Source organism: Peromyscus maniculatus, chromosome 11 (assembly GCF_049852395.1).
Source record: "Peromyscus maniculatus bairdii isolate BWxNUB_F1_BW_parent chromosome 11, HU_Pman_BW_mat_3.1, whole genome shotgun sequence".
Taxonomy (NCBI): domain Eukaryota; kingdom Metazoa; phylum Chordata; class Mammalia; order Rodentia; family Cricetidae; genus Peromyscus; species Peromyscus maniculatus.
In genome coordinates, this window is record NC_134862.1 from 62,425,959 (window position 1) to 62,570,137 (window position 144,179).

Here is a 144,179-nt window from a genome sequence, read left to right on the forward strand (position 1 = left end):
GAGACAGGGTTTCTCTGTGCAGTTTTGGTGCCTGTCCTGGATCACAATCTATAGACCAGGCTGTCCTCAAACTCACAAAGATCCACCTGGCTCTGCCTCCCGAGTGCTGGGACTAAAGGCATGCGCCACCACCGCCCAGCTTAAACGTCTTTTTCCAATAGGAAGTATACTGCAGACTCACAACCTCATCATGCTTTTGAAAACAAGTGACTGTTGCTGTAATGAAGAAAAGTAATCAAACCTCTATATCACCTCTTTCAAGGCTCAGGGATCATTACAGAAGACAATACAGAAGGAATGTAAAACCTGTAGGAAGGGGGAGAGTGTAGTGTAACAATTTCCTCTAAACTGAAATATTCTGGAAGAGAAATTCATTAAGACTCAAGAAGTAAACAAGACTTACAATGCTCAGGAAGTAAAAAAAAAAAACATACAAGTCTCAGGGAGTTCCTGAAATTTACAAGATTCATAAGGACACTCCCCAAAGCTACTCCTTGCACTAAGGACTAAGCAGGAAGAAGAATTCAACTGATTTGTATTAAGCGTCCTACAAGTTCTTCAGAGAGCTCTAAGAGTGCAGTTTTGTGAGATGTAACTCAAACTGAGGTGGGATTCTTGGTGATGCAATTGGTTTTGAGTTATCTATTCTCATTTAATTCCTCACCCACAGTCCTCTAAGTCATCCAAATAAACTCATTGGTTCACCAAACTAGACTTTTGTGAAATAGATTTCTTGGTATGTTGTTGAAGTCCCATCTAGGGTGAGGAGACTTTGTTTATATTTCCTCAGGAAAAGTTATACAATAATATGACAACACATGAAAAGACAGACTCCCTACTGAAAAGCAGAAAAACAGAGTCTTGGGATTTTTATAAAGTTAACCAAGTTTCAGGGAAGGCTGACTCCTTAGGCTGAGCAGGACTGCCATACCAAGGCAGGTCCTCATAAGCAGTGGTTGAGGTTCAAACATGGATTGGGTACATCTTGGTTGATGTACACAAAAGTACTGAACCCCCGGTTTGAATTTCCAGATTCCCCTGACCCCTTTGGGCTCATTTCTGTCCATTAGAAGTCTAAGTCTTGTATGCTTGAAGAGAATGCCTAAGCCTGCCTTGAGACCTCATGCACCTCTTGTGAGAGGACCTATCCCTGGTCAAAAAGGGTCAAGACCCGACAAAATCCAACCAGGCCATTGCTGGGTTGGCTCAGGAAAGAAAAGGTCTAGACACCGAGGGAGCTGGCCAGTATTGCTGGCTTGAACTGGGGAATGCATGTGAGAACAGTAATTGAGGGTGCTGGAGCAGGGGATGGGACATGAAATTGGATAAATTCAATACAGCTGGATGTTAAGTTATTAACACAAAACCTGACCCTGTATGATTGTTTTATCTTGACAACCTGACTTGTCCCAGTTCGTCATATTCTACCTAAGCCAATAAGCCAAATTCTTTTCTTGTTTAGAGGGATGTGTTTTTCCTTGATTTGTTCTTTGACAATTCATACATGGAAAAGATGCATCTTGATCATATGCACCCCATCTCCTCCCTCCCTCTCTCCCCAGGAACCACCTCCTCCTCCTTCTCACCCCCAGGGATCTCAACATGTCCTCATTATCTCTTATGTTCTCCTTTTGTTAGTACCCCCCAGTCCCGTCGGGGGTGCCTGCTGGAATGCCAGCTGGTCTTGTTGGCGTGGTCTTGTGGAGGAACCCACGACTGCAGCACATGTCGTTTACAGGTGCAATGCCGTGTCATGTCCCCAAGGCAGATTTCATAGCACGGCTTCCTGTCATCCGCTCTCACACCCTTCCCAACCCTCTTCCACACGGTTCCCTTATAAGCCAAATTCCTTCACTGCTTTGTGAGAGCAGCTAAGGACTCTCTCTGGCTTTTTGTTTTGTTTTGTTTAAGACAGGGTCTCACTTTGTAATACTGCATTGTTTTTTCCCTGAGACAGGCTTTCTTTGTGTAGCCCTGGCTGTCCTGGAACTCACTTTGTAGACCAGGCTGGCCTCGAACTCACAGAGATCCGCCTGGCTCTGCCTCCCAAGTACTGGGATTAAAGGCGTGTGCCACTACCTCCTGGCATCTCTGCATTCCTAACACTATTCTCCCCTCTGGTTTACCCCTCGTTGGTTGCCTACAACTCTCTTCTCTTTACAAACTCAGTCCTACCAGAAATTTTATCTGGTAATGAAAATATAAATTAATACTGTGGGGAAAACAAACAATCTGGTAACATAGTCCTTTTTATAAACTTAATTTTTTTTTGAGATAGCAATCCACTTTGTGGCCCTGGTTGCCCTTGAACTCCCAGAGATCCTCCTGCCTCTGTCTTAAGTGTTGGTATTAATTCAACCCAGCTCTAAAAGTAATTTTTGTTTTTCTTTTTTTTCTTTTTTCAAGACAGAACTTCTTTGGCAGCCTTGGCTGTCCTGGAACTCACTCTATAGACCAGGCTGGCCTCGAACTCATAGCGATCTGCCTGCCTCTGCCTCCCAAGTGCTGGGATTAAAGGCATGAGCCACCACCATTCAGCTCTAAAAGTTATTTTTAAGAAGACTCAGGTTAAATATTGATTATTCTGGGAAGAAAAGTCATTTTCTTTCACACTTTTTTGTTTTATGGTTATTTATTTTGCTGAATGTGTATGAATGTTTTGCCTACATATGTGTATGCACATGCAGCATGTGTGTGCAGTGCCTACAGGGGTCAGAAAGCATCAGATCCTCTTGAACAGGAGCTGCCCTATGAGTTCTGGGAATCGAACCCTGGACCTCTGCAAGAGTAACAAGTCATCTTAACTGCTGAGCCATCTCTCCAGCCTCAACACAGTATGGCTTTAAAATATGTGTGTAATAATCATAGTCCTTACACATGGCAACTATCTACCGGCCCATCTGTGCCCTTCACTAGGGCTAGAAAGACAGGCCTTGTGTCTTTTATCTGTATGCCTTCAGCATCTGCACAGGCACCCAGTAAGTTCCTAAGAAACATCTGTTTGTTTCTAAAGGAGAGGAGGGCTGCTGCTGTTTTTGAATTTTAAACTCTTTGACTTAGGGCCGATGTTGTTTATTGCTCTGAACCTAAGGACTTTAAAAAATAATAATAGTACAGCAGAGGCAGGTGGATCTCCATGAGTTCAAGGCCAGCCTGGTCTACAGAGCGAGTTCCAGGACAGGCTCCAAAGCTACACAGAGAAACCCCTGTCTTGAAAAACCAAAAAAGAAAAGAAAAAAATAATAATTAAAATTTCAAAAAGAAATTTAAAAATTCAAAAAGTATTTAAAAACAAAACAAAAACAGTAGAGTAAGCGGAGAGTAGCAGTGGGTGCCTACAACCATAGTGCGTCGGAGGCAGACAGGGGACCCTGCGAGTTTGAGGCCCGGTCTACACAGTGCACCAGACAAGCATGGACTGTACAGTGAGACCCTTCACACACACACACACACACACACACACACACACACACGTGCGCTCTAGTGATAATGAAGAGAGAAGAAAAGGAAAAAAGAGACAGCAAATAATAGATTTTAATTTGGGTGGGTGGACTTGGTCGGTTGTAACGGAATCACTGTTTAAAAAGCCACAGACTCCCAACTAATCTAGCAAATTGAAGACTCCAGAATCATCCAAGTCACAATTATTATCTGCACTACAGTAACATGCTCTGAACGGGAATGTTTTCTTCAAAATAAACTCACAACTTAACACAGTGTCCTTCCAAATGAGCAAGAAGGGAGGCAGGTGTTTTCCCAAGGCTCCTCGGCTCAGGAGCTGTGGGGCCTCAGCCCAGAGTTCACAGCTAGTGTAAACAGACAGTATTCCAACTGGCTCCACGTACATTCAGTCTCAAATACCAGAACCTGGGGTCCTGTTGTTCTTCAAACGACTTGAGCAGCCGTTAGGAAAATACTCACAGCTTGCCCACATTGCTGCCGCTGGAAATCCATGTTCACATTAAGGTTTTCAGAGCTGTTAAACTCCCATCAGGGAGAATTCTGAGCAGCTCCACGGATAATTTGTCCTTTTGGCGTGAGCGAAAACTGAGCAATTCGCTTACGATATGAAGGATAGGAAAGGCGACCCCCGGTGGCTACATCTATCCCCTGCCAGAGTTTTCTCTAGTAATAACCAGGCAGCCCCAATTACAATTGCTTCCCAGCATAAAAAATACGTTTTCTTGGGCTGGGAATTTGGTTCAATGGGTAAAGTGCTTGCCTTGCAAGCACTGAACTGTGGGTGGCGCAGGCCCATGATCCCGGCATTGGGGAGGTGGAGGCAGGAGGATCAGAAGTTCGAGGTCATCCTTGGCTACATAGGGAGTCTGAAGTAAGCCCAGCCCTGAAATGTTTCAGGACCTAAGAAACCGTCTTCTGGGGTAACCAAGAAGCAGTGGGCGGAGTCAGAGCCCGGGCACCGCCCCTGCGCACCGCCCTTGCAGGGGCCCCTCCGCTCCCGCCTGCGCGCGTGCCCGCCCGCCCGCCGCGCGCACACCGGCTGCGCGGTCCCGCGCGGGGAAGGCATCCAACGGCCGTGGCGCGGACATGGAGTCGGACCCCACGACCTCCAAGGCCAAGGCTGCGGTCGGCAGCGTCAGCCCGCCAGCGGGGCAGGCCGACCCAGGCACCCCGGGGGAGCTGGCGGCCGCGGTCGCCAAGGGCCTCGCGTCCCCGGTGCGCTCAGTGGTGGCCTCCCCGCGTCCTGTGAAGGGCAAGGCTGCGCGGCGACGGCTCCAGCTCCCGCCGGTCTCCCAGGCCGAGGCTGGCGACGAGGAGCCCCTGCTCGCCGAGCCAGAGGACCAGGAGGAGGCGCAGCCCCTGCCGCCGCTCTGCGCATCCCCGATGAGGGGCATGTGGCGCAATGAGAAGGTGGCTCTGTACTGCGACCAGGTGCTGCAGGGCTCCAAGGTGCGAAGCCGCAGAGGGACAGTTGCGGGGAGGCCGGGTCCCTCCCACCGAGGGGGAGGAAGCAAATCTGTGTCTCCAGAACAGTCTCTCGGATTCAAGGTGTACAGAATGGCCCCCTTGGCCACTTTAGACCAGATGCTCAGCTCCCGCCCTGGAGGAGTTGACTAGACGGTCATACAAAAATTTTCGGTTAAAATGACACCCCCTAAAAGATGAAGCCATGCAGGGGTCATCGCTGCCTAGACATCTTACCTCTGTCCACACACCTCAGTGCTCACACACCTCGGTGTCCACACATCACATTGTTCACACCCAGTTTGTTAGTTTGTTTTTCGAGACAAGGTTTCTCTGTGTAGTCCTGGCTGTCCTGGAATTCACTCTGTAGACCAGGCTGGCCTCGAACTCACAAAGATGCTCCTGCCTCCGCCTCCCGAGTGCTGGGATTGAAGTCGTACAAAAATCACCACCCATCACCAGTTTTTAATACATCTTAGAATTCATACACTAATTAGGTACAAGTAGCAATTTGGGCCCAAACATAAAGCTAAGATTGCACTAGAATTCCAAAACTGGGAGCTGGAGAGATGCTTATTGGCTAAGAACGCTTGCTGCTCTTGAAGAGGACTCGAGTTGAGATCCCAGAACCTACATGGTACATCACAAACCATCCTTAACTCCACTTCAAGGGATCCCAGATCCTCTCCTAACCTCCCCAGGCACCAGGTGCACACGTGGTGGGCATACATACACACATACCCGTAAAATAAAAACAAATCCAAGATATGGTGGAAATGATGGTTCCCAGTCCGAAAGTTACGATGTAGACGAGTGTTTTGTTTGGAAGACACCTGTTAACACCAAACAAAATAAATAGCGTATATTTTAATTTTACTTTTTTTTTTAAGAAGGTATAGCAGAATTTGTGTACAAATCTATTCCTTGTAGTGATGGTTATAAAAATGTAAAACTTGGCTGAGCATAGTGACTCATGGCTTTGTTTCTTTTGTCTTTTTTTTTTTTTTTTTTTTTTTTTTTTTCCCCGAGTCCAGAATTTCTCTTACTCTGTAGCTCTGGTTGGCCCGGAACTTGCTAAGTAGACCAGGCTGGCCCAGAACTCACAAAGATCCACCTGCCCCTGCCTCCCAGGTAGAGACATATGCCTGTAATCCCAGTCCTCAGGAGGCTGGAGCCGGAGAATCATGAGCTTAAATTAAGGTCAACCTAGGTTACATAGTGAGATAAAGCTAATAGAAACAGCTACAGATCTAGTTCAAGTGGTCGATCGAGCGCTTGACTACCTGACACTAGGTAATCCAGGCTAGCCTACACCTGGGGGTGACCGGACTGCCTGTCCCCTGCATGCTGGGAATACAGATGTGCTCAGCATGTTGGGCATGTATTGTTTGTGTTTCTCATGTTTGTGTATCTTAGGGACAAGAAAATTTTAATTTTAAAAACATTACCATAAAACTCAGACTGCATAAGTGACCTTTTTTTTTTTTTTTTTTTTTTTTTAAATCAGATATTGAGGATTTGAGGCCAGGTCTGCTAAAAATAAGTGCAAAGTATTTATACAAATGACTCTGTCACTGACTATGGTCTAGTGAATTCTATAATAGTTTAGATTACTTAAAAAGTAGATGACTTTAAATTTAAAAATCAGATGGGCAGATATTTACTGAGTGTTTAACCTACTCATTTTATAAGATGGAGTACAATTTCAAATTTTTATGTGCTGAATTTTTTTTTCTTTTGGTTGACTGGTTTTTGAAGCAGTCTCCTGCAGTCTTAGCTGGCCTTGAACCCCAGTCCTTCCACATCCACCTTCCACATCCACCTTCCACATCTGCCTTCCACATCCACCTTCCACAGGCTGGGACCACAGGCAAGGCTCCAAATGTGTTTTAAGTAGGCAATGCCGTCTTTTTTTCTTTTATTTATTTTTTAATTACACTCATGATATTTATTAATTACACTCATGATATTTATTAATTACACTCATGATATTAATTGCATTTGTGGTATTCATTGATTACATTCGCAGTATTCATTCAGCAATGCCGTTTTTTTTTTTTTTTAAGTTAATCAAAATATTCCTACGGGTTTTTAACTGCTTTTGTGATCTCTAAGCTCACACTCCTGATCAGTAGATTAATAAACTGCCTTAAGACGTAGCACATGCTGAGTGACTAGATCTCATTTTATTTTTTCGTGTTTGACAGTTTTTGTTAAATAGAGTTTTAGTTTAAAAAAAATCTATAAATTTTCCAGGTTTTTCACTGTTTAAGGAAATATTGGTTATATTTTCAGGTAAAAATGTTTCTTATAGCTGGGCAGTGGTGGTGCACGCCTTTAATCCCAGCACTCGGGAGGCAGAGACAGTGGATCTCTGTGAGTTCGAGGCCAGCCTGATCTACAGAGTGAGTTTCAGGACAGGCACCAAAACTACACAGAGAAACCCTGTCTTGAAAATAAAACGTTTCTTATAAACTTCTATATATTTGTCGGTTTAAAATTTATTATCAGTGTGTATGCATGCATGTGTGTATATGTCATACGTGTGTCACAACACACATGTGGAGGTTGGGACAGCTGGTAGGAGTCACTTTTCGCCTTCTGCCTTTTGTAGGGTCTGGGAACTGAACTCAGATCTTCAGGCTTGCTCTGCGTTTCCCTCCCAGAGCTGTCTCTCCAGGCTTACATCCATCAATACAGCTCTGTCTTCTCTCTTGTTAGGCAGAAGATGCAGATGAAGCCATGAGTAGGTACCTGTCAGAGAAGCTGAGCCTGAAGGATAAATGGCTTGGAGTCTGGAAGAGTAACCCCGACTTATTCTTTGAGAAATATGAAGAGGCCTCCATCCCTTTTGTTGGTATACTAGTGGAGGTAAATTTTACTTGCTTTGTTCTTTGAATAAAACTAGCAGTCCCTTTTATGATGGAAATGTGATTTTATTAATCTGGAACTTTAATGCCCATAAAAACCAAATAGTAAACAGATGAGAATGTGGAAGAAGATATAGATAAACACGGGCATACATTTACTTAGGGACAATTAATAGTGAAATGGGATCTGGTAGCGTTGAACAATAAGTATTAGCCCAGCTGCAATTGCCCCAATTCTGTAAAAATAACAAAACTGTATTTCTTGCCCGGCATGAAGTCCCAGCACTAGGGAGGCAGAGACAGGCAGTTTGAGGCCAGCCTGGTCGACATAGAGAGATCCAGGACAGCCAGGTGACACAGAGAACCTATCTCAAAAAATGAAACAAAACAAAAACAAAAATATAGTTCTTGAAGAATTAGTAAGTTGGGCTTTCACAAATGGTCTCTTATGTTCCTTTTACCCTTTTATTTATCTGAATTATATACAGATGAAGAAGGAAAGTTAGATCAGAAAACTGTTGTAAAAATTGGACCTTTTCAGTATGGCTGACCTCCAAAGCCATTGCCTAAGCTTTGACTTCATTAGGTCCATGGGCTCCCACATTTGGTGTCATAAGTTTGAGTCCCTTAAAGATCCTTGTATAGAAATTAATTAATATTATACTCGTGACTGGTACTCCGAGAGTTTTGGTTTTTCCAGACAGGGTTTTTCTGTGTAGCCCTGGCTGTCCTGGAACTCGCTCTGTAGCCCAAGCTGGCCTCGAATTTTCACAAAGATCCACCTGCCTCTGCCTCCCAAGTGCTGGGATTAAACACCACCACCAACTGGCTGGTTTTGGAGATATTTTTATCTTCAGATTTTGAGCAGTTTGTGCCTGAAACTTTCATGGTGTCTCTGGACTTTTTTCACACAGATAAAGTAAGCATAAGTAGACTCTATCATTGGTGGTAAAGTGTGGGTAATTTTTTTAGTAGTATAATTTGGGGCTCTTTCTTTCTTTCTTTCTTTCTTTCTTTCTTTCTTTCTTTCTTTCTTTCTTTCTTTCTTTCTTTCTTTCTTTCTTTCTTTCTTCCTTCCTTCCTTCCTTCCTTCCTTCCTTCCTTTCTCTCTCTCTCTCTCTCTCTCTCTCTCTCTCTCTCTCTCTCTCTCTCTCTCTCTCTCTCTTTTCTTTTCTTTTTTATGGTTTTTCGAGACAGGGTTTCTCTGTGTAGCTTTGCACCTTTCCTGGACCTCACTCTGTAGACCAGGCTGGCCTCACGCTCACAGAGATCCGCCTGCCTCTGCCTCCTGAGTGCTGGGTGGGGCTTTTTCTAATCAAGTCTTGTGTGGGAACTTGACATTATAACACTTTACTTCATCATATGCACACAACACACTGCTGACGGGAGGCCTAGTCTCTCAGTGATTGCTCAGTGTCTTTTTCCTTAGCCTATGACTGCCCAGTACTCCAACCATCTTCCTAGTGCTGCTGAGATTCCATAGAAACGTGCACTACATGGATTAGATCTTCCGAATTTTTGACATTTTATTTATTTAAGTGTGTGTGTGTGTGTGTGTGTGTGTGTGTGTGTGTGTGTGTGTGCATACATGCCACAACAAATCAGATAACAACTTCTGGGAGTCAGTTTTGTCCTTCCTCTGTGTGGGTCTCAGGTCAAAATCATGTCATGAGGCTTGGGAGAAAGGGTGCTTCCCTCCCAGCATCTCACGAGCCTTACATTAGATTCCCAAAAGCTCTACCAAGGCCTAAGGTTTTACATGAAATGTATATGTTCATTATTTAACTTCTTTCTTTCCTACTTTCTTTCTTTCTCTTCTTCTTTTTTTCTTTTCTTCTTCCTCCTCTTCTTCCTCCTCCTCCTCCTCCCTCCCCCTTCCTTCTTGACAGGGTCTTACTATATAGCCCTGGCTGTCCCAGAACTGCAAATATAGGCAGGCTGGCATTGACTTGTAGAGATCCACCCGCCTCTGTCTCCTGAGTATGAGATTAAAGGTGTGTACCACTATGTCTTTTCTTTCTTATTCTAAAAATAGCAATATGGCAAATTCTATTGCCGACAGATGTTCTGTGTTGCTCAGGCCGTTCAAAGAAGGAGAGTCACCCCAGAATGTAATTTTAGGCTCTCTGGCAGCAGGGAGGAACAGTTTCTGTGACCTGAGCCTCGAGCCTTCATTTCAGAAGCATGTTTATTGATTGTACACAAAGGCTGTGTTTGGGCTACAACAGGTTCCTCATACCAAAGCCCCTTTGATGTATTCTATATGTCCCTTGAAGGAAATCATCACAGCCCGCAACCTTTAGTTCTTATTGTGTGCTGTTGGCAGTACCCAATAATTCAAGACCTCCAAGTGTGCCTGGATAGTCTTGTGACCAAAGCCATGCATCAGACGAAAAACCTCCTCAGAAAAACAATTCTGTAAATCATAGAAAACAATCACTGTTCTCTACTATGATTTCATCAAGGTCTAGGTACCTTCAACAAACACTAATACATTCTACTGTTTCCCTAGATACAGTGAGAAACAACTGTTACCTTCTAATGTTTACTCTAGATATAATGCTGATACTAGATTCCCACTATTCACTACTTTAGAATACTTTGTGACAGGGTCTTGCCATATTGCTCTAGCCAGTCTCTCTCTCTCTCTCTCTCTCTCTCTCTCTCTCTCTCTCTCTCTCTCTCTGTGTGTGTGTGTGTGTGTGTGTGTGTGTGTGTGTGTGTGTGTGTGTGTGTAAAATGCTGGTGCTCCTGCACCAGGTTGCTGAGGGTTGGGATTCCAGGCACCAACACACCCAGCTGCTACAGACACCTCTAGGAGCTGCTAACCTCCTTTTAAATAAAGACGAGTTTCCATTCTGTAGCCCAGGATGGCCAGGGACTCAATATATAGCCAAGACAAGCCTCAGACTTATAGCAATCCTCCTGCCTCAGCTTCTCAGTTCTGGGATTATGGATATGATCCATCATGCCTAGCATGCTAAATAGCCTTTAAATGCCAATGTCCTCTAAACATCAGAGGGACCAGATGAAATGGAAGACCAAAGAAAAGGCAGAATAGGTATTGACTGAGTCTTAATGATTTAAATTATGTGGCACTTGAGCAAGTGACTCCCTCTTGCGACCCCTTCTGAAGGTGCGGTGACAGCTCAGACTGGGTTGTCCCCTCTGCTGCTTGAGGCCTGCGGAAGCAAGTCTCAGCAGCGCTGCCCAGGACACTTTGTTCTGAAGTCACAGGAATGTATCCCTGTGTGTGTGTGTGTGTGTGTGTGTGTGTGTGTGTGTGTGTGTGTGTGTAGGGGGAGGGGGAGTGCACACTAGGGATTGTGCTAGCAGTTGACCCCAGAGATTCATACTGCTGAGTTACACCTCAGTTCTCTTACTATTCTTGTGTTTCTGCCATGACAAATGACCACAAGGTTGTGCATTAAGTGTGTTAAGTTACCAGATCTGGTAGCTCTGTGGATCAGAAGTGTGTGCCTCCTGCCTGGGAGCAGACAGGGAGGTGCAGACGGATCTGCTGACTTTCCTGGAAGGAGGGAGGGGAATCTGCTGACCTTCCTGGAAGCAGGAAGGGGGGTCTGCTGACTTTCCTGGAAGCAGGGAGGGGGGTCTGCTGACTTTCCTGGAAGGGGAGGGGTCTGCTGACTTTTCTGGAAGCAGGGAGGGGGGTCTGCTGACTTTTCTGGAAGCAGGGAGGGGGGTCTGCTGACTTTCCAGGAAGGGGGGGGTTGTCTGCTGACTTTTCTGGAAGCAGGGAGGGGGGTCTGCTGACTTTCCAGGAAGCAGGGAGGGGTGTCTGCTGACCTTCCTGGAAGCAGGGAGGGGGATCTGCTGACTCTCCTAGAAGCAGGGAGCGGGGATCGGTTTCTGTGCCTTTTCCAGCCTCCAGAAGCTTTATCTGCATTATCTGGTTTGTGGAACTTCCCTCCACCCTCAAGATGAACAAGAATTATCTATCTGATGTTGTATTACCTGGGCCTTTTCAGGCTGGAAGGGTTGCTCCCTTCTTAAGGGACTTGTGGGACAGGCATGACCTGGGTCATCCAGAATAACCTCTCATTTCCTCCTCCAGTATAATCTGTCTGCAAGGCCAGTTTTGCGATGATGGTAACATGTTCACAGGCCCCAAAGAGTAGGGCCTGAGCATCTGTAGGGGACATTATTTTACCCACCACAGTTGGACAGTGAACAAAAGGACTTGGAAACACAGTACTTTCTTCCAGAGGATCCGAGTTTGGTTCCCAGCACCCACGTCAGGCAGCTCATAACTGCCTCGTCTCCAGCTGTAGGAGGGCTCCATCGCTCCCACAGACACCTGCACTCACATGTCCACACCCTTACACATGATTTAAAGTACGAAGTGTGGTGATGGTTTGAATGAAAATGTCCCCCGTGGGTTCGTGTGTTTGAACACTTGGTCTGCAATTAGTGGCACTGTTTGGGGAGGTTATGGAGGAGGAGGAGAAAGAGGAAGAGGAGCAAGAAGAAGAAAGAAGAGGAGGGGGGGAGAAGCACATGCTGGGGATGTGTTTTGGGGGTTTAGAGCTTCATGCCAGGTCCAGTTCACTCAGCTTCCTGTGTCTGGTTGGAAATGTGATTTCTTAGCTTCCTCTTCTAGCACCCTAGTGCCACGCCTCTCCGCCATTATGGACTCTCTGAGTTGCCTTGGTCATGGTGTTTTATCACAGCAACAAGAAGTAACTAATACAGATGCCCACGGTGACACTTAAGACATTTAAAAGTCGAGGGGCTAGCAAGATGCCTCCACAGGTAGGGGCCATTGCTGTGCAAGCCTGACCACCTGAGTTCAAGCTTGGGAACCCAGGTAAAGTTGGAAGGAGAATGCCAACTCCACAAAGTTATGAAGTTCAATTTATTCAACCCAAGGGCTTTTTAATGTCCTTTTTGTGTTTGAATGGTCTTTCTTTTACAAATGATATAATATAAACAGTATTTTTTTTTCTTTCTTTCTTTTTTTTTTTTTTCAAGACAGGGTTTCTCTGTGTAGTTTTGGTGCCTGTCCTGGATCTTGCTCTGTAGACCAGACTGGCCTCAAACTCACAGAGATCTGCCTGGCTCTGCCTCCCGAGTGCTGGGACCAAAGGCGTGTGCCACCACTGCCTGGCTAAACAATATTTCTTTTTTTTTTTTTTTTGGTTTTTCGAGACAGGGTTTCTCTATGTAGCTTTGCACCTTTCCTGGAATTCACTTGGTAGCCCAGGCTGGCCTCGAACTCACAGAGATCCACCTGCCTCTGCCTCCCAAGTGCTGGGATTAAAGGCGTGTGCCACTACCACCCGGCTAAACAATATTTCTTAAACATACTTTTCTGGAAAATTTTGAGAAAAAAAATTAATATTGTTCTATGGAATCCAAAAGCATAGTAACTCAAAACTAGAAAAATAGTAAATAATGTGGAAGAAAGCTGTGCTTGATAGTGTATACCTTTAATCCCACACCCAGGAAGAAGAGGCAGGGGAATCTCTGTGAGTTCAAGGCCAGCCAGGGTCACATAGTGAGACCCTGTCTCCAAACCTAAAAACAAACAAAAAATGCGGAAGGACACGTGGTTTAGGATTACTATCGCTGTGGTGAAACACCTTGGTCGAAAGCAGCCTGGGAGGAAAGGGTTTGTTTGGCTTACACTTCCACATCACAGTTCATCATCAAAGGAAGTCAGGACAGGGATTCAAACAGGGCAGGAACCTGGAGGCAGGAGCTGATGCAGAGGCCATGGAGAGGTGCTACTTACTGGCTTGTTCCTCATGGCTTGCTCAGTCTGTTTTCTTATAGAACCCAGGACCACCAGCCCAGGGGTGGCACCACCCACAGTAGACTGGGCCCTCCCCCATCAATCACTAATTAAGAAAATGACTGCACAGGCTGGCCTACAGCCTGATATTATAGAGGCTTTTTCTCAATTGAGACTCCTACCTCTCAGATGATTCTAGCTTGTATCAAGTTGATATAAAACTAGCTAGCACAACACGCTCTCTTTGCTAAACTTTAAAACTAATTAATGCCTTGAAGGAGGTTCTTGAAGCCAGGTGGTGGTGACGCATGCCTATTTAATCCCAGCACTCAGGAAGCAAAGGTAGGCAGATCTATGAGTTCGAGGCCAGCCTGATCTACAGAGTGGGTTCCAGGAGAGCCAGGGCTACTCGGAGAAACCCTGTCTCAAAAATTGAAAACAAACCTGCCGGTATTTAATGTTTTATCTAGAATTATTCAGTATGTTGGTTGCAAGAAAAGTCCTAAGAATTTAGATGAAACATTGTGACTAGCTCATTCATGAGAATTCCTGGTGGCTTTCGTACATTGCAGTTACCTCCTATGTGACATTTATTCTAGGTGACTTGTAAATCACACCAGAACTTGGCATCGTGTTTCAAAGTGACAGTCGCTGTGGCTGAGCCCTTTTCTTCTAACATTGCCAACATCCCGAGGGACTTGGTGGACGAGGTTCTGGAGGAACTGGAGTACAGTGCCCCTCTCCTGGAAGTGTATCCAGTTGAAGGACAAGATGCAGACATCCGTGACATTGCTCTGGCCTTGGAAGTTGTAAGGTAACAGACCTATCTTACTGACGAAATTGAAAATTGCTTTTTCCAGCAGCTCATTTCATATGCAAGTTCTGCACATATGAACACTTTATATTTATCGATTTACTTGAGACTGATGGATTAAATTTACCCATTCTTATTAACATAATACATTGGTAACTCTGTTAGGTGCAGATTGTTTAAGTATTAGATGTGGGTAATGAAAAGTTTGCTGTTTTTACCTTGGACTTTATAAAGACTGAGCTTAGAAAAGTTATAAGCCAGATGTGGTGGTGAATTCTTTAATCAGTTAGGAGGCAGAAGCAGGTGGATTTCTGTGAGTTTGAGACCAGCTTGGTCTGTATAATGAGTTCCAGGACATCCAGGACTACATAATGAGACTCTGTCTCAAATAAATAAGTTAATAAAAAAAAAAAAGTCTACAAGCTAGGCGCAGTGACAGGCAACTGTGATCCCGGCTTTGGGGAGGCAGAGGCAGGAAGATACAGAGTTTGGTCTTCATCAGCTGCACAGGAGGCTTAGGACCAGCCTGATTTAAATGATGCTTTGTCTCAAAAAGAAAACAGATTCTAGAAATGATGAATCACTGCTATTCGTGTTTAAGCATCTGTTCTAATCTCCTTCCCGTTGTGGTAAAACACTCCAATCAAAAACAATTCAGAGGTTGAAAGGGTTGACTGACACCTCCAGGTGACAATCTGTCTTGTGAGTGAAGCCTGGACAGAGACCTAAAGGCAGACACCATGGAGAAACACTGCTTGCTGGCTCCTGAAGGCTCTTGCCGAACTAGTTTTCTTATACAGCCCAGGACGGCTAGCGCAGGGAATGTTGCTGCCCGCAGTGGGCTGAGCCCTCTCATCAGTTAACAATCCAGACAGTTCCCCACAAACATGCTACCAGGCCAGTCTGATCCAGGCAGTCCCACAACTGATAGTCCCTCCTCAAGTGACACTGGGCTGTGTCAAGTTGATAGCAGGTAACCAGGGCAGCATCTGAAATGTGTTTGATTTTATTTAACATATGAGGACATTACCAAAAAAATAAATAAATAAAATAAAAAATAAAAACCACGTTTAAAAAAACACTAGATGTTATCGTCCACAGTGTGATTTATTGTTATACACTAACTTGGGCAGAGCTCTCTATGAACAAAGGGGTATTCATTACATTTATGTTTTTCTAGTGTTATTTTCCCATACAAATTGTGTTAAATCTTGCAAATTTTCTTTGTTGAACAATGTCATAGTTCAAATTTAAAACCTGAATTTTATAATCTCACCTCCAGAAACATTATTTTCGTATCTGTAGTAACTTAAAATACAGTCCAGCCATTTAATATTTAAAGTTTGATCTCTTATTATTGGTTCATTCATGAAATATAGACTATTTCAAAATATTTTCCTTGAGAAAATGAAGATTTGGGCTGGGGGTATAGTTCACTGATAGAGTGCTTGCCCAGCATGTGTGAGGCCCTGAGTTCAACTCTTAGCACTGGAAGAAATAAGATGTGGAGAGATGAAGATGGGTGTCTTGGAGATGGCTCGGGGTGAAGGTACTTGCTGCTAAACCTGATGGGGAACCCCATCAAAGCTGAGTTCAGCCCCTCAGACTCTTATTAGGGAAAGAGCGTACAGACTCCCCCAGTTGTTCTGATTTCCAGGTGCACATTGTGGGGCATAAGTAAGAGTGCACACATTAAGCAGATGTATCTTTTTAAATTAAGATTCACAGAGAATTTTGACATGAATTTTTTAGACGCTTCTGAACATGGTCTACATGTTGTTAGTTACTGTCTTCCTAATTTGGTTTATTGTAGGTTTTTTTATGATTTCCTTTGGAGAGACTGGGATGATGAAGAAATTTGTGAGAACTATACTGCCCTTATTGAGGAACGAATTAATCTGTAAGTAGAGTTGAGAAAGCACTGTGCTGCTTATGAGGGAGGCGCGTGTAACTGCATTGCTACTTTCCAGGTGGTGCGATATTCAGGATGGGACAATCCCCGGCCCGATTGCGCAGCGCTTCAAGAAAACTCTGGAGAAATACAAAAACAAGCGTGTTGAGCTCATCGAGTACCAGAGCAACATTAAAGAAGACCCGTCTGCGGCTGAGGCCGTCGAGTGCTGGAAGAAGTACTATGAGATAGTGATGCTCTGCGGGTTGTTGAAAATGTGGGAAGACTTACGCCTGAGGTAACGATTTGTTCTGTTGAAGGAGCCATAGAGGAGCACATGGTTGTTCTTGTGTGGTCGCATTTGGCTCATGGATTAGCTTGATTAAAATAGTTCAGGAAGCTGGATGTAATGGTACACATCTCCAACCCCAGCACGTGGAGATGGAACCAGGAGGATCAGGAGTTAGGCCAGCCTAAGCTACATGAGACTCTAGTTCAAAAACAACAATATCAACTAAAAATAGTAATAATGATGATGATGCCTTGTTTATGGGTTAAGCACAAGGTACAATATGAATATTGGAAAACTATTTTAATATCATCTAGTTCCCTTACATCAAACAGTAAGGTGCTTCGGAGAACCCAAAAGACAGAATCTAAGGGGGTGACAGGTAAATGTATGTATCTGCAGAAAAGGAAGCATCACTTCCAGCTGCTAGGAAGGCTGAAATTCAATCGTTAGACCCATTTCCCTGATGGGAAGGAGGACATGTAAAGAGAGTCAAAGGAGAAAGAATAGAAGTTGAAGAACCCAAAGGCCAATGATACAAAGATAATTTTGCTAGTTCACCTCCTCAGAAGCAAAACAACCTGTCAACTAATGATACCCAGCTCAGGGGCCCTGGAGAGACAGCTCAGCAATTAAGAGTACTGCTGCATTGGCAGAGGCCTGGGATCCAGTTCCCAGCACCCATGTCAGGTGGCTCACAACACCCTACAGGGGCGGGCGTAACACCCACTTCTGATCTCCGGCATTGTGCTCACATGCACACACTCTCTCCCACACACACTCATCTACCTGTAAATAAAAACCAAATAAACCCCTAAAAATTAAATATGTCCTGAAACTTTTTCATGCCTCCAGATCACAAGACACAACCCACCTCTGCTTTGCATTAAATCTACACAAGTAGACTATGAAATACAATCAAGATGTCTTTACTACTGTAACGGAAAGCCAAAGTGACTGAAGCAATGGTTATAATGGGTTGGATGTAGATTTCCCCACTTAAAGACAATCCCTTAAAAATGAAAAGATTTAAGATGCTGGATGTGGTGGTAGCGCACGCCTTTAAACCCAGCACTTGGGAAGCAGAGGCAGGCAGATCTCTGTGAGTTTGAGGCCCGCCTGGTCTGCAGAGTGAGTTTCAGGACAGCCTGTTACACAGAGGAACCTGTCTTGAAAAATCAAAAAAAGAAAAAGGAAAAAAAAAAGATTTAGAATGTTAGGGTTTAAACATCAGTTATCTAGAGGATCTTGTGGAGAGGCAGAGGCAGGAAGATGTCTGTTAGTTTTAGGCAAGTCTGGTCTGTGTGCAGAGTTCCAGGCAGCCAGACCTACATAGTGGAGACCCTGTTTGAAAACACCTAAATAAATTAGTAAATAAATCAAAATGGAAGTTCTCGTTAGGCTGCACTCGAGTTGCTTGTGGTTAAAAAACCTTGGTGGCTTACTAAGTGGAGATAAGATAGGTTGAGCTTTTCCCAGGTTAATTCACCCACAAATATTTTCTCCCGTAGAGTTCATGGACCTTTCTTTCCAAGGATTCTGAAACGCAGGAAAGGGAAGAGAGACTTTGGGAAGACTATAACACACATCGTAGCGAAGGTGATGACGACTGACATGGTAAGAGTCGATCTTCAGTGTGACCCCCAAGTGTGCGCTGCAGGGCATGGAGAAAGGAGTGCCTGAAGGCGAGTTTTCGTGTGAGTGGTGACAGTGCCTCGGTTCTTCACTGTACCCATCTCTGTGTTGGCATCCCGATACTAGATAAGCATTAATAGCTCCTCACAGCACCCTGGCCTTGTTCCAGGGCAGCCCACAAGAGAGGCTGCAGTCAGGGAGACAGACAGACAGTCTTGGCTCTTCATACATCTCACAGATTTCAAGATGGAGACATGCTCAAGTAAAGAGGTAGCTACAGCTACAACACAGACTAATGAATACTCTAGCAGGATTGTGTACAGGGCTGGATGTCAAAGGATTTTGACAATGTTGGCTGGGAAAACCATCCCCACTGAAACCTGGCTCATATATCAAATGAATGAACTCAGGGTGGATATGTTTAGTCAGCTCTGAACAAATAAAAATTGTTCTGAGACCAAAAGTATTTCTACCCAACTTGATGCTGAAATCGCGTTTCACAGCCTTCTCTTTGGACTTTTCTGCTTTGCCTTGTCTCTGCACCACCCTGGCTTTCATGGTCTAGTCTACATGCTTCCCCACCTTAACCTCTCAATGCTGTTTGTCTTTTCATGCACTATCTTGTCCCTACTTATCAGTTATAACTTCATCTGTAGATGTTTACAGTCCAAAACACACATCACAGTCCAGATTGGTTCTAAGCCCAAACCTATTCATGCCTGTTACTCTTAAGCACTCCAGTGCCTGTCTGCAATTAAATTCAAGATCTTGCTCATGTTCCAGAACTCTCTGTTCCGGTAAATGGCCAGCATTTATCTAGTTGCTAATTACAGTTTTTCAGGAGTTACTTTCATAGTCCTGATTGCCTTCACACACAAACTGCAGCCTTGTGTGGTTGGTTTTTTGTTTGTTTCTGCTTTTTGTTTTTCTCTCTTTGGAGGCCCACTACCCAACTCCCAAATAAATACACATAGAGTTATTCTTACTAACGAATGTCTGACCTTAGCTTGGCTTGTTTCTAGCTTAAATTATCTCATTTCTCTTTATGTTTTGTCTCTGGGCTTTCTACCTTCCTTTGTTCTATGTATCTTTCTTTTGTTCTTACTCCATGACTGACCCCTAGCATTCTCCTCTCCTCCTTTTCTCGCTCTCTTACCTAGATTTCTCCTCCTATTTATTCTCTCTCCTGTCAGACCCACACATTTGTCTCTCCTGCCTAGCTATTGGCTGTTAAGCTCTTTATTAGACCAATCAGGTGTTTTAGGCAGGCAAAGTAACACAGCTTTACAGAGTTAAACAAATGCAGTGTAAAAGAATGCAACACATCTTTGCATCATTAAACAAATGTTCCACATCGTAAACAAATGTAACACATCTTAAACTAATATTCCACAGCCAGGTGGTGGTGGCACATGCCTTTAATCCCAGCACTTGGGAGGCAGAGCCAGGCAGATCTCTGTGAGTTTGAGACCCACCTGGTCAACAGAGTGAGATCCAGGACAGGCACCAAAACTACACAGAGAAACCCTGTCTTGAACACTCCACCTCAAAAAAAGATAGGGTCTTGCAGTCCTTCAGCCTCCTAAATGCTGGAATTCAGGCATGTAGGCTCATGCCTGCTATGTGTGGCTGTCTTTTCCACTATAAATGTGTTTACCACTTTATCAAGCATGATCTTGGCACATGGTAGATGCTGGTCAACATTTTTTGTTGAATCAATATATTAGTGTACAAGAAAATAAGGTACATATGAAAACACCAAAGAAGTCCACACTGGTCTGGACGCAACACCTAAGAGGAGAGTGTGAGAGACAAAGCTGAGTAAAAGGCTCCTCTCTGCTATGGAATCCCATTTCTGTTGTTTTCTCTTTTTATTTATTCTGTGGAGAGGACAAGTGTGTCACAGTGTGCATGTGATGTCAGAGGACATCTTATGAGAGTCCATTCTCTCTTTCTACCAGGGGGGTCACAGGTATTGAACTTGGGTTGCCAAGCAGATGACCAAAACACCATCCCAGAATTGTAAGCAGTAAATCTCTTAAATTAGGGTCTTGTGTTAATAAACTGGGTTGAAGGTAAGGAGTTAAGGGTTCAATTGTTAGTGGTTATTTTATCTGTAGGTGAGATGAGCTAATGTTTATCTATCTGCAGTATGTCCTTGGATGTTAGAGAAGTATCTCAGATGAAATACTTTTGTCCAGAGATGGCTCTGGCCAGATGTTTGCTAATGAAGATAAATACAGCTGGGGGATGTTATCCAAATACCCCAACTGTAAAGGTGAAATTGTGCTCAGTAAATGATCAACTACATTTTTAAAAGTTCTTGGGAAAAGAATCAAATGGGAAAGTCTCTGACTCTTCCAGGTAATAGCTTTTTCCATAGTCAGCTGAATTCCTACTTCATATTTCTGTATCTCACAGCGTGTGTGTGTGTGTGTGTGTGTGTGTGTGTGTGTGTGTGTGTGTTTATACCTTTGTCCTCAGTAGTTCTTAGTCTAGAAATTTTTCCAGAAGTTTCTCAAAAGGTCTCACAAGATTTATTTGTTGTAGCAATTTCATAATACTGAAAAGTCATAAGCCATCATATGAGGAATTTATAATGTATCTACAGTATAATATGTAACTACTATAATTTAGGCTTTAAAAAAATATTGAATCAGGCCTGGTGACACAAGCTGGTAATCCTAGCTATTGAGAAGGCTTAAGTAGAGAGATTGCAAGCTCAAGGCCTCATTGGGATACTGAGTGACTTCCAAGCCAGCCTGGCCAACTTAGTATGACCCAGTCTGAAAAATGAAAGGAAAACTGGAGTGTAGCTCAGTAGAGCACTCACTTTGCAGAGAGAAATCCTGGGTTCAGTTCCCCAGTACTAAAAAGAAAAAAATAGAATTCTAAACTGCATACAGTAGGTGATGATAGGATATACTGGAAATTAATGAATGCATAGAGAAATATTAGAAGAGAATAGCTACATAAAGTTTTTTAAGATAAAAATTTAAGTTAATTTTCTTTTTATAAGCTTTTAAAAAATAATTTAAGTACTACTTTCATTATAAGAAACTAGACAGCCGGGTGGTAGTGGCTCACACCTTTAATCCCAGCACTTGGGAGGCAGAGACAGGAGGATCTCTGTGAGTTCAAAGCCAGCCTGGTCTACAGAGTGAGTTCCAGGACAGCCAAGACTACACAGAGAAACATTATCTTGAAAAACAAACAAACGAAGAAGAAAAAAAAAAAAAGAAGATACATGAGTGATAGTAGGTGCTTTTCCAGAATATGGTTTTAATTTCCAGATTCTGTATTTGAAGTTCATTATAGCAAGGCATAATGGCACATAGCTATAATTTCAGCAATGGAGAGGCCTGACAGGAGGATTGAGAGTTCAAAGACAGCTGGGTTATACAAGACCCTATCTCTAAAAGCATGAATGAATGAATAGGCCGGGCATGGTGGTGTGTGTGTGCCGCTTTAGTTGTGGTGGACCTGGGGGAGTGGATTTGAGGTGGGGCAACCTCATTCAGGGCCGCGGACAATCAGTACACAGAGGGTTAGGAAGAGTCCTGAGTAGAGTGTACAATCGCAAGGACAGGTCACACGTGGCAGGAACGTGTTGTTCCCTAGAGGCATCTAAACAAATAACAATAGCCAGCTATAATGAGTAATCTGAAGTGAATGCTCTCCTCTCCGCTGCTCCTGAGAGGCATGAAAGCCAAGAACAAGTCCATGTTCTTGAAGAAACTGAAGTCACAGACTCTTGTCTGTTTTCTTAGAGTTTTCTCTCAAGCACTCAGAATTCTCCTCACACAACCTGACTCTATTCTTGGACTGTGTTCCAACAATGGTGCATGCCTTTAATCCCAGCACTCAGGAGACAAAAGTTGGAGGGTCTCTGTGAGTTCAAGGCCAGGCTGGTCTACCCAGCAAGGTTCAGGTCAGCTAGGGCTACATAGTGAGATACTGTCTAAATAAATAAATAAACAAGTGGGTAAATAATGAAGTCCCTTCTCTATCCTTAATGCAGATCTTTAGTACTTTTTGTTCATAACTCTAGAATCTTCAACACACAGAAGTGATGGATTCCCCCCAATTGGAAGGTCATTTTGAGCTAAAGAAGGGAAGGCAGAGCTGTAGATGGTTCAGTAGGTGAGGGTGCTGACAACCTGGGTTTGCTCCCCAGAACACACATGGTGGATGGAGAGAAACAACAGCCACAGGTTCTTCACATGTGTGCTTTTGTGCATGTGCACGTGTGTGTGTACACACCCTACACCACGTGCACTCACATGAATGCACACACACACACACACCCTATACCAGGTGCACTCACATGAATGCACACGCACACACACACCCTATACCAGGTGCACTCACATGAATGCACACGCACACATACACACACACACACACACACACACACACACACACACACACCCTACACCACGTGCACTGACATAAATGCACGCACACACATACATATACACACACCCTACACCACGTGCATGCACATGAATGCACACACACACACACACACACACACAAAATCAACTAAATAATTGTTAAAAAAAAAAAAAAAAGTAAGAGTAGGCACAGTGGCACGTCTTGATCTCAACAGAGATGGGATCTCAAGTTCCAAGATAGCTTGGGTCACGTAGGGAGACTTTGACTGAAAGAGGAAAAATAAAAAGATGCCAGCAAAGAGCAGGAAGGCGGGGAAGAGGGAGAGGAGAGGAAGATGAGGCGGAGGTGACAGCAGCAGACGGTAGTTGGTACATAAGAAAGCACGGCATCTGGGGTCACCTGGCTTGACCCCAGCACCTCCATGACCTTAGCCATCCATTTCATGTCACTGCTGAAGCTAATGCAGAATATTCAGCATGGCTTCTGGCCTGTAAGCCACACCCAGCGCTTGATAGAGGAATAATCATTTGTGACTATGAAGATAGGATGGATACATACTGTGTAGGTAAAGTCTCGCGGAGGAAATGATGTGTGCAGGACGTGTGTCCCGGTGGCGTGCTGTTGAAGACTCACTGCTTTTCCTTTTTCTTCGCAGGTGAAGAACCTGTCTTCCGACACACTTCTCCAGCAGCATGATGACTTGAATCTGGCTTTGGACAATTGCTACAGTGGAGATATAGTCGTTATTTTCCCAGGGGAATACCAGGCTGCCAATCTTGCTTTGCTGACCGATGACATCACTATACAGGGTTAGCAGGCGGTCCTTTGCCGCTTTCCTTACAGCACCATAGACTTGCCAACATAGTGAACACATTTAATCAAGCAACCAGAAACCGGAACAGCTTAGCCTTCTCACAATCCCCATGTGCCTTCAAAGACCACGTTGCTTATGCTGGTGTCAAATTTTGGGTTCAAGTGGCCTTTCCTGAATAAGCTTTTTTTTTTTTTTTTTTTTTTAAGATTTATTATGTATATAGTGTTGTCTGCATGTATCCCTGCAGGCCAGAAGAGGGCACCAGATCTCATTACAGATGGTTGTGAGCCACCTTGTGGGTACTGGGAATTGAACTCAGGACCTCTGGAAGAGCAGCCAGTGTTCTTAACCTCTGAGCCATCTCTCCAGCCCCTGCCTCCCCCAATAAGCTTTGTGACTGGCAGGAACCACATGGTGCACCATGATACCTAGTGATTCATCATATTTTGCTTTTTAGTTGTGCTTGGAGTTGAACCAAGGACTTTACACCTGCTTAGGCAAGCACCTTCCACTGCACTAAGATTCAGCCAATAGCCATCACCTTTGTTATACTTCTATGTATAACAAATGTTTGTGTCCCGTTAACGTTGAAAGAAGAGTATTCCCGTTATCTGGTGAAAAGAAAAGAATAGTGAACTTACATTCTATGAGTTTTGAAAATGCAAGCAAATCTTCACTATAACAGTATTTTACCAAACAATCTGGGTAATAAGTAAGATTATATAAGTACTTTAAAACAGATGTCGCCTTCTTGGTGCTAAATTTTGGACAACTGCTTTGGGTAGAGCATAATTATCGGTATGATTAATCCAATATTCTCTGCCAGGTGTGTGTGTGAGTAACTTTTAGGGTTAAGGTCTCCCCTCCCCTTCCACCATGTGAGTCCTAGGGACAGAAGTGAGATGAACAGGCTGGGCAGCAAGTGCCTTTACCCGCTGAGCCATTGTTATGGTGATTAATCATGGTTTTGAAAGCAAGTTAAGATGTAGTGCGTTCTGTGTCTTAGCATTTGTACACAGTTGGTTAGATGAAAATATATGAGATTTAGAAGCGGTGTATGGTGCCTCAGGCCTGTAATCCTAGTACTAGGAGGCTGAGGCATGAGTTTAAAGGCAGCCTGGGCTACATAGTGAGTTCCAGAACAATCTGGGCAAAGAGTGAGCCTTTGCAATTCTGATATATTATTATTATTAAGAGAAATAACTAATGGGATGAGCATGTTGAATAAATATTGTAAGTACAGTTAGACTGGTTATAAACATAGATTTCAACATCATGTCATCAACATCAACTTAATAGTATTTTATAGGCATGGGTGGGGAGGTGGCTCAGAGGATAAAGGACTTCCTGTGCAAGCATAAGGATCCTGAGGTTGCCCTGTACCCACATAACTAGGAGTGGCAGTGGGGTACATCTGTGACCCCGGAGCTAGGGAAGTGGAGACAGATGGACCCTGGGGACTTTCAAAAGCTGAGTAGTGAGGGAAGATACTTGACCTTTACCCCCGGCCTGCACACACACAGGTGAGCACAACTGCACACAAGATGAGTCCACAAGATCACATTATAGATAGTCATTTAGTTAATAGAGCATATATGATATGTGTGTGTGTGTGTGTGTGTGTGTGTGTGTGTGTGTGTGTGTGTGTGTGTGTATGTATATAAAAACTTACCGGGTGGTGGTGGCGGCGCCGCCTGCCTTTAATCCCAGCACTGGGGAGGCAGAGGCAGGCGGATCTCTGTGAGTTTGAGGCCAGCCTGGGCTACCAAGTGAGTCCCAGGAAAGGTGCAAAGCTACACAGAGAAACCCTGTCTCGAAAAATCAAAAAAAAAAAAAAACTTGATGAAAATAAACAGAAATAACACATTATTGAATGACTAAAGAACTTTAAAATTTGGGGTTACTAATTTGTTTTTGTCTCTGTGCATCAGGAGTTGGAAAGAGAGAAGAAATTATGATTACTTCTGAACCTTCACATGACAGTTTTGTGGTATCCAAAGCGGATAATGTGAAATTGATGCAGCTCTCTTTGATCCAGCAAGGGACAGTTGATGGCATCGTGGTGGTTGAGGCTGGTCACTTGACTCTGGAAAACTGCCTGTTGAAATGTGAAGGCACAGGAGTGTGCGTTCTTACAGGGGCTTCATTGACAATCACAGGCAGTGAGATCACTGGTGCCCAGGTATTTCCTTCTATACACAGTAGAGCTTTATATGACTGTAAGTAATAATTTGCAGTGATCTTAACTGGAAACACAAGGTAACAATTGTGCACGTTTGGGTGTGTGGGTGTGGGTGTGCACATCTCATGGAACATGTGGAGGTCAGGGACAACCTTGGGTATGAGTCCTTGCCTTCTACCTTGTTTGAAACAGGGTATCTGTAATTAAAATTGTCTTGTTTTTATTATTATCATTTGTGTGCATGCGTGCGTGCGTGCGTGCGTGCGTGTATGTGTGTGTATGTGCATGTGTGCGTGTGCAAGCTCAAGCTGTGCATGCTTTGTGCAAGTACATGCATATATCAGTTTTCAGTAGTTGGTTCTCCTGTTCTACAGTGGCTCTGGGCAATGCTGCTCACTGCTGCCGCACCCACCAGGCTAGCTGCCTTGTGAGCATCCAGGGCAGTGGTTCTCAACCTGTGGGTCCTCAACCCCATGGGAGTCAAATATTTATTTCCATTATGATTCATAACAGTAGCAGAATTACAGTTATGAAGTAGCAGTGAAAATAATTTTACAGTTGGGGTCACCACAATGAGAGGAACTGTATTCAAGAGTCACAGCATTAGGAAGGTTGAGACCCAGGGCTCCACAGTTTCTCCTCTCTGCCTCCAGGATCACCGTAGAAGTGCTGGAAGCTTACATGCCCAGCTTCTCCATCGGTTCCTATGGATTGGATTTAGGCTCTCGTGCTTACACAAGTGTTTTTCCCCACAGTTCCCACACACTAGAATAACTCATCTTGGTAAGTGGGGAGAGACACAGGACTAGAGATGCCTCCTGGCTAAGAGCACACTGCTCTGTCTCCCAGAGGATGTGAATTCAGCTCCTCTGCAGAACCCACTTCAGGCAGCTCACAAGCACCTGTAACTCCAGCTCCAGGTGACCCATCGCCGCCTTCTGTATTTTGTGAGCCCCTGCATTAGCATAAGTGTGTGTGTGTGTGTATGTGTGTACACACATAAACGTGCATGATTAAAAAGAAATCTTTCTTTAAAAGTGGGAGATATGTCAGACATGGTAGCACGCACTTGTAACTTCTGCTCCCAGGACATTACCTGTCTAACTTTCGTTGTTTGCTCTGTGTTTCAGGGTGCTGGTGTTGAACTGTATCCTGGGAGTATAGCTATTTTGGAAGGGAATGAGATTCATCACTGTAACAATCTCAGAACCAGTGACAGTTCCAGAAGCACCTTGGGTGGCGTTAACATGAAGGTATTGTCTTAGTTCTTTTTGTTTTGTTTTGAGACAGGGTCTCACTATGTAGCCCTGCTAGCCTGGAACCCTATGTAGACAAGGCTGGCCTTGAACTAACAGAGTTCCACCTGCCCCTGCTTCCTGAGTGCTGGGGTTAAAAGCGTGTCTTAGTTCTTATTGGAGAATTATTCTAAGAGTTTTAGATAGGGTCAGGCCTTAGTTTCCTTTGCTGTTGCTGTAATCAAATACTCTGACAAAAGCAACTCAAGAGAGAAAGAGTTTGTTTAGCTCACATTTCAAGGATACAGTCGTGTGTGTGTGTGTGTGTGTGTGTGTGTGTGTGTGTGTGTGTGTGATCAAAGTTGCCACAGGGTCAAAGCAGTAGGAGCCACAGGCAGTTGGTCACATTGCATACACAATCACACGTAGCTGAATGCTCGTGTTCAGCTCAATTTCTCCTTTATATGAAGTCTAGTACCTAACCCCGGGGAATGGTCCCACCTTTTAGGATGGGTCTTCCCACCTCAAGTAACCCAATCAGTATAATCCCTTACTGGGATTATTTAGCATATTCAGAGGCTAAAATGATCCCTCATGGGTATGCCTGGAGGCTCGGTAGTTCTGTCCAGTTGAAAAGTACTAAGATAGTAATAATCTTGTTCAAATGCTATTTCTTCTTTAAAAGGAATCAGACACATACTAAAATATAGCAAAGGGTAGCTGACGGGAAGCAAGCCTGTCCCTGCACACAGTCCCACCCCACAGTGAGACTGAACTCAGCTGGTAGGCATACTAGTCAGCACTCCACTGAGTATGTCCCCATCATATTTTGAGACATTTGCCCTGGCTGGCCTGGGATTCTATAGCCTAATCAGGCCTCAAATTACAGACCTCCTGCCTCAGCCTTCTGCGTAACTGGGCCCAGTAATTTTGAATATGAGAAAGTAGGTGGACTTCATTCTCATATAATTTAGATTTATAACACATTTTGGAAAGTAAAGCAAATAGAGTACTGTGGGCAGGCCTGTAATCCTAGCATTTAGAAGGTAGAGACAGGTCAGAAGTTCATGATCATCTTTAGCTACATAATGGGGCCAACCTGGGTTATATATATGAGATTGTCTCAACTCCCCCACTACAAAGCAAACTAAGAGAATAATATGTTAAGAAACATTTTTGAGGTGAAATACAGTGTGCATTCCTATAAATCCCAACACCCAAGAGGCTGAGGCAGGAGGACTGCTGTGAATTCCTGAATAATACAGTGAATAGCAGGCTAGTCAGAGGTATATGATGAGACCCTTTCTTGGAAATAAAGAAGGGAGGAGAAGGAAGGAGGGGAAAAGGGGTGGGGGTGGGGAAGAATAGAGGAAGAGGAAGGAAATAAAGGCCACTCTTGGCCAGCTATGGTGACACACACCTTTAATCCCATTACTCTGGGTGCAGAGGCAGGTGGGTCTCTGTTAGTGGGGAGCTATCCTGGTCTGCCAGTGAGTTCCAAATTAGCTGAGGCTACACAGTGAGACGTTTTCTCAAGAAAAAAGTCAGTTTTGGGTTTTCAGAGTCAGTCTGCAGCAGACCATGCTTCCCTCCAATGCCCTAGCATGGTTTCAACATTAGATAACTGATTGATAAGGAAAAGGGTACATGGGAGATGGATTTGAAAATACCCCATTTATCTTCATTTTTTAAATTTTATGACCATTGGTGTTTTGCCTGTATGTATATCTGTGTGAAGGTGTCAGAAACCCTGAAACGGAGTTACAGACAGGTGTGAGCCGCCATGTGGTTGCTGGAAATTGAACCTGGGTCCTCTGGAAGAGCAACCAGTGCTCTTAACCACTGAGCCACCTCTCCAGCTCCATTTTTTCTGTTCTTCAGTCATTTTCAGTTGTTCACAAATATTAACTAGTATCAGGCCCACTCTTAACCACTCTTGCAGAGGTTACACCCTAGTTACCAATTCAGTAGGTGTGGAGTGAAGCCTGAAAATTTGTTGTCAGTTTCCAAAGTGAAATGGCTGATCGCTCACTAAAACAACCCCACTGCTCAGGGACCATAGAAGAGCATAGTGCTGACATCGCGTGGTGGCTGGCTGGAACTGCAGCATCCTGCCAGAAAGCAGAGGCAAGATTGCACAGTTCAAACAAAATTGAACAAAACCCCTGCAGATCCACATTGTGATGTATTAAACTAGATCCCTTCCAGGTTCCCTGTGTAATATGCTCATGTTATCCTGAAACACATTTCTCTGTATCTGCAAGAAACGAGTGAATATACTCCATGATTATCATTGTTCTTCAAAGAAAGTTATAGAGCATTCTACTTAAGTGCAGCCTGTCTTTATGAAGTCATGCTGTTTCATTGACCTATTTATTGTATTTCTCCATATTACGTTATCTGAATTCATTTTCCTATTTTATCATGTAGATGTTAACAGGCTGCATCCCCTGTCTAGAATTACTTGTATCATTAAAAACTATAATATACATTTGTAGTAAAGTTGATGAATTCAAAGAACACTCCTTTGTTTGACGCTAACTCTCGTAGCTTTAAAAACCCCGTGACTCCACAGTAAATCCCAGTGCCGTTGCATTTGTTAGTTCTTGTTTTCTTTGTATCAAAATTACTGACCAGCTGATCTCCTCAAATAATTCCACAGGTTCTTCCAGCCCCCAAATTGAAGATGACTAACAATCATATCTACAACAACAATGGCTATGGACTGAGCATTCTTCAGCCATCCGAACAGTTCTTTATTGTAGCGGAAGCAGCTCTCAACAAAGGGGCTGCTTCAGGGGATAAGAAAGATGACAAAATGCTCTCCAAAGTCATGCAAACGCTGAATGTGGAAATGAATAACAACAGGATAGAATCCAACTTGAAGGGGGATATTAGGATAGTCACTGGCTGAAGCATCTGCATAGGTGTGCTCATAGTTTATAGTTCAGGAATGTAATAAATGATTCTTTTGTCTTGAGGAAACTGTAGTTTAAAGTCAAAGATTAAAATATTTAAATGCTTTCATTGAATTATTTGTCTTAACGTATTATCTAAGATACTATAGCAAACATTAAGCTATGAGTCATATGCCATAGAATTTACTCTTTAGCTAAATGTGTAGCTGAGGGGCTGGGGTGGAGGTGGGCAGGTAAAGTGCTGACCTAGCATGCATAAAGGCCTGGGTTTCATCACCAGCACCACAAACCTGCATGGTAGTGTATGCTTATAATTCCGGTCTTAGAGATGTGGAATTAGCACAAGCAGGAAGTTCAACCAGGAAGTAATTGCTAATTACTGCAATTTAATCATCACAATATATATATATCCAGTTGTCACAGATCACTACAGAGTTATATAGTTTTTATACACACACACACACACACACACACACACACACACACACACACACTTCCAGTTGTCACAGTATACTACAGTTATATACAGTTAGTGAGAGCTTAAAATCAATAAAAGAGGAAACATTCAGGAAATGAGGTAAGGTCTTTTAATGGTCCAACACATTGAAAGGAAATGTGGCCAGGCGGTGGTGGTGGTGGCGGCGGCGGCGGCGGCGGCGGCGGCGGCGGCGGCGGCGGCGGCGGCGGCGGCGGCGGCGGCGGCGGCGGCGGCGGCGCACGCCTTTAATCCCAGCACTCGGGAGGCAGAGACAGGCGGATCTCTGTGAGTTCGAGGCCAGCCTGGTCTCCAAAGCTAGTTCCAGGAAAGGCGCAAAGCTACACAGAGAAACCCTGTCTCAAAAAACCAAAAAAAAAAAAAAAAAAAAAAAAGAAAGGAAATGTGCTGACATTTTCTCATGTGGAAGTTACATAATTTGATGGTTCCTAGTAAGTTCTTATTAGTAACCTATTTCTAACTGGATATATTTGTTATACAAAAGTTTTCCCTCTTTAATATTCCAGCACACTGCAAAAATATTTTCTTATATTAAAAACTGACAGTTGTCCGCCCCCCCCCCTTCACCCCTTGCCACTTGTAGCAGGGAGAGCAGGCCCTGCACCTCCCTGTGCAGCGTAGTGAAGCTGACAGATTGGTAGGGCATGGGCGAGGCAGCCCTGAGGGCATGAGTAAGGAAGAGATGACCCTGCCCCACCCTCGTCCAAGTGGTGGTGTGGGCAAGGGAAAGCTGCCCTCCCCCTCCTCGCCCCTCTCCACCTGTAGCAGGCAGGAGAGCTGGCCTCCAGGACATGAGAGATGGAAAGCTGGTCCTGCCCCCCACCAGCTGCACTTGGGAGAGTGGGCTCTGCACCTAGCCTGGGCAACATAGCAGGGCTAGGCCTGGTATTGTGGACGTGGGCGAGCTGCCCCGAGAGGGCCTGAGAGCAAGAGAACTGGACCCACCCATTGTTGCTTGCTGCATTGTGTGAGCTGGCGAGAGCAATGCTCAAGAGCCCACCATGGCGGTAAGGATAAGGGAGAGCTACCTGGCAGACCAACCCAGCTACCACCCAGGCCCAGGCCTGTGAGTTAGCCCACCCCATCATGACCTGCTGGAGCACTTGAAGGGGCTGGTCTTGCAGATCCAAAGCTTCAGGATCTCCATGACACAGGGCAACAGGATATCCAAGAGGAGACCCAGTGAGGACCCAGTATCAATAGTGTAGCAGAAGCCAGAGGCCTCAAAACCAATGACTCATTGCAATGAACACAAAGGTGTATGGACTAAAGGGTATACTGTGTGCCTCACTGTGTCACACTACAGCTTCCTTGACGAGGATTTTTTAAATTTTATTTTTGGGTGGAGAAGTTGCAAGGGCAGGGGATGGAAACCAAGGGAGGGGGAGATGAATGGGATCTCAGGTGCCATTGTCAGGGATAGAAGGGAACTTCAGGCCAGCCTGGGCTACATTCCTATTTCTCTTTCCCAACTTTGAAGACCATTTTGGTTAGATTAGGCCCACCTGGAGTTCAACTGACAGCTTTGATCAGAACAGTGATACTGTGATTAGGTTAATTGAAAATCCACAACGATCTCCCCATCTCAGGGACCTTAACCTAAAACACATAAGCAAATTGAACCTTGCCCTAAGAAAGTATGTACTGACAGTTCAGAGGACTAGGACTATTCTTCACCTTACACACATTACTCCTTGGGCTGGCTAGTGTTTTTGTCAACTTGGTAAGTAGTCACCCAAGAGGAGGGAACCTCAATGGAGACAATCTTTTTGAAAAGTAGCAAGCCTGTGGAGCATTTTGACTAAGGATTGATGTAGGAGGGCCCAGCCCATTGTGGGTGGTATCACTCCCAGGCAGGTGGTCCTGGATGGTATAGGAAAGCTCTGACATGCCAGTATGCGGCTCTTCTTCTTGGCTTCTGCTTCAGTCCTTGCCGATTTCCTTCATAACCCTTTCAACCCCAGGTTGCTTTTGGCCAGTTCCCACAGCAATAGAAAGCCCAAGGAACCCCCAAACCTGTCTGTATACACTTGAATCTAATTTAACTAAAAGGAGATGACCTCCTATTTCTCTCCCTATTTGTTTGCACTGGCTTTTAAGAAGTTGTTTGATCTCAACAATTCTCGCTCATACACCCTCCTCGTTCTCACCAATTGAACTCCTGGAGCTCCACCTGGGGCCTGACCATGGGTCTCTGTATCCGGTTCCCTCAGTCATTGGATGGGGGTTTCTAGCACGACAATTGGGAGGGTTTGTATGAGCGAGAATTGTTGAGACCAAGGTTGGATAAAGCACAGGGACAAATATCCAAACGAAAGGAAACACATGAACTATAAACCAAAAGCTGAGGAGCCCCCAACTGGATCAGGCCCTCCGGATAAATAAGACAGTTGATTAGCTTGATCTGCTTGGGAGGCATCCAGACAGTGGGACGGGGTCCTGTCCTCAGTGCATTAACTGGCAGTTTGGAATCTGGGGCCTATGCAGGGGCACTTGGCTCAGCCTAGGAGGGGACTGGACCTGCCTGGACTGAATCTACCAGGTTGAACTCAATCATCGGGGGAGTCTTTGCCCTGGAGGAGATGGGAATGGGGGGTGGGGGGAGTGTGAAAGGGAGAACAAGGGAATCCGTGGCTGATATGTGAAGTGTAAATTAAATTTAAAAAATGAGACGTTGTTTGAAACCTCTCCTCCACAAACTTTTGAAATGCTGGTCAAAGGACTCTTGCCATTAAGAGGTTCAGTTACCAGCATCCATGTCTGCCTGGGTCCAATGCCCACTTCTACTTTGGAGGCACACAAACAAGTTAAAAAAAAAAAAAAAAAAAAGGCAACACACCATCACTGGTTCACGTGTCTGACTTGGACAAACCATCTGTCACAGGCTTCCTTGTCTGGAGTGAGATATCTTTCACAAAACAGCTAAATCCTGCTGGATCACTAAGTCTGACAAAATTCAATGCTGATTCCACTCCTGATATTCTTTATATCCTCTAACAACTGTGCTTGGCTTCCTGCTGTCTGGAGAGATCTGAAGGTGACCATTCACTTTCTCTTGATCTGTTCCCATGGCACCGATTTTGAGTGCAGCTTCATTGGATACTATCGCTTGCAGCTTTCAGACACTCCCCAGTCTGACAACTCCAGTTTATTAGAACATGACTTCCTGGAACTGGTGTTCTCCCCCAGTTAACGTTTTATTCAGAACAATTTCTTTTCACCTTTTTTTCCACTAGGGTAGTAACAGCTAAAACACTAAACCCACAGAAGTACAGTGAGGAGCTGGGTGGGGCACACCTTTAATGCCAGCACTCAGGAGGCAGAGGCAGGCAGATGTCCTAGTTCAAGGCCAGCTTGGTCTACACAGAGAAACCCTGTCTTGAAAGAGTGCAGTGAGGTCATCCACTCTGCAAACTCTAATTGGTACTCAGAATTCATTCTCATGTGAAAAGGGGGTCACCGCTTTCAGACTTTGGGCCAACAGTCTATAACCTCCAAATACAGAAAACAAACTAGAGCTGAGAAGTGCCGTGTTAAAGATCTCACTTCACTATCTGAGCCTTTTCTTTTGCGGGGGGAGGGGGGAGCAGAGGGAGAATACAATTCAGCCTCTTATTTCTAACCATAAGGTGCAGTACAGGATTTTGGGTTTTTTTTAGGGTTTCTCTGTGTAGTTTTGGTACCTGTCCTGGATTTTGCTCTATAGATCAGGCTGGCCTGGAACTCAGAGATCCACGTGGCCCTGCCTCCTGAGCTCTGGGATTAAAGGCCTGCGCCACTACTGCCTGGCAAATTTTCTGCTCCTTATAGCCCTTTTCACACCACAGAAAGGTCAGCACTGTGATCTCTATTCAGTATGGCTTTTGAAGAGTGAGTAGAGATTTTATCCTCTACATAAAAGGTGGCATTAGCGGTACTATAGAGAATGAATTGAGTGCAGGATCAATTAAGTTGTTATATGAGCAAGCTAAGACAGCCAGATAGATATAGAAGAGCACATACGGGAAGATCTGACTGGATAAAACAATCAACTAAATAGCTAAAGAATTCACACACACAGAAATGGTCAATTGGAGATGACCAGTTTTATAGACTGAAGAATCTAAAAGCATCTATGCTGATGGGAATATAGCTTACTGGGAAAACATGCCTAACAACTAAACCAAAGGATGCACAGAGAGAAATGTTGGAAAAAGTATGCCCAATCAGTCTACCCAAGTCGGTGTGCAGCAGTGAGTGCAGCAGAGTGCCATTCAATTTAGACCCTGCTATATTGTTATCTCCTTCAAACAATAGAGCCTTCCTAGAGACCTAGGATTTGCTTGTCGAGAATCAGGGTGTGGTTTAAATTTCCAGCGTTCCTTGTTCCCATAATTCTGCTAATTTACTAGAAATTTTTAAGTATCAAAACACCTCCAGCTTTACATTCTTTGAGATACATGTTAATGGGGAAGAACTGGCTAAGCTCTTCTCTACCCCAAATACTAAATAAGACAAAGTTCACCAACCTTTGTTCCTTCAAGATTTCTATAGCTTATACTGCTACCTCCCCCACCTTTTTTATTGGGGGTGGGGGCGATGACAATGACTAACTTGGAATAGAACAGAAAGCCTTGGTTTTTCTTTTCACTAAGGTCAAAAGTTTCACCAACATACAAAAATGCTTAGTCAATATAGTGGTCCACACCTTGAATCCCAGTACTTGGGAAGCAGAGGCCTGACAAACCAGTTAGTTGTTCTTGGACATACTGAGACCCCTCAAGCAGGCAGGGTGGGATGTGGGCTCAAATTCTTTGTAAAATAAAAAAAGACCATCAACTACACAGCCAATTTTCAGTGTAATACTTTATTTTCTATTAAATGAAAACCAAGAAAATGTCAAGTTAAGTTAAAAGGCAAACCTTTTCCCTTGAAGAAAAAATACAAACTGTATGGTATGGTACTTGTATAATAGGTCATATTTTACATTACATAATATAAACAAAATCACTAGTCTACATTCTTTCTTGTTTGAAACTACAATAAGCTACAGATTAAATGGAAAATGGGTTTACTTTTGGGGTGCAAATAAACATCTTAGAAAAAACACATAGCATGCATTTTTAAACTGTCTATGCACAGGCTCTGACACAAGTCTTAATAGCCGCCGCCACCACCCCCTCCTCCTCTTCCTTGTCCAAAATAACCACCTCCATAGCCGCCCCTTCTCTGGAACCCTCCAGATCCTCTGTAGCCCCCACCAGATCCACGGTAGTCCCCACTAGATCCTCTGTAGTCTCCCCCGAAATTGTTTCTATAGCCTCCTTGGGAACCTCCTCTATATCCGCCCCCACCACCTCCACCATAATTTCCACGGTAAGAGTTGGGGCTAATACTATAACCTTCCCCACCACCATAACCTCCTCCACCACCTCCATAGCCTCCACTGCCTCCTCCATAGCCACCACCACTACCACCTCCACCATAGCCACCACCCCCTCCACCATAGCCTCCCCCACCACTGCCAAAGCCTCCACCACCCCCAAAGTTGCCCCCTCTGCCGCCAGCAAAACCACCTCCCCCGCCACTGAAGCCTCCTCCACCCCCGAAGCCGCCTCCCCCACTTCCAAAACCTCCCCCACCACTACCAAAGCCTCCCCCACCACTGTTGAAGCCACCTCCGAAGCCTCCCCCACCACTTCCAAAGCCTCCTCCAAAACCTCCCCCACCATAGCCACCGCCATATCCTCCCCCACCATATCCTCCCCCACCATATCCTCTTCTATATCCACTTCCATTATCGTATCGGGCCATCTTGGGTGGGCGTGGACCATCACCATACCTAGGAGAAGCAAGAAAATAACCATTTTAGTTGCATATGCGGTTGGGGGGGGGGGGGTTTAAACTTGCTAAATTCAGAACCCCAGTAAATGAATTTAGACCAAATAATGTGTAGAACAAACGCCTTTAATACTTTCCCATAGTGTGAATAATTATTATCCACATTAAAACACGCAATGTACAAAATTGCTCTAGATTCATGGCATTAACAAGGAATCCCTCTACATCAACACTGAAAAAATGTCTTTGGTGGAAACCTCTCAGAAACTACACCCTCCCTACATGTCTGGCTCCTATAGGTCTTTTATTACTCACATTAAAGAAGCCAGAATTAATAAATCGTGTCAACACTTCAGGTATACTAAAATAAGCAATTAACTTGATAAAGATCCAAAGGACTTTCCTTATATTTGTATACTATAATATTTAAAGAGCAATTTCATACTTTTTAAAGACAACCCATATTAAATACTTACCTTTCTACTTGAGGAAGGAAGAACTAATTTTATCTCTAATACATGGTGATGTGCAGATTAATAGAAGCAATCTTTTGTACTGGGTCAAACTAAATTTCATATTTAATGTTCATTTGTAATTTGAACCTAGGTAGTAAAGACTCTACCAAATACCAACTAACTTAATTCTAATTCTGCAAAAGCTATAGAATTTAATTAGGTACTCACCGTACACTTCCAATCATAAGATTGATACCAGCAGCTGAGGGCCTAGAAATCTGACGGATTGTATTCAGCATATGTTCATTTACAGGGTCCAACTGGCTGATGATATTTGGTTGTTTGGATACTTCAACAACCAGAGCTTCCATGGCTGCCCGGAGGGCTGTGATGCAAGCAGCAGCTTCATGTGATATTTGCAGTCTGATCCTAAGATGAAGGGAAACAAGACAGTAAACTAAGACCATACACAGAAAGAGACAAGATAACTATTTGTCAAAATGCCCTCCCACTTGTTAATTCCTGAAATAAATTTAAGTGCTTATTAGAATTAGGCATTCCCTAAACCTACTTAATGTAAATATGAATAGTCAGCATTAACCTTGTAAAACATCTTAAAAAAAAAATGATTAATCTGTTTATGAACCAGACAAGATTTGCAATTCTCCAAGAAAACCCATTATAAATGAACCTTAAACCATGAAATCCTGCCTTATTTGAAAATCAAGAGTTAAATTAAAAAAAAAAAATCTCAATTCTACAAATTTAGTTTGGAGTTTACAACTGAAAGCACATACCAGTCATCTATAAATATAATCTGCCCATCAGACTGGACTTTCTTGGAGGCAAACAGAAGTAACTGTAAAGGGGTGACTAAGGTCATGCCTTTAGCAGAGATGGCTCGGGTTCGAATCTGCAGGTTAAAAATAAGGCAAAATGTCACACTGATGATAATTAGCTATGTCATGAGTAGAAAAGTGATGCTTCAAACTTCTTAAATCTTCATACCTTTTCACCGAAAACAAAGAAGGGAGATGGGTACTTCATATCTTGGCTGCTAAAAGGACAGTTCACAGATGATTTGTGGATAAGTGCATTGCGCCCTTCAGTGGTAAGAATCTTTCTCTTTTCTTTATGATAGCATACATTGGGGTACACACCAAAGGCCAGCAGAGAAATAACGACATCCAAATTATTATCTGGTCCAGTGTTAGTAAACACTTGTGTCAATAAGCAATCTGTTAAAACAAATTGGAGAAAAGGTTTTTAAAAATTAGGTGAGAGAAATAGTATGACTCTGCTAAGTCCCCTGACAACTTTCTCAGAACTTTCTAGTAAGACTCAAGGAGCTTTTCTAATAAGACTCAACACGAAAGTATCCGCTATTCTTACTACTAGTATAGAAGATGAAATAACAATCTTGAAGTTACCACAATGAAGGCTATTTTCATCCAAGAAACACCTTAGCAATTCATATCACTGAATGGGAAAAGCCAACAGCAATGTGATATAACCCTCAATACTAGATTTAACTAAATGAATCTAAGTAATTTAAACTGTTAGGTTTAATAGCTGGATAGTGGCTTCACCTCAAGATTTAGATTCTTTTTAAATGTGCAAAAATGTTTTCCCCCTTTCCTTTGACTTTGGGGGAAAATAATGTTAGTTCACAAAGAACTCAAAAATTCTACTTTCTGGTACTAACAAATATATTCTATTTTTAGCTAATCCTCTCCAGCTCACAAAGTTTAATCTATTTAGAAAAGACAAACTCAACTTACTACTATTAAGAAACAGAAAGTTGGATTAGTGTTTCACCACAGAAGTATATTACATTCAAACAAATAGCTGAAACTATTTTAACTACTCTGTGGTCATTGTACATGTAGTTATGACAGCAGTTCACAAAGTATCTTTTTTTCAGGGTGAAGCTTTTTCCTGTATTTGAGAGTGTTACACACTAACTAGTACAGGCTATATATATATATCCTTGAATTCTCAAAGATTCTATTCTGGCTTTAGCCTCCTAGATCCTAAAAATTATCAGCATGAGCCACAGTGATCAGCTGACAAATGGGAGAGGTCTTACCTTCTGGAAAGCCAGAATTAATCAGAATCTCTTTAAGCTGTACTTTGGCCTCCCAAGTCATTCTTAATGTAGCCATATTAAGCCGCTTTTGCTCACAAAAACGTATTTCTGCTTCTTCTCCACTCATCCTAAAACATAATGGAAAAGGCATTCATACTCAAAGGCTCAGCAACCTTGGATGATTATGAACTCAATAGGTTCACTGAATTCTTATAGTAATTGCCTTTAAGCCCATACCTAGCATCATCCCAGGCTTGGAATACTGATAAAAGAGCCACATGATCAGAAAATCTGTTTCCAGCAAAATTCCGGTGAATGTAGCCCAGGCGTTTTCCTTCACTGATAAAGGGCTCTGGAAAGCAGGTAGCAGCCGAGATGGTACAGACAGCATCTCCCACACTGAAAAACAGTTAAATAGTGAATCACAACCTTTTTGCCAGAAGGCGTCCAAATAGGAATTGAACCCTTTTTGGCTAAGATACTGAACCTACATCAAAGAACTTCCTCACTAGCCTATAAATTAACATTTACCATTAGTTTTTTTCCTCAGCAGCCCACCTTGCTTTTATGAAATCTATCCCATCTCTTAACTACCAACCAGAAAACGTACTTACTAGAAAATACACCCCATTATCATCATCTTTCCAAAACGAGGCTCGATGGGGAGTTTAGCCAGGATTCGTCCCAGAGGAGTCAATTCATCATTGGCATCTAAAGCATCAAGTTCTGTGGGAAAGACTCATTTGTGAGTGATGATGTCAATAAACGCACGTAAATGTTGTCATTATGTCATTATATGTCAAAGCAAGAGTCAAATATAATGCCAAATGCCTAGAGCAAACCATAACCAACATAACCATATATAACCAACATAACCAACAGTCATAACCAAATCCCCAATTCTGATATACTGACTGAAAAACAAAAACAAAAACCCACTATAAAACAGGTTCTAGGCAAATGGGGATGGCCTATCACCCAAAGACAACCAGTAATATAATAACAGCATCAGCATTAAGTACCAACATATCCCAAGAAATAGACTCTGGCTATCTCTGAAGTTTACAGTTGAGTGTCAGATTTCAAGATCAATAGAGTCATTCTGGCTGGCTGCAATGCCCTCACTTTTCACTACACTCCACTTTTAAAAGATGTGAGACATAGGGAGAAAAAAACCCTCTATGACATACAAGATATTAAATACAGGTCCAACATGCACTGATTAAGATGTAGCATTCGGAGCCAAGCAGCGGTAGTGCACGCCTTTAATCCCAGCACTCAGGAGGGAAGCAGAGGCAGGAGGATCTCTGTGAGTTCAAGGCCAGCCTGGTCTATAGAGTGAGATCCAGGACAGGCACACAAATTACAGAGAAACCCTGTCTGAAAAAACCAAAACAAACAAAACGCAAAAAACAAAAAAGATGTAGCCTTCTGTATTTTCCTTCAATGGTTTCTAAATGAAACTCATTTATGCTCCTTCATCCTTCAAGCTCACAGAAATTATGACACTAGCTAAGAAGCCTTTACTAATTAATCCTGCTCTACCAAGTCTATCTTCATTTGACACACTTGCTAAGTGTCAGGTAAAGACAGATAGCCTATGGTAGTATAGTAGCAGCACTTACCTCTAAGAGTATGTTCTGCTTCAATTACAGCATCTAAGGGTGGAGGTTCAATTGCCTTTGCAAGGAATTGGCCAATTCCTCCCAGACGCAGAAGTTTTATGCTCAAAGCAATTTCATGCAAAGGTGTTCTAAACATTTCTGGTGTCATGTGGGTTTCTAGTCTAAAATTTAGAGAAGCAGAAAGAGAGTATTTTCGCCTATGTATACAATGACAATCTCATAAAATCTGTGCATAGAAGAACTGTAGGTACATGGTGGCCCTTTCCTGATACTTAAAACTTTTCCTATTCATTACAAACCTGCCTTATGGATTAGTTCATTGTAACTGGATTCTGACTTTACTCTCACAGCCAGGATATGCCTTTTCAACTAAGTGAAGGAGCATGAAAAAGTCAATGTTACCATTTCCACTTCTGGCTACTACAGGTCCTGCCTTTTAACAAGCATGTATTGAATAAATGGTGTTAAGTTATGTATTGAATAAATGGTGTTTTTTTGGAACAAAAAAAAAGAAACCTTACAAATTATTAATACTTAGCCTTAGAAACCTAGAGTGTATTACTATGTTACAAGCATTTAGTGGTAACTCAATCACAGAACAGGATAAATAGAAGCCTTAATAAAAACCACATTTCTGCTATGGAGAGATGGCTCAGAGGTTAAGAGCATTGACTGCTCTTCTAGGTCCCAAGTTCAATTCCCAGCACCCACATAGCTCACAACCATCTATAAAAGGATCTGATGCCCTCTTCTGGCGTGCAGGAATACATGCTGACAGAAGAATATACATTATAAGTAAATAAATAACCTTAAAAAAAAAATCCACATTTCTAGTTGGGTATTGTGACACACGCCTTTAATCTCAGCACTCAGGAGGCAGAGGGAGGAAAAAATCTGAGTTCCAGGATAGCCAAGGCTGTCAGAGAAAAACCCTGGCTTGAAAAACAAATTCACATTTCTAAACTGAAGCAATTCTAATAAAAATGTCATGAAGACTCATTGGAGCTGGGCAGTGGTTGCACTTGGGAGCCAGAGGCAGGTCAATCTCTGAATTTGATACCAGCCTGGCTTACTGAGTGAGTTCTAACTCTAAAACCTTAAGATTTACAAAAATATATTACTTACTATACCAGGGACAAACCCCTCATGCTGAAGATCAACTGAAATCATCAAGAGTTGGTAGGTGGTTTTACCATAAAAATCAATGTGTTAAATTATTGTTCCTTGAACCCAAGGACAATCTTTATTCTTTTTAAAAGAATAAAAAGCTAAATGTTGCAGCTCTATGTTGACCTAAACCAACATTTATAATTACTGGTAAATCAGAGTTACCAATTTTTTTCTATTCTGGTTCATTACTTGATGTCTGTCCTCTAAATACATATAAAGCCCAGGGCTCTAAAGATCATGTAACTTTCATTTCTTTTATATTTTATGTGTCTTGGGAATGAGTACTATGAAATAGGTGATGTAAAAATTAATAAAAACATTAAGTACAACAGGTCTTTAATGTCAGCACTCAGGCAGCAGGAACAGGCAAATCCTCAAGTTCAAGGAAAGCCAGAGTTTGACCCTGTCTCAGGCCACTAACCAAGAGGGAAAAAAAAGTCCATAAATGCAAAGGCATTGTAATTTTAAGTTGTGGTTTACATAGAAAGCTAGCTATTCAATATCATAAGTAATTCCAAAGTGATAAAGCAATGGAACTAATTAATGTCCACAAATCCTTTTACTAAATAAGCCAATACTGGTATGTTGTTTACAGAAAGAGTGGACACTGCATAGAAATATATATAAGAATAAAAGATTGTCCATTCTTATTTAAAAACTGACCCTCACTAGATTTGTTTATCAAGAACCCAAATGATCGTTTTCTCCAATATGTTCACTGGCTTCTATATATGACCAAAAAAAGAAAAAGCTTTACCTATCAAAACGAGCTCGACTGCAAAGGTGAAAGCAGAACCCAGGTCGTACACGGCCAGCTCGCCCTTTCCTCTGCTCAAGATTGGTTTTTGATGCCCATACAGTAGCATAGTTGGTCATATTGTTGTGAGCAGTAAATAGTTTCACCTTTTGCCTAAATAGGAAAAAGTAGTTATTGTAGACAGAAAAAGTAATAAATCAATGACTTCATATTCTCTTAACTGCCAATCTATTCAAAGATAAACCAATATTATCTGTACCACTTACACTAAGCAAAATTAAGACATGCTGGATTTTAGAAGTTCTCTGGTCAGCCAGTGAGGTCCAAGCTCACTGACAGACCTTATTTCAGAAAATGAGGTGTATATAGAGGACAAATGTGCATGCTTGAATGCAAAAGTACATACACACTGGAAAATACAATCACTCTAACATCGACTTATGAAGACATATGTGCATTAATAATGCTCATAATAATGCTCAATAAATTTTAATGAAAGCCAAGGCTAGTGTTGCAGGCTTAGCGTTTTAAGTTACTCAATAGGCTGAAGCAGGATCACAAGCTAAAAGCCTGTGTAGACTAGAGTAAATTCTAGGCCAGCATGTACAACTTTGAGACCCTGTCTCAAAAAAACTCTGTCTTCTACAACATTATGCTTAAAATAAAATAAAAAACCAGAAACTCTTCCTTAAAAACAGTGCTGTGTGATTATATTTCAACAATAGGGGAACTAACAACTGGCATGTGTGAGGCCTGAGTATAACGGGTTGGGGGAGGTTAAAGTCAAACTGGACACCTCAAGAGTGATCCCATGGCCTGTTCAAATTCACAAGTAATTATAAAATCATTCAAATTTATAGCTAATGACACACACTTATTGACTGAGAAGTCAATAAAATGCTATTGATTTTTGGGTAAAATAATTATTGGTAAATCAAATTCCAACATGACATGCTTATATTCAGAAAATAAATGTACAACAGGCAGCTCTAACCTGGCTTTATTGTCTACAAAATTTATTTGACATGTAGACAATGCCACAACATGAGGCTGCAGTGCTCTAATTTCTTAAAGGGGTGTCCTTCAAGTAGACTGTCTCACACTAAGCAATGGTTAGATTTATATAGAAAACACCATAGTACATTTTAATTTTTGCTGTCTACTTAATCTGGTTAGTCTGTACTCTTAAACTACAACAGTATATACAACATATGGTATCTGTGTGGGTATAACTTCATTTGACAATGAAGTTAAAAATCTAGGTATGATGGTACAAAGCCATGGTATAAACCCCAGTGCTTCAATGAGAAAAAAAAAATCTCTGGAGGTGAGCCTGGGGCTACACACTCAAATGACCTCAAAAGAAATACAATTAGGGTAGCGGGGCAGTGGTGGCTCACGCTTTTAATACCAGCTCTCAGGAGGCAGTACCAGAAGGGATCTCTGGGAGTTTGAGGCCACATTGGTCTACAGAGCCAGATCCAGGACAGACAGAAAAACCCTATCTTCAAAAAACCAAAACCAAAACGAATAATTAGGGGCTAGAAAGATGGGTCAGTGGCTGTCTTATAGAAGACCTGGGGCTCAGTTCCCAGTTCCACATGGCAGCTCACATCTCTAATTCCAGTTCACATTGCAGACAAAACACTGATAAAAATAAAAATAAAATCTCACTAAAACCAAAATTAAACAAAAGGTTAATTGATAAAGTTTGGTAGTTGCTAACACTCAAAAAGGCAATGGTTTCCCTGGGAACTTACTTGCAGGAGTCAATGACATAAACAACATCATTTATGGTGATGCTTGTTTCAGCAATATTTGTGGACAAAATAACCTGCAAAAAAAAGAGAAAGAAAACAAAAATTACACTACGGAAAACATACTTTCAAACACACATACTTTCAACCCATCTAGTATAGGGGCATCACAGCAACAGGAATAAAAGTGGGAGAAAAGGTCTTATCAAGCTTAGAAAGTGGAAGACTTTTTTCTATTTGATTTTTCGCGCTCTTGGAATGTTATATCTCTATCACATCTGATCTCACTGGAATGCCTTTTACCTTGGTTACTCCGTCTGGTACTGGATCGAATACTTTGCGCTGTTCCTCCCGAGGAATCTGAGAATGCAGAGGTAGAATCTGGTACCGATGACTTCCTACAATACAAAAATGATAGGAATAAAAGTAAGAGCAAGTTAAAACACTGTTCTCCATTACACAAATTTTCATTCAAACAGAAACATACTAGCCAGGACAAAAGTAAAAAAATAAGAGAATCAATCATACCAAAATGTGAATTATTTTCCAAATGTTTTTGCATAGTATAAATCAAATTCCAGCCAGGCAAAAAGACCAACACAGCTCCAGGAACATTAAGGGTTTCGATGTATTTAAGGAGAGCTTCAATGAGTTCAAAAGGAGTTTCCTTTTCATTCAACTGAGACATGCTCAACTTTGTTTCTGGACCATATTCGTCAGCACATATTAGATTGCAATTTGCCTGCAAGAAAAGGGAACATGATTTATTTGTCATAATTATTACAGCTTAAGTCTCTTTGGTTCACTTTTTCTAGGCAAGTGACATCTAACAATACTGTTTAACCCTAGGGTAGATAGTCAGACATTCATTAAGAGATCAGTGCTGAGGAATATAGAAAGTTTTACTTTTATTAAGAAGTCAGTGCTGCGGATTACTCTTAACCTTGTAAAGGTGTGTTACGTTTTGTTTAATAATGCTGTTTCACCTTGTCTGCCTAAGGCACCAAATGACGGATACTTAGGCAGGAAAGGGATAGACAGTGCTGGCAGGCTGAGACAATGAATAGGAATCTGGAGAGAAGAGAATGAGGGAGTAAAAGAGGGAATCATCAGCCAGAAAGGCAGCCAGTATCATGTACAGAAGGGAAGGTTAAAAGCCCAGACTAAAACATAGATGAAAAGAAGCAGGTCAAGTTATAAGAGCTAGCAAGAAACAAGCATTCATAACTAATATTAAGTTTCCGTGTCATGAGCTGGTTCGTGGCCCAAAAGAGGGCCTGGTATATTTGATTTCTGCTGGGAGTGGTGGTGCACACCTTTAGTCCCAGCTCGGGGGAGGCACAGGCAGGTAGATCTCTGTGTTCAAGGCCAGCCTGGTCTACAGTGGTTAGAAAGTTGACTTTCAGCCAGGATTGTTAAAAAGAAACCCTATCTCTAAAAACAGAAATTGACAGACCAACTTTCCAAAAGCAGAGAGATGGTCAGCAGTTAAGATTATGCAAACCCTGGCTTCAACCAATACCCAACACTGTAAATTAAAATTAAAGAAACCTAAGATCTGGAGTGGAACAAAAGATGCTGTGAGGCCCATTGGATATGGGTGCAGGCAGCAAAAGGTTGGTGCTCTGAACTGAATCGCAGCAGCCGATGGAAAAGTGAGGGGAAAAAAACTGAAATTAGACTATCAGTTTCCCAGGTATGCTGACAACACAGAAACATGACACAAGGGAATGAGTGTCTGCCTTTGTTTTTTTAAAAAAAAAAAATCCTGTAGCCTAGACTGGCCTAGAATCCACCTGCCTCAGCCTACGGAGTGCTGGTATTAAAGGCGTGCACTGCCCAGCTTATGCTATGCTTTAAGGACTTGTTTTTTTCTCCATCAAATATTCTCACAATAATTCCTCATTCCTGAAGGTGTGAAGAGAAATCTACTTACATCATCATCTTCACCACCATCATCTTCTTTATCCTTCTTCTTCTTGTCCTTTGGAGGAGGAATGAATTGGGTCATCTGAATGCAGTCTTCCAGAAAATATTCTGTCAGGAACAATCAAATTGGTTAAGTACTTGATTACAGAATGACACAGCTGTAAATTTATTTGCTAATCTATAATTCCAACTGTGTAAGTGAAATTTATTAAGTTTCAATAATGGAAACTAAGTATGTATCCTTCAAATGTTAGAAATTGAGATAAATCTTAAACGTATACAACAAGCCCAGTTGGGGTTTCCCCTTTATACATGTTTTTCAACAAGGACCTGTGTAAATTGTCATACTCTACCAGGATCTCAATGCAGACTGGAAAATCACTCATCAATGTGCCTAAAATTCTAAAACCCTGAGAAGTGTCTCTATAATCTATCTTCTTTATCTTCAACTACCCCAAACTGCAAACCAAGCACATACACCCCCACCTAAATGTTCGCCAATTTTATTCTGTATTAAGTTGTGTTCCCCTGCCACTTGGAGCAATCTCTTTACAAATATTGACAAATCTAATCATTGAGTAGTAGTAAAATTTCATTTAAAAGGAAAAACATCTATACATATTATGTTTCCACATCATATCTGTAATTACCACTTTTCTACTCAGTGTATATTAAGATTCATACTTTAAACTTTAGGTTTAATCTAGTACCATCATTAGCTTTCTGCTCAAATTGTGCCCATTTATCTTCTGCCTGCAGATTATAGGACTGATTTTTTATAATGTAGTGGCATGGTTATTATTCATTTTACCTCGTTGTTAGGTCTCAGTGTATTTGCACTTCCTCAATTGAACTGTGCAATAAGTTATTTGATCAGATGTTCTAGGTTAACCAAAAATTTTTTTGACCAAATTTTTTAAAAAGCATAGAAATAATTCTGTCAACTCAGCTACTGCCCCAGTACCAGGCCTGCCTCCCTCGATGCTCATCATGATGATCATGGACTAACTCCACAACTGTAAACAAGCCTCCAATTAAATAAATGCTTTTCATTCTTTGGACAAGGTGTCTCTTCACAATAATATTAGAGTAACTACAACACTATCTGCAACTTCTTACTGTAATCTGTAACAAACTTAGTTCCTACCCTACCATCCACTAAATCTCTTTATAAAAAAGTTCCAAAATATAAAAGCATAGCAAATATTGGAACTTATGAAACCCATACCCTGGGGAAATGACATTAGCTTCCACTTCAGAGGTACAGTTACTTTTGTGCTTTGTATGGACATCTGTATCTTTCTCAATCTCTTTTCATAAAATCTGAGCTCACTGATAAGCCAGCAAACCCCGGGGATCATCCCTCTCCTAACACACTCCAGCTCCAGGTCTACAAGCATACGTGACAATACCTGGCTTTTTAGAGGGATGCTAGGGGAGGATTAAACTCAGATCCTTGTGCTTATACAAAAAACACTAAGTGAACCACTTCAAATGCCTCCGATTTAGTTTTTGAATTAGAAAAAAAGAAGTGTCCAGCCTGGTCTACAAAGTAAGTTCCAGGAAAGGCTTCTAAAGCTACAGAAAAAACTATTTGAAAAAAAAAACAAAAGAAAACCCAAACAAACAAAAAAGTAGTAGCATAGCATGGGTATTCATTTCACACAAATTCATTTCACCAAACTGTAAATCTGTTAGCATATTTTCATTTCTTCAACTGGACTGAGCAATGTTATTTAAATAAAATATTTTATGTTGATAAAAGTTTTAAAAGCACTGTCAAAAAGTGAATAAAATCTGGTTTTACTCAAAAACATACAAATAAAAACACCACAGATAAGAACAGTCCCTCATATGCTGAGGCTTTTGATAAATTGGCTTGTCTTTTTTTTTTATACATGTATACATGATGTTCAATGCAGTCTCCTAGGAAGCCAAGAGCATTGGATCACCTGGGACTGAGGTTACAGATACAGATGGCTGTGAGCCAATATGGCATGCTTTCAATCTTTCAAACTGTAACTGTGATCCCCAGAAATAAGAAAATGATAATTCTCCTGTACAAAACATGTTTTGCTTTCTATCACATCCACAGAAAATTTACCTTGAACTGGGAAAGTCCTTCCATAAACTTCAATGATGGGGCAATTAAAGAAATATTCACAGAACATAGTGGTATCGATTGTTGCAGACATAAGAACAATTCGGACCTCAGGATAAGCCAGAACCACATCACGTAGTACTACCAAAAGGAAGTCAGTCTATTGAAATAAAAAATACACCTTTAAGGTTTATGGTCATCCTAAGACATTACTGAACTTGTTTCAGACACCAGTTAAAAACAAGTACAAGAAAGGCTCTACAGAGAAACCTCATCTCAAAAAAACCAAAGTCATGTTAAATCCTATTTGTAAAGCAAAACACTCCCACTGTGTTTGTCAGAACTGTTATTAAAAACCATCAATCCACTTAGGGAGAATTGGTATCTATGACATTAAGTCCTTTCTCTACTGGGTGGAATTTTCTGTTCTTTCTTTCTTTTCTTTTTTTTTTTTTTTAAAGATTTATTTAAGCCGGGCGGTGGTGGCGCACGCCTTTAATCCCAGCACTCAGGAGGCAGAGCCAGGTGGATCGCTGTGAGTTCGAGGCCAGCCTGGGCTACCAAGTGAGTTCCAGGAAAGGCGCAAAGCTACACAGAGAAACCCTGTCTCGAAAAACCAAAAAAAAAAAAAAAAAAAAAAAAAAAAAAAAAAAAAAAAAAAAAATTAAAGATTTATTTATTTGTTATGTACACAGTATTCTGCCTGCATGTGTCCCTGCAGGCCAGAAGAGGGCGCCAGATCACATTAGATGGTTGTAAGCCACCATGTGGTTGCTGGGAATTGAACTCAGGACCTTTGGAAGAGCAGTCAGTGCTCTTAACCGCTGAGCCATCTCTCCAGCCCTGTGTGGAATTTTCTATGTAGTAGATGCGTGAGAGCTATGTTCCTGCAAAACACTTGTTCTATATTTCTTGGGTATGATATACAGTCTATTTGACAAACTACAAACTAACACTTTAAAAGTAGTTTAAATAACCATCCATTTATTAACCATCCATGGTATCATTCCAGGACAGTAAGACCATTAGTATGTGGACACTCAAGCCAATTCACTACTAAAATATCTGGGTGTAATTGTTCATACTTTTAACAGCTGACTAGGAAAGCTAAGGCAATATGACTACTGAAAAGCAGAGGCCATTCTCTGTGAAAGTAAGATCACGTTTTGAAAAAGAAAAACAAAATTAACTCCTAGATTCCAACAGCAACTTGGGACAGTCTGACTGACCACACATGTAGACATCCTTCAAGAAACACTTTTTGTTCTATAATAAGGTCTTTAAAAAAGTAGCATCAAACTTCAAATACTACAATTGTATATAATAAAACTTTATGCTGGTTTATCAAGCACCCACAAGGGTGAGAAATTTTAATTTTCTTACCATTTCACATGTTCTATTATGGTAAGGTATCACCACCCACCAACATTTTGCTAAAAGCACATAATTTATCACAAAGAAAAATTAATCATACAATCCCACTAGCTACTCAAATAGTCATAAAACTACTACACTGCTAAGTTATATAAACTCTTACTGATCACTGATCATAGTAACCACATATTATATGATGGTTCTCTGAATAAATAGTATTTAGCAATGGGAGAAAGGAAGGAAGTGCAAGGACATGCGATTTCTCCTGTTAGACATAGACAAACCAAACTCTTAATATATTCGGGTTACTTACATTAATATCTCTTTCATGAATTTCATCCACAATTACATGACTGATCCCTCGAATGCCAGCTTCTAATTTTCTTAGTAGCACACCTTGAAAAGAAAATTAAAACAATTAAGAAATAGGTTTCTTTGTTACAGTCAAAGTAACATAATTATTATGCTGAATCACTTTTTTTTTGTTTTTGTTTTTGAGACTGGGTTTTTCTGAATAGTCCTGATTTCCTGAACTCAATCTGTAGGCCAAGCTAGCTTTAAATCAGACATTTGCCTACTTCTGGCTCTAGAGTACTAATATTAACACGTGTAACACTGCAATAACATGTTTGTAGATTTAAGAAAAAGATGAGCCAAACGAATGGAAACACATGAACTATGAACCAAAGGCTGAAGGGCCTGAGCGCTGGATCAGGCCCTCTGAATAGGTTGATTGGCTTGGATCTGTTTGGGAGGCAACTGTGCTCATTGCATGAGTTGGCTGTTTGAAACCTGGAGCTTATGCAGGGACACTTGGCTCAGTCTGGGAGGAGGGGACTGGACCTGCCTGGACTGAGTCTACCAGGTTGATCGCAGTCCTGCGGGAGGCTTTGCCTTGGCGGAGGTGGGAATGGGAGGTGGGCCATGGGAGGGGAAGCCATGGCTGATATGTAGAACTGAATGGTATTGTAAAATAAAATAAAAAGAAAAAAAAGATGACAATAAATGCAAAGGAGGCATCAATGCATTACTGACCTACAGTACAAAACATTATACTGGCATGAGGGCGTGGAAGTATAGACTCAAACCGGACACTGTAACCACAGCTTTTTCCAGGCTCTTCACCTCTTTCATAAGCAACTCGCTCAGCCACTGCAACTGCACTGATCCTTCTGGGCTGAAAACAAAGCATAAAAATGTTATAAAATTACAAAATTACTCCTAGCTACTAAAGTGTCTTAAAGTATCTATCTGTTATATGGGTGATAAAACCTAGCTTACATTCTAGGAAACTGCTTAAACATTGAATTATAAACAGCCTTTTTAAAGTTCTGATTACATACTCAAGTCTCTTCTCATACTCCAGACACTACACCCAGCTCAAATTTTAAATTACTGTAATAGTTCTCATTGCCAGCTTAGTAACAGAGAAACGAGACTATATAACTATTTCTATGATAAAATAAGGCTTTTTATTTTTAATTAAGACTGTGTTTTGGGTCTGGAGAGATGGCTCAGAGGTTAAGAGCACTGCTTGTTCTTCCAAAGGTCCTGAGTTCAATTCCCAGCAACCACATGGTGCCTCACAACCATCTGTAATGAGATCTGGTGCCCTCTTCTGGCCTGCAGACCTATGTGCAGGCAGAACACTGTATACATAATAAAAAAAAAAAAAAAAACTGTCTTAACTTCCAACTCATGGTATCACCAAGGACTAGGGAAGCCACCAATCCTATAGGAAACTGGTTCTTAGTTTGGGTTTCCCTATATCATTAATGTTGACTCTAGAATCACTGTTTACTTTTTTCTTTCCCAAATGCTTTGTCACCATAACTGGTACCTCCTCATTCTTTATTGCTTAACTCTACTGCCCTTCAGCCATATGGAAGGCAGAGATAGATGAAATGTTCAAGGTGAGCCTTGTCTTGTCTAAGTCAAACAGGACTACACAGTAAAATCCTGTAATGCTCTACCCTTCTTCCAAAGGTCAGGATTCTCACAGTCACAGTTTAACCTAATAAATTTTGTAATGGCTACTACTGTCCTCCCAACCACTGAGCAGTTTCGTGCACAAGCTTATCTTAGAGAAAGATCCCAGTATTTTAAAATATAAGAACACTTGGCTCTGACCTTGGTTTCTTGAGTCACCTAAGTTCTGGTGTGCTTGCATACCTACGGTAGGCCTGGGGGTTCAGGTCTATAATTCCAGATATATGGGATTCAAGTTCAAGTACTGCTTAGGCTATAGAATGAGTTCAAAGCCAGTCCATAGTCAACTTTTATGGAATCTTGCTTTAAATTGTGTATGAGTGTACACACACACACACACACACACACACACACACACACACACACACACACACACACGCACACGCACACGCACACGCACGCGCGCACGCGCGCACGGCAGGATTAAGTGGTTAGGGTATGTGCCTAGCATGTCAAGGTTCTAGGTTAAATTACCAGTGCTAAGGAAGAGAGCAGTAGGGAAGAGTTTGTGTGTGTGTGTGTGTGTGTGTGTTACTGTCTTAACATTATTGAAACCTTATTTGGCTACAACAACAAAATAATCCTCCAACCCAAACTGTTAATAGAACTCAAACACTGGCTTGCTATTTACCTGAGTCACAACAATATTACATTCTGCTGCTCTGTCATTCTGGATAAAGTCATCCAAAATATACTGTGGAACCTGTGTGGTTTTACCACATCCAGTAGCCCCTCGGATTATCACAACTGAATTTTGACTAATGGCTTCCAGGATTTCAGGTTCAAATTTCTTCACAGGAAGCATCTCTCTTTCTTGCAACACCTGTTAGAAAAGTTAACACTTAGTAAAACTTGATCTAAATCATTTCCATAAGAAAGTACTGCTAACTGGTTTAGTACTTGAAATGTTTCAAAGAATAATAACATTTATATCTCTAATAAAATCAATTCTAAAGAATCTAAAGAATCTGTCTTGTGTTCTTCTTTCCCCTATTTCATTCTTAGGTCTCCATTAACATTCTAAATGTATTTCTCATTCTGTTATTACATTTTTTAGATTTGCTGTAATATGTTCAGATAATCATCTAATACTGAAAACCAACCAAGTAGCACAACTCATATCTAGGTCCTAAATTAACAGCCACCATCATCAAAAGTAACTATGATTATTAATTTGGTGCAAATCCACTATTCAACCTAACTACAATGTTCTGAAACACTAGACAATGAATAGTCAAAATCTTCACCACTTACACTTTGTAAATTATGATCCTGTTCCAGCTGGTATGTTAATTCATTCTTAAGGTCCATACTTATTTGTTCTGTAGAAGCCTATTTAAAAAAAAACAAAAAACAAAAAACATTTAAACAAAATCTATTTTACCCGACCTAAGAAAGTATACCAAGGAGGAAACCCCAAAACTGACCCTGGAAACCACTTACATAAGCCAGGGGCCCTTCATCAATGTTGCTACTAGTCCAAGGATTCCAGTTGGATTGTGGGGGTGACCAAGGTACCACTCCCACTGCGTTCTGCCTCTGAGATGGTTCAAAATGAGCCAACTTTCCAATGTTGAGTATAACTGGCATAGAAGGATCAACAGGCTAATAAAAAAAAAGGCAAAATAAATAAAGGCACGACTAAAGACTTTAAAATAAGGTTAACTACAAAAAGCTGTATATATGCTTACTGGTGGTACAATTTCAAGATCTAGCTCTTGAACCACATTTTGCAGCTGATGCTCCAATTCTGGAGAGAGGAAAACTTTATAAGGCTCCACCTACAAAAAAGGAGTAATACCAATCAATCAATACATGCATTAATAGAATTCAAAACCACTAATTTCACCAAAATTAATATAGAGCTGTTAATAGGGCGATTATAGACATAATAAACAATTCCTTTTTAGTCAGAATTTCTTTAATGTTTCATTCACTGGATCTTACAGAGTACAGCATGTAAACTTCTTGCTTTACTAAGGCTGGGGCTCAGGATATAGATCAGAAGTAAAACATTTGCTGCTATTTAGAAGCCCTAACTTCCATTTCCATTAGAACGCCCCTGATCCCAACTCATTCCTCACTCAAACTATAAACTCAACTCCTTTAGGAAAACACTATGTTACTTACAGTGTTTATGCCTAAATACTTACTCTCTCTCCTTCTTTCTTCTTTGTAAGCCCAGAGTAAGCTTCAATCACTCCAAGGTGATAGAGTTGTCGGACAAGTGACAGGGCACATGACTGCGCTGCTAATTTCTTATTTGATCCATGTTCACGTGCGAAAATCCCTATAAGGATTATCAGACAGAAATGAGCTGCATAAAGAATCACCAGAAACTAGACATTTAAGATCATAGGTCTTTTCATCCTATTCACTAACCAAATGCAATTAATTCTACAATCTAATAACTAATCCTTTTGTTAAAGCCTGGCACTTTATTATCATCATTATTACCACATAATTAAATTAGATTTAAAACTATAACCTCAAAAACTTGAGTAAACAAATAAAATTGGGTATATAGTGGTCACTTAGATCCATTAAGAGATTTCCACCTAATGAATCAAGACTTCACCTATGATCACAAGCGTCTCAGTATTACATGAGCCCAGGACTTGTAAACTTTAGTATGAGAGGCGGACCATGTTTTTATGCAAGACAGAGCTATATTAGAACTCGACCCAAAAAAGCAAAAGCAACCACTGACTGAGACTATAGGCTATGAAAATTTTCCATATGCTAAATTTAAGCAGGTGTTAAGTTGCAGAATTCAGAATTCATTACATACAAAGTATTTCAGGACATGCCTCTAAATCTTCTGATCAAATAAATTGAACAATCTATCGTACAATCTATTCAAGGTAACAGTATGCCAGTAAAACAGGTAGTGATATTCCCTATCTTTCTATCCTAAGACACTAAGTCTTAATAAAGAATACAGGCACCATCTCCGCCTTTCTATCACCTATGATGGATGAGTCTATTTCGTGTTTTCTCAGGGTCAGTGGCTTTCTCATGGTTTCTGTTTTCAGTGAGGGTCTCATTTAGTCATGCCATAGCCTCCAACATTCTATGTAGCATAGGGTAACTTTAAACTGTTTTTGTTGTTGTTTTAAGACAGGGTCTCGTGTAGCCCTGAATGACTACACTGTAGGACAGGCAGGCCTCAAATCCAAAGTGTTGGGTTAAAGAATGGGGTCCCTATACCCTGGACATACTTTCCTGATTGTCCTTCCTCATCTCCCAGTGTTAGGCCTATGCCACCTTACCTAGCTTATGTGGTGCTTAGGATCAACCTCAGACCCAGAAATGTATGCAAACACTATTATCACCTAACCACAAGTCCAGACCTTACACTTCTTTAAATTTTGTTTTCGGGTTTGTTTTGTACAAGACATTTAATTTTGGGCCTTCTGAGTCTAATCTCATTATCACTGAAACCCAGAAGAAAAAGACCATGTTTTGCACAGGACACAGATGGTTACCATCCCAGGAACTTGGTTCGTGGTAGGCAAGCACCTCAGGCAACATCTGTTTTGAGGTGGAGGGGAATGAAGCCATTACCCTGTATAATAAGTAAGCAATCTACCAACTCATTTGTTTATTCCCTAAATCCACAAATTTACCTATTCATTTGACTATACTTAACCTTTGGTATTTTGTTGTTTCAAAAATAAGGTTTCACTCTGTAACCTATACAGAACTTACAGGCTATCCCCCTTCTGCTTAACAATCCACACAGGGAATACAGGTTCCATCATCATGTCTAACTTTGACTACACGTGGCTTCAAATGCAATAGTTACCACCTTTATGCTTTTAATGCTATTACTCGATCAATCCTTGGTTAAATTTCATTTCCCTATTTTAAACGAACTTTTAGGTATCCTTCATGATTTGACCATTAAAATATTACATTAGTTTCTTTTGCATATGTGGTTTGGGTGGATGAACTTCAGTAATATTCTAAAATTCTAATATTGTAGGTACTATGGGACCTGAAACTTGCCATATAGGTTTCTTTGGCATATTTCAAGATGACTATTCCGGTAACTGTTAACTCTGAAAGGCTTCCATTTTTATAGGAAACCTCTATAAAGGAAACCTATATCAGTTAAGGAAACAGACAAACACAATAAGCAGGCTTCTTTTGTGCCTAGCAAAGACCTTTCATAGGTCTGCGACTGGAGTTTCATATCTAGACCAGTTAGTTTACCTCAGGTGGCCATAGCTGTGTGATTTCATGTAGTTATCCACTTCATGCTATACCCTGTGCACCTCCTTCCCTCACCTTTACCTAAACTAATAAACACCTTTCCTCCTAGAATAACTCTTCCTTAACTGTGTATGAGACTAAACGTCTAGCTCTCACTTCAGTGTACAGTGTCTGTAACTCCCACAATCTCAAGTGTTATTTCATCTCTTACTCTTTTCCATTAATGAGTGATCCAATTTTTCAATATAATAGGATAAAAGCATCTTCAAGGAAAATTTTATTATTTCTCTAGAGTGTATGTTCTATCAAAGTAGCCCAAGCCTTTAATGTGAAAATAACTTCTCTGCAAAAACCTTAAGAGTAATTTAAAAGGGACTACTTACTTCTGCCCAGCTGCTTGATATATATGGTCATTTCTGCAATAAAGCTCCTGTAACAACATATACAAACAAGGTTAGGAATTTACCATTATAAGTTACTAACTCCATTATCTCCCTAGTCAGGGAGGTTTCCAACTGTATTCAACAAAAATTACAGCAAAACCCATTCTCAACATTTATTTCTGTCCAATCCTAGAACAAAAAGTATATAAACTGCAAATACGTATGACATTAGTTATAAACAGCTGATGAGCTTTCTTTCATGAAAAGAAAATGTTATGGTTTTAGATTATTATAGATTTACTTATGTTTATTCCAAGGTTAGTCTGAATATGAAAATGCAATCAATGAAAATTTTGTTTAGCTTGGAGCTAAGAAAAACACCAAACTCTTCAAATTATCTATATACCAGTAACAACCTGTTAGGGCAAGTTTATACATGCAATCACTATATACCAGTAGCTCCTGTGGCAGAGTCCTGATTTATATATAGCTGGAAGAGGTCCTTGGTAACAAAAACAAAAATTTAGCCTACTTTTAGAGATTTAAACCAGGGCCTAGAGAACAAAAGTCATTTTTCACATTATAGCTAAAGCTGCTAGAGGGTTCTAAGGAGTGAATTTAGGTTTTTAGCAAACATGCTGGTTCTTCACCACTGCTCGTACATTCAAACTTGACTTTGTGCTGCGAATAAAAGGTTAGGTGAAGCTTAAGGGAAAAAAATGTTAGTCTCCTTCCTAAACTTCTTTGTCAACTGACCTTCAGGCACAAGGGCTTCAAGGGGTCAAAGGCCACTGGCTTTCAGGGGAACAACATCCACCCTTTCATTAATGACACCGATGACAGTATGTTTCTCAGCCAGGCTTAAAGTCAGCACTCAATCTCATTCTCCTCCACCTAGGGGGGAACAGCAACACCAGAAATCAGTTTACAATAGTTTCCCATGTGATTGCTTAGTTCAGCCTAAGCATCAGCACATGTGTATATGAACACAGACCTCTGGTGTTGCTGTCTGTTATGCCTTTCAATAAAGGACATACAGGAGCAATGTGTCCCAGCTCCAACTGTCTGCCTCTTACATTGTCTTGTCCTGAATTCTTTGCTCCTTTACATCAGAAATCAGTAAGATACTGACATCAAGGTAATTTTTTGGCAGCATCTCAATGAGTTTTAGACACAATGAGGTATATAATAATAATAATAATAATAATAACAATAATAATAATGGTATTACCATTATTATTATTGTTGTTGCTGGGAATTTGAACTCTAGGCCTCATGCAAGCTATGCTGCTGTTCCACCTGAGCTCTATCACCAGCCTTTCCAATTATTACAAAAGAAAAACTACCAGGAGCTGCCAAGTCCAATATAGACAAACTTAAAAGAAAATAGTTTTTTTCTTTTTATGGCCTATTTTGTATTTTAATCTGACACCAAATGGAGAAAATAGTTAACGTGACACTGTGTCTATAGCACTGGAGAATTCAGGACTGAACAAAGCAGTAGGAAGCAGGAGGAGCCATGCTCTGGATCATTTTGAGTATCCAGTCAAATTTTTTTTGTTTTGTTTTGTTTTGGGTAATGATTATTTTAGGGTTGCAACTTGCACCCAAGGGAGAACACTTTGATTTAAGAAAAATGTTTTTAATTTATTTTGGATAATTTAATTTGTATCAAGATAGCAAATCGAATCATCAAGATGTTTTCCAGAACCACTTTCCTTTCTCTTCCAATAAAAATATAGTGCCTCCCTGAAGAATCTAATCTGTATGAGCCTTCCTGGGAGTAATAAGTACTACACCCTGGAATGCTCTTAGGAAGAACATCAAGCAGGCTGAGAAACATACGGTCACATATCTTCCCTTACATTCAGTTTTATAAACTTAACAGGAAAAAAAGCATTCTAATTTAAGCCACACATAAAAAACTTCGCGATCCTTCAACTTCATGGTACTCAAGAAACAGGATTCTTAAAAGAGCTGCCAACATCAAACTGAAGTCAAATTTGGATACAGAGGTAATACAATCTACTTCTAAGACAACAAAGCATATCAGAACCATTTACGTATTAAAGCTATCTCAAATGAAACTACCTTGAACAAAATCACCACCTCTGGCCAATTATGTCAACTAGCAACAAACCACCAGTGGATGCTACCTTTGGCCTCAGCCAAATAAAAAATCTTAGAAGTCCAGCAACAGCGTTCTGCAGGACTTCTTACACAATAGCATTACATCCTCAAGTGAAAAATATGGTAACTACAAGTCCATAATTCTTATATATATTTATCTTTTCACAATTCACTGCTGATACACATAATAAACTGGGTAACATTTGGTTATTAGCCAGACAACCTTAACTTTTTTTTTAACAAGGAAAATAGTGAAACAAGCAAACCTGTTGTGGTCGGGACCCACTTGGGTGTACTTATATTCTCCTTGGATCTTTTCTTTCTGGAAATACTGGTTCAGGCGAGCCTTAGCATTTTCCAATGTCCAGTTTCCATGAAGCCCAGCATTTAAATCCACTTCTTCTGACTCTAGAGTCTGTGGAATCAATTATGATTTAATTTGGCTGCACTACTTATCTGTACTTAAGTCACAATAACAGATAACTTTTTTCCCCCAATACAAAAGCCAGGTTTTGTTTTTGTGGTGATAAGATCCAGGGCCTTTAGCATGGCTAGATAAATACTTTAATCACTCAACTAAAGCCCTTGTTTTGAGATAAGATATCCCTATGTTCTAAGAACTCGAGTCCAGGCTGGCCTTGAACTTGTCATTCTCTTGCCCCTTACTTTCTACTGCTGGGACTACAAGCATGTATCATTACTTCAGGATAGAGCTAGAAGAAACTAGTAAAAACAACTTTTAAACCAGGACCACTGAATTGAAGGCCAGCCTGCGATTCAATAGACTGTCCCAACTATCACTATGCTATCAATTTATGCAGATAATCAACTCTGCTACGAATTATATCCCAAATTCTTTTTTTTTTCAAGACAGGGTTTCTCTGTGTAGCTTTGCGCCTTTCCTAAAACTCACTTGGTAGCCCAGGCTGACCTCGAACTCACAGAGATCCGCCTGCCTCTGCCTCCCGAGTGCTCCCAAATTCTATTTTCAAGGATATGACACAATGTGAGAGCCTTACCGCTTGCACTTCTTGCTCCTCCTTTCTTGAGTAGTAATCCTTCAAATTGGCTCCTCGGTCCCAGGTGGGTCCAGGAGAACCATAGCCAGATGAAGACTCAACTCCAGAATTATTTTCTGCTAAAGAAATAATTGATCTTTTAACTAATCCAGTCGGAAAAAAGGCTGTCCCTAATGAAAACTTGACACATTTTCAGTAATGTGGAAGGGAACCTGAACATAATCAGGACTAACATGAAAATTATTGTAAGTAACGGACAATCCAGTCTGTTTCTTTGTTGGTTGTCTGTCTGTGCATGTGGAAACGAAAAAGTATCATCTCCAAGAAACAGTCTCAAGTTATCTGATGGTTAATGTTAAGTGTCAACTTGACTCAATCTCTGGCAGTATGGTCTGTTAGAGATTGTCTTGGTCAAGTTGAGTAGACAGAACTGCCTGAATACACTGAGCCCTCCATTCCTTGGACTATAGAAAGAGAAAACAGAATTAAGGAACAGCATAAATTCACTGTACTCTGCTTTTTGCAAGGTGACCAGCTTCTTTAAGCTCCTTCCACCTTGAAGTCCGTCAGGATGGACTGTGAACCAGAATAAACCCTTTCTGCCTTGAGCTGCTTTCATCTGGGTATTTTTTGCTCACAGCAACAGTAAAGTACATAAGGCAGCTTGGCCTACTTGCCCAAGAGACCCATCTGTCTCTGCCCATCATGGTCACTAGTGGATTTAGAACATAAATCCTCATGCATGGTTGTCTCTCTGTCCTTGGCACTAATATGCATTTTTAATGCAGACCCATTTTAGCAGTTTTTACATATGGAATAACAAACTAAGAATAAAACTTTCCAGACAGGCACAAGCTTTTATTAGATGCTGAAAATGTTTTGTCCTGTCTTCTACTTACTTGTACACGCACGCGCGCGCGCGCGCGCAAGGAATGGTGGGGGAAAGGTCTGTCTATGTCTCTATGTAGCTGTGGCTGTACTAGAACTTGCTATGCAGACCAGGATACCTTTGAAAGCAGATTCACTTGCCTCTGCCTCTCAAGTGCAGGAATTAAATGTATGTGCCACATCACCATGCCTGGCCCCAATGATTTCTTTCTTTCTTTTTTTTTTTTGGTTTTTAGAGACAGGATTTGTCTGTGTAGCTTTGCGCCTCTCCTGGATCTCGCTCTGTAGACCAGGCTGGCCTCACAGAGATCCACCGGCCTCTGCCTCCCGGGGTGTTGGGATTAAAGGCGTTCGCCACCAGTGCCTGGCAATAATACCTTCTTTAAGGAAAACCTTCTATGGAGATGTTGGGGATAAAGCTCAGTTTAAAAGTTCATCCTCCAAATTGCAATCTGAATAAAAACAAACCCCAAACCTAATAAAGATTAGGACTATTGATGGAATAAGTAGCCCTGAGTTTTGACTCTACCAATAACCAGAGTAGGGTGCTAGAAAGATGGCTGAGCAGTTAAGAGTGTTACTCTTGTAAGACTTACATTTGACACCCAGTACCCACATGGAGGCTCACTTTAATTTGTTGGGGAAGAGTGCCCTCTTGTCACCTCCACAGGTACTGCTAGCACATTGTGCAGACATACACATGCAGGCCAACACATGAAATCTTAAATGACAGGTTACTGTAGTTACTATAGAACATTTTGTTCAATTTTTACTCCACAAAACAATGGGGTAGGTCATTATAATTTGTGTAAAAATAAACCACTATCTCTGAGAAAACCGGTCAAAATCCTATTCTACTCTTAGTATTCCAAATGAAATTTTCACCTGTATGTTCAACTGAGCACAACTAAAATCCACAAAGCAAACAATTGTGTTACAGGTAGGAATAAGCAAATAAAAGGTAGATGAGTATCAAACTCAGTTGCAGAATAATATATGCAAATTCCTAGAGCCTGACTCCATGGCCATATAAACACCAAACGCAATTCATAAAATTCTATGTTCTATTCTATACTAAATTGTTTTTTTTAACCAATTGATTAAAGGTGCATGCCTTTAATCCTCTCAATGATCTCGAGTTCAAAGTCAGCCTGGTGTACACAATGTTCCATGCCAGCTAGAGCTACATAGTGTAACCTATCTTTGAAGAAAAAAAAATTGTTTGGAGGGCTGGAGATGTCTCAGGGATTAAGAGTGCTACTTTTGCAGAAAATCCAGGTTCAGTTCTCAGCTTGTGACAAAAAGGTGGCTTACAACTACCTTTATCTATAGTTTCAAAGGACCCAAGGTCTTTTCTGGCCTCTAGGGGCACTAGGCATACAAGTGCACAAACATACTTGCAGTCATAAAACTTCTAAACATAAAAACTTTAAAAACCAACCAACCAAGCAACCAAACAACGAACCAAGCCTAAAACAGTGTTTGCTTGAGTCGTCTTACCTAGCTGACATGCTTATTGATTTTTCTAGACACCTGACAAGGTGAGATGACCAAGCATAATGGTGTTATTCTCAGTCAAGTGCAGACCACTCAAGTCTCTTACCTGCTGCTTTGAGAGCCAGATGTGGGGGAAGTGGTCCTCCCATGGGTGCTGGTGCACCTTCTCCAGTACTTGCTGTGCTATCAGATGTGTCCGTAAGTATGGGTGGGGGTGGTACAATCTACAAGAGGAAATGTCAAAGCTGTCAGTGCCCATTTGTCTCCAGGACTACTGAAAAGATGCCCATATAGTAAACATCTTCCCCAACAATTTTTTCCTGTATCTTTGGTTTGAGACAGTTTCATGTAAATTAGGATGATACTGGCTCAGATTGGGAAACAAGAGCCATTTCAAATGTATATATCACACTGCCTATTACGTTGCAGATATCCTTGTGCCACATGTAGTTAGAAATTCTGTGTATTTTTTCAACATCTATGACACTGGTAGACTAAACTGCCAATTTGCTAAGTATGATAAAATTTCAAACTAGAGCTTCTTTCATTCCCTTGTGCAGAGAAAACAGAACCAGGTCCTTGAGCATCCTAGCTTTAATGTGGTGTTGTATCCTAAGTAAGTCCTCACTAAGAGTTCCTGAATTGTACTCCGTTAAAAAATTGCCTGGTCTACAGAGTGAGCTCCAGGAAAGGTGCAAAGCGTAGATCCTACAAATTTTATTTTCCATAATAGATGACTTGGTATTGTCTTGAACCTCAACCTATCTAAAATTATCAACTGGCTTTCAGTTTTTTCTCTGGCTCAGCTCAAAATTGCAGAAATCCTCATGATGTTTTTTGTATTGTTTATAATGGCATGAAGCCATTACACCCAGAAATAATTTTTTTTCAAGACAGAGTTTTTCTGTCTAGTTTTCATCAGAAATAACTTTTTAAAACCTGTACTGGATATGGAATCTATCTAGGGGTCTTGCACATGTTAGACATTCTACCACTGTGCTCTTTATCTCTACCAACTAGGGTCTAGCCAGGGAAGTCTTGAAATTCTGAAAAATCAACCATGGTTTATATATAAGTCTGAATTGTTTTCAACTTTTAAAAATTTATTTTTAACTAGGTGTATGTGTGTGCAAGTAAGTGTGGATGCCCTTACAAGGCCAGAGGTATCCAATTCATTGGAGCTGGTTATAGGAGGTTGTAACTCACCACATTGGATACTGGAACCAAAACTGGCTAAACCATTCCTCAAAAGTGTTTCGTTTTTGCTATACTAGATGAGAGACCACTATTTTATGAAGTTATTTTTATTTCTGCTGATTTTGCAATTTCTTTTTTTTTAAGATTTTGAGACAGTGTTTCTCTGTGCAGCTCTGGCTGTCCTGGAAGTCATACTGTAGACCAGGTTTGTCCCAGCTCAGAGAACAAAAGGACATCTTAGGAGTACCAGTGAGGGCCCAGTATTGATAGTGTAGCAGAAACCAGAGGCCTCAAACCAGACCAATAACTCATTTGCAATGAACACTTGCAAATAAAGATGTGCTGGCTAAAGGGTATACTGTGTGACTGTCACACTACAGCTTCCACAATGAGATTTTTTTCTCTTATCTTTTAATTTTACTTTTTTTTTTTAAATCTTGGGGGGAGGGTGTAAGGGCGGTGAGCAGAAGCAAAGGGACAGGGAGATGACTGGGATTTGAGATGCATGATGTGCAACTTACAAAGAATCAGAAAGTTAAAGAAAGCAAGTAGCTGGGAATAGTGATATATGTGCTTAACTCCAGCAGTGGGGAGGAAGAGGCAACTTTTTGCAGGATATATTGAGACACTATCTTTGAGGGAGAAAAAGTAAGTAATTTTCTGGTGCCAAGTATAGTAAATAAAGCATTCCTTCAATCCCAGCAACTTAGTACAGCAAAGGCTAGTTAAGACTGTCTCAAAAATAACAGTGCTGGGTATGATAGCACACACCTTTATTTCCAGCACTCAGAAAGCAAGAGACAAGTGGATTTCTGAGTTCTAGGGCAGCCTCGTTTACATGAGTTCCGTGATAACGAGAGCTATAAGCTACATAGTGAGACCTTGTCTAAAAAATAAACAAAAGCTTTCTCATATAATGACAGAAGTATTTAATATTAAAATGAAAAAAAAAAAGACTCCATTACAGGTAAGGCCCATGATATTAGGATTACTCATTCATGGTAATTTTTCTACCTGAGCTTACTAAGTGCTGGAATGAGACATCCATTAATAAAGTCAAACATTCAAATTTCTAAATGTGTATTCATACAGTTATTGCATATTATACCTTTTTTCAGTGACAGTCTTACTATATATACTATGCAAGTTAATTGGGAGCTTAAACATCAATAAGATTACAGATATGTCCCAATACCCCTGGATGAATTTGTTATTTTTAAGACAGGATGTTATAAAATAACCAAATGGCCTGAAGCTTGCCATGTAGCCCAGATCTTGCCTCCAGTCTTTCACCACACACTTTCACCATCAGGTTCAACTAATGTTTCCATGTTTTAACTGAGAAATAAAGCTTTCTTAACAGTCTTAGAAACTGGGACACACACCTTTAATCCAGCACTTTGGGGGGAGGGTGTCAGACAGTTTATTTAGTTGTGTGTCTGTTCTGGATTTTACTCTGTAGACCAGGATGGCCTGGAACTCAAGATCCCTGGAACTGGGATTAAAGGTGTGAGCCACCGCTGCCTGGCTCAAACCCAGCACTTTAGAGATAGTGGCAGATAGATCTTTGTGGGTTCAAGGCCAGCCTGGTCAGAGGCCAGAAAGAACTACGTACTAAGACCTTGTCTCAAATGTCAAAAAACAAACCAGAACACCTAAAATACACAATATTAAGAGGCCAATGAAATGATTTGGGAGACACTTACTAGCAAGTCTAATGATGTTTCATCCCTGGACCCCACGTAGGAGGAAAAGTGACTCAACAGGTTTGTCTTGGGACCTTGTAGACACACACACACAACCCCCACACACACATACACACACACTATTGTATGGCGGGATGTTGTACTCTTACAATTAAAATAACCATGGTATCAAAACAAAAAGGGGGCTGCTGTGTGTGGCAGAACAATTCTGTAACTCCAGCACCCCAGATTCTGTAACTTCTTTTATTAGCTTGCTATACAAGTTCCAGGACGGCCAGATAAACACTAAGAACAAGGATATTCCACCACTTGACTTCTCTCTACTATTAAGTATCAAAAGAATTTCTTAAACCCAACATAGTCTAGGTATCTCCATACTTCACTTAAAGCATTGTTATTTGGGGGAACCAGGTACAATGTTCTTTAGGGTTCTCTAGGGAAAGGGAAAAGCCTTTTCCCATCTCTTTCAATACAAACTTAACTATCCTGCCCCCCAAATCTCACTACCTGAGATTAGCAATACTATGGGGTAAGAAATGAGAGGTAGTTAGGTGCAGTGGCACACTCCTTTAATCCCATCACTTGGTGGGGAGTGCAGGTGGATCTGTATGAGTTGAAGGCCAGCCTGGTCTACACAGCTGAGTTATAGGACAGCCAGGGCTATAGATATCCTGTATGGAAAAAAACTAAAAAGGGAAGATGGAATGGGGGGTGGCAATAAGGTTGACACCTAGATAAACAAACGCTCAGTGGTGCTGAAAATACCCAGTTTTTGAGACAGACACTAATTTCCTGTACCCATTCTACTAAGCATCCTAGCTTAGTAACACAATACACTGTAAGTACTGGCTGTTTATACTCTTCTGGGGCATGTTTGACTGTGTTTCTAACAGTGCTTATTGCTTGCCTGGATAAATGTCAAAATTCACAATTCAAGGTATGGTTTTTACTGAGTGTGAATCAGTTCTGCATCATTTCAGAACTTGTGTTCTGCATCTTTTCAGAACTTGTGTTCAAGTTTCTAAAACTTTTTTGTATAATCACTATATTCTTTCATATGATGCCCCTGCACACAGTATATTTGTGACACTTACCTTTGTAAATCTGCCTTGTGTTAATTTGAACCCAAGGATACAAAGGTGAAAGCACACATTATAAAGATAGCTCAAGTTCTTGGCCATAGATACTTACCCCAACAGCTGGAACTTCTTCACTCTTTACTTCATTTATTCGTACCAAGTAGTTAACAAAGTCTCTGGCAGCATTGCTCTGTGCATCTTTTTTATTGGTGGAATTGCCCATACCAGCATAATTAAACCCTTCTACTCGAACCTTTAGGATTAAAGGGGGGAAAAAGTTTAATGAAAGCTGGGTAATTCTAGGACTTAATAAATTCATTAAATGGCCCCTTAAAATAAAACATGAACAGCTATTTTAAACATATTCTAAATGCAACGTACAGCACACCTATGCAACATTGGATTATTTTACTAAAAAGATGAAATTGTATTTGTTCACTGATGTGCTGATCCAACAGTATCAATTTAAGTGGCTCAATTCCCACAATCAAGTATTTTAGGACTGGATTTCTAAGCTCAGTGGGATAGTGCTTTGCCTAGCTAGCATCACAGGCCAGGCCTAAGTGTCATTCCATCACAACCAAAAAGTGCTCCCTACATAGCAAGATGACTCAGCAAGGGCACTTGCCTCCAATGTGATGACCTGAGTTGGAGCCTTCAGAACTGCATACAGCAAGAAAAACAGATGGACTCCCACAAGTTGCCCTGACTTTTGATATGCTTGTATTCACATACAATCATGTAACATAATGATTCTATAATAACTCAGAGAAAAGCTTAGAGAATACTTCGCTTCTCTCAATGAGTTAGCGAAGCCAGGCATGGCATACAACTTTAATCTCAGCACTTGAGAGGCAGATAACTAATTAAGAGTCTGAAGCCAGCCTGATCTATTTATTGAGTTCCTGGCCAGCCAGATCTAGAAGTTAAACTGTCTCCCCACTTCCAAAAAAGAAAAGTTGGTAAAACTACAAGGACTTATCCTCTAACTTACTAGCACCAGTTTTGGATGCATCAGAATAATTATTCCAGCACACTATTTTAAAATAATGCTCTTGAAATGATAAACTCAGTGAGGTCAAAATACTCTTCCCTAACCTGCAACAGCTTAGCTTTTCCAAACAAAACATTCCTTTAACTTCCCAAATGAATGAAGTATATTCTGTAGTACCTCACACATGAATTTCTGTCTGTTTTTGTTTCCTACTGCTCTAATTTCATAGGCTGGGGTCATCTTCCTTTTGCCACACCAGGCATACAGAAAATTTTTAATGTCACCCATGATTCAGGTGTCTTCTTCACACCTAGAAAACAAGTTAAAAACATTATGATAGCAAAACCTCAAAGTAGATACATAAACTACTAATCTAGGCTAATAAGATATCCTATCACAATACTATTGAACTCACCTAGTAAGAAATTTTATATTGGAAAGCCTATGGCATGTGGTTTAAAAAAAAAAAAAAAACCTGTATGCGATACATACACATCCTACAATGATTACCACTGTGGGCTGATTTTTAACTTCAAACATTTTATGCAATGTCCTCCATTCTACATTGAGTATCTTATATGCTTTAAACTTATTCCTCTCAGCAGTGAAAAACATGGCATATTCTATTACTTTCTTTTTCAGAGGAATTTTAAGTAAAAATGGGCTAGAGAAGATAGATGGCTCAGTGGTTGGGAACACTTGCTACTCTAAAGATGACATAGGTTCAGTCACTTGGTGACTGGTGATCATCTCTGGCTTTAGTTCCAGGGGATCTAACCTCTGCTGGCACCTACACCCAGAATCCAAGTGGTACACAAACAGGCACACTCATAAACACAAAATAATAATTCACATTTTATAAGAAAAAATAAGTAAAAGTTCTATGTCACTCATGGTGAAAACCTAAACTCAAACCCAAATTCACCATACTAAGTAAGAAATAGCACCACACACACACACATGCATACTAAAAGCCAGGTGTGGTGGCTCATGCATAACCTTAGCACCCAGTAAGCTTCAGTTGGAAGATGACTATGAACAAAGGCTTGCCTGAGGCTACATAAAGATAGTAGACTCTCAGCTAAGTAACAAAACAAAAATACAGAAATAAACCATTTGCATATAAATCCAATGGTTTAGTCTCATTCTGAAAGCACAGGATTCCTATATTAATGAATCCAAATAATTTAAGCCTTCATTTTGACATGTAGCCTAGGCTAACCTTAACTTCCATAAAAATGAGTCAAAGATTTTTTTCCTAAATGCATACTAAAAATGGAGGCCAGCTGGTCTGAGTCAAAGGTCATCCTGATTTACTTTACATACCAGTTCCAGGCCACCCAAGATTACATAGTGAGACCACATCAAAAACAAAAACAAACAAACAAAACTCTTGGAGCTGGAGAGATCGCTCAGTGGTTTTAGACCATTTGTTTCTCTTGCAGAGGACCCAGCACACACAGGTACCTTACAACTATTCATAACTAGTTCCAAGGGACCCAAAGCCCTCTTCTGGCAAATGGTATATACATACATACCAGCAAAAAACGTTCTTGTATATATAAAATAAAACCAAATTTAGAATAAGGGAAAGGAGATCTATTACTACAGTAGGCTGCAAGAAGACACCTACAATAAATTTAAAATTTTAACCAAAATCTACCCCCACTAAATATAACCCTAATATAAATTTACTAATCTGATTTTGTAGCCAGTTGAACTTTGATCAAGCATTTGGTAAAGCAAATAGCATACCCTGATAATAGAAACTGAGAAAGTTTAAGAAAACAAGTCCTTCTCCAAGGCTGGGTGTGGTGGTGGCTCATGCTTTTAATCTAAGAACATGGTGGGCAGAGGCTGGCAGATCTCTTGACCTCCAGGCCAGCCTGGTCTACATAATACATTCCAGGACAGCCATCTGAAATAGTTTAGTCAGACCCAGTATCAAACAAAATACACAGCAGTTCCTCTCCAAGGTCCATGTTGTGATTAAGCAGTGGCTTTGAGGTAGGGCCTTCCATTCAAAGCAGAGGCTTATCCTCAGAAGGGACCTTTAGACCCAATGACCCTCTACAAAATAGTCAAGACTTGGCACAGCAGCTTCATCCCACCACTTATTACTGTTACCTCATCAGACATATGAGATCAATTCACTACCCTACAAAACCTGTAAAACCATGAGACAAGGTCTTATGTACCTCAGGCTAGCCTTACCTTCCTGCCTCTATCTCCCATGTGCTGGGACTGTAATCTTATACTTTATGTGATTATCTCAGAAGAGTGTGGTGGTGCATGCCTTTAATCAGTCTGGTCTACATAAAGGTCAAGGCCAGCCAGGGATATACATTGAGACCCTAGTTAAAGGTCAGCTTGGCCTACAGTGAGTTCCAGGATAGCCAGGGCTACAGAGAAACTTTTTTTTGGGGGGGGGGGGGCGGAATCAAAAAAAAAATTAACAGGCAGTGAGAACCCTGCCTCAAAAAACTTAAAAATTGATACTTTTGGACAGCAAAGTCAAAACAACAGATGCCCACCCATACACGTCTGTCCTTTATAAAGTGTACCGGGCTGTAATAGCACACACCTTTAATCCCAGCACTCAGGAGGCAGAGTTGAGGCCAACCTGGTCTACAAAGTTAGTTCCAGGAGAGGCTACAAAGCTACACAGAGAAACTCTGTCTCCGGAAAACAAAAACAAAAAAGTAATAAATTTTAAAAATAAAAGGCCCAAGAAGGCACTGTGGTACACACCCATAATTCCAGCCCTTGGAAGGCAGAGGCAGGATAATCCTATCAAAGACACAAAGCAATGGAAATGTACACAGTAAATTTGAGTTAGCATAGAACACAGGGTCTATCAAATTCCTTTATCCCTAGGAAACCCATTTCATTCCAATATATTCATGCTAATTAAGTCCCCTTTAAGCTCCAAATTTTGTCCAAGGAAAATACTAACATTCCAATCTACACACTAACTTGGCGTCTCAGTAAGAATTTTAAATTTCCCAAAGTGTATTTTTTCCAACCCCATACATAAATTCCCCCACCCAATTAATGGTACCAAGCAATCCAATTTCACAATTTGGACATTCTAATCCGATCCCCAAAGATCTCTCATGTCTATCTTTTGCATCCTTAAATGTGTTGATATTATCCTTAAAGGCTTATGAACTAGTTAATCCTTAAACTGTATCCTGTATTGTTTTGTTTTCCTTTAATTACCGAACAGAGGGAACTTAAGGTAAAGTCAGAAAGACCTCCCAAGAGAGTGCAGAGTCCCCTAGAAATTACCCACAATTTCCTTTATATTCGTAGAAAACCTTAGTTTTCTAGAAATACTTATCCCCTGACGAGTCCCGATGGATGTCAACATTTCAATCATCCCAAATCCAACCCTGCTCCACAAGGTTGTTTTGCCTCCAAAATGTCTCCGATATTACTCGTTTCTCTCCAGCTCCTCTATCCCTTGCCACCACCACTACCCGGAGTACTGCAATATTCCGAAATACGTTTTCCTTCTTGCGAGCCTAAAACCAACCTCCTGCGCCGCCACCCTCACGTCACGTGGCCTGACCTCTTTCCCACTCCAGGCCAGCCTATGGCCTTAGGCCTAACAAGTCCCTCTGCTTCTTTGCAGAGAGCACACTCTCCGCGCCCCAAAGGCGGATGCAGGCTCGGGTAACCCCTCAGCCTCCGAGGCGCCGTCCCTCGCGACCGTTATTTCGGAGGAGGGCGATCCCGTTGCACGGTGTAATTCCGCCGTCCCTTACTAAATCATGCATACATTTTCCGACCACCCGCTCCCGGGCTCGCCGCACCCACGCTCTGCAACCTGTGCGGAGCAGGAGGGACCTGAGCTGCTCGGAACCCTTGTGTGGGGCCCCGGATCAGGGACCCGAGGGCGGCAGGCGCCGTGGGGCGTCGAGCCGCAACCACTCCGGGCGACTCTGGGTGGCCGACAGCCATCGCGTGACAGGCCGGAGGAGGAAGCGGCCTCCGAGAGCGGCGGACCGCGGCCTAGGGCCGGGGCCACCGGCGCACTCGCCGCCGCGGCCCGTAAATCCGGGCACCCGCCGCGCCGCGCCGCCCCTCCCCCACCCGCCCGCCCGCGCCTGACAACAAAGCCGCGGCCGAGCCTCGGCGGCCGGCGTCGGCCCCGCGGCGCCCCCGCCCCCCCGGAGCCCGCCCCGGAGCCGCCACGCTGCTTTTCCCTTACCCTCCTCCACGTCTCCGTGCCCGAAAGCACAACCTCCTCAGGCGAGGTCGCAGCTCCAACCTTCCACACGGACGGCGAAGGGACGCAGCCCGACCCGCATGGAAGCAGCGGCGAAATGGCTCCGACCGCGGCACCCGGGAGGCGGAGCCAGCGGCCCGCGCCTGCGCAGAAGGGCAGCTCCCGAGCCGGCCCGCCCCGAACGGGGCGGGGCTGCAGCCACTTCCGGGCGCCAAACCTGAGGGTCCTCGCGCGCGCGAGACCCGCGGGCCTCGGCCGGCCGCTTCCTGTCGGGCGCCGAGGGCCTTGGTTTCCGGAAGTGGGAGGCCTGCAGCTTTTCTCTTTGTAGAGCGGCCTGGCGGGAGGCTTGAGGCTGTCCCCCTGCCTCCGCCGTCCGGGCGCAGAATTTCCAGGCCTGCCCCCACGCCCAGCGGATTTCCTTTCTGATGGTTCTTTTACATACGGGCGGTGGGGCAGGATTAATCCCGTCACAGGTTTTTTCAGAAGAGCCATTTTAAAAATGTGCCCAAGTATTTCCGGGTGCCACGAGGACGTTAAAAATACAAAGTCCAAAATAGTTGACTTCACCAAAATGCTGCGGGCAGTGCACGGCATGGTGGCGCACACCTTCAGTCCCAGCACCCAGCAGGCAGAGACTGGCAAGACTTAGCTCTGAGTTCGAAACCAGCCTGTTCTACAGAGCTACATAGTAAGACCCCGACTCAAAAAAATCTAAATGCCATAGGCATGCCAGGCTGAGTCCCAGGCCACCCTGGTCCACACTGGAAGAATCAGCTGATAGAAATGGCTTTTTGTTTGTTTGTTTTTGGAGACAGGGTTTCTCTGAGTAGCTTTGCGCCTTTTCTGGATCTCACTCTGTAGTCCAGGCTGGCCTCGAACTCACAGAGATCCGCCTGGCTCTGCCTCTCGGAGTGCTGGGATTAAAGGCGTGCGCCACCACCGCCCGGCAGGCTTTCCTAAGTCTCTGTAACATCTTTTCACAGGAGGTATGACACTTAGCCCAAGTACAGATTACCACAGTTGGTAGTCACCTGGGAGATTCATCTGTACAAAAAAAAAACACCCAAAAAACAAAAAATAAAACAAAACAAAAACCCTTAACTCTCAGGCTGGAGAGGTGGCTCAGAGGTTGAAAGCATTTGTTGCTGTCATTGGAGGACCGGGATTCAATTCTCAGCACCCACATGGTGACTCACAACCGCCTCACAACCTCAGTTCCAGGAGATCCAACAGGCACATGGTGCACATACACGCGGACAGACAAAACACTGATAAAGTGAAATAAATCAAAAAGAAGAAAAAGCTGAGCAATGGTGGCGCACGCCTTTAATCCCAGCACTCCGAGAGGCAGAGCCAGGCGGATCTCTGTGAGTTCAAGGCCGGCCTGGTCTACGATGCAAAGCTACACAGAGAAACTTTGTCTCGAAAAACCAAAAAAAAAAAAAAAAAAAAAAGGAAGAAAGAAGCCTGGCTTGTTGCCAGGGGAGGTGGCACATGCCTTTAATCCCATCATAGGGAAACCCAGTCTCCCACAAAAAAGAAAACCCTGGCTCAGGATGCTTCCTCCTCCGCTCAATTTCCCAATTATCTCTCCTCTAGAATTCCTATCCCTTTGTTTAGGTTCAAGTGTGAAGCCTCCTTTGTGTTTAATACTTGGGTGAGGCGATTGTGGTTTTGAGGTGCTGGGGAGTAACCCAAGGTTACCCTACCACTAAGCTCAAATCCACCATCTCCACCCTGTTTATCTGTGTATTGCTAGTTTATGCTAAACTAGGGTACCTCAGGCCCTGGATTCCATCTCCACCCATGTAAACAAAATTATAAACCTCAAAAGGAATATGCTTAATTAAAGCTTCCCAGTCCGGGGAGTCCGCAGCTCTCGGCTGGCGTGCTAGCCTAGTGCGCAGAGGCAGTGGACTCCAACTCCAGCACTGAGACACAGCACTGGAAAGTTCCCTGGGCTTACTTTCCCCGGTCCTTCCTCTACGTGAAGGACCTGTCTCACGTGGTGTCCTACATTCTAAAGGGCCCTTCTCCCTCTCAGCTCAAATGAATTTGTCTCAAGATAAAATGCAAATATTGACCCCAGGAGATCCCGCTTCCAAATTTTCCAAAACCAGCAGGGTCCCCGGAGAAAAAGACTTGACCTTTGAAAAGGTTACCTACCTATTGTCTCACTGTGACCTTTCAGTGTGACCTTCCCACCCTTGAGTTTATCCCAAGAAAAAGATTTGAGACCGAAAAATTTCTCCAGGGACAGCCTATTTTCTTCCCCTAATTTCTGTCTCTCCTTTTTTTGTTTGTTTGTTTTTTTGGTAGAAAAGAGAGCAGTATGAACCTTTGATTCGGTTAGAGTACTCATTTGGAGAGCCCTGAATTCCAACTCTAGCATCATAAAAAGCCGGTCGTGGTGGCTCTGGTCTGTAATCTCAACATTCAGGAAAGTGAAGTAAGAAGATCAGGAGTTCAAGGCCGTCATCTTCAGTAAATAGCAAGAGTTTGAGGCCATCCTTGTAACAGGGCCCCAGACCTTAGCACAACTGACTCCATGATGGAAGTACCATTCGGGCTATCAAACTCAGCATGTAGACAGCACCACCTACCAAAACTAAAACAAAGGTCCTGTCCACCCAACTCCATAGTTCTGAGAAAGTCTCTAAATGTACTAACCTTGCCTTTTGTCTTCTGTAGTTCTGCTTCTGACTAACTGTTCTTGTTAACTGAAGTATGTTAACCCAGAACGTGGATTTTGTGCTTAAAATTTCACCCTGAGAAAGGCTCAGGATTTGCACGAATCCTAAATGGCCTTATAATAAAAACCCAGAGCCAGAAGATATCAGGGTAGATGCTGAAAGATCAGAGGAAACAAACCACAGACACTTCTCACCTCACCAGTTCCTCAGCCGAAAAGAGAAGATCCCTTCTCCGCGAATCCTCAGACTGAATGCTCCTGCTCCTGAGTCCTCAGTCGATAGGCCTCATTCCTGTCTCCTCGTGCCTTATATGCTTTTCTCTGCCCAATCACATCACTTCCTGTGTGAACCTTCCTAGTGCTGGAATTAAAGGCGTGTGATTCCCAAGTAGTGGAATTAAAGGTGTGTGATCCCAAGTGCTGGATTTAAAGGTGTGTGCCACCACTGCATGACTGTTTCTCTTTTAAACTGGATTAATCTCGTGTAGTCCAGGGTAGCTTTGAACTCCCAGAGATCCAGCCGGATTTCTGCCTCCCAAATGGTGCATTGGCCAGGAAGTGCTGTGGGATATCTTTCTGTATATGTGAATATGTGTTGCTCCTCTTGGCTAATAAATAAGCTGCTTTGGCCTATGGCAAGGCAGCTTAGAGGCAGGCGGGGAATCCAAGCAGAGATACAGAGAGAAGAAGGGAAGAGCAGGGGGAGACGCCAGGCCGCCACCTAAAGAAAACAAGATGCCAGCAGGCAGGTAACTCCATGGCCATGTGGCAACATATAGATTAATAGAAATGGGTTAATTTAAGATGAAAGAGCCAGCTAACAAGAAACCTGAGCCATAGGCCAAACCGTTTATAATTAATGTTAAGCCTCAGAGTAATTATTTTATAAGTGGTTGTAGGACTGCGAGTGAGAGAGATTCTTCCAGACCCTGGAGTGAAGTGGGACCAAGACACTTCCAGCTACAGAGGGCTACGCTAGGATCCCGAAAACCGAGGGCTGGCTTTAACCTCCCCCACATCCATACTCCCCCAAAGCCAGGCCCAGTACAACAAGCCTATAATCCCAGCTATTTGGGAGATGGAGGCAGGAAGGTTGCAAGTTCAAGGCCTGCCTTGGCTACAGAATGAGTGAATTCAAAGCCAACCAACCGGGGCAACTTACTTTGAGACTCCATCTCAAATTAAAATGAAAAGAGAAGGTTAACACTGTAGCCCAGTGGGAGAGCACTTAGTCAGGAGTCGGAGGGCTGTGTTCAATCCCCAGTGCTTAACATTACAGAAAAAAGATAGGTGATAGATGGATTGATTAGATGGATGGATAGATAGATAGATAGATAGATAGATGATGGATGGATAGATAGGTAGATGGATGGATGGATGGACAGATGAGAGAGAGAGGTAGTGAACCTGGGCTGAGAACTGTTGGGTTACAGATGTTCTAGCTGCTGTTCTCTCCCTAAAATCAGGCTTTCCCCCTAAATTCTCATATTTTCTCTCTCTCTTCTCTTATCCTCTTGTCCTGCAACCTTGAGGCTCTCACAGAATTCTTTTTTTTTTTAATTCAAGATACTTTTTAAAAAAATAATTAATTTTTTAAATTATACTCATGATATTAATTACATTTGTGCTATTCATTGATTACATTTGCAGTATTCATTCAATAGTTATATTTATGATGTTCATTAATTACATTAATTTATTACATCCATGATATTATGTCCTGATACTATTGTCCATTTGGAGGCTCTCACAGAATTCTATCCCTCCCCCTTTCAGCTAGCTGAGACAACTTTGAATTGTAACTTTGCTCTCTATTCTAGGGTCTTCCTCCTCCAATTCAGGGACCATGCACACTAGGACCATGTACACAATTAACTTTCTCTTTCCCCACCCCAACACCTTCAGAAAACCTCTAAGAACTCTTTGTCCTCTGGATTTGAAGACGCTCCCTCTCTTCAAAGCCCTGTATGTTACCTGTAGCTACGATGTTCTCTCTCTCCTAATGCTCTCCCCCTACAGGGTCACATCATGGATTGCTAGAGTCATGAGCTTATAACTCTCCTCATGAAGTCCTGCAAGCCTCATGCAGCCAATGCTGAAAATAGAAAATGTGGAGTGAGAACCAAGATTTTATATATATGTACATATATTATATATATAATTTTTATATATAATATCATATAAATATATATTTGATATAAATATATGTGGTTGATATATTGCACACCCCAATAAACTTACCTGGGGGTCAGAGAATAGAGCAGCCACTATATTAAACATAGAGATTAGGCAGAGAATAGAACTGCCACTATATTAAACATAGAGATTAGGCAGTGGTAGCACATGCCTTTAATCCTAGCATTCCAAAGGCACAGATCCATCTGGATCTCTCTCTGTGAGTTCAAGACTACACTGGAAACAGCCAGGCATGGTGACACATGCCTTTAATCCTAGCACTTGAGATCTCATGTCTTGTTTGGGAAAGACACACGCCTTTAATCCCAGGAAGTGATGGCAGGAAGCAGTGAGGACCAGGAACTAGAGGCTTTTTAAGTTTTTAGGCTTTTAGCAGCAGTTCAGTTGAGAACCATTTGGATGAGGACTCAGAAGCTCTCAGTTTGAGGAAACAGGATATATAATTTTGTGCCAGGATATTTCACTATGTAGCTTCAGCTGTCCTGGAACTCACCATGTAGACCAGACTAGCCTTGAACTCACAGAGATCCTCCTGCCTCTGCCTCCTGAGTATTGAGATTAAAGGTGTGTGCCACCACCCCGACCTGAAAGGTAATTTCATGTCTTTCTATGAACCTGCAGTAATTTCTAGAAGGAGTGTAGCTCATAGTGGCACAAGCCTATAATCCCAGCCCTCAGGAGGTAGAGGCAGGAATATCAGAAGTTTTAGGTTATCCTCAGCTACTTAGGGTGATCAAGGCCAGCCTGGACTACATGAGACTGTCTCAAAAGAGAGTTGGTATGGTAGTAAACGCACATTATCCCAATCTTTAGGAGACTGTTCAAGCATGAATTCAAGGTCAACCTAGTTGACATGAAAGTCTGTCTCAAAAAGAATAAATATGGCCAGGTTGTGGTTGGCCACGCCTTTAATCCCAGCACTCAGGAGGCAGAGGCAGGCGGATCTCTGGGAGTTCGAGGCCAGCCTGGGCTACAGAGTGAGATCCAGGACAGGCACCAAAGCTACACAGAGAAACCCTGTCTCAACAAACAAACAAACAAACAACAACCAAAAAAAAAAAAAGTACATGAGAGGGCCTATGTAAGTACTTAGTACAAAAATAGCTGTGTGGTAGATGTTTTAGAGTGGTTAAGACATGTGTTTGTTTTGAGGTGCTGAGGAGTAACCCAAGCTCTGTGACCACAGTGATGGATGTTGGCTGGCCAAGGTCACTCACTAGAACCTGCAATACCTGCGTATTGTAACTTCTCAGTAAATGCTAGTTTAATGTGTAAATAAAGTAGGAAAGGTTGTTTTATTGGATAAACTGTTTCCCAAGAATTTGAACTACATTGTCTTTATCGTTGTTGTTTGTTTGATTTTTTGAGACAGGGTTTCTCTGTACTGAAAGACCCTAGCCCTTCAGGCTTACACCCCCAAGCCTCAGGAAAAGAGAAACTTCAGGCACCAGGAAATGAGAAACTAAAAAACTAGTTCCAAGGGCAACCTGACTTAGCCATTGTTCAAACTCCCCTGCAACCATATAACAGTGTAAAAAGATTTCTGTTAAGAGATGTGCTCAACTGTGACTGGGATAGTTGCAGGTGTTCCAGGAAGGACCACTGACCACTGTGACCTGTGTGTAAACTCACTCCCACCTTGATACCCCCACCTTGAGGTTTCAGGAAAAATGTACCTGTTGACGTAACTGTAAACACACACACACACACACACACACACACACACACACACACACACACACACACACACACTCACACACACACCCCATCCCACCCCCACCCCCCACCCCCCACCCCCGTGATCACTCTGTACCCAGACCATGATCTTGTGAAACGAAACTGTATGGGAATTGTAATCTTGTGGGTTTTATGGGCTTTTCCCTTATAAGCCCTTATGGGGCTGCAGTAAGATGCGGCTCTTGCTCTTAGGAGCAGGGTTTGCTCTTCTATATAGAAGCTTAAATAAATCCTCATGCTATTGCATCAACTGGACTGGAGTCTGGGTTCTTGGGGTGCCCACTTGAGACCCTAAACTTTGGGGTCCAACATGTACAACAACCCTGGCTGTCCTGGATATCACTCTGTAGCCCAGACTGGCCTCGAACTCCCAGAGATCTGCCTGCCTCTGCCTCCGGAGTGCTGGGATTAAAGGCATGCACCACCACACCGCAAAATACATTGTCTCTTAAGTATTATTCCTTTAAATTTTGAACTCTAGTCCTTACTGTCAGTCAGTTTAAGTTCAGAGACTGAAAGCATAAAAACTTTATTGTGTCTTAGGTGAATGAAAAATAAAGAAATAAAAGAAATAAAAAGGAAAGGACATGACTGTTCCTAGGTATGGTGGAAGAGAAGGTTCATTGTAGATATGAGGGTGAGCCTAGCCAGAGACAGGCCATTTAGCCAGGTGCAGTCCTGTTCAAGATACCCCTCTGCCCGAAGGCCAATAAGATCATTGTCGTAAACCTGAAGTCATCCTGAATTCCAGGAAAAGCAGACCTCTAGGGACAAACCAGCCCCACCCCAGAAGAAGGCAATTATCTGTCATAGCAGGGCTACCCTCCGGTGAAACAATAATCATCTCCTCCAAGAACCAGCTTGTCCTCCCTAGTAACAAGGACTTTTTTTTTTTTTTCTTTTTTTAAGCTTTGTGCCTTTCCTGGATCTCGCTCTGTAGACTAGGCTGGCCTTGAACTCACAGAGATCATTCTTCCTTTACTTAAACCTAGAGCTAATGTCAGTACACTATACATGGACTTGGGGGCCCCTGGACCACCTCGGTCTGTTATTCTTCCCGAAGTGCACATTGGTCAGACCCCCCTTTCTTCTTAACATTTCTCTTGTTTTTTAATTGGTGTATCGAGATGAACGGGAGAGATTGTTGACGCTTATTGGAACTGAGGTTTTTGCCTAAAACTTCTGGTTCCTGTAGGTCACACTGTAAGTGGTGGGGCTGGTATTTCCACTGTGAAAGCAAAAAGCACAGCTCTCACCTGGAAGGGAGTCAGAGCCTATTCTGGAGCCAAACGTGAGTGACCAAGGTCCAGGAACACACATTCAGGTTACTCCAAGCACTGAGTTTCAACGTAATAACAGTCTCATGAAGTGTTTAGAGTAATAGAAAAAAAGGAAGTATAAATCAAGACATTTTTTCAGGTATCTTGGTGGAAACATCCCGTAGGTGGGTTACAGTGAAGCGAAGAAGTATCTGTTCCAGGCCTCAAATGCGATCCGCTTGCTCTTAGCCTTGAGTTAGGGAAAGCCAGGGCCTCATTTACATTTCAAAATAGATTCTGCCTGATGGTCAAAGGGTCAAACACAGAGGGAGGCAACCTGTGGCTATACAAGGGACCAAATAATTTGCTCCCAGCTCTCCACAATCCCTGGAGTTCTGGACAATCAGCTCTGCAGACTGCTTAACACAGGTGTAGCTTTTTCCTGAGGACTTTAGGTCACAGTATTGACCTGAAGTATCCCAGAGCTTGCATGTAAAGCCATGCTTATGGTACAGCAGCCATGTCAGACCACACTGCACGCCACTTTCTACTACAGCAGCAGATCTCTGTGCTCAAATCGTAGGAATAACACTAGCTAAGAGACAGAGTTACAGCCGGGCGGCAGTAGCGCACGCCTTTAATCCCAGAACTCTGGAGGCAGAGGCAGGCGGATCTCTGTGAGTTCGAGGCCAGCCTGGTCTACAGAGTGAGTTCTAGGACAGCCAAGGCTGTTTCCCAGAGAAACCCTGTCTCAAATAAACAAATAAAATAAAAAAAGAGATAGGTTTATCAGTGGATCATGCGTTCTTCAGTCTGTTCATATGCAGTGGAGTCTGGTATCACTCACTTAAGATTCATTTTTCTGGAGCTGGAGAGATGGTTTAGCAGTTGAGCACTGGTTGTTCTTTTTTTTTTTTTCCCCAGAGCTGAGGACCGAACTAGGACCTTGCGCTGTCAAGCGCTCTACCACGGAGCTAAGTCCCCAACCTGCACTGACTGTTCTTACAGAAGACCCAGGTTCAGTTCAACTGTCAGTGAGTCAAGGTTGAGGAGTCTTCTGGCCTCAGGTACTGCATGCATGTGGTACACAGACATACAGGCAGGCAAAACACCCATACACATAAAATAAAAATAAAATAAATCTTACAACATGTGAGGTAGTGTAGGCCTTTAATCCCAGGACTGGAGAGGCAGAGAAAGGTAGATCTCTATGAGTTCAAAGCCAGCCTGACTTATACAGTGAGACCTTATTTCAAAGCATAGCAACGCAATAATAAATAGATCCTTTTCTGCTTAGGGATCTAGCTCATTTGGTATATTATTTATCTAGCATTAGGGACCCATGTGTTTTATCCTCAGTAACACGTAAACAAGGTGTGGTGGCTTATGCCTATAATCCCAACACTTAAGAGGAAGAGGAAGGCCCAGTGATGGTGGTGCACACTTTTAATCCCAGCACTCAGGAGGCAGAGGCAGTTGGATCTCTGTGAGTTTGAGGCCAGCCTGGTCTACAGAGTGAATTCCACGACAGCCAGGACTACACAGAAAAACCCTGTCTCAAAAAAACAAACAAATAGCCGGGCGGTGGTGGCGCACGCCTTTAATCCCAGCACTCGGGAGGAAGAGCCAGGCGGATCTCTGTGAGTTCGAGGCCAGCCTGGGCTACCAAGTGAGCTCCAGGAAAGGCACAAAGCTACACAGAGAAACCCTGTCTCAAAAAAAAAAAAACACCAAACAAACAAACAACAACAACAACAAAAGAGATAGAAGAACAGTCAAAAATTTAATGTTACCGGATTACTAGATCTGTTTTGAGGCCAGTGTGGGCTACATCACATGCTCTCTAATCTAAAAAACAAAACAAAAAGCTCTTAAAAATTCATATTTTGGGGGCTGGAGAGATGGCTCAGAGGTTAAGAGCACTGCTTGCTCTTCCAAAGGTTCTGAGTTCAATTTCCAGCAACCACATGGTGGCTCACAACCATCTGTAATGAGATCTGGTGCCCTCTTCTGGCCTGCAGGGATACATGCAGACAGAACACTGTATACATAATAAATAAATCTAAAAAAAATTCATATTTTGGCTCTGACACAAATCACAAATCATGTGATCTCAGTTGAGATACTTAAAAACACTCTTTGTCACAGTTTATTCTTTCCTTCCTTTTTTCCCCTGAGACAGGGTCTCATTGTGTAACCATGTCTGACCCGGGACTTGCTGTATAGACCAGGCTGGTCTTAAACTCACAGAGATCCAGCTGCTTCTGCCTCTTAAGGGCTGGAATTAAAGGCATGTGCCACCACAGCATGTACCACGGTCACTTCATCTTAGTTTTATTCAATTATAATTTTGACATTTGCTTTGGTTTTATTTTTTGTAGAATAGAATGTAGCTACTCTGTCTTGATTCAGTTAATTAGATTAATTAACTACTTAACCTTTTTTGTTGTTGTTTGTTGTTTCTCTGTGTAGCCCTGGCTGTCCTGGAACTCACTTTGTAGACCAGGCTGGCCTCATAGAAATCCACCTGCCTCTGCCTCTGGAGTGCTGGAATTAAAGGCATGCACCACCACCACTTGGCCTAATCAAGTAATCTTAATTAGGTTAACTGAGGCAGTTGGTGGCACTATTTCCTGGAATGGGATCCTGGACTGTTTAAGAAAGTGAGCCTAGGGAGACATGGCTCAGAGGTTAAGAGCACTGCTTGTTCTTCCAAAGGTCCTGAGTTCAATTCCCAGCAACCACATGGTGGCTCACAACCATCTGTAATGAGATCTGGTGCAGGCAGAACACTGTATACATAATAAATAAATAAATCTTTAAAAAAAAAAAAAGAAAGAAAGAAAGAAAGAAAGTGAACCTAGAAGTCGAGGGGGGGGGGCACCTTTAATCTGAACAAGAGGCGAAGGCAAACTGAGCGTTGAGTGTGAACCCAGCCTGATCTGCACTGAGTTTCAGGCCACTCAGAGATACATAGTGAGACCCTGTCTCAGAATAAAAACGAACAAAACAGCCCTGAAGTGAACGGAACACAGGCGCTAATCACTCTGTCTCATGACTGCAGATCAATGTGAGCAGCTAGCTGCCTCCAGCCTCTGCTCCTGCCCTTTCCCTGCAGCATGGACCATGACCTCAGATAAACCTTTCCTCTCTTTGTTTGCTTGGGTGCTTTATCAAAGCAACAGGAAAAGTAACGAATGCTCAGGGTAACCCTGCATGAGGCAAACTAGACTTGGATTTAGTCCCAAAGATGCTGATGTACTTCCTTGAAGACATGTGCTTGCTAATGGTCGAGAAGGCATGATCCTCAGTGGTTGGCACTCACAAGGTTTTCCGTACTGGCACACTCAAGGTCTGGCTCAAATTTAGGACACCGAAAATTATGAGGTATAGCCTAGCCATTACGTAGGAAATACTTTAGCCATGGTTTCCTTGGTGGTCCATCTTTCAGAATTTGAACACTCTCATGTTCAAAGATAACAAGTCCTGCCGGGTGATAGGTAGGTTCTGTCTGTATTTTATGCTTCCTAGTTGTGTGTGATTATGATTTCAGATAATCCTTCAAAAGTGTTCCTGGTTGTCTCACTTAAAATCAAAAGTGCCCTGTGTTTCAGATGATTTCATATAACCAAAGTACTGACAAAAATTGAACTGGTATTTTGTGTATTCAAATGAGTAGAGATGAAAAAACGATGTTCCTTCCGCCTTTCCCCGGAGTTGGGGCTGCTGGGTGGCAGAATCTTGGTTATTATTATTATTATTATTATTATTATTATTATTTAAGAAATGTTCTATTCATTTTACATACCAACCACGGACACCCCCCCACTTCTTCCCACTCCCCAGCCTTCCCCCCTCAACCCACCCGATTCCCACCTCAAAATCTTGGTTTTCGGCTTCCTTCTTGGTTTCACTGAAGAAGACTTGGGGTTGAATAAGCATCTGGTCGGGGGTGATTTAAATAGCTGATGGATTGTTTGCTCTGCTCCATGTGATGGGCTGCAGGCTCCATTCACCCTGCCCACATAAGAAAGGACTAAATGAGGTAGGTAGATCTGTGGCTTTGAGTTGTAGCCATTCCATTAATCCCCTAAGAGCAGGGGTTCCCTATGCTTTTTAGATACTAATAAAGGGGAAATTTCTCTCAAGCTGTGAGCTTTTCTAGGAAAGTGCGTGCATTACTCCCACTCCGAATCCCATGCTCTGCCCATGGCACTCTCCTATGCTGTAAACAAACCCACCAGAAGTCCCAAGTACAATCAAGTACTTCCTGCTTTCCCAGTGAGCCGATTTCAGATTTTTATCTTGAAACAGAGGTTACAATGCACCTCTGTTTCAATATACAAACAATATACAAAGTTAATTTCTAAGCATTTGGATGTCTAAAAAGAAAAACCCAGGCCTGATAATTTTTAACTATCATATTTCTTTTTTATTTTAATAAGATCTCCTTAACTGTCATTTAAGAAATCAAGTATCAGCCAGGCTGTGGTGTCACAAGTTTTTAGAATTTGGGAGGTAGATAGGTGGATCTATGAGTTCGAGGCCAGCCTGGTCTACAAAGTGAGCTCCAAGATAGCCTGGGCTACACAGAGAAACTCTGTCTCAAAAAAGAAATCAAGTATCATCTTTGCAAGAGTAAAATTAGAATTTTTTTTTTTCTTTTTGAGACAGGGTTTCTCTGTGTAGCTCTGGATATCCTGGAACTAGCTCTGTAGACCAGGTTGGCCTTGAACTCACATAGATCTGCCTACCTCTGCCTTTGGAATGCTGAGATTAAAGGTATGTGCCACCATCACTCAGCAAAAATAGAAGTATTTACTTAGTGGGTAAGTAATATTTATTTTCACGGAAAAATTCATTTGTGTGGTGTTGTGGCACATAGCTTCAATTCCAGCATTTGGAGGCAGGGGGCTAGAGGATCACAGCCAGAGCTATATAGCAGGGAGGGGAGGGGAGGGGAGGGGAGGGGAGGGGAGGGGAGGGGAGGGGAGTGAAGACAAAGGAAGAGAGAAGGCCAGAGAGATGGCTTCTCGGGTAAAGACACTTGCTGCCAAGCCTGTCATAGACTTGGATGCCCAGGAGCCACATAGTGGAGAGAACAGAACTCTGACAGCAGTCCTCTGCTTCTCTCTCTCTCTCTCTCTCTCTCTCTCTCTCTCTCTCTCTCTCTCTCTCTCTCTCTCTCACACACACACACACACACACACACACACACACACTGTGGCATTGTGTTAGTTGGTTTTTGTTAGGTCTCAGGATGTCCAAATATCCAGAAGTGAGAGCAAGCTGGACTACAGGATCTCGGGCACTTAGATAAAAGCCAGCATTGCTCAGGAACTTGTGAGTCCAGTTGCCATCTGCCAAAAGGAGTCATTTCCCTCACCTGGGGCAGAAGGGACATATGACTCCACTGATGGATACCTGTGGCTGCATATCAAAGCCATGTGGACCTCCAGGCTCCCCCAATCTCTACTCATAAGTACTTGTCATACATTTCAAAACTCATACCCTAGTCTCCTGCCTTCCCCAGCTACTCACCCTCCTTATAACCAGCTACTCTTACCATTCTCTCACTGTCTCTCTCTGGCTATCTTTGTTTGTTTGTTTGCTTGTTTTTCGAGACACGGTTTCGCTGTGTAACAGCCTTGGCTGTCCTGGAACTTGCTCTGTGGACCAGGCTGGCCTCGAACTCACAGAAATCTGTTGCCTCTGCCTCCAGAGTGCTGGGATTAAATGTGTGTGCCACCACCGCCCGACTCTTTCTGGCGATCTTCTGGCTCTGGACATGCTTTGTTCTCCATCTCCTGCTATCTCAGTATCTCCATGCCTCTCTCCTGCTCTCCCAGCTTCCCTAGCCCCGGGTTTGACCAGTCTGCTTCTCTTTTCTCTCGGCTCTGGACTCTTCCAGATGCCTCTGGATGTTTTCTCCCTCTTAATCACAATAAAAACCTTCCCTAATAATGGAGCAGTCATGTTGACAGTTTCTTTACTGTGCCACCTCACATACAGTTTTATTTTTTTTTTCCAACTTAACATAAGCTAGAGTCATCTGAGAAGGGGAAACCTCAATTGAGAAAATCAGATGGGCCCGTCGGCAGCCCTGGGGGGGGCATTTTCTTGATTAATGACTAATATGGAAGAGCCCAGCCTACTGTGGGTGTTGCCATACCTGAGCAAGCTCTCCTGGGATGTATATGAAGCAAGTCATGGGGAGCAAGCCACTAAGCATGGCTTCTGCATCAGTTCCTGCCTTGAGTTCCTGTCTTTGATTCCCTGATGCTGGGCTGTAACTTGTAAGCCCAATAAGCCCTTTCTGCCCCAAGTTGTTTTTGGTCTTGGTGCTTTATCGCAGCAAAAACAGACGAGATGGACTGGAGAGCTGGCTCAGAAGTTAAGAGCACTTGTTGCTCTTGCAGAGGACTGTGGTTCAATTCCCTGCACCCACATGATGGCTCACAACTCTAACTCCAGTCCCAGGGGATCCATCACCCTCCTCTGACCTCCGTGGGCACCAGGCATGTGTAGGCAAAACACTCATATATGCAATATAATACGTTAAAAACAAGAAAGAGAGCAAACTAGGGACTAGAGAGATGGCTAGCAGCTAAAAGCACGGGCAGGTCTTCCAGTGAGCCCATTTTAATTCCCAGCACCCATGTGACTATTCACAGCTGTCTATCACTCCAGTTCCAGGGGATCTGATGCCCTCTTCTGGCCTCTATAGACACCGAGCAAGCAAGAAGTGCATAGACTTACATTCAGGCAAAACACACACACACACACACACACACACACACACACACACACACACACAGATGTAACCAACCGTCTTATTAAAATAAGAAACAGAACCAATGTAAAAGAGCAAGCGGAGAGCTCAGAGCTCAGAGCTAAAATCTTACCTCCTGCAGTGCTCCTACCTCCTCGAAAGAGAGCTGCTTCCTGTGTGTCCATCTTTAAATAGTCTTTCTGTTCTGCCTTCTCATTGGTTGTAAACCCTAACAAGTGACTGCCTCGTCACTGCCTGTAAGTACCGCCCTTCAGGTCTTAAAGGTATATGTCTCCAATGCTGGCTGTATCCCTGAACACACAGAGATCTACCTAGCTCTTCTAACCACCACGCTCTTGCTATGGCTCTAATAGCTCTGACCCCCGGGCAACTTTATTTATTAACATACGATGAAAATCACATTTCAGTACAAATAAAATACCACCATACACATACATTATATATATATATAAAATAAAATAAAGTACAGAAATATTTTATTTTATTTTTTAAATTTTATTTATTTATTTATTTTTTATTAAAGATTTATTTATTTATTTTTGTATACAGCATATATGACTGCAGGCCAGAAGAGGGCACCAGATCTCATTACAGATGGTTGTGAGCCACCATGTGGTTGCTGGGAATTGAACTCAGGACCTCTGGAAGAGCAGTCAGTGCTCTTAACCTCTGAGCCATCTCTCCAGCCCCCAGAAATATTTTTTTTTTTTAAAAATTAGAAGACTAGGCATGGTGGTATGTGCCTTTAATCCTAGGACTCAGGAGGCAGAGGTAGGTGGATCTCTGTAAATTCAAGGCCAGCCTGTGTTATTTTGGGAGTTCTAGGCCAGTCAAGCTACATAGTGAAACTCTATCTCAAAACAAAGAAACAAATAAATAAAAACATAAGAAAGCAAGCTGGGGTAGGCATGCTTCTGCCTCCTCTACCAAATAAATAAATGTAATAAAAATTTAAAAGGAAAAAGTAGCTTGTCTTTAGTATTATGAAGTAAGAGTATTCCTATTCTCTGAACTGTCTGGGGTTAGAGGGCAGATTCAGAAGCCGTCTCCATATGATACTGTGAACGGGAGAGTCGAGATAGTAGAGAACAGATTGTTTCAGAAGAGAAAGATCGAAAGCCCGGGAGAAATCCCAAGGCCAGCTGAAATGTGCAGCCACAGAGAAGCAATCCAGCTGAAGAAGCAAGCCGTGTACAGTTGAAGCCCTGGGTCTCAGCTAGGGGAGGGAAAGGCAAAGCCTCACCTGAAAGGTAAAGAATGGGGCCTGTCTGTGGTGGTTTAAATGAGAATGGCCCCCACAAGTTCATATATCTGAATGCTTGGTCTCTCCAAGCCTGGTGGTACTTGCCTTTAATCCTAGCACTTGGGAGGCAGAGGCAGGTGGATGATTATCTGGGAGTTTGAGTCCAGCCTGGTCTACAAAGTGAGTTCCAGGACAGCAAAGGCTACACAGAGAAACCCTGTCTCAAAAAACAAAACAAACAAACAAACAAAAGAATGATGATGTCCCATTTGGTGGAACTGTTTGGGAAGGATTAGGAGTGACTTTATTGGAAGAGGTGTGTCACTGGGGGAGAGTTTTGATGTTTCAAATGCCCATGCCATTCCTAGTTAACACACTCTGCCTCATGTTTGTGGAACATCTGTGAGCCCTCCAATACTGCTCCCATGTCATGCTGTGGGAGCCCACAGTGACTCCATCTTGTGGCTTGATCCCATCTTGACTTAAGGTTAGAGAGTTCAAGCTTGTTTCTGCTCCTCAAGGCTGGATAACAGAATGTATGGCCAAAGGTGTGGTTACTAGATGCTTTGAGAATTAAGGAGATGTTTATGCTTGTTTGTTCCTTGAACCACGGTAAGGAAATATTTTTCCCCCCTTGCTTTGGGTATAAAAAGGCTATTGTTATGCCCAGATCATGGGGACTCCCAAAAGACCACCACAGAGACCAAGGCAACTTATAAAAGACTTTAATTTGGCTTATGGTTTGAGGATTAGAGTCTACAATGGTGGAGCAAAGGCAATGTGGCAGGTGACTAGAGAAGCAGTCGAGTGCTCACATCGTGATCCATAATCGGGGGTCCGAGAATACACCTGGAATGGCCAGAGTCTTAGGAAACCTCAAAGCATGCCCCTACTGACACACCTCTTCCAATAAGAGCCACACCTCCTAATGTGGGGACCAAGTATTCGGACCTATGAGCCTACGAGGCCATTCTCATTCAAACTGCCATGCTGGGCTTTTAAACAATTAAACACGACACATATATGATTGTATGTGTCTAGTACACGTCTGTATGTGTGCACTTGAAGCACATGTGGCAGTCAGATGACACCTGGAGGGGTTGGTTCTCTCCTACTACGTGAGTTTCTGGCTTTGAACTTGGGTCATCTGACTTAGTGGCAAGTACATTTATCTACGAAGTCATTCTATTAGCTTATGTCTGGCTTTTTTTTTAATTAAAAAATTTTAATTAAAAATATATGTATGGATGCTTTGCCTGGATGTATGTCTGTGTATACCACATGTGTGCCTGGTACCTGTGGAGGCCAGAGAGGGTGTCAGATCCTCTGGAACTGGAGTTACCAATAGTTGTGAGCAGTCAGTCATTGTAGGTGCTGGGAATGGAATCTGGGCCCTCTGGAACAGCAAGTGCTCTTAACTAACTACAGAGCCACCTCTCCAGTCCCAGCTTTAAATTAAAAACAAAACTATTTGATGACGGGGGGAAAAAAAGCCAGGCAGTGGTGGTGGCAGAGGCGGCACACACCTTTAATCCCAGCACTTGGGAGGCAAAGGCAGATGGAGCTCTGAGTTAGAGGCCAGCCTGGGCTACAGAGTGAGTTCTAGGATGGCCAGCCAGGGAAACCTTGTCTCAGGGGGAAAAAAGCATTACAAGGATTGGAGAGATGGTTCAGCAGTTAAGAGTCCTTGCCGTTTTTTCCAGAGAACCTGAGTTAGGTTCCTAACACCTATATCAGGTAGCTGACAGCTACCTGTTCTTGGGGATCCAGTCCCTTCTTTGGCCCCTGGGGACAGTACATGCATATTAGAAGGCACTAGATCTTCTGGAACTGGAACTGTTACAGACAGTATGAAGCTATGTGGGTGCTGGGAATTGAATCTGGGTCCTCTTGAAGAGCAGCCAGTGCTCTTAACCACAGAGCAATCTCTCCAGTCCCAGTTAAATTATTTGAATACCCAGTTGTTCTACACGGTAAGACCCTGTCTCAAAAGAAACAAACAAAAATTCAATGAGACAGAATACTCAAATTACAAAACTTTAAAATAAGATTAAGACAATGAGTGCTCTCAAAAGACAGGTGAACTTTATTAATCAATCATATCAATTATAAAACTTTAAAATAAGATTAAGACAATTAATGCCCTCAAAAGAGAGATGAAATGTATTAATCACATCAATTACAAAACTTTAAAATAAGATTAAGACAATGAATGCTCTCAAAAGACAGAAGAAATTTATTAATCATATAATTAATACACTATTCAATATAATATTAATTATATTAATATAACTAATTAATAATTATTATAATTTTTACTTGGTCCAATTTCATCTATATAAACAGATTTCCCTATAGTCATTTTATGAAATGAATGACTTAGGGTTTATGATTCCTTTGTAAAACAAAATTTCTAGGTTCATAATTGATATTTAGGCTGGGCATTGGTGGTGGTGGTGCATGACTTACATCCCAGCACTCCAGGGGCAGAGGCAGGTAGATCTCTGAGTTCAAGGTCAGCCTGGTCTACACAGTGAGTTCCAGGACAGCCAGGGCTACAGAGAAATCCTGTCTCGAAAAACAAAGAACAAAACTGATATTTAAATATTTCTTTATTGGTGTGGGATTCCGCTTGTTAAAAGGAAGCTTAGCTCAAAAAGTCCCTGAGAAAAGGATGGTACTATTGAAGATGGGCAGAGTCTCAGTAAACACACTCAGACTTAACAGGCACTAGCTATAGGCTCCTAAGTTCCCCCCTTTAAACTAGGGAAAGAAAGGAAGTCCAGGCTCTTCAGCTTGGCCTCAGCATTAGCAGTAAACTCCTGGGTGGCTTTCTGCAGAGGAAGCCGGGGTGGGCCCATCGGAATCCCAGAGACCAGTGTCATGATGGCTTTGGTCTGTGACACTCCAAAACCTAGATGGGAAAAAAATAACGAGTGAAACGTCTCTGGCACTGCCTGCTTTCCCGCAAACATCTCCAAAGAGGAGGTTATATGTCAAAGTAACCACTACAGCAAGACACGGTAAACAGAAAAGAACACCTGTAGTCAGCTTGACTGAGCTGGGCATGGTAGCACACACCCGTAATCCCAGCACTCGGGAGGTGGAGGCAGGAGAATCAAGAGTTCAAGGTCAGTCTGGGCTCCATGAGACCCTGTCTTACACATACAGAGCAGAATAGGAAGGCCTCCTCTTAGGGCTGGGGAGATGGCTCGGCAATTAGGAGTGTTCCCTGTTCTCTCAGAAGACCCCAGCTTGGTTCCCAGCACCAATGTAGGGTGGCTTGGAACCCCCGTAACTCCAGCTTTAGGGATCCAATACCATCTGCTGGCCTCTGTGGGCACTGCACTTATATGTAAATACCCATAGTCATCCCTCTCCCCAAACACACAACTAAAAATGAAATAAAATCTTTTTGAAAAAGAAATCATCCTTTTTGGGCCTATGAGATGGCTCAGTTGGCCAAAGCACTTGCAGCCAAACCTGAGAGCCTAAGTTCAATCCTTGGGACTTCTATAAGTTCCCTTCTGCCTTCCATACTCACGCTGTAACAGGAGCACACACATGTACAAATGAGGGCTGGAGAGATGGCTGAGAGGTTAAGAGCACTGACTGCTCTTCCAGAGGTCCTGAGTTCAATTCCCAGTAACCACATGGTAGCTCACAACCATCTGTAATGAGATCTGGTGCCCTCTTCTGGCCTGCAGGCATATATGCAGGCAGAATACTGTACACAAAATAAATAAATCTTAACAAATAAATGAATGAATGGTAAAATAAATCCCTCTTGCTTGTGTTAATAAATATACAAACTATAAAACAAAAAGAGGCTGGGAGCACAGCTCTATGGTCAAGTATTTGCTTAGTGTATGAGGGTCCCTGGGTTCAAATTCTTGAATTACAGCAAATAAATAAACAAACTAAATAAAACAATACAAAGAGTCAAAGTTGGAGCCTGCAATATTGGCTCAGCATGTAAAGGCGGCTGCTGCCAAGCTACTCGAGTTCACTCCCCAGGACCCACATAGCGAAAGGAGAGGACTGAATCCCTCAAGCTGGCCTCTGATCTTCACACGTGGGCTATGGTACACCTATAAGTTCACACACACACTCAAAATACATACATAAATAACATGAAAAACAAGCCAACAACCCCCAAACAAGCACAAACCCCACAGAGTCAAAACCAACCTTACAAGCAAGAAGGAGTCAGGCATGCTGGAACAAACACATGGATAATCCCAGCACTTAGGAGGTCGAGTGTGAGGGTCAAGAGTTCAAGGTGGGTGTGCAGGTAAAGAGTTGGCTCAGTGGTTAAGGGCACTTGCTGCTCTTCTAGAAGACCTGAGTTCAATTCCTAGCACCCACATGGCAGCTCACAACTATCTGTCACTCCAGGGGATCCAATACCAACTTCCAGCCTCCTTGGGTACCAGACACATGTGGCGCACAGACATACATGCAGCAAAACACTCTTACACATAACACTTAAAAGTGGAGACCTGTCAGTCCTAAAAGGGACGTCTCCATCATACTCCTCCTCTCAGGGCTCAGGGAACTATGGGGCGGAGGCAGAGGGGACGGGCCATGTCAAGGAAGCAGTGTTCTCCAGATAAAACGGGACTGACACACATATGAACCCCCGGGGACTGTGGCAGCATGCAGAGACCTGCAGAGCTTCAAGTCAGGTGTGCTAAGAGGGGAAGTGGACATCGACTTGCAAAGAAAAAAACTGGTTCTGTCCACTGGAGTCTCACTGGGTATCTAAACTACACTTAAGGGTCGTCTCAAGCCCAGCAGTAGATGGCCAACACAAAACAAAGGCAAAGGTCACTTTGTAGAACTTCTTTTTTGTCTGATATTGCTTTGTTTGGGCCTTTTTTTTTTTGTCTTTTTTTTTTTTTTTTTTTTTTTGTCTTCTCGGTCTTTTGCTTGTATATTGTGGTTCACAATTTGGTGTTTTTGTAGGTTTTGTTTGTATGCGTGTTCCTTGTTTTATTCATTCACTCACTGATTTATTTTTTTGTTTACTTTTCTCTTTGTCTGAAGGTTGGCTTTCTAAAGAAAGAAACTGGGTGGTGGTGGTGGTGAATGCTTTAATCCCAGCACTGGGAGGCAGAGGCAGGTGGATCTCTGAGTTCGAGGCCAGCCTGGTCTACAGAGTGAGTTCCAGGACAGCCAGGGCTACACAGAGAAACCCTGTCTTGGGGAGAAAAAAATAAGAAAGAATGAAAGAAAAGAAAAGTGTAGAAAGATATATGACACTGGCTCTACCCACTCTAACAAGTACATATCATACAGACATACAGACACACAGACAGACAGACAGACATCTGGACATCCCAGGCCTTTACCACAAGTGAATGCTGGATCTGAGTTTGCACCACGCGGTTTGGTTAGGTTCCAGACTAGGACACTAACTTGAGATCACTTAAGAACTAGTGGAGCTGAAGTGCTCTGGGGGGGGGGGGCAAATGGAAATCCCCTCGCAGAGGCTCGTCACAGCCCTGGGGACAGCTGCTTCCTCAGAGAACCCTGGTCTCTGAATGAATGGGGAGCTCCACGTTACAAAGCACACAATGAAAGGGAGTCACAGAACAGCCAGCAAATGTACAGGCAACACAATTCACAGCCTGAGAAGACAGGAAACTCGGAAAGATTTTATGAGGATAAAGTAAGAGAAGTCACACACTATGGAAAAGGTTCGAAGAAAAGGAACAGGCAGATTTCTTTCAAAGGAAAGTAGAAATACTAAAAATAGGCCGGATATAGCTTATTTGGTAGAGGGCTTGTCTAGCATGCAAGAAGTCACGGGTTCCATCTCCCCTATTGCATAAACTGGTAATGGTGTCCATGCCTACAACCCTGATACTCAGAAGGTACAGGCAGAAGGTCTGATGTCCCAAACACCCTCGGTTATCTATGTCCATACAGGCTGGAGAGGTAGCTCAGTGGTTTAGAGCATGTACTGCTTTTATGGAGGACCCAGTCAGCTCTTAGCTCTGATATCATGGGGCTTACAAATCCAGCCTGTTAAGTCCAGCTCCAGGGAATTTGACATGATTTTCTGGCCTCCTCAGGCATCCATAAGCATGTGCTCAGACATAAACACATATAAAATAAAATAATAAAGCAAAAAAAAAAGGTTAAAAATATATGTATCATGTTTTTGCTTTGAGTCAGGGTCTTGCTATTTAGTTCTGACTGGCCTGGCACTTGGTGTATACCTCATGCTGGACTTAATCTACAACAATTCTCCTGCCTCAGCTTCCCAAGGGCTGTTGAGAATACAGGAATTCGCCCCATGTTCCCTTTCTCTCTAGTTTTTAATCTAACTTTAATTCCATCATTTCCCTTTCCCCCTTGATGTCTATTTTTATAAATTTACTCATGTGTGAGGGCACACCATATGTGTCAGGGTGCTCTCATAGATCAATCAACAGAGGGTGCTGGGTCCTCTGGAGCTGTTGTGGGATGCTCTAAGAGTGTGCTGGAATTTGAATTTTGGTGTTCTGGAAGAGCATGAAACATTATTATTATTGTTGTTGTTATTATTATTATTATTTTGAGACAGAGTTTCTTTGTGTAGCTCTGGCTGTCCTGGAACTTGATCTGTAGCCTAGGCTGGCCTCGAACTCCCAGAGATCCACCTGCCTCTACCTCCTGACTGCTGAGATTAAAGGCATGTGCTACCACCACCTGGCTCAAGGAACGTTCTTTTTTTAAAATTTTTTTTAAAGATTTATTTATTTATTATATATACAGTGTTCTGGCTGCACATATCCCTACAGGCCAGAAGAGGGCGCCAGATCTCATTACAGATGGTAGTGAGCCATCATGTGGTTGCTGGGAATTGAACTCAGGACCTTTGGAAAAGCAAGCAGCACTCTTAACCTCTGAGCCATCTCTCCAGCCCCTCAAGGAACATTCTTAACCAGTGAGCCATCACTCCAGCCTTTTAACATCCCCCCTTCTCGCCACCGCCTTTTTTAAAAATTCAAATTTTATCTCTGCATATGGGTGTTTTGCCTGCATGTGTTTGTTCACCACATGAGTGCCTGGTGCCCATGGAGGCCAGAAGAGTGTGTCAGATCCCCTGGAACTGGTGTGAGCATGGTGGTGAGCCACCCTGTGGGTACTAGAAATTGAACCTGAACTTTGAAAGAACAGCCAGTGCTCATAACCACTGAGCCATCTCTCCAGCCCCTAAAATCCTTGCAGAGATCACATCCCTGGCTGTCCTGGACCATGTAGACCAGCTGACCTGGAACTTGTGGAAACCCTCTTGCCACTGCGTCTACCGGGCTGGGATTACAGGCACGAGCTACTATACCCAGCTATAGGTGTGAGACCAAAATGAGCCATCTTAGAAATAAGACCAAAATGCTTTCACCCAAAAACTAAGGCCTAAGATTTCTCCTTTTGGGAATAGGCCACTAGTTACTGAAACCAGTCAGTTCAGATTCCAGAAACAAGGAAGTGTAAAAGTACAGAGTCACAAGATAGTCACGAGGTAATGCCTGCCAGACTATGGAATGTCCTCTCCCTGGTTTCCAGGGTAACTGACTACAGAAATGCCCCCACCTGAGGGCAGCCAATGAGAAATGGTGGCGGGCAACCACTCCCTTAGAAGTAATTTCTAGAAGTCCCTAGAAGCGAGCCAATCAGAATTGTATCCATACTAGCACCCCTAAATGATGTAACCTTGTGACTTTTCCCTTTAAAAACTGAGCTTGCAGACAGGTGGACGCTTCCTCCAGCCTCCACTGCGTTGGATGTATTGGACGAAGTCCCTGCCTAGGCTTGTATTGCTCTTGGATATCCAGAATTAAACCTTGCTTTTGCATTCCGGCATGCTCGTCTTTGGTGGTCTCTCTGGGGGTCACGATCTGGGCACAACATAGGTATTTTATTTTATATTTCATTTTATTATCTATTCTGACAGGCTCTATAGTCCAGCGTGGCCTTAATAAGAACGACCTTGAACTTGGTCCTCCTGCCTCCACTGCGCCGTGCTGGGATTACAGACGTGCACTGCCACACCCCCCTTTTCCAGTTACTTTTCTAGCTTAATGTACTCTAGAAACACATAATTATTACATCGAAATCACAAGCTTTGTGAAAAGTATTGGTTAGGACAAAGGAATAATAACAACAAAGAACAGAACCGGTGGCACCTCACTATGACAACGCTCCTAACGTGTGAAAGCAATGGGAAATTCTGTCTTGGAGGGATTGGGCAAGCTAGCTGAAACCGTGGGAATGAGAGCAAGCAGACAATAGGTACTTGGGCAGAGGAGAGAGTGGCTACCACAAGGCAGAGAGGCTCTGAAAGGGAGGTGGGAGACCTGCCAAGAACACACTGAGGACTTCTGGACTTGACCCATGGCCAGCTGTCCCAGAGGGCCATCTCTTGCAGGACTGGGATGAATGGCAGCATCTGTCATTGCTTGTGCGCCAAGTTGAAGACACTCTGCAGAGGTTCCTCTACTCAGACTCACTGTGTTTCCCCCTAATTTCCCTTTGTCATCCAAACCTCCATCCGTTTCAATGTACCTGTGTTAATAAACTCATCTTAAATTTCAAATACTCTTGGGAACTGCCAGTCATTCATAATTTAGTAAGTTTAGTAAGATGTGTATTCAGATTGCCTTCCTGCAAGTACTTAGGAGGAAGTCAGCCACGGTTGAGCAGTAGAATTTTAATGAGCAGAAGCAAATAATGGTGTGTGTGTGTGTGTGTGTGTGTGTGTGTGTGTGTGTGTGTGTGTGCTGATGCTATGAGGAAGGGACAGAAAGCGGTGAATGTGCTGGAGAGCAACATGTTGAGGTGGAGGAGAGAGATTCCTAAGATTCCTAAATCACAACATGGATTTCAGGGGCCTAACTGAGCACTATGGGTGTGCTGGTTGAATCCTCAGGAGGGAGTGATGGAAATCCATCTTTCACACCTGGTCAGCTTCGGGGAATCGTGGCCCTGTCTAGATGCCTTAAAAGGCATGCATCACAGGGTTTTCACGTTAGAGTCTGTGGCTCCTGGGGCACCGTGTGCCTCGGTTCCTTAGAAACCGAGGCACTCGGGCCGTGGAGCAATCAGGCTGCCTGTGTATCTCTGCGTTCTCTAGGAGTCAGCGAAGCATACAGAAGCTTGACAGAACAATTAGTCTTAGACATTAATCTTGTGGACCCTGGATAGCTCCTAAACGACATTGTATCCTAACGACTACCATTGTATTCTTCCTGGCAACCACCGTGATATTCTGTTTCTGATGAGGGTATAAAAGTCTGATTGCTTGCAATACACTTGTCACAGTCTCAGTCTTGCTGTGACCCCTCGGACCCATGCCTGATAGAGGACATTCCCTCTGACCCATAATCAGCTAACCCTGGCTTGGTAAAGCAGAGAACAGCAAGGGTACTCACCTAGCTTGATCACATAGTTGATAAATCTCTGGATGCAAAACTAGGGCAGAACAAAGAAGTCCGTGGTCAGCATCGCCACATTGTGAAAACCATTTACACAGTTCAGAAGTCAAACGATGGAAACTGCAAAGTCTAGCCACCTTAGTTTTCTATAAGTCTATCAGAACGGAAGAAAGGAGTCAGTGAGGTCAGCAAAATCTGCTCAGGCTAGGACAGGAGAAAGACCAGCTTCCCCAGGCTATCCTCTGATCTCCACATGTGCGTGAGCACATGCATACAAGTAAACACATACATGTAAAAACCAGAACACTATTGAGTTTTGTTTACAGTGAGGCTATCCTAACTTCCTACACCTAGCGCTTTACCTTTAAACAATGCTTCTCAGGAACCACCCTGTTTGTCTCATTTAAATTTCTTTGCAACCCTTTGAAGATAGTAACTTCAATACACATCAAAATCCCATCTACAGCTAGTCTTTACAATCCAGTGCAAGCCTCTCTGGAGAAGGCCACACACTTCCTCTTAGGCAGATGCACTCTCGTTCATAAGCCCCTTTCTTTCTATTAATCTCCATGCTTAAGTCTACATTAAATATTTTCCCCAGCAAGGCCTAACACTACTTCATTCATACTGGCTCCTCATGAAATTCTTTTCTGTGGCAAAGTCAAGAATGTCTTTGGGGCTGGGCATGTAGCTTAGTTGGTAGGGACACCATCCCGGCATGCCAGAAGTCCTGGGTTCAACTCAGAGCACTGCATAAGACCAGGTGTGAACCTGGCAATGGCAGAGTCTGTCTGCAATCCCAGAGGTAGGAGGAGTCATCAGTTCAAGGCCTGCCTGGGTTACATAGCAAGACCCTCAAAAAGTGAAAATCAGAACAAAAACAAACAAAAAAGCTCCTGAACCCACAAACGAAAAAGCCCTGCAAACTTGCTGAGGCAGCATACGTTCCTGTAATTCTGCTTTCTGGACTGCCTTTCCCCAAACTGCACATACTCTGTAGCTAAGGAGGTTGGCTCTACTCTCCCGCGACATCTTTCTTTGAACAGCCGGGCTGTCCTCTGGGTAGCGTACACACACAGTGGCCAGTATTGCCGCCTCTGCATCTTCTTTGTGAGCTACCAGGACAGGCTCTTCTCCTACTGCAGGAGTCTCAGCTGGGTGTGGTGACACAAGCATGGGGGTGGGGGGTGGGGGGTGGGGGAGTGGGGGGTGGGGGCGGGCAGCCAGGGAAACAAAACTGCTCCAGTTCAAGGATAGCCAGGGTTGGGTAGCAAGATCCCAGCTCAAAACAGAACCAGGGCTGGAGAGGTGGCTCATCCGGGAAGGACAATTGGCTGTGCACATCTGGCCGTCCGAGTTAGATCCTTGGAACCCACACACAAGATGGGGACTGACTCCATAAACCTGTCCTCTAACACTGTACACACACACACACACACACATACACACACACACACACACACACACTCCTTAAAGCCAGTGCCTTCCTTTGCATCATCGGTTTGCTTTCCGCCTGGTGGGTATTCCCCATTCTCAGCACATTTCAGGGTGCACACCCATGACCTCTACTGACTTGGGATTGCCCTTCCCCATTTTAGGTTCCTGCCGAGTCCCGCTTGGCCTGAACGGTTCTGAAGCGGGGAGTGCGGAACTGGGAAATGGTAGCTATGAAATATAGACTCAGATGAAGAAAATGACAGAGACACAGGATAGTTTTGGGAGGGTTCTGGGTCAGTACCACAGATGCGGAGTTTATCACTCACAGTCTTTATAGACCCCAAAGCAAGATCTAAAAGATCTCCCCCTTTCAAGGACACCAGGGTTCAAGGTACAGAGTACAATCAAGTATAATAAACACCTCCTTAGCAGTCAAGACATCTGGTGACCACGCCTTATGGCACAGTATTCTGTAATTAGGCCTTGAGGTATAAGATACCTGGTAACCACACCTTTGGCCAAAACATCCTATTACGCAGCCTTGCAGGAAAAAACAAGCTCGGACCCTCTGACCTCCAGGCAAGATGGAAACAAGCCATGAGCTGGGGTTTCTGTGGGCCCCCACAGGTTCTCAGCTTCCTCCTTCCTCCTATTCTTTGGTGACTCAGGTGGGACTTCCTCAAGGGGACAGGTGGGCACATACATCTGTCTTTGCAGCTGTTAGGGCTCAAGCCCTCTGTATGCTAGAATGAGCTCAAGCTGGACTACAGAGTTTCGGATGGTGACATAAAAGCCAGCACTTGCGAAGTGGGTTTTCTAGCCCCCAAAGCGGTGCCCCTCCCCTCCCCCCCAGCTACCTGTCCACCCCATGCCCCCTGGCTACTCTCCAGTCTCTCTCTCTCTCTCTCTCATCTCTCCTGCTACGCCATAATACCTCTTGCTCTCTCCACTGTTCTCTTGCTCCCCTAGCCCCGGCCACGTCCAGTCTGCTTTCTTTTCTCCCGGCTCCGGACCCTTCCAGATCCTCTGGATATTCTCTCTCTTCCCCACAGTAAAAACCTTCCTCCCGATGGAGCCAGCTGTGACATCAGCAGCCCCCTTACTGTTCACAAATATCAACCCTGGAGAGGCTCAGGCAGGAGAACTGCCATGAGTTCCTGGCTAGCCTGGGCCAGAGTGTGAGACCCTGTCCCCCGAACAAAACAATAGTAACAAAAATTAAGGATAGATGGGGCTGAAGAGATGGCTCAGCAGTTAAGAGCACTGTCTGCTCCTCCAGAGGATTGGGGTTCAATTCCCAGCACCCACATGGTCCTCACAACTGTCTGTAACTCCAGTTCCAGGGGATTTTACTTCCCCACACGACACATATGCAGGCACAACACCTATGCAGGCACAACACCAATGCACATGAAACAAAAATAAATTAATTAAAAAAATAAAGGATGGCATATAGCCAGTTTCTCAGAAATCTATGACTATTATTTTACAACAAAAATACTTTCAAGCTAGGCAGTGGTGGTGCACACGCCTTTAATCCTAGCACTCGGGAGGCAGAGCCAGGGGGATCTCTGTGAGTTCCAGGCTAGCCTGGTCTACCTAGCAAGATCCAGGACAGCCACCAAAGCTACACAGAGAAACCCTGTCTCAAGAAACTGGAAAAACAAAAATAAAACCTTTCAAGATAGAATAAAAATAAGATTCTTTGTAGGAGAAAGGGAGGATTCTGTCCCATATGGGCCTTGTGTCTCTTTAGATATGGGGACAGGAAGATGGGGCAGGTTCCTTTTTTCTTTTTGTTTTTTTAAGACAGAGTTTCTCTGTGTAACTGCTCTGGTTTTGTAGATCTGGCTGGCCTTGAACTCACAGACATCCGCGTGCCTTTGCCTCCTAGGCTCCACGGGCAAGTTTAAATGAGAGTTAACAGAAGAAAGATAAAGAGGCATCAGGGTGGATGGCCTTCAAGCCGGCTGAGGAGAGAGAGGGGACAAGGGATTCTCGGAGAGAAAGAGGGTAGCCCGGTAACTTATGTGAGGGGAGAACAGGTTTACCTGGTAATTGAGTGCTGAAGTGAAGTCCTTCTGTTCAAAGGCCTCCAACATCTGGTTTGTCTTTTTCCCCAGGTAGTTATAAGTACTAGCAAGACAATGGAAAATATTCCAAACTTAATAATTCAGTGGGAAAGATCCACGCCCTTGATCCCTGATGTTTAAAAGGGAAGAGATGGGGGCTGCAGACTGGCTCCGTGGTAGAGGCTGATTTGCATATACACAGGTCTAGGTTCACCCCCATGCTCACCTGCCTCACCTGCCTACAATGGATACTATCACACAGCACAACTTTCTTCCCATCTCAAGATTAAAAAATTTGTTTATTATTTTTATGTGTGTTTGCCTCATGACTTTATGTGCACCGTGTGTGTGTGTGTGTGTGTGTGTGTGTGTGTGTGTGTGTGTGTGTGTGTGTGTGAAGGAGCCTGAAGAGGTGAGACATGCAAGAGCAGCCAGTAATTGCTTATTGTGCTTTTCTCTCTCTCTCTTTCTTTCTTTCTTTCTTTCTTTCTTTCTTTCTTTCTTTCTTTCTTTCTTTCTTTCTTTCTCTCTCTCTCTCTCTCTCTCTCTCTCTCTCTCTCTCTCTCTCTCTTCTCTCTCTCTCTCTCTCTCTCTCTCTCTCTCTCTCTCTCTCTCTCTCTCTCTTTTTTTCCGAGACAGAGTCTTTCTATTAGCTATCTTAACCTCAAAATCATGGCTCTCCTCCTACCTCAGTCCATCAAATGCTGGCATTACAAGCATGGATCATCACATGTGACTGTTTGGTTGAAACCTCCAGCTCGCCCCTGCATGATCCGGAAAACCCCATTCCTGTCTCTCTCTCCGAACCCTGCCTGCTCAGAGAGCCTCTGAACACCAGAAAGGCGCCCCAAAACCCAGTTCCACATTCTTGGCAGCTACAGCAGCTCCTCCCCTGAAGTTGCCAGCAGCCCAAGTCCCCACCTAAAGCGCTCAGCTTTCGACCATACTTGGGCACAAACCCAGCTTGTGGTGGACACGTCATCACTCTTCACCTGCAACCTATAAAGTCTCCCTGCTTCCGTTTGTGGGTGCAGCTTCTCGGGCCTGAATCTCTGGGGCTGGAGAGCCCGCCCAGGAGATGCTTTGCTCAAATAAACCTGTTGTTATACCTTTTCAGTTTGGCTTGATCTGACTTACTGTGTAGGTGGAGAAACCTATGAGGAGGGGAGGGGGGCAGAAAACCTATTAGCGACAGTACTGAAGTGTTCTGTTTTGTCAGTTTTGACACAGGGTCTGCTGTACTTCAGACTTGCTCAAAACTTTCTATGTAGCTGAGGATGACCTTAAAATCTTTTTTTTTTTTTTTATGTGTACAATGTTCTGCCTGCATGTATGCCTGCAGGCCAGAAGAGGGCACTAGATCTCATTACAGGTGGTTGTGAGCCACCATGTGGTTGCTGGGAATTGAACTTAGGACCTTTGGAAGAGCAGATAGTACTCTTAACCTCTGAGCCATCTCTCCAGCCCAACCTTGAAATCTTAATCCTCCTGCCTCTTCCTCTCAAGTGTTGGAGTATACGTTTGTGTCACTATATCATGCTCCTCCCTTCTACCCCCCCCCCCCTTCCCTCCCTTCCTATTAAGGACAGAGGACCATTTCACTAGCATTTGAGAGAAAAACCAGAGTGAGCAGAGAGGAGGAAAGAGATGAAGAGGAGGAGAGAAAGCCGTTCCTTTCAGTTAGGGTCCATCTTTCCATGACTGAGTCAAACAAATCACTCAGTTTCTTTTCAATGAATGGGTGCGAAGTGACGACTATTAGAAAGGATGAATATGCAAGAAGCCCGTCTAGTCCAGCCATGAGTGACTTTCACTTTGTAATCACAAGCAAAAGACAAGTCGTGCTTACCTGCCTACTGCTCCAGTTGCTCCCATGATCAGAGCACTCAACAGTTGCTGACGAGAAAGAGACAGAGATTCAGGTTTTTTGAGAAAAAGAAGAGCTGCTATATCATGAACATAAAATGGAGCCAGTAGGTGGTGGTGCACGCCTTTAATCCCAGCACTCAGGAGGCAGAGCCAGGCGGATCTCAGTGAGTTCGAGGCCAGCCTGGTCTACAGAGTGAGATCCAAGACTGGCACCAAAACTACACAGAGAAACCCTGTCTCGAAAAACTAAAAAACAAACAAACAAAAAACCCCCAAAAACAAAAACCCTAAAACAAAAACAAAACCAAAAGACATAAAATGGATCACTATATCATAAACAGCGAAAATGGATCACTGTGAAGCCGAGATATGCCCAGGGGTAACTTACCTCATCCACCCCAAACAGCAAAGCAAACTGTCGCTGGTGATTCTGGTCAACACACTGCCCGAAGTCTAAGAGATCAGTGTCACTGAACTTCAGTCCTTGAAAGGTGGGGATCTTGTCCTGAATCCCTTCGAGCAGCTCCTCTGCACGAACTTCCGAATGACAAACGCTTCATTTACCCACACAGCAACAGAAATGATCAACTACTGTCTCGAGTTGGCCTTTGGGCACATGACTATACTCCCGTTCCCAGCCCTCTGAGGCTGAGGCAAGGTGATTCTGAGGCCAGTCTGAAGCTACATACACAGCAGGGGCCTGTCTTTAAAAAGCCAAACACAGGCTGGGTGGGCATGGTGGTGCACACCCTTAACCCCAGCACCGAAGAGGCAAAAGTAGGCAGTTTCTGTGAGGTTGAGGTTAGCCTGGTCTACATTTCCAGGCTAGCCAGGGTTGGATACATAGTGAGACTGTGTCAAAAAACAAAACCAAACAGGGAATCAGGGGCAGGTAGATCTCTGAGTTTGAGGCTGGCTTGATATATACAGTGAGTTTCAGGAGAGCCAGTGCTACTAAGAGAAAGGACTATGGGTTGTCCCCCCCCCCCCCCATGGTCATCTGTAACATAGGTGGTCTCTCTACATAGCTGCTGAGGATGACCTTGAACGTCTGGTCTTCCTGCCTCCACCTTGAACGTTCTGGGACTATAGGTGTGCACCATCATGCTTTGTTCACCAGGTGTTTTGCACATCCGAGGTGAGCACTGTACCTTAACTCTCTACCCCTAGCGCATCTTGTGTTCTGACAAGGTGACCCCTGCCAGGCTTCTGGATGGGGGCTGATTACAGGAGAACCAGCTGGGTGATGAGAGGATTGGGAGAGGAGCTGAGGGTTGAACTGGTCACCAACAGCCAATGACATAATCAGTTATGACTATCTAGGGAAGTCTTTACAAAGCCCCAAAAGAGGATTCAGAGTGTTTCTGGGTTACTGAATACGCGGAGGCCACTCTGCACCTAGAGATGGCATCATGCACACCTTATATGTCTTTTCATCTTTGTAGGAATAGGTCAGAGGATTTCTTTGAGTCCCATGAGCTGCCCTAGCAAATCATTCGAACTCAAGGAAGGAGTTATGGGGACCCCAATTTGCCAGTGGTCAGAGGCGAGGGCGACAAGCTGGCATCTGAAGTATAGACAGTCTCATAGGCCTGGCCCCTAACCTCTAGGATCTGCTGCTATCTCCAGGTGGACGGGGTTAAAATGGAAGTGGAGCCACTGGATACCACTTTGCCTCCAACAGAGAACTGACTGCTGGCAGGGAAAAATCCCTTCACACGTTTCATTTTGGTGACCAGAGGTGAAGTGTTTTTTTTTTTTTTTTTTTTTTTTTTTTTTTTTTTTTTTTTTTTTTATGAATGTCAGCAAGATACTCAGTTCAAAACCATATCAAAAATTATACTTTAATGTAAACTAATTTCCTCCATAACCAGAAATATTAATTCACAGACAAAACCAATGGATAACCCACACCTCATCAGCAAATGAAAGATAAGAAACTCTTCCCATTCTTTACATGAAACTATTTGACAATACATACCACTGTTTCAGGATAAAAACTCCACAAATGTTTAGGTATAGATATAAATTTCCTTATTTTAAAGCCATCCATGAAAAGCCCATGGCCAATCTCATAACAAATTTAGGGCAATGGAAATCCTTTTCTTTTTTTTCTTTTCATTTGTATTTATTTATTTATTTTTCTGTTATCAGCTTGACATAGTACAAATTCTTATCCTAATAGTGAAATGTTTCACTGAGGCTTGCCCAGGAAAACCATTTCTTCCTCAGAATGTGTTAGCCTTGGAGATATCTCAGGAAGTAAAGAAGCAGCCTAGCATGCATGAGGCCTGATCCCTAGCAACACACACACCACACACACACACACACACACACACACACACACACACACACACGCACACACACTGGAGCTCAGAAGCAGAACACTTGTCCTTACGCACACAACCCCAGGCTTTACCCTTGGTACAACAAAAGGGAAAAGAAATAGAGGAGAAGTCAGGGAGGTCAGATGCTCCCTACAGGCTAGGCACTGGGTGTACAGCACAGAGAGGCACAGTTCTTCAGTGTAGTTGGCTCACAATCTCTTATCTTGTAACGGAAGATGCAGAGGGCTTGGGGTGTAGCTCAGTGGTAGACCACTTGCCTAGCATGCCCATGGGGAAGCTCTAGAACCTCAAAAAAACCTGAAGTTTGGGCTGGGGATACAGTTTAGTGGTAGGATACTTACCCAGTATGAGTGATACCTTGGGCTCAAGCCTCAGTATTGCAAAACGAACCGACTGAATGAATATGGAGATACAAAGTGGTTGCTATATATATGTCTACGATCTCATGTTATAGCCGAGGCTGGACTTCAATTCACTATGTAGCCCTGCAGGCTAACTTTAAATTCATGGCAATCTTCCTGCTTTAGCCTGTCAAATTTATTTATTTATTTATTTATTTATTTATTTATTTATTTATTTATTTATTTATTTATTTTAAGACAAGGTTTCTCTGTATAACAGAGCCCCGGCTGGTCTCGAACTCACGGAGATCCACTTGTCTCTACCTCCAGAGGATTAAAGGTGAACGTGACACCATGGCCCAGCTTGCTTGTCAAATTTTCCTATTCCTTTTCTTTTAAGACAAAGTCTCACATATCCGAGGCTGGCCTTGAACTTATGGTGTAGCAGAGGATAGCCTTGACTTCCTGACCCACCTGCCTCTACCATAAATTACTGGCTTGTGCAGCCACAGCCACACCCATTTTTATCCACTTTTCTGGTAACAATAAGAACTGCCATATAAAGTAATGTGGATGACTAATGAGGGCTGAGGTCTTAAAATGGTTCCATGGAGCCACGTTAACTGCCTCATGAGTGGCCTGTGTCGTTGGGTAGGGTGGGATGAAGTGGAGTTTCTTGATGGAATAAGTAGGATGTGAGAGTTGGAGGAAATGTAAAAGAAAGAAAAAGGCAGTCCTTAGGTTTTGGACAATTGGCTCAGTGGAAGGACACGGATGTTCTTCCCGAGGACAGAGGTTGGAGTCCCTGTACTCACACAGCGGTTCACAACCATCTCTAACTCCAGTTCCAGGGGATCTGATGCCCTCTTCTGACGTCCACGGTCACCAGGCCCCCACATACATGGTGCTTGCAAGCAGAACACGTATATACATGCGCATAAAGTAAATACATCTAATTAAACTCAAACAGTTTTAAAGCGATACTTACTCTTCACCCCGGTCAAGGAAGGAATGTGATAGTAATAAAACGGCAGAGCGGGGGCCGAGGCAGCCACCTCCCTCAGGAAACTGATCAGGTCATCTGAAAGAACGGGAGTCACGTGAACAAGAAGAGCCCAGTGGCTTTCCGCACTAGAAAATGAACCGTTCAATGAGATGCAGCCATCTTCTCAGAAGCTGAAAACTCCAGACTGTCCTTCCCATTCTCAACTGTGCGATTACAATGTCACTTCACCCAACTTCTATTTTTCTTTTTCCTTTTAAGATTTATTTACTTATTATGTATACAGTATGTATGACTGCAAGCCAGAAGAGGGCACCAGATCTCATTACAGGTGTTTGTGAGCCACCATGTGGTTGCTGGGAATTGAACTCAGGACCTCTGGAAGAGCAGCCAGTGCTCTCAACCTCTGAGCCACCTCTCCAGCCCCCCAACTTCTATTTTTCAAGGTCAAAACAAGGGGCTGGCAAGATGGCCCAGCAATTACAAACACTGGCTGCTCTTCCAGAGGATCCGATCTGGGTTCTGCACTCACATAGTGACTCACAACCATCTATTACTCCAGTCTCAGAGGATCTGACACTGTCTTCTGGTCTCTAAGGGCACCAGGCATGTGTTAACGTTCACAGACATGCATGTAGACAAAACACACACACACACACACACACACACACACACACACACACACACACACACACACACACAGTCTATCTGGGCAACAAAATAAACTCAGGCCAGGCCAGCCTGGGTAATTTAGACATTTCCTCAAAAATTTAAAAAAGAAAGGTGTGTACAGCTCAGTTGTAGCATGCAGACCCAGCATAGTTGAGGCCCTGGGTTCAATTCCTAGTGCTAAAAAGGCTTTAAAAAAAAAAGTGTGTGTGTGATGGGGATGAGTAGTGGCTCAGTCAGGCAGTGGTGACACACACACCTTTAATCCCAGCACTCAGGAGACAGAAGTAGGTGGATCTCTGTGAGTTCAAGGCCAGCCTGGTCTACAGAGCGAGTTCCAGGACAGCCAGGGCTACACAGAGAAACCCTGTCTTGAAAAACCACAAAGAACAAAAAAAAAAAAAAGTGGTGGCTCACGCCATAAAGCCGGCAGAGTTGGGCACTCTTTCCCTTTGGGGACTGATCTGGACGGAGCAGAGGCAAGCCTCTGCTGGACTAGGAAGTGGGCTTCCTTTGGTCAACTCAACGGCACTACGGCAGGGGCCAGAGGGTTGGCTTACACTGTGGATGAGGCCCCTAAGTGGGAGACAGTTTTATGTGTCATACCTTCTCTGCACACTGTGGAAATATGTGCAGCACTTGGGAAATACTTCGGATAAAATTGTTATGCATAATTCATCTCTCTGTTCATTTTTTTTTAGAAAAACGGCTTACATAAAATGCTCAAAATAGCATGAAAAAAAATGTCCATTCTAAATTCCTAAACCATCAATAAACACCTACATGAGCAATGGTTTTCTATCTGCCAACAATGGGTGACATTTCATGATAATTTAATGCATTTAGTTATGGCTTTAATCCTCTGCACAGATATCTCCCTTTCTCCTCCCTCAAATCAGGATAGCATATATCCTAAGATGGCCTTAAACTTCCCATGTAGCTGAAGATGGCTTTGAACTTCTCATCTTCCCGTCTTTACCTCTTTAGGCCTGGGATTTCAGGCATGCAGCACCAACCTGGGGTCCTAGGGCTCTGTGCATATAGGCAAGTACTCTATACCCCAAATACCCCTTTACATCACTTGAACTACTAATCAATAGGAGTATCAGGTCACAGTCCTCTATTGGTGGAGACAGGAAGATCAGAAATTCAACATTTCCTGCTATGTAGAGTTCAAAGGCCAGGAGTGGCAGCTTATGCCTCTAATCCCAGCACTCAGGAGACAGAAGCAGGCACATCTCTGTGAGTTTGAGGCTAGCCTCGTCTACACAGTGAGTTCCAGAATAGCCAGGGATATACAGAGAGATCCTGTCTCAACCCCCTCCCCCACACAAACAAACAAGAATTCAAGGGAAGGCTGAGCTATTTGAGAGCCTATCTTTACACACACACACACACACACACACACACACACACACACACACAATCTCCTTATACTTGGACACAAATTGTTCCTACAGAGAAAGCATCATAGAAGGAGAAAACAATAGCTTGTTTTGGAAGATAATAGACTTTTCTGTTTTGGTTTTTCAAGACAGGGTTTCTCTGTGTAGACCTGGCTGTCCTGGAACTTACTCTGTAGACTAGGCTGGCAGCGAATCCACAGGGATCTCCCTGCCTCTGCCTCTCAAGTGCTGGAATTAAAGGCACGTGCCACCATGCCTGGCTGACAATGGACATTTCTGTGAAATTCATTTTCATTTTATCACAATTCACCAATTCTAAATAGGACATGTAATTTTCAAAATGACATCGTTTACACTTCTCTTTTGAGAAGAATAGGCTCATGCTTTGCCACATGACTCTGAAACCTCATCATGTATTTCACCAGGAGTGCACACCTAACCCAAACAAAGGCACCTACCAACTGGGGCTCAGTAGATGATGGCAACATTTCAAGGGCTTTAATACAGTCCTTGCTATGGACCTCGGGGGAGGTCAACTAATTCCCAGCTAGAGAACAGGAAGATTGGCCAAGTTAATTAAAGCAGTGGTTCTCCCCCTTCCTAACGCAGCGACCCTTCCATGCAATGTCATGCCTCTAGTCTGTAGGACTCTGCCTTTCTGAATTAAATGTAATTTTTTTTTTAAATGAAAGCAAGAGGCGGACGGAGCAAAGCGCTGTGCGTTCAGACCAAGCTCCTTACCTTTGTTCTGTGACTTGAAAAAGAACGGTGCCATGACAGCGATGCCATCAGCTCCAATGTCTGCTGCATGTCGGGCCTGTCCAAGAAGACAAGACCGTCATGGAGGAAGTGATCACCGTCACCTCTACTCACCCACAGACACCAGAGTTCAGCAAGAACCTCTTCAAACCTGTCAACCAATTCCCAGCTGGAGAACAGAAAGATTAGCCAATTTAATTAAAACAGTGGTTCTCCACCTTCCTAACGCTGCGACCCATTCATATAGTTCTTCATGCTGTGGTGACCCCCCCACCATAACATTATTTCGTTGCTACTTCATACTTATAATTTTGCTACTGTTATGAATTATAGTGTAAATATGTGTTTTCCGAGGGTCTTTGGCAATCCCAAGGAGTTGAGACCCACGGGTTGAGAACTGCTGAATTAAAACGTCATTGCCAGGAATGTCCCAGGTTGCAGAGCAAACACCTGGTTTAGGTAAGCTGACGCATTAATTTCACCTTTGTACAGCAAGTGCCTCTAGTCACTGGGCCATCTCACTGGCTCCTCTTGATTTATTCTCACTGATTTTTTTTAAAAAGATTTATTTTTTTTTACATGTGTTTATGTGTGTACACAGGCATCCGCAGAGACCAGAAGAGGGTGTCAGATCCCCCAGAGTTGGGATTACAGGCAGTGGTAAGCCTCCATGTGGGTGCTGGGAATCAAACCTGGGTTCTCTGGAAGAGCAGGCAGTGCTCTTAACCTCTGAGTCATCTTTCTGGTCAACCCGGATATATGTTGCTTGCTTTTGTTTTTTGAGATAGGGTCTCGCTATGTAGCCTTGGCTGGCCTGGAGCTCTGATGTAGGCCAGGCTTGAACTCATAGAGATCCACCTTCCTCAGCCTCTCCAGGGCTGGGATTAAAGGCATGCACCACATCTGGCTCCCTCCACATTTAGCCCCCTTACGTTAATCCTGAACTAAAGAGCTGCCTGCTTTCACCTTCTGAAAAACAGGGATTACAGGTCTGTGCCACCATGCCAAGCTACTTGTTTGGATTTCTGTCAGTATACACACATATGACAAAAATCTTACCGCCCACCAAAGCCACTTTGCTAAGACACAAGCAGTTCATTTACAACTGTTAACAGAGAACCCTGCATGTATAATTTCTCTTCCACTGTTCTGCCTACTCAACGATATTATCTTTCCCATGGGATGGTATAACCGTCATATTTTAAGTTGATATTACAGATTGGGAATGTGGTTGAGAAAGGTTAAGAAGAAAAAGACTATACATATCACAAAAGACACCGAGTACTACGCTTTGACAACTTCTTGAATTCCCCCAGGGAAACAATAAAAGGATATTTCTTCTCCTTGGGCATTCATAACACTTTTAAAAATATTTCATTCATTTTATGAATATAGGTGTTTGATCTACATGTATGTCTGTATACCACAAGTGTGCCTGGTATTGTATATTTTAGCTCACAGTGTAACCCTGGCTGGCCTGGAATTTACAGAGATCCGCCTGTCTCTGGCCCTCAAGTGCTGGGATTAAAGGCATAAACTACCTCACCAGCTTTTACCTTTATTATTTTTTTAGAAGTCTCTCACTGGACCCAAAGCTCATCCATTGGGCTGGGCTGGCTGACGATTGAGCTTCAGAGATCTGCCTGTCTCCCGCCTGGCCTAAGGTTAGGGTTTATAGGCACTGTAGCCACGCCTATCTTTTTATGTGGTTTCTGAGGGTCTAGATCCATACTTGCTGAACATAAACTTCACCAACTAAGCCGTCTCCTTGGCCCTTCTCTTTAGTTATCTAAGAATATTTAACTGCAAGTGTATACACAAGTATATGGTATTCATTCACATTAAATCCAAATACTAGGAAAAACGAACAAATTTTATGAAGAACGGGGCCAGATGAAGACTCTGTAATCTCGGAGCTAGAGTATCCTGGGGACACACTTACTGTGCAGGTGTAAGGGGGGCTTCTGATAAACAATTTAAAGCCTCGTTGCACTTTGGTTTCTTAGTTAATTCACTCAGGCCTCAGAGCCACCACCATCTACTTTTGTTTTCTCTTGTATGGCCCAGGCTGGCTCCCACCTCCCAGGTCCCCTGCCTCAGTCTCTGCAGAGCTAAGATTACAGGTGTGTGCGGCAATGCCTGACTCCGGTCTGGCTTTTTGCTCAAATCTAGCCCAATCACTAAGCCTCGGGCAACTTTGAGCCCATGGCCCTGAAGACTGCATCCAGTCTTTACTGTCTGCAGAACAGGGATCTGAGGCGTCTGGCTTACAGCTTTGCTGTTTTTGAAAGGGTTTGTGTATTCCGGCTGTCCTGGAACTTGATTTGTAGACCAGGCTGGCCTTGAACTCACAGAGATCTGCCTGCTTTTGCCTCCTGAGTGCTGGGATTAAAGGTGTGCACTACCATCACTGGCTACGGCTTTGGTTTTGAACCTCTGAAGAACCCCCTTCTCCAGAGCAGACCCATGTCCTATTCCCCTTTTGTCCAGCAGAGGGCCTTCCCTCTCATTTCCCAGAGAAGACTGATGTTGGCTCAAGCTTCTGCAGACTTAGCTGCCTTTATATCCAACCTCAGCTCTCCTGGAGGAAGTCCTCTGGTCTCTTGTCTTCCAGTTGACATCTTTTTGAGCTACTGCCTGTCATGGCCCCATGCCTGCTTCAGTGGTCCCACACTCGATCTCTTCCAGCCAGATACAGGCTTGGCTTTAATTCTAGCATAAACACGGAGGTCCCTCCAGCGGTCTCACATACATACCAGTTCTCGGGACTCCTTCAAGCTTAGTGCGCCCACGTGAATCACCACCTGGTCCAACCTGCGAGAGAGAAGCAGCGTGAACCGCCGGGCGTTTAGAAGAACACAGAAGGGCTGCACCATCCTGTTTGTGCTGGCTCAAGAGGCTCGAGACTAATACAACAGCTGAATCCATTCTACCATTATTCTTGGGATCCACATCATGGAACCCATCCCCGAAAGTTGTCCTTTGACCTCCACGCACATGCCATGGCACAGGAGTTTATGTGCGTGTGTGTATGTGAGTGCATATATATGACACACACACACAGTGTAGTGAAAAAAAATCAAAACAAACAAACAAACAAGACCCTAAACAACTAAAACTCCAAACCCCGGCACTAGGCAAGAATGGATGAAAACAAGGCCTAGTGTCATAGGTCCCCCTAATCCCTGATACTTGGTAAAGCTGAGGCAGGAGGTCCTCAAATTCAAGGCCAACTTGGGGAATTTACCTGTTTTCAAAACATAACAAAATTAAAAATACATTATATAACACTCTGAAAGAATTTTTAAAAATAGTATTTAAAAAAACTAAAAAGTAGGCAAGAATGAATAAAAATAGCCCTAGTGGGACAGGGCCTATAATCAATCCTAGCTATTGGGAAAGCTAATGCAGGAGGATCACAAGTTAAGTAAACCTTGGGAATTTATGGAGACCCTGTCTCAGAGTGAACAACACACACTAGAGATATTTGAGATGCGGCTCAGCGGCAGGGCGCTCGCCTAGCGTGCAGGAAGCAGCTCTGGGTTCCATCCCTGGCGCTGCAACTTTAAGAAGTGCATGGAGACATTTCTGTTTGCAGTTAGCAAGGAAACTGGCCCCTATTCCAAGTTCTTTGAGAGCCGGAGCGCCGGCTCAGCATTTAAAGGCACTGGCTGCTCATTCAGAGGATCCAGGTTTGATTCTCAGTACACACAGTGGCTCACAGCCGTCCAATCATCCTGTGTGTGTAGGGGGTGGGGTGGGGGTGCTGAACTCCAGTTGTTAGGCTTGTGTGCAATGCCTTTACCCACTGAGCTATTTTCTTTAGCCTCTATCTATCTATCTATCTATCTATCTATCTATCTATCTATCTATCTATCAATCAATCACTATCTATCTATTTTGGGGATAGATTATCTCTATTATGTAGCTCTGTAACTCATTATGTAGACCAGGCTAATCTCAAACTCACAGAGATCTATCTACCTCTGCCTCCTGAGAGCTGGGTTTAAAGGGATGTACCACCATACCTAGCCTTCCAAAATTATTTTAAATTGCCCCTTTCCCCCAATTTTTAAAATCTCATTTGCTACTGGTATTGACCACTTTATCGGAGGCACTGGGAAAATTATAAGTGTTCTATATACAGGCCACACACGTTCTATATAAAAGCAATACACTCAAGTGTATATAGAAAGGAAATTTTTGTAAAAGACCACAGCAAGGCAGTTCTATCAGGATCCAAATTTACATAGGCTTTCTTCAGAACATCTGGAGATAGAACTCTTCTACTCAAGAGCTTCTTCATATCAAGTGAAAGACAGAAGACATAAATGTGGGTTCAGAGGTTGTATCAGGTCACCAGGTCCCGACTGGCAGGCAGACAAGGCAGCTTGTGCTCAGTCTCCAGGACATGCAAGATTCTGAAACATTCGGTGGGAGAGCTGACTCAGTGGTTATGAGCAGTGGCTGTTCTTCCAGAGGACTCGGGTTCAATTCCCAGTGCCCACATGACGGCTCATTAACTGTCTCTCACTCTAGTTCTGAGAGTCTGACACCCTTTTCTGGCCTCTGTGGGCATCAGGCATGCATGTGGTACACAGACACACGCATATGTAAAACACTCATATACATAAGGTGATAAATGAAAACATACTAAAAATGAAGAGCATAGTAACTTCTCCCATTCCAGGCTATAATTATAGGTTTTAGAGTTTCCACCCACAATAAACTGTGAGGGAAGAAGGGTAAGTGTATGCGAACTTATATTACAGGTAAGAAACTGAGGCCTAGGTTCAAGTCTGGGGGCTAAGAGATGACACAGCAGTTAACTGTCTTGGCTGCTCCTTCAGAGGACCCAAGTTGAGTGGATCATAACACCAGCTCCAGGGGAGCTTCTGGTCTCCATGGAAACCTGTATTCATGGACGGACACACACACACACACACACACACACACACACACACAAATAAATCTAAAAAAACTTTAATAAAAAGTATGTGTGTATGAGAGAAAGAGAGAGAGAGAGAGAGAGAGAGAGAGAGAGGAAGGGAGGGAGGGAAGGAGGGAATGTGTGTGTGTGTGTGTGTGTGTGTGTGTGTGTGTGTGCCCGTGTGTGACACCAATGTGGTAGCTCACAGCTGCAATCTCAACACCCAGGAGGCCACCTGGGGTGCACAGTGAGACTTTGTCTGAAAATAGAAAATGGGGAGTGGACATTGGAGAAAAGGATAACAGAAAGCTGGCTTTATGCTCATGCTTTAAACCCCGGCACTAGGGAGGTGGAGGCAGGAGGATCAGGAGCTCAAGGTCAGCATCAGCTACAGAGTGAGGACAGCCCGAACTGCATGAGAACTTGTCTCAAATAAACAGAGGGAAATTGTTTTAACTGAAAAGAAGTAAAAAAAAAAGTTTGATTCTCAGCAATCGAAACCATCTGTAACTTCAGTTCCAAGTGATCCAGTGCCCTCTGACCTTTGTGGGCACCAATCACACATGCGGTCCACATACATACACATATATGTAGGTCAAACACTCATCAGATAAAATGAATCTATAATAAAAACATTTTTTTTAATCTTGGAAATAATAAAAGTATTATTTCCAAATATTTTAGGGGGAGAAGAAAGGCGAACGGCAGAGGAAAATACTCTTCTGTGGGAAGAGGGAAGGCCGACCTCAACTTCCCAAAGCTGAGACAGCAGGGAGGGACTTCCTCTCCCCCATCAAACAAAGGGAACCTCAGCATCCTCTCACAGACCGCCCCCTCCATGAGAGTGAAACCTCTCTTAAAAAAGACAGTACAGTTATAATCCTGCAGCGGCTAGTAACACTGTTGAGCTAAAGGGCAGAAGAGCATCGGAACTGAGGAGGAACCTCTCTGAGGTCAGTTAGTATGGCTTCATCTTTTTTTTTTTTTTTTTAAAGATTTATTTATTACGTACATAGTATTCTGCCTGCATGTACGCTTGCATGCCAGAAGAGGGCACCAGATCTCATTACAGATGGTTGTGAGGCACCATGTGGTTGCTGGGAATTGAACTCAGGACCTCTGGAAGAGCAGCCAGTGCTCTTAACCACTGAGCCATCTCTCCAGCCCCCAGTATGGCTTCATCTGAAGACTGAGAATTCCTTAGAAATCAAGCATGGCAGCCCACTTCTAATCTCAGCACTCAGGGAGGCGGAGGCAGAGGCAGGGGGCGGGTCTCTGTGAGTTCAAGGCCAGCCTGGTTTACAAAGTGAATTCCAGGACAATTGGGGCTATGTAGAGAGAGAGCCTGTCTCAAAGAGCAAACACGAAATAGTAGAACACTCCGGTCTCCTGGTGCACTGCGTACCCGCCATCCCGGCATTTGGGGAGTAGAGACGGGAGGATCGAAAGTCTAAGGCCATCTTTGATTTCATAATGAGCTGTGCCAGGCCAGTCAGAGTGACCAAAGGCTGTTCCCTGGGGAAAAGAGAGAGAGACTGGAGAGATGACTCACGGGTAAAGGTCCTTGCTGACAAGTCTAAGGATCAGAGTTCTAGCCCCAGGACACCCACATAGTGGGAGGGGAAAACTGACTCCCCATGCTGCCTTCTGACTTTCACATGTTGCCCACACACTCACATAACACACACACAATAATAATAATAATTAAAATAAAGGAACTGGGCAGGTGATTCACCCTGCTCCAATTAAAAAACAAACAAACCACCCAAAATAGACAAATAAATAAAAATAAACAAAAATAGTAATTAAAAAAAAGTCCACCCAATAAATCATTCTGGTAGGATGTGCTATCATTTCGACACAGGATAAAGATGGCTTCCTGTGTAGACAACATCTTCCTGCTCTCCACTCCACTTGGCTATATGGAAGAGGGTGCTTGTTCAGCTGTTTTTACTAACTCCAATATTTCTCCTCCATCTAAACACTACTGGCCACTCCTTTGTCTCAGTGTATACTTAATCAGAAGTGGGGAGTACTGGGTTTCTGGTACTGACCCCCCCATTGAATGGGAAGCAGACTGAGAGCAAAGACTTTACTCTCGGTCCCCAGTGTGAAGCAGCAGGTGTGCTGGCCAGTTTTATGTCGATGTGACACAAGGTAGGGCCATCTGGGAAGAAGGAATCTTAATGAGAAAACACCTCCATAGACTGTCCTGTAGGCAAGTCTCTGTGGGATGTTCTTGACTGATGATCAATGCCGGAGGGTTCAGCCCTCAAACAGATGGTGCGTAAGAGAACAAACTGAGCACGTCAGGAGGAGCAAGTCAGTAAGCAGCACCCCTCCATGGTCTCTGCAGCAGCTCCTGCCTCCGGGATCCTGCACTGTGTGAGTAACCACCCTGACTTCCCTCAGCGATGGACTATGATGTGGAAGTATAAGTCAAATAAACCCTTTCCCTCCAAGCTGCTTATGGTCATGGGGTTTCATCATAGCAATAGAAACCCTAACTATGACAGAGGGATGATACACTGTGGGGTCCACAGAGGTTCCCTAGTATGGCCTCACTCAAGGTCAGAAAGTCTCAGCTTGCTTTACCCAGCAGGGTTGCATAATGGGATGATTTGGTCAAAGGTGTGGTTACCAGGTGCTTTGAAAGGTCTACACTTGATTGTACGTTGTGCTTTGATCTTGGAAGAGGGAGGTCTTCTGCCTTTCCCCTTGCTGACGTATAAAAGGCCCATTATGAATAAAGTCAAGGCAGCTGAGTATTGACCCAGGCGCCCCACCCACCAAAGCTATCCTGTGTCCCTGTCTTTCTCTCCATCCAGGCCTATTATTTCTATCTAATACTTCCTCATTCCTCACTCCTCCCCACGAGAACCCTTTGACAGGTCGGAGCAGGCCTCCGACAATACACACAATAGCAGGCCACCTTCTTCTCCCCCTCTTTCAGTCCAAGGACAGGAACTCCTGAGAAGATTAGCCTTCCAGGGAGATGAGAGACAGTTTCTGAAAGGGAGCAGGAGTGCTCTGTGGTCTGGCTGCTCTTCCCCAGAGAAGGGGGGGCAGCCCCTGGCCAAGCGTGGGAGGCTCAGAGCCCCTGATCTTCCCCCGCAGCTGACTGGGAGATGGCAGGGCTGGGACGGTGGGAAGAGCCTTGCTCAGTATAGATCCTGCGTGGATTGTATTTTATCCTCGCACAGTTACTCACTTGTTCCTGCCTTGTTTCACCCATTCCTCTGCCACCTGGCGACGCTCAGCGACACTCAGGGACAGGCCTTCTCCCGTGGTGCCGTTCACTGTTCCAAACAAAGAGGTCAGTCAGTGGGACCAGACAGTGCCTTTTGTTCCTCCAACCCTAAGTCTGGAGGTGTGAGGTCTGGAACCCCTGCTTGGGAAGAAACGGCACAATGTATAAATAGAGGATGATGCCTAGAGCGGGAAGTGCCACTTGTCCATTTTTACTTCAGACTTGGTCTCTCTTTTTTTTTTTTTTTTTTTTTAAAGATTTATTATGTATAGTGTTCTGCCTGCATGTATGCCTGTAGGCAGATCTCATTACAGATGGTTGTGAGGCACCATGTGGTTCCTGGGAATTGAACTCAGGACCTCTGGAAGAGCAGCCAGTGAGTGCTCTTAACCTCTGAGCCATCTCTCCAACGCCCTGGGCTTTTTTTTTTTTTTTTTTTTTCTACTTGTGTCTCATCAAAAATAGCGAGGAGGTCAACTGTGACTTGTGCTGATGTGGGTGCTGGGAATCAAACCCAGGTCCTTTGCAAGAAAAGCAAGAGTCTTAACCACTGAGCCACCCCTCCAGTCCTTTAGACAGGTTTCTCTGTGTAGTCCAGGCTGTCCTGGAACTTGCTTTGTAGACCAGGCTGGCCCTGAACTCAGAGACCCATGCCTCTACCTCCCCAAGTGCTGGGACTAAAGGTGTGCTGGGCTGAAATGTTACTTAAGCAGGCTTTGCTGTTTTTCTACTTTCTTTTGGTTTCATGACCTTGAGTCTCTAAGCCATAAAGTTTTGCCTCTAAGTGGCAATAAAAACCAATGTATTTGTTGGCACACTGCCAAATGAGATGTTCTCAAGGAATCTGTAGACCTAATACTAGTGAGTTTATCTACTCAGAACGTTTAGTTATCCCAGCAGGGATATCCCACCATGACCTCTGACACATGCCCTGTGACCTCCTGGTCAGGTGAGGTCTACGACTAGCTAAGGCCTGAGCTAGATACATACAGAGAGACCTCAAGGTGACTTACCAAAAATGCTCTTCACTCCCTGCTCCTTCACCAGATAATCCACATACTGACCAATTACAGAAAAGTTGATTTCTCTAAAAGACAGGGAGAAAAAGTAAGAATGCACATTTAGTCTTTTCTAGGTGATGATTCAACCAACTCGCAGCTCATGAACTGCTCATATTAATCATTATTAAAAATCTACCCTGGGGTTGGGTACATAGCACAGGGGATAGGTAGCTTGCCTAGTATGTGGTAGTGATGCAGGATGTGTGTGTGTAAATGTGTGTGTGAGACAGCACATGTGTGTAGAGGTCAGAGGACAACTTTTGGGGAGTCCATCATGTGGGTCCCAGGGATTGAACCAAATCATCAGGTTTGGGGACGTGGCAAGCACCGTTACCCACTGAACCATCTCACCAGCCCAGGGCCCTTTCCTTTATTTCCAGGAGGGACCTTCTGGTGCAAGCCAAGCGTCCCCAGAGGCACTTCTGTCACTTGACTCCTTTCCTAAGTGCTCCGCGACTTTGAGCTGCGCAGGCCTCCAAATGTTTCTACCATCTTTTCCTTTAAAATGATGACCTCGGACTAGAGAGCCGGTTCCGTGGGGAACAACACTTGTTGCCTTCGCAGAAGACCCAGGTTTGGGTCCAGCACCCACATGGTGGCTCGCGGCCATCTGAAACTCTAGTTCCGGAGGGTCTGATACCCCCCCTCCTCAGGGAACAGCCATGCACGTGATGCACATACATACACACATACCTACATACTACATACACACAGGCAAAACACCCATACATATAAACTAGAAATAAACAAATCTTTTCTTTTTAAAAAGTATGACTTTTAACTGAGAATGCACAGGAGTGACCTCTTAACTTGATATGCCTAGGACTGAACCTGTCTATAGACTCCTTAAATCAAATCTCCATACTTCCTTTGTTGGGGAGATCTGTTTCAGAAATAACACTCATATTCTTTGTCTCCACTCTTTCATGTCTTAGCTGAGTTCTCTCAATAAGATGTGAATCCACTACATCCAGCTGGGCAGTCTCATGTAGCTCAGGCTGGCCTCTCCCTATGTCGCTGCAGCTGGCCTTGAACTCCTGACATTCCTGTCTCATCTTCTAAACTGCTGACATTGTAGGCATGGCCTCAACAACTGGCTGGGAATCTGTACTTTAACAAACTCCCCATGTGCTCTGCCTGTACTTTTCAGTCTGAAGCAAAAATGACCTTGTTAAGATCTGATGCTTAAGGTGATAAGGGTGTTTCCCCTTAAAAACATATTAATTTGAAAGCTGATAAATGGGCTTAAAAACTTCACTAAATGGCCTACCACTATGAAAAATTAAGGTGGCGCTGGGCGATGGCCATGAATGCCTTTAATCCCAGCACTCGGGAGGCAGAGGCAGGCGGATCTCTGTGAGTTCGAGGCCAGCCTGGTCTACCAAGTGAGTTCCAGGACAGCTAGAGCTACACAGAGAGACATTGTCTCAAAAAACAAAAACAAAACAAAAAAGAAAAGAAAAAGAAGAGTCAAGGTGGGGAGGATGGACGAGGGAGAGTGAAAATTCAAAGGGAAGCTGTGTGGCAGTCTGCGTTCACTGTTGCAGAACCACGGCCACATTGCCAAGAACACGGAGAACTAGCGGGCTGTCATTTAGGCTTCTGTAAAGTAGGACTGGAGCCTCCTAATTGGGGTCTAGCCTTATTATCATTCTTTTCATCTTTACTTAGTCTATTCCTCAAACAACAATGAAAAAAAAATCTGATGCATTGAGAAAACAGACATCAAAGGCTATTTCAGCCAAGGGCACAGAAGCAAAGAGAGAAAAGAAGAATTCGGCCGATTTGGAGATGAAAGGAAAAGATATTAAAAGCAAAGGCAGCAGACACAGCAACTGCCCACCAGGTGAGGGAAGACACAGCTTGGCCTGCCGCCGGGAGAAGGGGTGCTGAGCCATCTCTCCAGCCCTTAGGGGAGTTTTAAGGCCATGAGGGGAAGGCTCTTTCTACTGTGGCTGGGGCCCCAACACCATAACTCTGCCCGCTCTCGGCCCCTCAAAAGACCACAACGACGAGTTGATGTGGGTGGGCACCTACGTCAACTCTGCCTTCAGGCCTGGGATATTTTTTTTGTAACTATCACATTAGGAGGCTGTGTACATAATGAACTGAAACCTGAAAGCTATGACTAAGTTAAGAATTAAGGGCATGGGGGTTCAGACCGGGCGAAGGATAAATCCCAAGAAGAGAGGCTGGGAAGAAGTCCTGAGGCAGGACTTGGAGGGATGACGGGGGTTGGGGGGTGGGGGGGTAGGGGGGTGAGGGAGTGGAGGGGTAGGGGGTGGGTTGGAGGGGTGGGGAGTGTAAAGCCCTGCCTCCTCAGTTCCTTCCACGCTTCATGGAGCTGCCATCTGTCTGGTTCTGTCTGGTTCTGTCTGGTCACGCACCTCTTTCTAGGGACCTGGCAGTACCCTCAGGCAGATGTAGGAAGGTGAAACTCAAGCTTCTTCTCCTCCTCAGAGGACTTCATGTGTTTTATTTTGCTTTGCCTCAGTGCTCTCCCCCTTCCCTGCCACATACCTTCAGGCTGCACTGGCTAATAATTCTACTCAGGCTCACGGGAGATGCATTATTTATCTTTTTAAGAAATGCCTTTAGGAATGGCACCAATGCTAGAATTTCTAGGGCAGTGGAAGAATTATCTAGAAAAGGTTCTCAGCCTGTGCCCCTTTGGAACTACAGCCCAGACTGAAAAGGGGCTACCTTTAGAACAACTTCTGTCTGATTTTCATTTTGTTAAAATTTCTTTCACATAGGAAAAGACTTTTGGGCTGGGGACTTTGGTGATATATTTACCATGCAAGCATAGGGATCTGAGAACAGATTACAAAACTAATGTAAAAATATACCAAAAAATACCTGCTGGGAGGCAGCAGGTCCCTGGGGCTCACTGGCCAGCCAGCCTAGCCCTACTTGGGGACTCCCGAGCCACTATAAGGTGGATGGCATGCGAGGAACAATATTTTGAGGGTTGTTTTCTGCCTTCTACATGCACACACACATGATCATGAACCCCCACAAATGACTGAAAAGTCAGGTATCTAACTATCTAACAAGGCCTTTCTCCTCCTCCTCCTATTTTTTTTAAAGTGACGGGGTCTGACTATGTAGCCCTGACTATCCTAGACAGGGTCTCTCTATATAGCGCTGGCTCTCCTGAAACTCACTATGTAGACTCTTGTAGTGTGCTGAGATTAAAGGCGTGGGGCACCACACCTGGCTAAGGCTAATTTTCTCAAACAGGAAGACCAGTGCCCGCACTCTTGTATTTATTTTTTTTTAATTAATTTTTTTAAAGATTGATTGATTGATTTGTTATACATATAGTACTCTGCCTACATGCCAGAAGAAGGGCACCAGATCTCATTACAGATGGCTGCAAGCCACCATGTGGGTGCTGGGAATTGAACTCAGGACCTCTGGAAGAATGGCCAGTGCTCTCAACCTCTAAGCCATCTCTCCAGCCCCCGCAGCATCCGCACTCTTAAAGGTCCCATGTCCTACCAGCTACCTCAGGCTTTCAGATCTCTGCCTGACACTCGCTATAGGTGGTTAAGTTTGCAAGCTCTTGACCGAGACACTCAGCAGTTCACTCACAAATGGACCCAGGGCCTGTATGGTGGCTCAGCAAGAAAAGGCATTGCCACAGTGGATGGCATTTGACAGAGAAAATACAACATTTTTTTTCTTGACATTTTTCCTCCCTCCATCTATTCTGTTCTCTTCTCTTGTTTTCTTGTTCTCTCTCTCTCTCTCTCTCTCTCTCTCTCTCTCTCTCTCTCTCTCTCTCTCTCTCTCTGTCTCCCCCCCCCCCTGGTTTACTGTGTTGCTCAGTTTGAAATGATCTTCTTGTCTGAGTCTCCTGAGGCACTGGGACTATAGGTATGCGTTACTGTGCCCAGATAAAAGAGACTTCTTAAAATTTCTCCAGCTTTGAAATAGAGCTGCAGGTCCTGGTGGAGTTGTCAAGCTGAAATTGGACTGTACAGATAAAATGCCCATCACGATGACTGGCAGGCAGTGTTTATTCAGCCAGACACTAACCTCCTTTCTCCCCCTGACTGCCACATGAGTCATCCCTGTGGCATATTCCCTGATAAAATGACAAGTCAACTCTGTTGGATGCTGAAGGTATAAAGATAAATAAGACACATGTTTGGTCCTTGAATGTGGCCCACCCTCAGTAAAAACAGCTCAAAGCCTGCTGGAAGATGCAGGCATTAGCAAACATGTTATCATGGGCTGGCAAGATAGTTCAGTGGGGAGAGGCACTTGAAGCCAAGCCTGACAGGCTGAGTTCAGTCCCTGGGATCCACATGGTGGAAGGAGGGAACTGACTAGCACGAGCTGTCTTCTTCTGACCTTCACGTGTGTGCTGTGGCATGTGGGCCCCACACAGATATAACACACATAAAAAGTTATGATAACAGACATCATAAAACAGATACATTTGATGCAATGTAAAAAGGTATACACAGGGTGCCATGGGGGCCACACACGAGGGAGCCTCTAGTCTTTTTTTTTTTTTTTAAAGAAGAATATGGGGAAGAATTGCCAAAGGATGGGCTGGGGCTTGGGAAATGAGACCCATTTATGATGCTTTGCACACTGAGAGCTTTGAACTAAATAAAGAGTTAAACATCCTCAGAATCCGGGACTTTCTGACCTGCTGTTGCTCCTCCTGGGTGCAAGGTGGAACACTCTTTGAAGTTCTCTTACTGGATATCCTTCCAGAGGGACAACTGCTGTCCTATGTCCTCTGGAAACCTCACCGAGAGGTAACCACCTGCGGTGACTGGGAATGCCACCACAGCAAGACAATCTTTCTAGAGAACCATTTACAAACTACTGTTGACTCCGGGCTCCCTCATTCTCCTCTAAAAGCGCCCACAGCCCTCCATCCCCCACTCGCTAAAGAGGGTACTTAAACCTAAACCATGCTGTCTCTATAAGTGTTGTGTTTTGTATGGTTGCCATTCCCAGGCCTGGCAAATGCGTGCTGGATGCTCTTCACGCATCCATTGTCAGAGTGTTTCAGTAGATGGGAAGATGAACTCTTCCAAGGAGGGGAGGAGGAAAAGAAAATTGCTGCTGGGTAATCCAGGTTAGCTAGCCCCAGAATGTCCCAGGATTCCTCTGGCTCTATTCTTTCACTCCTGCAAATGTTTTGACAGGTAAGTAGAAATGTTAAAGGAAAAGGTGAGAATAGAGAAAACAGAATGAGGCAAGGCACAGAGCCTGGAAAGAAAGGAAGGATGTGATGTTTGGGGAACCAAATGGAAGTGCCAGAAAGAAAAGGTAGACTGTGCAAGACTTCCTACACCGTCTCTGAGAGTTCCGCTTTCACCTTCAGGCTAGTTCATCTCAGGCTTTCCTGGACCACTGTTCAGAGGCAGGTTCTGACTCGTAGTATGTGGTAGGGCCTGAGGCCTGCATCCCCATCAAGTTCCCATGAGGTCCTGGATAACTGGCCTAAGGACCACACAGCAAGAAGCAAGGCTTTGGGAGAGGGGAGCCAACAGACTCCAGTAGAGGAGAACAATCTGTCAGATTGACTTCCGAGGATGCTCACTAGGCTGTGGGGTGGAGATGGACTGGTGTGGCAGGTACTTTAAAAACGTCTCCCTACACTGTGGAACTCACAAAGTTGCTAATGGTGAAAGAACAGAGGGCTGGAGACACTCAGGCACCGCAGAGACAGGATGGCTGAAGTCTTCCTTTACAGGACGGGAAGGACAGCTTGTTTTTACCTTTCGTGTGTGTCCTTGGGCTTGGGTGTGTTCATGTGTGTTACAGTGCGTGTGGCGCAGGTCAGAGGACAACCTCAGCCACAGTCCTTACTTTGTACCTTGGCTGAGACAGGGGCTTTTGTTTGTTGCTGTGTAATTCAGGCTGGCTAGCCCCAGAACGCCCCAGGAGTCCTCTGGCTCTATCTGCTGCTCAGGGATTACAGACAAGTGCTATCATGTCTGTTTGTTATGTGGGTCCTGGGGATTTAAGATCTTTACCCACTGGGCCATTTTGCTGGCCCAAGGATAGTTTATTTTTAGATTTACTTTTCATCTTAGGTGTGTGAATGTTTTACTTGCATGTATGTTTGTGGACTGTGTGAGCATCCGAGGTGACCAGAAGAGAGCACCAGATCCCCTGGAACTGGAGTTAGGAATTAAGGACTGTCGGAAGTCAACGTGTAGGACTGGGCTGCAAGTGCCCTTGACCACTGAGCTACCTCTCCAGTCTCTATAAGACTACTGTGATGGAGCAAGGGATGAGAGAAAAGAGAGTTAATATAGCTCAGGCTGGCCCTGCACTCATCGGCTAAGGGTGGCCTTCAAGGGATTTTCTGGCCTCCTCTCCCTCCCAAGCGGTGAGTTTGCAGGTGTGCACTTTCAGAGGCCTGTTCGGTTACCTCTAACGCTCTGGGTTTGGGCTCCCAGATAACAGCAGAATAAGGAAACACACACACAGCTGCTCTCAGTGTGTCCCAGATGAAAAGTAAGGCTGTTTGGCCAAAGCCACTTCAGAGGCTCACCCAGCAAGGACAGGGATGGAATGTGCTGAGCTGGGTGACAGCCAGGATTGCACTCTGGAGCCGGAAGTAAATCCAGCCTGCCCATGTAGTCACATGTCTCTTGCTTATCTACCCAACCAGCAGCTGAAACTGAGAAACAGCTGACTTCAGTCTTTCCCAGAAGCTGTGGAAAAGGAGAAGTAGCAGGGGGGAGAAAGACTATTAGCCAACAGAGTGATCTAAATAACACATCAGCAAGTTAACTTCCAGGAAGGATGCGAGTTTTTCATACCGTCTTGGGCTCCAAATATCTAAGGGAGCTGTGGTGTGGCCTCCTGTGAACGAGGATTCGAAGTTCTAAAAAGGTTTACAAATTCAGAAATAAAACTCCCCCCCCAAAAGGCCTTTTGAGAAGGAGTACTAGTTGGCTCATCTTCCTCTTAACCTTGTCTCTTGCCACAGTAACGACTCAAACCTGGTGCCCTGAGTGCAGTGACCAGACGCTGTTGTAAGGACTAGCTGCTTTAGTGATCGCCGTTCTGCACTGTAGGTGTGAGGTATTTTTTATCTTACAGGAGGAAGTAGCTGAGAGGTGCCAGAATTCACCTCTGATGGGTCAACACTCCTCAGCAGGCGGAAGTGCCCGCTCCCCTTGTGTCACGTGTCCAGGGAGGAGTACGCAAAGTCATGAATGGTGCACGGCCGGCCACTATCTGATCACACAGGCAAAGCGGCTGCCCCAGCCTCCGTCTGGAAGTCAAGGCACCTGCCTCAGAAACTGTTGGGAAAACTGAACGATCACCCATCATTCTCTCTGCTGTCTTCCCTCCCTCCTCTGCCCCCGCCTCCCAACGTTTAAGCAGCTTCTAAATGAGACCAGAAAGATGCCCGAGGAGTCTACCTTGCTGATGTCGGCCCCTGGTCTATGGCATAGGGTCCCTCCAAATCATCGGTCCTAGATGTATGTCAACTTGACACAAGCTAGAGTCATTTGGGAAGAAGGACTTGAAAAAAAAAAAAATAAATAAATAAATAAATAAAGCCTCCATCAGATTGCTTAGAACATAGCTGGGCCTTTAATTCCAGTACTTGAGAGGCAGACTAGAGGCCAGCCTGGTCTACATAGTGAATTCCAGGACAGTTAGGGCTATGTTGAGGGACCCTGTCTTAAAAATAAATAAATAAATAAAAAACAAACAACGAAAAACCCAGCTGGGCGGTGGTGGTGTACACCTTTGATCCCAGCACTTGGGAGGCAGAGGCAGGCGGATCTCTGTGAGTTCAAGGTTAGCCTGGTCTACAGAGCAAGTTCTAGGACAACAGAGGTTACCCAGGGAAACCCTGTCTTGAAAAACCAACAAAATAAAACAAACAAATCAAAAAATCAAAAACAAAAAACAAACAAAACCCCAAAGATTTGCCTATAGGCAAGTCTGTAGAGCAGTTTCATAACTGCTGTTGCTGTGGGGAGGACCAGCCCATCGTGGGTGGTGCCATCCCTGGGCTGGTGGTCCTGGGGTGCTATAAGAAAGCAGGCTGAACAGGCCAGGGGGAATTAAGTCAGTAAACAGTACCCCCCACCATGGCCTCTGCATCAGCTCCTGCCCTGTTTGAGTTCCTGCCCTGACTGCCTTTGATGATGAACTGTGATATGTAGTGTAAACAAATAACCTCCTCCTCAACTTACTTTTGGTCATGGTTTTATCACAGCAATATCCTAAGATAATGTCTATGAACATGCTTTGTTTTCTTTGTGTAGTGTGTGTGCACGCGAGTGCGTGCATGCGTGCGTGTGTTGATGGATGTGTGTAATGTGGTGTGGATGTGTTTATGAGTATACATGTGTATGGGTACATGTTTACATGTGCAGACAAATATATGGAGGCTGGAAACTGACTTCATGGGTCTTCCTCAATTGCTCTCCACCTTATTATTGTTATTTTTGAGGCACTATCTGAACCAGACCTGAGGCTCGGTGACTCAGAGAGTCTGGCTTGTCAGCAAGTCCTGGAGATCCTCCTGTCTCTGCCTCTGCAATACTGGGGCATGGGACCGACATTTACACTGATTTTGGTGATCTGCACCCAGGTCTCACGTTGGTGCAGCAAGTATGTTCCCAGCTAAGCCACCTTTTCAGCACCCTCTCCCCACTTTCTTTCTTTCTTTCTTTCTTTTTTTTTTTTTTTTTTGGTTTTTCGAGACAGGGTTTCTCTGTGTAGCTTTGTCCCTTTCCTGGAACTTGCTTTGGAGACCAGGCTGGCCTCGAACTCACAGAGATCCACCTGCCTTTGCCTCCCGAGTGCTGGGATTAAAGGCGTGCGCCACCACCGCCCGGCTTCTCCCCACTTTCTTGGGATGAGTTTCAAGGGGCCAGACCCAAGTCAGACTCTACAGCGAGCCACACTGCAGACATCCAAAGTGACAGAATCCCTAGAGGGATGAGGACAGTAGTCACACTAAGATAGGATTCTCCTCTAATTCCAAGGGTCCTACCTGGACTAAAGGCACTGGAAAACTCCCTTCTCCCTCCCTTTTCTTTTTCTTAAATGTTTCTATTTTCTTTCGTTTTAATTTTTATTTTATGTGCATTGGTGTTTTGCCGGATGTATGTCTGTGAGGGTGTCAGCTCCCTGGAGCTGGAGTTACAGACAGCTATGAGCTGCCCTGTGGGTGCTGGGAATTGAACTCGGGTCCTCTGGAAGAGCAGCCAGTGCTCTTAACCACTGAGCCACCGCTCCAGCCCTCTCCCCCCTTTTCTACCACCATGATGGCCGGCCCTTTCTGGCTTAGGAAGTCAGGCACACTGCAGAAGCTACCGTTTGGTAAGACCACCCGAGAAGTGCAGTGACTCTGGGAACGGGTCCCTCTCTGCCCGCCCCCCCCCACCCCAGCCCATGATAGTTACCCATTCTCAGTCATCGGAGTGATGGTGGCAGCGACGAGACCCCGGAGTTTCTTCTTAGGGAAGGCCATCAAGCTGCTGGACTGGAAAATACACAGCGTCACTACTGTCTTTCTTCAAGGAATGCCAATTAATGACCAAACTCCCAGGCCAAAGTTCAATCCCAGGTTAGTGTGGTAAAACCCACTTACAACCTAGAAACACCCAGAGCAAGCCGAAGAATGTAAAAACTCGGAGCTGAATTACGTTGGTGGGGAGACTTTATGACAGAGAGGGTAGACCTGGGGAAACGCTATCTGGAAGGCCTTCCATCTTAGCTACTTAGAGAGCTGGGGGAGCCCCAGACCTCAAGAGTAGGAGTGAAACCCAGCAGGACCAGAGCTGCAACTTGACTCAGGGGCCTCAGACACATGAGGAACTGCTATTATAAACTGAATCTAGTCAGAAGAAGGCATTCTCTTCTCCGTCTCTTAAGCTGGGATCCCATCCAAACCCGGCACTTAAGGTTTCAATGAATCATACTAACATCATCCAACTAACCAACGTGTCCTCTGAATTCCTAAATTTATGGATTTTGCAGCTTTTCTAGGCTTCCTTTTTAAACATGTGTTTATTGTGTATGTGTCTAGGTGTATGAACCGGCACACACCCGCAGCACAGGTGCAGAGGCCAGAGGATAACTTGTGAGAATTAGTTCTTTGCTTTCACCAGGCGGACTCCGAGAATCGAACTCTGGTTGTCAGGCTTGGCGGCAAGCTGCTGAACCTTTGCTTTTTTTCTGAGGCAGGGTCTTTGTAAGCCAAGCTGGCCTCCAATTCATCGTGTAGCTGAGGGTGATCTTGAACTCCTGCTTTTCCTGACTCTCGGGAATTATCGGTATGCATCACCATACCCAATCTCTTCTTGTAAACTGTACATTACAGGCATATGCCATCACACTTATTTGGGGGCACGGGGAGTTCAGGATGGAAGCCAGGTTTTTGTGCATGGTAGACACTTAACCAGTTAAGCTACACCCCAGCCAACACCTGGTTTTCAATTCACGTATGGTGACTATGTGGGAGACTGAATGGGGTATTCGGATGGCACCTGATGGTGATTCCCTGACTGGCACTCACTGTTGGCACGGGCGACCTCATTTCATTCATTCATCTGGAACTGATGGACCTTTCCATTAGGCAGAGTGCACCTGCCCATACTAATGCAGACCCAGCCGAGGAAATGAGCAGCCTGGAGAAGAGCCAGGATTCGGCAGGCAAATCACAATGCCCGCTGCGGATCTCCATCCAGCACTCCTAGGATAATGATCTTAACTCAAGACACCCAGAGTGGCCATCTTAGCCTCTCGAGTTCTTTCCTTACAAGAGAGAAGCCAGAGGGTAGCTCTGGGGTCAGACTTCACGGGCCTGCGTCTCGCCTCTCCTATTTCTCTCTGTGTGCTTCTTTACCCCTCTGGAATGGGGGTACTAGTAACCATATTTCACAGGGTAAAATAAATGAATCGACACAGCATGCTTGGTGTGCCAGGCACAGGGTCACAGAGGCACAGGCTCGGTGGTCTCCGTGAAGGCCTGTCTAGTGGGAAGGCACCTGTGCTAGCGCCTCCCTCCTCCCAATGCCTCCTCCCAACGCCTCCTCCCCACACTCAGCACTTGTTTCTCGAGGTCCTGAGTCATTAAACTCTGCTATCTTCTTACCTAGGACTTCCTTCCCTTCTCATGACTTACCCGTGCTACCTTTTATCTGCAGCAGTGGTCAATCGACCCAGGTCCAACAAGAGGACCTTTACGGTACAAGATCGTTACAAAGAAAACCGAGTGCTCGAGGAGCCAGTCACCATGAAGCGTCCTAGACCAAGTGGCCTGCTCCGGCTACACAGACGTGCATGTTCTTGTGCTTCGGGCTGCACTTATTTCATGTGTAATAACAATATCCTTTAAGTTCCGATTGGCACTCTTATGTGTCTGAGAGCTATTAAATTAATAACCACTTGGATGCGGTTTGAGTAGTTAAAAATGTAGGGCTTGTGGGAGAAGAGAAGGAGGGCTGGGAATCGCTGTGGAACCCCCAGAACACCCAAGATGTCTGGTCTTGTCTCTGTCCTGTTCAGAAGATGGCAACTTCTTGCCCTGCCTGGAAGGTTTCTTCATGCCTGTAGTGTGCCAGCCCTGCCGCTCGAACCCATTCCTGGGGCTGCTGCCTGCCTTTCCCCGTGGCTTGTCTTTGCTCCACAGGATCTGTCTCCCACTCCAATCTCTTCCGCGTAGCTCCCTTTTCAAACTCACTTTAGGAGCCCAGGAATTGCTGTGTATCTGAGGACCCGCACCTGGGAGGTGGAGACAGGAGGGTCAGGAGTTCAAAACCATCTGTGGCTCCACAGTGAATGGAAACCAGCCTGGGTTATGAAAGACCCAGTTTCAAGGACATAAAATCAAAACAAAAGTCAGAGGATTCAGCCGGGAATCACACCTTTGGTCCCAACAGTTGGGAGGGCTACATAATAGAGAAACCTTGTGTTTAAAAAAAAAAAAAAAAAAGATTCCTTGATCCTCCAAACTGAAAATTATTTAACCAGAATTTCCTCTGAAGAGCTGTTTTTCATTAAAAACCTCACAGAAGCCGGGCATGGTGGTGCACGTCTCGAGTCCTAGCACTCCGGAGGCAGAGGCAGGTGGATCTCTGTGAGTTCGAGGCCAGCTTTGGTCAATCCAGAAGATTCCAGGACAGCCAGGGCTACACAGACAAACTCATCTCACGGAGTTGTCAGCAGGATATATACGTTTATTCCTGTCCAAGACTGAGAGTCCCCTGGAGGCAGGAGGACCAGTCTGAGGCCAGCTTGAGACACATGAGACTGTCCTAAGGAAACACACGCCGGAGGAGCGGCTGGTGCCATTAATCCCAGCATTCAAGGCAGAGGCAGGCAGGTCTTTGTGAGTTCAAGGCCAGCCTGGTCTACATAGAAACTTCTAGGACAACCAGGGCTACATAGAGCGATCCTATCTCAAGTGCCCCCACCCCCCCCAAAAAAAAACTCCAACAAAACAAAAACAAGCTTTAACAGCGAATAATCAATATTTTTAAAATACAAATTTTAAAATCAACTTGGGAGTGTTATGCTTTGAAATCCTTTATAGTTTGAATTAAGAGCAAATGATCACAATATTCTCACATGTGACTTCAAGCGACTTTGGAATGTTCTTGTTGAAACGCTGCGGAGGGAATAGTACCCTGGAAACCTCACACCTGCATCCACACATAAGAACAACAGAGCACAGAAGCCAAAGTTCTCTGTGTGTGGTGTCTCCCCCCTCCTCCTCCCCTCCCCCGCCCGCCCCAGAGACAGGGTTTCTCTGTGTAAATACCCCTAGCAGTCCTGGAACTCACTCTGGAGACCAGGCTGTCCTCGAACTCACAGACATCTGCCTGCCTCTGTCTCCCGAGTGCTGGAATTAAAGGCGTGCGCCACTACCGCCTGGCGCCAAAGTTCTTTTTAAAGCCTCAAAGTTTAAGAAGGGACCGGGAGAATTTGGTGTAGCTCTGAACAAGGAGAATGACTTGAGAAAGACTTGGCAAACCAGAAATTCGGATATGGAAAAACACAAAACAAGAAGCAAAAAAAAAAAAAAAAAAAAAAAAAAGCAACCTCTCCTAAAATAAGTGATAGGTGCATTAGAGTCAATGGCTAAATTCCCTTCTGTTCAAAGGCTAAATGACGGATTCAGACAAGGGTTCCTGGAAGCCGGGCTACTCTGGTCTGCAAAGAATCCCCGAGTGTCACTGGAAACAGGCGATAGGGGTCACCCTCACAGTCCCCGGGCTCCCCCGTCCAGCGTACCTGCCTTTGCTCGCGCTCACCGGGTCGCTCCTGTGCTCTGGGGACTCAGTCTCTACTGAGCCGCGCCGCTGCGCTTTTATTTCAGGGGCTGCGGGATCACGTGCGGCCGCGAGGGGAACCTGGGGGTTGTAGTTTTACATCGGGCCCCCGCAGACGCGGTTCCACCGCTTGAATTCCGAGACTGGGTGTGGCCTGAGCCTGCGCCGCCCGGGAAGGCGCGGGCTGCTGCACCTCGTGAGCACCCACCCCACTACTCTTAGAGTTCTTCCTCTCCAGGACCTGCAAGCAAGGGCATTGGTGGCACTGCATGCGAGATTGGAGACCTTGAGTCACAAGCACGAGAAGCATGGTGGCTGCTCAGCGGGCACTTGGCTCTCCCCAGGCTGATGTTGCTTCCCGGACCCAGCACTCTCATAGAAAAAAAAGAGAAATGAGAGGATTTTAAGAGTGGGTTATTATAAACGGCGGTGGTGGCGCATGCCTTTAATCCCAGCACTCGGGAGGCAGAGACAGATGGATCTCTGTGAGTTCAAAGCCAGCCTGGTCTAAAGAGCGAGTTCTAGGATAGCCAGGACTACATACAGAGAAACCCTGTCTCCAAAACAAAACAAACAAAAGAGTGGATTATAGGCGGTCGGTGGTTGTGCATGCTTTTATCCCAACACTGGGAGAGGCAGGCAGATTGCTGAGTTCGAGGCCAAAGTGGCCTGGTCTACAAGTTCCAGGACAGCCAGGACTATATAGACAGGGCAACCAGTCCTCTGGTTGTAAACCCTGTCTTGACAAAAAGAAGCACAAAACAAAACAGAAAAGAATTAGGGGCTAGAGTGAAGAATTATGGCCCAGTGATTAAAAGGGCTTACTGCTCTTGGAGAAGACCAGGGTTCAATCCCCGGCAGGCACACCCAGTTTCAATCCACAGCATCCATATAGTGTCTCACACTGATTGCTAACTTCAGTTCTAGGGGGTCCAATGCCTCCTGCATACATTCAGACACAAACATTAGAGAGAGAGAGAGAGAGAGAGAGAGAGAGAGAGAAAGAGAGAGAGAGAGAGAGAGAGAGAGAGAGAGAGAGAGAGAGAGAGAGAGAGAGAGAGAGAGAGAGAAAGAGAGCTGTAAACACAGACAGGAGCCTTTCTGCCCTGTTCTGGAGAACAATTGAAAGACTTTGGAAAGGAAAACAAGTAGTTTTAATCAAAACATCTCTACATCTCTACTTTGGGGATCATCAAGTCTTTTTTAGAGTTTCCTGAAGCCCAATTTGGCCTCAAACTCTGTCTAGTAAATTTTAAACTCCCTATTCCCCTGCCTCCACCTGTCTAATTCTGGGATTCCAGGTGTGTACCGCTTTGGCTGGGATCACATCCAGGGCCTCATGCATGCTAGAGCATGTACACCGACTGATGGAGCTACATTTCCCCACTCATGCCTGGCTCTTCAAGTCTTTGTAATTAATACCAGGCTCTTCGCTCAGAAATCAAGAGCACAGCTGTATACAAAGTCCACAGCTCTCTTGGTGATATGAATCGATCTCAATTTTCCATGAAAGGCCGTGGCTGATGCTTATTATTTTATTTAGGGAAAATATGTTTTCCAAACGTCCTTCTCGTTTGCAAAGTGCTTTTGACTCCATTGTAGTTCCCAGCAGGCGTGTGTGCGTGGGGCTCCAGAGATTATAACCAATAATCAAGCACTCTGTCAAGTGCTTTCTTTGCCTGCACTATTCAGGCTATTTAACATTTAATTTATACAACAAACCCATGTGGTGTGGACTTTAAAAGAAAACCTTTTAAAAAATGATTTATTTATTTTATTTGTATGAGTGTTTTGTCTGCATGTATATGTATGTGCGTCACCCATGTGCCTGGCACCCAAGGAAGTCAGAAGAGGGTGCCAGATGCTCTGGAACTGGAGTTACAGACGGTAGTTAGCTACCAGGGGAGTGTTGGGGCTTGAACCCAGGTCCTTAGATACAGCAACCAGTCCTCCTAACCTCTAAGCCATTTCTCCAGGCCCTGTGCACACCTAATAATTTTTGAGACAGTATTTCATAATATATCTCTGGCTGGGATTAAAGGTATGTGCTACCACATCCGGTTCTGTGTGTACTTTACAAATAATTTATATACTCTTGACAAAGAATTATCCCATTTTATGGCTCAGAAGCTGAGGCTGAAAGAGCTTAAGGAAGGTCAGATGTTACAGAAAATGTTGAGTAGTTGTGTTGTAATTTAATTTCATTGGTCTGGAAGTTTGTGGTCTTTCAGTCTCTCCCACTGAAGACTGAGCATCAAACCCAAGGCCCTTGTCTTCGTTAGGATTTGTACTGCTGTGACGAAACACCAGGACCAAAAGAAAATTGGGGAGGAAAGGGTTTATTTGGCTTATATTTCCACATCAGTGTTCATCACTGGAGGAAGTCAGGACAGGAACTCAAACAGGGCAGGGTCCTGGAGGTGGGAGCTGATGCAGAGGGCCATGGAGGGGTGCTGCTTACTGGCTTGCTCCTCATGGCTTGCTCAGCCTGCTTTCTTATAGAACTCAGGACCACCAGCCCAGGGAGGGAAACACCCACAATGGGCTGGGCCCTCCCCCATCAATCACTAATTAGGAAAATGTCCTACAGCTGGATCTTATGAAAGCATTTCTTCAATTGAGGTTCCTTCCTTTCAGGTAATTCTAGTTTGTATGTTAAGTCGACACAAGATGAGCCGGCACAGCCTTGTACATTGAGAGGGTTTTTTGTTTTTTTGTTTGTACAGGATCTCACGGTGTAGCTCTGGCTAGCCTGGGACTTGCTCTGTAGACCATGGTTGAACTTGTAGAGCTCCGCTGCCTCCGCCCTCTGAGTGCTGGGATGAAGGGCGTGTGCCACCACAACCGCCTGTTTGGTTTTTTGAAAGGGTCACACATATATCCTGGGTTGGCCTCTGTCACAGGCATACGTGTGACACAATGACCAGCTTGAAGTGGTTCTGGGGGAGGAACTCAGGGCTTCGTATGTGCCAGGCCAGCACTCTACAAGAGGGCTCAGTGACAAAGGCACCTGACTTTAAGCCTGACAGTTTGAGTTCAGTCCCCAGGACCCACATGGTGGAAGAAGAAAATTGATCCTCACAATTTGTTCTTTGGCTTCCACATGCCCACAGTGACATATGTGATGTGCATAACACACACACACACACACACACACACACACACATACACAGACACATACACATACACACATACACACACACACACACACACACGTCTGATAAGTGTTAAAAATATCAGGGGTTGGAGAGACGGCTCTGTGGTTAAGAGCGCTCACTGACTGCTCTTTCAGAGAACCTAGGCTCCATTCCCAGCACCCACAGGCGACAACTTTCCGTAACTCCAGTACCAGGGTATGCCATACCCTCTTCTGGCCTCTATGGACACTGCACGCATATGGTGCGCAGAAATTCCATACCTATAATAAAATAAAATAAAATAGTAAAATAAAAGTTTACACATTTTAAACACACACACACACACACACACACACACACACACACACACACACACACTCTAAATGCTATTGAGGATGTGCTAAGAGAAGGATGGTCCTGGTGTAGCCATTGTGGAAATCAGTATGGAAGTTCCTCAGTAAACTAAATATAGGATACCAGACAGGTGTGGTGCTGCATGCCTGGAATCCCGGCACTTGGGAGGTAGAGGTAGGGGGATGTATTCCAGGTCAGCCTAGGTTACATAAGACCTCATTCCGCTTCCCCCTGATAAGCAAACGAACAAATAAAAACCTACCGTGTGACCCGATTGTACCAGTCCTGGGACTGTACCACAGGGACACGGGCATATCCATGTTTGCTGCTCAGCCCCTCACTGTAGCCAAGCTATGGACAAGGCTCTGAGGTCAGCAGGTGCACGGGTAAAGAAAACATGGTACCTTTCTCCAGCCATAAAGAAGAATGAAGTTGTGGTACGCGTGGGAAAATGGGTCGAACCGGAGAGCATCACGTTAAAAGAAATAAACCAGATTCACAAAGACACATTTCCTTTAATTTACAGAATCACATATATACACATATATGTGTTCTAGTATGTACATATATGTATATGACATGGAGGTAGAAGGGGGCTATAGTGGGAAAAGAAGAGCTTCAGAGGGAGTGGAGGGGAAGGGAACAAGAGAAAGTAAGGACAAAGAAAAACATCTCTCACATGAGGAATCTAGATTTTATTTTGAATCTACATTTAATAATATAAAAAGGGAGAAAGGGACCAGTAGGGTTGGGGGTTATGGTGGTATGTGTGTATGGAAATATCAACAAAGTACAATGATATATATGCATGAGAATGTATATGTGTGCATATATGATATAATTACCTTATACCCTATAAGAGGGATAATACTTTTCCCAGAAGCCAAATGTAAAGCCCAGTGCCAGAGGCAGGACACCTCTGGAGTTGTTGGTTGGGGTGTGCACATGCTGGGTGAGCACTCACCAACTAAGCACCCTGCCAGCAGAGCTCTATGCCCATAGTATTTCCCAGAGTTGTCCATATTGTATGCCATACTTCATTCTTTTTTGTGGTTGGTTAATATTCTACCATATGGATACACCATATGGTGTCTATCCATTTGTTAGTCCACGGATTTAGGTTGTTTCTATTTTGGTTACTATGGCTGTTGTGGCTGCTGATTTTAAGCCTCTTAGAATTTTGTGGACAACTTGTGAAGCTCTGGAGATGCTTCTCAGGTCATCACGCTGAGCCATCTCACTGACCTCGTGGTTTGTTTTTGAGATAGTGTCTTGTTGTTCAGCCCTGGCTAGCCATCAACTTATAGGTAATGTTCCTTCTGTCTTAACTTTCTTTTTTGAGACAGAGTTTCTCTGTGTAGCCTTGGCTGCCCTGGAACTCACTCTGTAGACCAGGCTGGCCTCAAACTCACAGAGATCCACCTGCCTCTGCCTCCCAAGTGCATGCATGGATCAAAGGGATGCACCACCATTGCCCGGCTTAAATTTTTTTCAAATGTGTCCATTTAATCTCTTATGTGTATTAGTGTTCTTCCTGTATGTATGTATGGGCACCAGGTGTGTGCTTGTTTATGGCAGAGGTCAGAGGACAGCATCAGAGCTCTTGGAACTGGAGCGGCAGATGATTGTGAACCATCACATCCAGGTCTTCTGTAAGAGTATCAAGTGCTCTTCGTGGGTGAGCCATCTCTCCAAATGCCTTTCTTCTGTCTCCTGAGTGCTGTTGTATCTTTATTCAGTAGATTAGCTTATAGAATGTTGGCCTCTCTTTAGTTCCCCAGAGATCCTAAATTCTTGCCAAGGTTGGGGGTTTCCATGCACCCAGGATGCTTTCCATCCCACTGACTTCTCATCCTGATGCAAGAGTGCTCTTGTTCCACGTTGGGCACTGCTTCCCTCCCCTAACAGACAGCACCTTCTCTTCTGAGCACACCTCAGTGTGTTTTGTCTTTTCTGTTCATTGGGACACTTGAGTTGAGTTGAATTGGTATGGATTGGTATGGAAAGCAGACTAGACATGGCTAGTCTGTGTTCCCAGAACAGCTGTCATCTTGGTGGGAGAAGGATGACTCCCTGTAAGGTGTTAGCACAACAAAAGGGTGGCTAAGTGGGAAAGCTAACAGCTTTTGAGGACGCTGAGGACTGTCACACCCAGAGCAAAAAGGAGAGCCCCTATCAGGGATTAGATCTGGAGAACATTGCCTCACTGCTGTGCCTGTGACTTCTGATTCATTCACAACACCTTTTGGCATATGTGACAACTGGTCACATACATTGCTTTGCGATAATCTAGTAGCAGGGACAACCTTTGAAAATGCAGGCCTGATTTGAATGAACATCAGCATGGGAAACTATCAACATACCACTCACTGGTTGTTAGCGGAAGAGAAAGTTAATATTAATTTTGATTAGCAGGATTTCTTTGATAATATTCAAGTAAACACAGAGACAAAAGTTTCTTTTGAAGAATGCTCAGTTTGTGCTAGCTATTGTGTGCATGAACATGGGGCTGCTGGGAAACACACGGTGAGTTACAGTCTATTTGCCGCAGCTTCTAAAAGCATCCTAGGCACTGGCTATTACCAACACTGTATTACAGAAACCTACCACTAGATGGCAATCTACCAGCAGAAATTGCTTTTTCTTGTACAGACTGCAAGTTTCATGGAACTTTTGCAATCAATGAAAATATTAGGAATGGAGAGATGGCTTCGTGGTTAAAAGCACTGCTGCTCTTCCAGAGGACCCAGGTTCAATCCCCAGCACCCCCATGGCAGCTTACAAATCTGTCCGCTGCAGACACCAGGCATGCACCTGGTGCCCAGGCATACATGCAGGCAAAATACCCATAGGAATAAAATAACATAAAACATTTCCTCCCAAGTACTGGTTCTCTGGGTTTTGAGCATGAAGATGAGACAGATAATTCTGATGAGAATATCAGGGCTGAGGATATAGCTCAGTGGTAAAAGAACATCCCAGTGTGCACAAAGCCGTGGCTGGGACCTCCAGGACAGCCCAAATAAAAATGCAGTGGATGTGGATGGAAGCTGTGCCTGGAGTGGTGACGAACACCCACAACCCCAGTGCTTGTGAGGTATAAACAGGACGATCAAGAGTTCAAGGACATCAAGGTCCAGGTAAGCCTGGACTGTATGAGATCCTGTCTCAGAACAAAACACTTCAAACAGCATCCCCAGTGGTCCTGAGGCAGGAGATAATTGATGATCATGTTTTATGGGCCAGGAAGACTTCAAGAGCGAAGAAGCCTGCCACCAAACCTAATGGCCTGAGTCCAATCCCCAGGACCCAAGGGGTGGAAGAAAGGAACCAACTCCACCCCCCCCCCCAAGTTGTCCTCTAACCTCCAAGTTCCATGGCATGCACACACACACACACACACACACTTGTAGTAAAAAGCTTGTTTTAATTTGTGTTTTCCTTTATGAGGTAGGGCACTGTGCGTCAGAGGTCACGAATCTGAAAGAGTAAGGAGGGTACATGGGAAGGCTTGGAGAGAGGAAAGGAAGCAGGGAATGAACAACGGTAGTAGAGGCCATCCTTCATCATTTGCAGTAAAAGAAAAGACAGGAGAAAAACATTTTAGCTTTTCTACAAGGAATTTCATTTTATATGCCTCTGACAAAAGAAAGACTTTCCTGAGAATTGTATGAAGTGGGTGAATTTGAAGTGTAATTTGCTCCTTCTGCCTAGCCCTTGGTTACCAGCTGAGCGCTAACTGTGCAGGATCGGGGAGTGCAGACCTCCCCTAGGCCTTCAGGGAATGGAGTTGATCCTGCTTCTGACCTTCTTCCCTATTTAGTCCTCAGCTACTGTCAGCCTGCAGCCAGTGGGCACACTCAGATCCCAGCTCTCAGAACCGTTGACACTGCCTCCTGTGGCCAGGTCCATCTGGGCCTGTGGCAAGCTCCCAGAATATTCCAGAGTCTTCCTCCTTACCCCTGTGTTCCATTTCTCAGGTTAGACATCTTGCTATAGGCTGAATTGTGTTTCCTCTGAAAGAAAAGCCTAATTCAATATTTGATGTGTTTAAAGGTAGACCAGGAAGGCAGGGAAAAGCCAAACACAGAGCAATATTTATTTAGTCTTCCGGTCTGTGCTGAAGGGAAAATGCCAGGTGCCGGGATATGACCACATATGCATTGACATGTCTAGGAGGGAAAGAGTAATGTTCGAAACACTCCACATTAGCACATACCTGGATACTGATCTGAGAGTTGGTGTTTTCTGGAGGTCCTTGATATCTCTGCTTCGACCCTTTAATGATGGAGGATCTGGGGCTGCATTCCAGGGCTTGAAACAGCTGTGGGGAAGTACCAAGCTATGTTAATCCTCTGTGGGGAGGGGGGGAGACGACGGGGGGGGGGGGGGGGGGGGACGACGGGGGGGGGGACGACGGGGGGGGGGGGGGGATCTGTTTTTTAACACTGTTTCTCTGGGAAAGGGGCTAGAGGCAGAATGTATGCTTTTGCTTGTTTGTTTGTTTGAAACAGGGTTTTTCTTTGTAGCCTTGGCTGTCCTGGAACTTGCTTTGTAGGCTAGGCTGGTCTCAAACTCACAGAGATCCACCTACCTCTGTCTCCCAAATATTGGGATTAAAGGCACAGGCTTACTACCCTCAGCAGAATATATATTTTAATGCTGTTTGAAATATTTCTTGTGTATGTAGGCAGAATTTTATTTCATTCGGCTTAGGGGATATCTTTTTTTTTTTTTTTTTTTTTTGCCAGAATTTAGTTCTGGTCTTTTCTGTCTGCTTACCTAGTCAGCCTATCTCCAGCCTCCACTGGGCGCTTGAGCACCTTTATTTCTCCAGAGATGGAGAGGCCTCCCTGAACTCTCTCTCCTCACTCAGTGCCCACAATTGTCTCTTTCTCTTGTTTATCTTGGGCTTCCTGTTTTTTCATTACCTGACTTCAATTTCATTATTATCACTTTGCCTGAGCTCCTGACCAGAACCTGAGTGTTCTGTGCATAGAACCTTTGTGTCATTGGTTTTCTCTGTGCAACCTGGGTGGGACCCACATAGCTCACACTGTGTTAGCTGTGCCTGGACCTGCCTAGGGCAGAACTTGGCTCTCTTGCAGCTCTCTGCCTTGGCTTATGTGTTAGGATCCTGCCTTCACTCTTGCACATGCGCAGCTTGGTGTCTTGCGTCTTACATCATTGGGGACGCTGGTGACTACATACGTATGGCGTGCTCACAAAATCTGCACCACTTTCTCTCCTAATAAAGCTCTAAAAATCCAACACTGGGTTCTGTCATGACTGTGACCTTTCTACGAGGTAACCAGAGCTTCAAACACGGCTGTTTATCATCCTTTCATTATGCTGTACATCTAAAGCAGTCTGCTGTTCTTTTCCAGTTCTTCAGCTCTGGGCTTTTGAGTGATGTCCCCTCCCACTGGGGACAGTGTCTCATTTCAGCCACTCTTCCTCTAAGCCTGGGGAGAGAGGTGTAACATGAATCAGTTAAATGGTCTTATTAATAAAAAAAAAAAAAATCCCAGAACCAGATATTGGGGTGAAAGCTGAAAGATCAGAGAAACAGAACAAGCCAGCCACATTCTTACCTCTATGAAATCCTTAGCCTCGAGAGAGACTTCCTGTTATTCATGCCTTATATACCTTTCTGGGCCCTGCCATCTTAATTCCTTCCTAGTGCTGGGATTAAAGGCGTGTGTGCTTCCCAAATACTTGGTAGCAATGGCATGAGATCTCAAGTGCTGGGATTAAAGGTGTGTGCCTCCACACCTGGCTCTGTTTCCAGTGTGGCCTTGAACTCACAGAGAGGAATAAGGGTGTGTGCCATCACTGGCCTCTGTGTCTAATCTAGTGGCTGGCTCTGTCCTCTGATTTCTAGGTAAGTTTTATTTGGGTACACAATATATTGGGGTACACAATATATCACCACAGAGAGGAGCCCTGTCATCTGCATTCCACCATTTTCTACGTGCATTTCAAAGCAGCTAATGCATGTTCATCATCACTCTTCTGCAGGTTACCTGCTGGGTCCAGGCATAAGTCTACATAAGCTAGGGTGGGGAACCAAGGCTGGAGACAAACATCTCCTCACCAAGGATGCTCCTTCTCCTCACCCGAGACCACCATAAAATAGCTTCCAAGCAATCCCTTTCTCTTTGGGTCAACGCGCACCTACAGTCAGGTCATCCCTTCCCTTAGATCTTATCCAACAGAGTTGACTTGGTGGAAGGCAGAGCCGGCTCACGTAGGAACCTGAATTCTATTCATAATGATCTCCTTCCTGTGTGGGAACTGTCTATTGGCTTCCATCAGCTCAAACCTTCCTGGAATATGAGCTTCTGGCTGGGTAGTGTTTATTTTTCTACCTGCAGCATGCAATACCCTGCCTGTGACATGGCTGGCCTACATAACACTTCTGAAAGAACAAACAAACCCAGACAGCTGGCGTAGATAGCCAAGGCAACAGGTAGCTTCATGAAAGGGAAACTCCACAGCATAGCAAAGGAGAGTGTTCTTAAGCAGGCCCTGTGTCTCACTAAAGACCCTAAGAGGTCAGCTTAGACCCTTGGGGATGGGAAAGCCCCTCCATGAAAGCACTTCCTGGACAGGCTCCACTCTCCAGGCCTGAGAGGTCCACGTGTTGCGCCATTGTTCTACTTGGTGGGTTTTATTGTGCACCAACCAGTTGGAAAAAAAAAACAAAAACCAAGAACAAAAACATGAAAGGATGTGGTGTGGCAAAACATATTGATCGGAAAGGGGAAAGCAGGTGGCACTTGGGGACAGAACCTTTTTTGCATCATCCCAAGTCAGAGAATCACGGTAAAATGGTAAATGGTCAATTCACCTAAGTGTTTACAGCAGAGGTGTGAGTCAGGCTATGGCAGGGATTTGTGAGTTCTGGAGGTGGCGTGTCCCCTGTCCTGTCACTTTAGAAGTAACTCTGATGTCATGTGGCAGACCATTAAACAGAAGCAACCTCAGCTGGGAAGAGAAATGAATGGCACAACTCTGTCTGGCTTTCTTTTCTACCCTTAGTGCGGGACGCACTTGTGAATCACAGAAAAGGCAAACTCTGTTCAAGGGGTGTGCGAGGCAAACAGAAGCATTGATTGTGCTTGTTATGTTTATAATAAGGCTTCATATTTACTTCAAGGCATTACTGTAGCAGAAATTGAGGAAAGTAGGAATACTCCAGCAGGCTACAGACACGCTGCCACATCACGAGTAATCACAGACACGGGAATCATTTCAGGATGAGGAGTCAGCGTCCCTCCAGAGGGACAAAGGAAAAGATTCAACAGCCAGCTGAAGACCACACAATGGATTTGAAGTTTCTCTAATTCCCAAGAACAACCTCTTTTCCTGTTCATGGCGGTACCTGCCCATCTGGAGAATGCTATACTGGAGAATCGTTGGATGGAACATATGTGTTGTCCTACGTTTTGGTGTTCCTGTTCTGTATAAATAGAAAAACAGAAATTAAATGACTAGTAAGCCTCAAGGCAGATGGGACAAAAGGGCCAGGCTGGGGTGACAATGGTGCCCCCCTTGTTACCTAATGTCTCATTTGTTTTCTGAGTTTAGGTAACTCAGCCTGTTTAAAGTTGACCAGAAAGTCAATCAACCAACCTTCCAACCTCCTCATCTCCCACCAACCAGGACGTGTTGGGGTCTGCTTGCTTGTGTTTGGCACAGGAACTGTGCCGTGGGGGATGGCAAAGCAGGGCCAGATGCGGACCCTGCCTGCCACCCTGTGCTTGTAATCCAGGCAGAGAGCTAGGACAAAAATACATGACACAGTTACAGAATCTGACAGAATGTAATAAAAGTGCTAAATTGTGTGGTACAGACAATTAGAGAACAAGACAGTATATAATAAAGTGCTAATTGTGTGGTACAGACAATAAGTATAATAGGAGTTCAGGGAAGGGATGGGTGAGTGTGGGCTGCAGTCTTCAGGGAAGGCTTCTCATCATGTCAGTGCTGCCGTGTTTACCCAGGGCATGATGGGAAATGGAATATGAAATAGAAGATGGATTAAGTTCAGGAGAATGATGGCATAGCTCTCCTCAAGAGAGGGCAGAAAGAGAGTCCTTTGAGACTTGGCATTCTCTAGGAAAAGAAAATCAAATACAGAGAAGGCTTATTTCTGTACTGGTTCTATATTAGTTATGCTACAGAAAAATTTCCACAGAAACTTAAAAATCACATTTTATCTTATTATTTTTGGCATATGTGTGTATATGTGTATATATGTGTGTTCATGTGTGTGTACATATACGTGCAAGAATGTGAAGGTGAGAGGTCAAAGCTGGATGTTTTCCACCTTCTCTTTATTTGTTCTTTTATTATTTTTGTGTTTAGGAGTGTTTTGCCTGCCCGTATGTCTCTGCACCACCACGTGGATGCCTGGTGTCCAGGGAGGCCAGAAGAGGATGTCAGAGCTCCTGGAACTGGAGTTAGAGATGGCTGGAGCTTCCATGTGAGTTCTGGGAATTGAACCTGGGTCCTCTGGAAGAGCAGCCAGTGCTCTTAACTGCTGAGCCAATTCTCCAGCTCCCCCGTCTTAGGTTTTTGGCAGGGTCTTGCTGATTCAGCTGTGTGGGGTGACCAGCAAGCCCCAAGGGCTCTCGTCATTGCCTTGACAGTGCTGGGGTTGCAAGCGTGACAGCCATGTGTTTGGCTTTATTTTGTGGCTGCTGGGAATCCAAATTCACGTCCTCATGGGTGAGTGGCAAGTTCTTTACTGACGGAGCCACCTCCCCAGTCCCCCAAATAATATTTAATTTAATTTACTTATTAAAACCCTTCAACCGCTGGCTCATCTCTTCAGTCCCCCATTCTAATTTTAAATGTTTATTTTTTTAAATATGCAGACTAGGTTAGCCTTAAATTCACAGAGATTTCCCTGCCTCTGCCTCCAAGTGCTAGGATTAAAGGTGTGCGCCACCAGGCCAGATTTCAAATCATATTTTAAACTGAATAATGTCATGACTGTGCCATGTTGCAAGTCCTTTTAATAAAATAAAAACTGCTTTTGCACCAAGGTTGTTTACTAATCTATCATCAAACATAATACTTCAAGGCAAATAGTAAGTATGTTCCTTTTATTCCTCGAAGCAGGTTTTGGGTAGGTACTTTCATATGGAACTGGTGGCATTGATAGAACTTTTGTTCAGGAACATAGAACTCAAATCACGACAAGGTACACAACCTTCAGCTTACCAGTTTTTACTTCAGGGAATTTGTCCAGAGGATGTAATAATTAACTTTCCTGTGATGATAATTATCATGGTTAATAGAAACTGGAGACAACAGAAATGTCCCCAAATAAAGGACTCTTGAAATAAACTGACCCGTATTTATAGCGTACAGTGTATAATCACTAAATGCTACTAATAAATAATGGGGTCTGGGGATATGTTCAGTTGGCAGAGGGTTTGTCTAGACACGAGGGGCCCTGGGTTTGATCCCCAGCGGTACATATAACCTGGTGTGACGGCTCATGCTTGGAATATCAACTCTGGGGAGCTGGAGGCCGAAGAATCTAAGTTCAGGATTGTCCCCAGGCTACCTAGGGAGTAAGAATTAATGAGGTAGACAAATGTTTACCATATATATAAAGAAGTGAAGATGATTTCAAAATCTTGTAAAACATGATTCCATTTTTGCTAATAACGTATTTCATGGGCAGCAGCATATCTAAATGGTAAGGTTATATCTGATTTCTGTGTCTTTGTGAAATTTCCAAGTGTTTCCCAAGACTCATGGTTACCTTTGTTTGTTTTATTTTCTTCTGCTTTTTTGGAGACAAGGCTTCTTTATGTAGCTCTGACTGTCCTGGAACTCACTCTGTAGACCAGGCTGGCCTTGAACTCACAGAGATCCGCCTGCCTCTGCCTCTCAAGTGCTGGGATTAAAGACGTGCGCCACCAGCACCATGGCTGTTGTTTGTTTTTCCGTCTTCTTTTTTTCGTACGGGTGCTTTGTTGGCGTGTGTGTCTGTGTACCATATGCATGCAGGGCCCACAGAGGCCAGCAGAGGGCATCAGATTCTGTGAGACTGGAGTTACAGATGGTTGTGAGCCGCCATGTGGGTGCTGGGAATCAAACTGGGGTCCTCTGGAAGAGCAGCCAGTGCTCTTAATCACTGAGCCATCTCTCTAGTACCTCATGGTTTATTTTGTATTAGAATATAGCCCCCAAATCCTTTGTGTCTCTAATTTATTTATTTTTGCTTTTCAAAATTGGGGTGGTCTCAATTTG

At 43.8% G+C, this 144,179-nt stretch overlaps 3 protein-coding genes across 7 annotated transcripts; 1 reads left to right on the plus strand and 2 right to left on the minus strand.

Annotated features, from left to right (window-relative positions):
* The first annotated feature begins 4,408 nt into the window (after positions 1-4,408).
* On the plus strand, positions 4,409-29,841 carry Shcbp1l (SHC binding and spindle associated 1 like). Its single transcript, XM_006979958.3, has 10 exons — positions 4,409-4,911; positions 7,648-7,797; positions 14,151-14,365; positions 16,179-16,265; positions 16,336-16,554; positions 18,057-18,162; positions 23,234-23,387; positions 25,324-25,574; positions 26,705-26,827; positions 29,472-29,841. Exons 1-10 carry the CDS (start codon positions 4,549-4,551, stop codon positions 29,721-29,723), a joined length of 1,920 nt encoding a protein of 639 aa, XP_006980020.3. The 5' UTR covers positions 4,409-4,548; the 3' UTR covers positions 29,724-29,841.
* A 5,212-nt stretch (positions 29,842-35,053) lies between these two features.
* On the minus strand, positions 35,054-70,753 carry Dhx9 (DExH-box helicase 9). 4 transcript variants are annotated; one of them, XM_076547637.1, is made up of 29 exons: positions 70,617-70,748; positions 66,578-66,710; positions 65,519-65,659; positions 61,531-61,648; positions 59,040-59,155; positions 58,287-58,435; positions 56,647-56,784; positions 55,891-55,937; positions 53,443-53,579; positions 52,981-53,070; positions 52,733-52,894; positions 52,544-52,621; positions 51,921-52,112; positions 50,336-50,477; positions 49,614-49,696; positions 47,930-48,086; positions 45,833-45,933; positions 44,425-44,638; positions 44,200-44,294; positions 43,900-43,973; positions 42,140-42,292; positions 40,213-40,373; positions 39,202-39,313; positions 38,825-38,986; positions 38,588-38,715; positions 37,507-37,736; positions 37,296-37,411; positions 36,727-36,927; positions 35,054-36,044 (listed from the first exon to the last, which is right to left on the minus strand). In XM_076547637.1, the coding sequence occupies exons 8-29, from the start codon at positions 55,919-55,921 to the stop codon at positions 35,360-35,362; spliced, it is 3,504 nt and encodes a 1,167-aa protein (XP_076403752.1). In that variant the 5' UTR covers positions 55,922-55,937; positions 56,647-56,784; positions 58,287-58,435; positions 59,040-59,155; positions 61,531-61,648; positions 65,519-65,659; positions 66,578-66,710; positions 70,617-70,748; the 3' UTR covers positions 35,054-35,359. The 4 variants fall into 4 exon arrangements, with proteins under 4 accessions (XP_076403752.1, XP_006979983.1, XP_006979982.1 ...); XM_006979921.4 differs by lacking the exon at positions 56,647-56,784 and having other exon boundaries at positions 70,617-70,753; XM_006979920.4 differs by lacking the exon at positions 56,647-56,784 and having other exon boundaries at positions 59,040-59,158; positions 70,617-70,753.
* An 18,395-nt stretch (positions 70,754-89,148) lies between these two features.
* Npl (N-acetylneuraminate pyruvate lyase) lies at positions 89,149-130,551 on the minus strand. Of its 2 annotated transcripts, none has more exons than XM_042258315.2 (12): positions 130,376-130,551; positions 126,541-126,615; positions 117,077-117,150; positions 116,025-116,112; positions 110,640-110,697; positions 107,866-107,941; positions 105,035-105,127; positions 101,746-101,894; positions 101,338-101,384; positions 99,468-99,552; positions 95,977-96,016; positions 89,149-89,468 (listed from the first exon to the last, which is right to left on the minus strand). In XM_042258315.2, exons 2-12 carry the CDS (start codon positions 126,606-126,608, stop codon positions 89,299-89,301), a joined length of 948 nt encoding a protein of 315 aa, XP_042114249.1. In that variant the 5' UTR covers positions 126,609-126,615; positions 130,376-130,551; the 3' UTR covers positions 89,149-89,298. The 2 variants fall into 2 exon arrangements, with proteins under 2 accessions (XP_042114249.1, XP_006979981.1); XM_006979919.4 differs by having other exon boundaries at positions 126,541-126,620.
* Positions 130,552-144,179: the final 13,628 nt, after the last annotated feature.

What these genes read in the sequence shown, in the direction of transcription:
- Dhx9 (XM_006979920.4), bottom strand. Translation starts at nt 66,688, where the DNA reads ATGGGTGACATTAAAAATTTTCTGTATGCCTGGTGTGGCAAAAGGAAG. An exon ending in AGAAGAAAGAAGGAGAGAGA is followed by an intron (nt 53,071 to 53,442) that starts GTAAGTATTTAG and finishes CCTTTTTTGTAG; the next exon opens with GTGGAGCCTTATAAAGTTTT. An exon ending in ATAATGGGGTGTATTTTCTA is followed by an intron (nt 38,987 to 39,201) that starts GTAAGTACGTTT and finishes ACTGTTTTTCAG; the next exon opens with TGTGGGAGATGCTGTCTGTA.
- Shcbp1l (XM_006979958.3), top strand. Translation starts at nt 4,549, where the DNA reads ATGGAGTCGGACCCCACGACCTCCAAGGCCAAGGCTGCGGTCGGCAGC. An exon ending in AGGTGATGACGACTGACATG is followed by an intron (nt 18,163 to 23,233) that starts GTAAGAGTCGAT and finishes TTTTCTTCGCAG; the next exon opens with GTGAAGAACCTGTCTTCCGA. An exon ending in CGATGACATCACTATACAGG is followed by an intron (nt 23,388 to 25,323) that starts GTTAGCAGGCGG and finishes TCTGTGCATCAG; the next exon opens with GAGTTGGAAAGAGAGAAGAA.
- Npl (XM_042258315.2), bottom strand. Translation starts at nt 126,608, where the DNA reads ATGGCCTTCCCTAAGAAGAAACTCCGGGGTCTCGTCGCTGCCACCATC. An exon ending in GGGAGTGAAGAGCATTTTTG is followed by an intron (nt 116,113 to 117,076) that starts GTAAGTCACCTT and finishes TGTTTGGAACAG; the next exon opens with TGAACGGCACCACGGGAGAA. An exon ending in GCAACTGGAGCAGTAGGCAG is followed by an intron (nt 99,553 to 101,337) that starts GTAAGCACGACT and finishes TTGTCTTGCTAG; the next exon opens with TACTTATAACTACCTGGGGA.